Raw genomic sequence first — 144,179 nt, 5'->3', positions numbered from 1 at the left:
AGTGGATGTGTAGTGGATATGTAGTGGATGTGTAGTAGATATGTAGTGGATATGTAGTGGATGTGTAGTAGATATGTATTGGATGTGTAGTGGATGTGTAGTGGATATGTAGTGGATGTGTAGTAGATATGTAGTGGATATGTAGTGGATGTGTAGTAGATATGTAGTGGATGTGTAGTGGATGTGTAGTGGATGTGAGGTGGATGTGTAGTAGATGTGTAGTGGATATGTAGTGGATGTGTAGTGGATGTGTAGTGGATGTGTAGTGGATGTGTAGTGGATATGTAGTGGATGTGTAGTGGATGTGAGGTGGATGTGTAGTAGATGTGTAGTGGATGTGTAGTGGATATGTAGTGAATGTGTAGTGGATGTGAGGTGGATGTGTAGTGGATGTGAGGTGGATGTGTAGTGGATGTGTAGTGGATGTGTAGTGAATGTGCAGTGGATGTGTAGTGGATGTGTAGTGATTGTGTAGTGGATGTTTAGTGATTGTGTAGTGGATGTGAATTGGATATGTAGTGGATGTGAATTGGATATGTAGTGAATATGTACTGGGTATCTACTGGATATAAAGAATGTGATTGTGATGCTTTATGATGTGAGGTGCTGCCTTCAACATGCCACAAGACTCCACTACCAACCCTGTTGTCCCATCCACTCACCCACCGTGCCTTCAACATGCCACATGACTCCACCACCAACCATGTCCCATCCACTCATTGACTTTGCCATCAATGTGCCAAAGGACTGCTGCAACATGCCACAGGACTCCACTACCAACCCTGTTGTCTGAGGTATTGCTGCAACATGCCACAAGACCCCACTACCAACCCTGTTGTCTGAGGTAGTGCTGCAACATGCCACAGGACCCCACTACCAACCCTGTTGTCTGAGGTTCTGCTGTAACATGCCACAGGACTCCACTACCAACCCTGTTGTCTGAGGTAGTGCTGCAACATGCCACAGGACCCCACTACCAACCCTGTTGTCTGAGGTACTGCTGCAACATGCCACAGGACTCCACTACCAACCCTGTTGTCTGAGGTATTGCTGCAACATGCCACAAGACCCCACTACCAACCCTGTTGTCTGAGGTAGTGCTGCAACATGCCACAGGACCCCACTACCAACCCTGTTGTCTGAGGTTCTGCTGCAACATGCCACAGGACCCCACTACCAACCCTGTTGTCTGAGGTTCTGCTGCAACATGCCACAGGACCCCACTACCAACCCTGTTGTCTGAGGTTCTGCTGCAACATGCCACAAGACCCCACTACCAACCCTGTTGTCTGAGGTAGTGCTGCAACATGCCACAGGACTCCACTACCAACCCTGTTGTCTGAGGTTCTGCTGCAACATGCCACAGGACCCCACTACCAACCCTGTTGTCTGAGGTTCTGCTGCAACATGCCACAGGACCCCACTACTAACCCTGTTGTCTGAGGTAGTGCTGCAACATGCCACAGGACCCCACTACCAACCCTGTTGTCTGAGGTAGTGCTGCAACATGCCACAGGACCCCACTACCAACCCTGTCATACCATCATTAGAAAAAGTATGTCTTTCTATTGGTTATACTATGTGATATTCTGTTGGGTAGGGCTTGCAAACTAAGCATTTCACTGTACTTTTCACTCTCCATATGACAAATACAACTTCAAACTCCTAGCTATAGATTTTGTGTCATGTTCAGAAAGCGTTGGTTTCCTGTTTCCTGTTGGCCCCGAGGGGATCGTAGTAATCCTATACTTGTAGAGTGACAGTGTGAAAAATAGGTGACTTAACAGAACTATGGGATAGGATGGTATGTTTTTTGTTGGTTTATTTACACACTATATTAACAAATCCAAGACTTCTGCAATGTGAGGAACTCTCTGTCTGGGATAGGTCTCTACTGAATGTATACGTTTCAAGCAGTGTTGATTGTAGAGCAATTGCTTAGGACTTTTACACCATTGAAACTTTCATGAGGTCCTGCTGCTTAAGCAAAAAGCAACAGCTTTGAAGTCTCCTTTGAGGACGGACTGCTTTAATTTAGAGAAAATTAAGTGACTTTACCAACAGGGTAAGAAGGCAAGACACTTTTAATTATTGTTGTGAAGTTGCGAAACATATCATTCTTCATCCAGCACATTTGAGCATATTATCTAGCCTGTTGACATTCTATTTGTGTACGTTATAATACGCATGTTGTTGACTTTGGCCAAATTGATCAAATTCAGCTCAGCAGACCCACGGTATACTATAAATGAGGGAAATATAATGGGTGCTTTAATATAAGCTGGACCTCTCTTTAACTCTCCAATGGATAGTGAGTGATTTAACTGGAATTCAAGGCTAAGCTATTTCTGAACCTGATTGTTTATATGTTTAATCATTTGTGATCCTGATGGATGAGCTTGGGTTGTGCTGCTTTGGGCCATGTATTATTCATCACAGGGAAATGTGTTTGGGAAGTTGACTGTTGGACTGGCACCATGATTAGGGAATTGTTAGGATTGGTCCCATCTAATCACAGCAGGCCACCACAATCATTTGAGGTGAACTGATGTTGTACATTAATTGAGTACAATGTTAGTGTTAACTGCCTGAGCGAGATGTGAAAATAAGAAAATTGACACCCGTGGACAGAAACACAATGATAGTGTCTTAAATTTGAGCAAGTCTTTTTTGTACTAATTTGTTTTTATGGTTTTGGCATCTAATAAAATAATGGAGATATAAGACATAGCCTTTATCCACATGGTATATAATAACATAATGGAGACATAAGACATAGCCTTTATCCACATGGTATATAATAATATAATGGAGACATAGCCTTTATCCACATAAGGCCTTTATCCACATAATAACATAATGGAGACATAGCCATGGTATATAATAACATAATTTATCCACATGGTATATAATAACATAATGGAGACATAAGACATAGCCTTTATCCACATGGTATATAATAACATAATGGAGACATAAGACATAGCCTTTATCCACATGGTATATAATAATATAATGGAGACATAGCCTTTATCCACATGGTATATAATAACATAATGGAGACATAGCCTTTATCCACATGGTATATAATGACATAATGGAGACATAAGACATAGCCTTTATCCACATGGTATATAATAACATAATGAAAACATAGCCTTTATCCACATGGTATATAATAACATAATGGAGACATAAGACATAGCCTTTATCCACATGGTATATAATAACATAATGGAGACATAGCCTTTATCCACATGGTATATAATAACATAATGGAGACATAAGACATAGCCTTTATCCACATGGTATATAATAACATAATGGAGACATAAGACATAGCCTTTATCCACATGGTATATAATAACATAATGGAGACATAGCCTTTATCCACATGGTATATAATAACATAATGGAGACATAAGACATAGCCTTTATCCACATGGTATATAATAACATAATGGAGACATAGCCTTTATCCACATGGTATATAATATAATAACTTTATAATGGTATATAAGACATAATGGAGACATAAGCCTAGCCTTTATCCACATGGTATATAATAACATAATGGAGACATAAGACATAGCCTTTATCCACATGGTATATAATAACATAATGGAGACATAGCCTTTATCCACATGGTATATAATAACATAATGGAGACATAAGACATAGCCTTTATCCACATGGTATATAATAACATAATGGAGACATAAGACATAGCCTTTATCCACATGGTATATAATAAATAATGGAGACATAAGACATTTATCCACATGGTATATAATAACATAATGGAGACATAGCCTTTAGACATAGTATATTTATCCACATGGTATATAATAACATAATGGAGACATAAGACATAGCCTTTATCCACATGGTATATAATAACATAATGAGACATAGAGTATATAATAACATAATGGAGACATAGCCTTTATCCACATGGTATATAATAACATAATGGAGACATAAGACATAGCCTTTATCCACATGGTATATAATAACATAATGGAGACATAGCCTTTATCCACATGGTATATAATAACATAATGGAGACATAAGACATAGCCTTTATCCACATGGTATATAATAACATAATGGAGACATAAGACATAGCCTTTATCCACATGGTATATAATAACATAATGGAGACATAGCCTTTATCCACATGGTATATAATAACATAATGGAGACATAAGACATAGCCTTTATCCACATGGTATATAATAACATAATGGAGACATAAGACATAGCCTTTATCCACATGGTATATAATAACATAATGGAGACATAAGACATAGCCTTTATCCACATGGTATATAATAACATAATGCCTTTATCCACATGGTATATAATAACATAATGGAGACATAGCCTTTATCCACATGGTATATAATAACATAATGGAGACATAGCCTTTATCCACATGGTATATAATAACATAATGGAGACATAGCCTTTATCCACATGTTATATAATAACATAATGGAGACATAGCCTTTATCCACATGGTATATAATAACATAATGGAGACATAAGACATAGCCTTTATCCACATGGTATATAATAACATAATTGAGACATAAGACATAGCCTTTATCCACATGGTATATAATAACATAATGGAGACATAAGACATAGCCTTTATCCACATGGTATATAATAACATAATGGAGACATAAGACATAGCCTTTATCCACATGGTATATAATAATATAATGGAGACATAGCCTTTATCCACATGGTATATAATAACATAATGGAGACATAGCCTTTATCCACATGGTATATAATAACATAATGGAGACATAGCCTTTATCCACATGGTATATAATAACATAATGGAGACATAGCCTTTATCCACATGGTATATAATAACATAATGGAGACATAACACATAGCCTTTATCCACATGGTATATAATAACATAATGGAGACATAGCCTTCATCCACATGGTTTATAATAACATAATGGAGACATAAGACATAGCCTTTATCCACATGGTATATAATAACATAATGGAGACATAAGACATAGCCTTTATCCACATGTTATATAATAACATAATGGAGACATAGCCTTTATCCACATGGTATATAATAACATAATGGAGACATAAGACATAGCCTTTATCCATGGTATATAATAACATAATGGTATATAATAACATAATGGAGACATAAGACATAGCCTTTATCCACATGGTATATAATAACATAATGGAGACATAGCCTTTATCCACATGGTATATAATAACATAATGGAGACATAAGACATAGCCTTTATCCACATGGTATATAATAACATAATGGAGACATAAGACATAGCCTTTATCCACATGGTATATAATAACATAATGGAGACATAAGACATAGCCTTTATCCACATGGTATATAATAACATAATGAGACATAAGACATAGCCTTTATCCACATGGTATATAATAACATAATGGAGACATAAGACATAGCCTTTATCCACATGGTATATAATAACATAATGGAGACATAAGACATAGCCTTTATCCACATGGTATATAATAATATAATGGAGACATAGCCTTTATCCACATGGTATATAATAACATAATGGTATATAATAACATAAGTATATAATAACATAATGGAGACATAAGACATAGCCTTTATCCACATGGTATATAATAACATAATGGAGACATAGCCTTTATCCACATGGTATATAATAACATAATGGAGACATAAGACATAGCCTTTATCCACATGGTATATAATAACATAATGGAGACATAGCCTTTATCCACATGGTATATAATAACATAATGGAGACATAGCCTTTATCCACATGGTATATAATAACATAATGGAGACATAAGACATAGCCTTTATCCACATGGTATATAATAACATAATGGAGACATAACCTTTATCCACATGGTATATAATAACATAATGGAGACATAAGACATAGCCTTTATCCACATATATAATATATAATAACAGCCTTTAATGGTATATAATAACATAATGGAGACATAAGACATAGCCTTTATCCACATGGTATATAATAACATAATAGAGACATAGCCTTTATCCACATGGTATATAATAACATAATGGAGACATAGCCTTTATCCACATGGTATATAATAACATAATGGAGACATAGCCTTTATCCACATGGTATATAATAACATAATGGAGACATAGCCTTTATCCACATGGTTTATAATAACATAATGGAGACATAAGACATAGCCTTTATCCACATGGTATATAATAACATAATGGAGACATAAGACATAGCCTTTATCCACATGGTATATAATAACATAATGGAGACATAGCCTTTATCCACATGGTATATAATATAATAACATAATGGATGGTATATAATAACATAATAAGACATAGCCTTTATCCACATGGTATATAATAACATAATAGAGACATAGCCTTTATCCACATGGTATATAATAACATAATGGAGACATAGCCTTTATCCACATAATATATAATAACATAATGGAGACATAAGACATAGCCTTTATCCACATGGTATATAATAACATAATAGAGACATAGCCTTTATCCACATGGTATATAATAACATAATGGAGACATAATACATAGCCTTTATCCACATGGTATATAATAACATAATGGAGACATAATACATAGCCTTTATCCACATGGTATATAATAACATAATGGAGACATAAGACATAGCCTTTATCCACATGTTATATAATAACATAATGGAGACATAAGACATAGCCTTTATCCACATGGTATATAATAACATAATAGAGACATAGCCTTTAACCACATGGCATATAATAACATAATGGAGACATAGCCTTTATCGACATGGTATATAATAACATAATAGAGACATAGCCTTTATCCACATGGTATATAATAACATAATGGAGACATAGCCTTTATCCACATGGTATATAATAACATAATGGAGACATAAGACATAGCCTTTATCCACATGGTATATAATAACATAATGGAGACATAAGACATAGCCTTTATCCACATGGTATATAATAACATAATGGAGACATAGCCTTTAACCACATGGTATATAATAACATAATGGAGACATAAGACATAGCCTTTAACCACATGGTATATAATAACATAATGGAGACATAAGACATAGCCTTTAACCACATGGTATATACAGTGCCTTGCGAAAGTATTCGGCCCCCTTGAACTTTGCAACCTTTTGCCACATTTCACGCTTCAAACATAAAGATATAAAACTGTATTTTTTTGTGAAGAATCAACAACAAGTGGGACACAATCATGAAGTGGAACGACATTTATTGGATATTTCAAACTTTTTTAACAAATCAAAAACAGAAAAATTGGGCGTGCAAAATTATTCAGCCCCTTTACTTTCAGTGCAGCAAACTCTCTCCAGAAGTTCAGTGAGGATCTCTGAATGATCCAATGTTGACCTAAATGACTAATGATGATAAATACAATCCACCTGTGTGTAATCAAGTCTCCGTATAAATGCACCTGCACTGTGATAGTCTCAGAGGTCCATTAAAAGCGCATAGAGCATCATGAAGAACAAGGAACACACCAGGCAGGTCCGAGATACTGTTGTGAAGAAGTTTAAAGCCAGATTTGGATACAAAAAGATTTCCCAAGCTTTAAACATCCCAAGGAGCACTGTGCAAGCGATAATATTGAAATGGAAGGAGTATCAGACCACTGCAAATCTACCAAGACCTGGCCGTCCCTCTAAACTTTCAGCTCATACAAGGAGAAGACTGATCAGAGATGCAGCCAAGAGGCCCATGATCACTCTGGATGAACTGCAGAGATCTACAGCTGAGGTGGGAGACTCTGTCCATAGGACAACAATCAGTCGTATATTGCACAAATCTGGCCTTTATGGAAGTGTGGCAAGAAGAAAGCCATTTCTTAAAGATATCCATAAAAAGTGTTGTTTAAAGTTTGCCACAAGCCACCTGGGAGACACACCAAACATGTGGAAGAAGGTGCTCTGGTCAGATGAAACCAAAATTGAACTTTTTGGCAACAATGCAAAACGTTATGTTTGGCGTAAAAGCAACACAGCTCATCACAATGAACACACCATCCCCACTGTCAAACATGGTGGTGGCAGCGTCATTGTTTGGGCCTGCTTTTCTTCAGCAGGGACAGGGAAGATGGTTAAAATTGATGGGAAGATGGATGGAGCCAAATCATGATTGTGTCCCACTTGTTGTTGATTCTTCACAAAAAAATACAGTTTTATATCTTTATGTTTGAAGCCTGAAATGTGGCAAAAGGTTGCAAAGTTCAAGGGGGACGAATACTTTCGCAAGGCACTGTAATAACATATCTGTCGGAAAGATATCAGTTTGTCTTTGTGGATGTTTTGTCCTCTGACAAATCAACTGTATATTTCGGTGTTCCTCAAGGTTCCGTTTTAGGACCACTATTGTTTTCACAATATATTTTACCTCTTGGTGATATCATTCGGAAACATAATGTTAACTTTCACTGCTATGCGGATGCCACACAGCCGTATATTTTGATGAAACATGGTGAAGCCCCAAAATTGCCCTCGCTGGAAGCCTGTGTTTCAGACATAAGGAAGTGGATGGCTGCAAATGTTCTACATTTAAACTTGGATAAAACAGAGACGCCCAAGAAACAAAGAGATCTTCTGTTGAATCTGACAATAAATCTTGATGGTTGTACAGTCGTCTAAAAAAAAACTGTGAAGGACCTTGGCGTTACTCTGGACCCTGATCTCTCTTTTGACGAACATATCAAGACTGTTTCAAGGACAGATTTTTTTCCATCTACGTAACATTGCAAAAATCAGAAACTTTCTGTCCAAAAATGATGCAGAAAAATGTATCCATGCTTTTGTCACTTCTAGGTTAGACTACTGCAATTATTCTGCCCTTGAGTTGCGTTCTCATGCAAAACTAGACAGATAGCTACTAACAACTAAGTCTTCAATAAAACTCCCAAGGCGTGACTTTTCTTGAATTAATATATTGAAAACGTTTATGTTGTGAAACTGCAAAATACAGAAAATAATATACTTTAGTATTCAATTCAAATCGACCTTGTAGCTAGCTGTACATTATACCTTTCAAATTGAAGTTGCATGAAAATACAAAGCACGTGCCAAGGTACCATGCATCTGGCATGATGCCAAACCATATAGCTAATTGTTACTCATATGGTAATTGGCTAACTCCTTTCATTACTCTAATCATGTACAACCATCTATGTAGAATAACAAAGCATATTACACTAGAAACAGTAACAAAACTACAGTATTGTATATTTTACAATTCGTTTGCATGACGCACGAGCAAAGTAATACAGCTAACGACATACATGAAAGGCATTGCAATTTGTGTGAGTAAATGCAATCAACCAACATTGATATGTAAGCAACTCTATCAATGACAAGATTATCATCATTAGCTAAATGCTTGAATCGAACTTAAAAACAAATATTTTCAGAGGCTGAAGCGTGACAAGAAATAGCTACACTGAAAGACCTGCACCATAGCGTTGTTTTTAGCTGCTTCTATGCATGCAGAACAAATGATCTACTTCCTGTTTGCCTACAGTCTTTCTAAGTACCAGAAAGCTCCACTAGGGGGCGAATACCACCATGGAACACAATGAAAATACATTTTAACCATTGTAATAAAATCATCTGTTACCTTCTAACAGGATGGCAGCACAGCAATGCTCTACTTTCCGGATATCCAGATAAGGCACTAAATAAACTTCAGTTAGTGCTCAACACGGCTGCTAGAATCTTGACGAGAACCAAAAAATTTGATCATATTACTCCAGTGCTAGCTTCCCTACACTGGCTTCCTGTTAAGGCAAGGGCTGATTTCAAGGTTTTACTGCTAAACTACAAAGCATTACATGGGCTTGCTCCTACCTATCTTTCCGATTTGGTCCTGCCGTACATACCTACACGTACTCTATGTTCACAAGACGCAGGCCTCCTAATTGTCCCTAGAATTTCTAAGCAAACAGCTGGAGGCAGGGCTTTCTCCTATAGAGCTCCAATTTTATGGAATGGTCTGCCTACCAATGTGAGAGACACAGACTCGGTCTCAACCTTTAAGTCATTATTGAAGACTCATCTCTTCAGTAGGTCCTATGATTGAGTGTAGTCTGGCCCAGGAGTGTGAAGGTGAACAGAAAGGCACTGGAGCAACGAACCGCCCTTGCTGTCTCTGCCTGGCCGGTTGGCCCTGTCCGGGGGTATCGTCGGACGGGGCCACAGTCTCCCGACCCCTCCTGTCTCAGCCTCCTGTATTTATGCTGCAGTAGTTTATCTGTCGGGGGCTAGGGTCAGTCTGTTATACCTGGAGTATTTATCTTGTCTTATCTGGTGTCCTGTGTGAATTTAAATATGCTCTCTTTAATTATCTCTTTCTCTCTCTCAGAGGACCTGAGCCCTAGGACCATGCCTCAGGTCTACCCGGCCTGATGACTACTTGCGGTCCCCAGTCCACCTGGCCCTGCTGCTGCTCCAGTTTAAACTGTTCTGCCTGCGGCTATGGAACCATGACCTGTTCACCGGACGTGCTACTTGTCCCAGACCTGATGTTTTCAACTCTCAAGAGACAGCAGGAGCGGTAGAGATACTCTGAATGATCGGCTATGAAAAGCCAGCTGACATTTACTCCTGAGGTGCTGACCTGTTGCACCATTGACAACCACTGTGATTATTATTATTTGACCCTGCTGGTCATCTATGAACATTTGAGCATATTGGCCATGTTCTGTAATAATCTCCACCCGGCACAGCCAGAAGAGGACTGGCCACCCCTCATAGCCTGGTTCCTCTCTAGGTTTCTTCCTAGGTTCTGGCCTTCCTGAGGAGTTTCTCCTAGCCACTGTGCTTCTACACCTGCATTGCTTGCTGTTTGGGGTTTTAGGCTGGGTTTCTGTACAGCACTTTGAGATATCAGCTGATGTAAGAAGGGCTTTATCAATAAATTTGATTTGAAATTTGACTTGATAGACTACACATGCTTGTCTCTGCCCATTTCTCGCTGGTCCCAAAGCAGGGGACAAATTCTTCCACACTGCATTACTTTGACCTCGTGCCTGGTTTCCCTATGGGTGTGTAGAGTACATGTTCACTAAGCAAGCCGAGAAGAACAGTACATAAGAGATGTGCAATTATACTGAGGCTGGAGGTAGATAACACAGCTGGCATGAATCTCTTCTTAAGAGCAACCATAACTCAAATAGATGAATTGACTGAAATCTAAAGCAACTGATGAAACCAAATTCATTTCAGTGATATATAGAACCTCCCTCTAACCAACATTGTGTGTGTGTCAGAACGATTGGATGCCCTCCATTTCCTTAGTCTGTCTTTTCTTTAACCTTCAGGTGATGTGGTAAGGCAGGAGACTAGGTCCGTGTCCAACACAGATGCAGTGTGTGTCACATAGCCTGATCACAAACAGCTAAGAGTAATGGAGTGTCCAGCTACAAGGCACAATGTAAAATGCCATTTTTGGACCAGTGATGACACAGTAATGACCACTTAACTTTACATTTGTGAAATGACCCACATCTGAGTGGAGATCATGAAAAAACTTGCATGCCTTCAATATTTCATTTTTTTTTGTTACAAGACCAGATTCACAGGTAAGGTCGAAATAAGTCCACCATGAAATCCTGTAGGAGTAGGTGACTGTAGCGATGCGATCCGTCATTCTCTCCCTACCTTTTATGTGGAGATCACTATATTGGCTCTTGTTGGTTATCACTATAATGTAGAACAGCCGTTATGGGAATGTGAGTGAAATGTCCTCTCCTCCACACATCACCATGCAGCATCCTCCTAGTGAACCATAAATCATCATCAGACTCCAATCTTTCCTGCACATATTCAAATGCAATCCTGAAAATGAGCAACATGTCCCAGGGAAGCGGTTGCCCAGCAGAGAGCTGTGTATAATCTCTCACCACTGTCTGCCTGCCAGTGAGTGGTTATAGCTATGGAGACACACACAGAGCCAAGAGCACTGAATCACTCAATCCCCGTGCATGAAAACATACTCGTCCCCATGACTGAGGGAGGGACACATCCTGGTATATAGAACCCATCTATCCTTACTCTTCCATTCTTAAGACTGACATCAGGGTGAAATGGGGATCCACTCCAAGACTAAACATACATGTGGGAGAAAACAGGGGAATCCTCAGCATTTGATCGAGTCAGCTGCCAGGAAAGATGCATATTTAAATAGATCCATCAGTGGGGCATGATGGGGGCTGTGGAGAGAAAGAGGAGTCTTCAGTAGGCTGCCCTTTTTCTCCACAACACCACAGAGATACAACAATTCAAATCCAATCACATTGTATTGGTCACATACACATGTTTAGCAGATGTTATTGCGGGTGTAGTGAAATTCACCTGCAGTACTCCTCTCTGACTCATACACTAACATGCTGTTCACAGTTTACAGAGGCCAACCTGGTATAGCTCTCTCTGTTAGCATGCAGGAGAGATAGAGAGGAGAGGTAGAGGGATGGTAGAGGTACTGAATTGCAAACTATATATATTGTCTAAAACTACATGTTTGTAAGTTCAATACAGTTGCACTTCCTTCTGTATAAGGGGGAAAGGTAGCCCAGTGGTTAAAAGCATTGGGCCAGTAACCGAAAGGTCTCTGGTTTGAATCCCTGAGCCGACTAGGTGAAAATTCTGTTGATGTGCCCTTGAGCAAGGCACTTAACCCTAATTGCTCCTGTAAGTCTTCTGCTAAATGACTTTAATGTCAAATAATGGTTAGGACACTATTGTGCAGCTACAGTATACTCTCTTACCTCAGTGAGCTCAGGGGGTAATGTAAACATCCCAAACAACCTCAGCTGCTTTGGAGCAGAACATCTGGACAGAAGCCCTTTAAAACAAAGCTGAAAGCTCCTTTTCGCACAAAAGCCTCATCCATGAACGGTCCGTAAAGAAATATACCATGAAACTCATAATGAACGATGCCTCTCTCTCTCTCTGATCCTGTCGAGTACGGAGTGAAACACAGCCCTGAGAGAAATGTGTCATGTCTGCAGACATAAAGGCAGAGGGTTTTTTGTGGGCAGATGGTTGAAATAAACAAACACAACAGGGAGAGAACCTCGTCCCGCGTCCCTACAGAGAGCTTTCTAATCCCGTTGGCTGGGAGCACCCCTGTGCTATGTGTTTTACATATAAAAGCCCCACAGACAAACCACCACTGGTCCCATTGATAGGGAGGGCTGCAGGGCAAAATAATTCATGTTGATCCTAATGGGCCCAACCAAACAGTCAAATGGGCCCAACCAAACATTTATGTAAATACACACACCACAGGAGGCTGGTGAGGGGAAGACGGCGCATAATAATTTCTGTAATGGAGTGAATGGAACGGCATCAAGCACATGGATGTGTTGGATACCATTCCATTTATTCCCTTCCATCCATTACTATGAGCCGTCCTTCCCAAATAAGGTGCTAATGGCCGCCTGTGTCACACACACACACAGACGCACTCACACGAACTCACAGACAGACTCACACGAACACACAGACACACTCACACGCACGCACAGACGCACTCACACGAACGCACTCACACGAACGCACAGACGCACTCACACAAACGCACTCACACGAACACACAGACACACTCACACACTCACACGAACACACAGACACACGAACACACAGACACACTCACACGAACACACAGACACACTCACACGCACACACAGACGCACTCACACGCACACACAGACGCACTCACACGCACACACAGACGCACTCACACGAACACACAGACACACTCACACGAACACACAGACACACAGACACAATCACAATCACACACAGACACAATCACACTCACACACAGACACACTCACACGCAGACACACTCACACGCAGACACAGACGCACTCACACGAACACACAGACACACTCACACCCACACACAGACACACACACACCCACACACAGACGCACTCACACGAACACACAGACACACCCACACACAGACGCACTCACACGAACACACAGACACACTCACACGAACACACAGACACACTCACACCCACACACAGACACACTCACACCCACACACAGACACACACACACCCACACACAGACAGACAGACACACTGAGCAGTCGCCCATTGATTAACAATCTAAATCTAAATCTTTTCACTGCACAACACCCTTTGTGGCATATAAGTTACTGCATTCATGAATATCAATTAGGGAAGGATATGAAAAAATCACTAATTTGTTTATCGCTTCTCTCAATGCTGCATCACAATATCCTGGGCATTCACAATAATTCATGAGGGGCTGAATTTAATCCAGTTTGAGCAAAACACCATATGCCAATCAGTGAACACGTACCCTGGGCAGACGGGCCTGGGAGCCCACCTCCACAGTGGGATATGTATTTGAAATGCATTTCTTCTGCTCACGGCTCAAGGTCGTGGTTCTCTCTGTCCTCGGTATTGGTGCTGCACACTGTTCTGTTCCTGTCTGGCCTCGGTATTGGTGCTGCACACTGTTCTGTTCCTGTCTGGGCTTGGTATTGGTGCTGCACACTGGTCTGTTCCTGTCTGGCCTCGGTAATATTGCTGCACACTGTTCTGTTCCTGTCTGGGCTTGGTATTGGTGCTGCACACAGTGTTCTCAGACAGGGCCTTGCTGTCTCAGCTTTCTGTCTCCAAGTCTGCAAACGCTGCCCTTGCCCTCACGACCTCCCAGAGCTCAGCCTGTCAACACACACACCTCAGTGACCCAACACTCTGCAGCATTGGGGAATGGAGGGAGAGAGAGGAGGAAGAAAAAAAGAAAGGATAAGGAGAAAGGAGGCGGTAGAGAGAGAGATTGAAAGGTCTGCTCCTCTCATTTTCTCCATATACATCAGCTCAGAGGGCAGCCGGCCTCCCATCCCTTTCCATTCACTTCTTCCCCATTGGCTGCAGGTGAAAGGAAAAAGGCAATTTCCCCTCAGCCACCTGAACACGCTGCTCCATTCCCCATTGATAAAGTGTACTTTTAAAAGGTGTGGAAGCTAGGGCATTCATCACCAAGGACTCTGGGCTCGTCTGCCTCTCTCCTCTCTGCAGACCAGTACAAGCTGGGAGATGCAAGCACCTCTGATGAATGGTTTTCTCCTTGTGCAGTTATAGTGTGTGTGGCAGGGATACTGTCTGTCAGAAAGAGCCAGTGTTGGGCACAGTGCCCACCTAATTTGCTTACTGAGCACCGGGCAGTGTGCCCACCACCCACGGAAGACACAGAGCAGACTGTCTCAGCCTGTCTGACTTTTATCTCTGAGATCCTCCATGCTGGGAATGTTAATGAAGACACCAGGGGTCTGTTCTAAGTCCAACCCACTCCCACTCCCACTCTCTCTCTCAGAAGTTTAGCCAGAGATGCTGAGGTAAGAGATGGGAGTGTGGGAGTCATAGGATGTGAAAGAACGAAAACAAAGTAAGCTGAGGTGTTAGGGTAGTTGTCGATCCAGAAGTGGATGCCTGGATTTAGAATGAAAGGCCAAACTAGCGTAGCTTCATTATTGTATCAATAATACCTAGAAGCTGGAACAGGAATAACTACATGATCCCCGTCAAGGTAGCAAGCCTGCCAACATGCACAGACAAAATATGCATGCTCACACGCACGTACACACATTTATTTCTCTTTCTCTCCCTCTACTTCTCTCACACACATATTTCCTCTTTCAAACAACACTTCCACTTCAGAGAGATGGAGAGTAGAGAAGGGTCTGGAAGTACAGATGGATGATTATTCAGGTCCTCTCTCTTCTTCCCATTGATCCCATCAGAGGAGTTATAAATATTCATACCAGGGCTTTGTTTTAGAACCCTGTGTGAAGATCAGACAGCAGAACGATAGAAATATCTGGACATGTATTTTCTGTTGGAGAACCTGCAGAGGATCACTGGGGGAGGGGAGCATTGAGGGGGCCCATCCCCAGCCCCCCGTCTCAGGCTCAGTGTGTTAGAGTGAAGGACACCTCAAGGAGACCAGATTCAAATGAGTCACTCACTGGGCTAGCAGACAGACGTGTAGTGAATGTACCCCCGCATCACACCATGCACCAAACAACACAAGCTTACGCAAACATTACACATAGGTGAGTGCACACACAGTACACACTGTATGAATACACACTTGTACCAAAACAAACACACAGATAAGCAAACATTTGCTCTCTGAACCTTGCACAATAACAGAAAGGGAGAAAAACGAGAGAAAAATCAGCACTCAAATTAAAATTGCAATTCTTAGAATAATTGCAATGTAGGTAATAAACCTACATGCACCTTGAGACCAAACTCAATAAGAAGCTAAACACAGCGAGCGGGAAGAGGTCAGAGGTGAGTCCCAGTGGACCTAACCTCCCATTCATCCTGGTGTCATTTAGTCCACAAGCGGTAAAGTGTGTGGCCTCCATTTTCTCCTCATGACCCGGCAAATAGAGTCCTGGGTCAAGGTCTGAGGGTGAGGAGCCCTCGGGTCGGCTAAATGATTGAATTCAGCATCTCGCCAGAGATCACACACTAACCACCCTGCCTAGGGTGGAGCCTCTTCACACCACTAAACCAGACCATAATGATAGAGGGCCCACTGAGGTTAGGGACAACCAAAGAGAATAGCCTACTAAGACAAAGGCTTTCCAAAGCAGCCATTCTATCAAAACACACATGATTTACTGCCAGTGTTTCCCCAACCCCTTCTACCCTCTAAGAAATAAGGGTGCCAAACGGGTTGTTCGGCTGTCCCAATAGGCTAACCCTTTTCGATTCCAGGTAGAACCCTTTTTGGTTCCCCTTTGGATTCCAAGAGTTAAACCTGGAACCAAAAAGTTGTTCTTCAAAGGATTCTCAAATGGGGACAGCCGAAGAACCCATTTAGGTTCTAGATAGCACCTTTTTCCAAGAGTGTAGAAACAATAAGTATGACATGGGGGTGGTTTCTAGAATGGAACAGATCGATGATACAGTAGGGTCCGTGGGATGTTATGCTTGCTCAGCTGTAGAGCATGACTGTTAGGAGTCACATCCACAGGAGCACAGAACCTGTCTGTATGATGTATAGGGGCAGTGAGGGGGGACAGGCGATAGGGAGAGGAGAACAGCTCACAGGAAGGCAATGCTACAGTCAGACAACCCCCCCACCCTCTGGTAGCCTTCTCTGACTTTGACTCTCTGACTGAATGACACTGCAGTGCTCCACATCCCTGTGGATATCTGGCCAATGCAAGATGTGGCTGAGGGTGCTAAAATAGACAAATGTACTGTATGTGTTGTCTATAAGCTTTTTGTAACATTCAGCAGTAATTGTACAGTGACACCATGATATAGAAATATGCATCAGTCATCATAAATCTGTCATCATAAAGTGCACCTCCTTTGATTTTAAACATGCAATTACTGAATGCAATATGGATAAGAGATTGATGATATTGTAAGAGAAAATCATCACATTTCACATTTAAAGAGCAAGAGAATAGAACTCCTAAACAGGAATGCATATGGCCTCCCCTCTACTCCACTGTACAGACTGGCAGGTCACGACAAACAGTGATGATTGCCAGAAGGAGATTGACTATGTGGCGATGCATATACACTCCACTGCTCTGACTATATGAGAGGGCTTTTTGGCTGGCTCTGGCTTAAAGGATCAACCCCATTGGGAGAGCCAGGCAGGGTGTGCCACTTGAGAACCCCCAGATAGACCTAAAAAAACAAGGTTCCCCGCTCCACATCCAGCCCAGGAGTGGGCCAGGCCTCCCATGGCAGCTTGTGACAGTGCCGCGCGGAGCAGAGTGTCACCCATGTCATGCTCCGATGGCTCAATTTAAATGGAAATTGGATGAACTGTTGGAAGTGATCCAGCCATTCAGAACAATTAACCCATATTACTGGCAGAGCCAGTTCTATTTAACACTGGAGGAAACACAATAGCCTGCAGTGCAGAGATGATCTTATTTTCTACTGTCTGCTACAGGATGCTAAACGCATGCTAACTTTGTTTCTACATACTCTAAACCTCTCTTTTCAAATGATTTCATCATTTAGTCCATGTATTGCTACATACCCAACAATATGTATACATGCGGTACTATTTGTAATTGACTATGTAATGGATGTACACATTCAATCATCCACTTTGAACCAGACCCAGTACACACATAAACAAACTTAGTATATATATATATATATATATACTGTGTGCTTCTACACCTGCGGGTGCTTCTACACCTGCATTGCTTGCTGTTTGGGGTTTTAGGCTGGGTTTCTGTACAGCACTTTGAGATATCAGCTGATGTACGAAGGGCTATATAAATACATTTGATTTGATTTGATATATATCAAGCTCCATCTCGATTTCAGAATCGATAGACATGGTGTAATACACTCGACAGGCAGCAATTCAGAGAGAAGCCTAATATCACTGAGGTTACAGTGGAGGGCACCCAGACAGACACTGGTCATGTTTTAGAGATGGGAGGAATGAAACATGACATGGAGTCTCACATCACAAGAAAAGAACTGATATTTGGTGGCTTGGTGCTCAACTTCTGAACAAAGGAGGCATTTCAACAACCAAAGACATAAGGGGTCAAATAAAAACAGGATGTTCCATCAAAATTGAGTTCGGTGACATTTGTAAAGATCTACAGTAAACATTAAAGATACAAGCACCAACCAAAACAGACACTGTAACTTGCATAAACCACAAACTTGCCAGAAATTAAAGATTGGGGAACTTGGTTAGTGCACTAATAGTCTATTCTTTATAGGAAAACTATAAGGGTTTAACATAACAAAATAATGATTAAATAATCAACAAATGAATAATCCTGTCAGAGCCAACAGTCCAAAGAGAAAATTCAGGGTAGAAATGAAAGGCTTAGTCCTACAAGAACCTCTGGTTTGAGTCCTTACATCCAAATCCAAGGATTTGTTTATAATCCAAGGAAATAGATACAATCCAATGATGGTTCTGAACTATTCAATGTCACATTTTTACAGAGTTAGTTAGAGGACTCAATAGGATATAACCAATTTTTGCATGGACATTGCCATTGAAGGCTTCCACCATTTTAAAGTAGTCAACTGGGTGGCTTGTTTGCCATCAGCAAATCGCCGTTCTCAATGAGTTCAAAGCAAGCGAATGCACTGATCTCATTGGTCCCCGTTTATAAAGCATTATGATCAGAGTTTCACACTTCTGAACGCAGCATACTGTTAAGGCCCACTGTTATTACTTCACAAACAATGTTCACTGACCAACTACATACATTAGCATATTATTTTCATAGTCTCATCATTATATTTATTTTGGGGAATATTTTCTGTTTATGCTTTCATGGTAATGCATGTTACTACACTATCACACACACCCCAATACATAATCTCTATTATTTCTGAAAGAGAATCAACCCTGTGCTCACAGTCTGTTTAGTCTAAAATTTCAAATCAGAGCAGGACTGGATCAGCAGGGAGGAGATTGTCATTCTGTGTTGTGGACGAGGGAGAAGCAGGGAGGATAGTGGGAGAGAGTGAAAAAGGGAGACGGGAAGAGAGGGTCGGAGAGTCTGTCTGCAGTGGACTCTGTGTAGACCTGTGGGCCTTGTGAACCCAGTCAGGTAATGGGTAAATTCTGTCCGCTGCACAGCTTATAAATCACAGTGCTGGCAGTATTTATCTCTGTCTCAGACATCCTTACTGGGACATGAGGACGGGTGGTGAAATGAGAATCAACAGCCTGGGCCCCCTCCTCTCCTACTTCCCATCAGGTCATTTCATCTCCTTCTGCTACGCCTGACTCTGTATTCCAAAGCCCTTCCTCAGGTAAATGTAATGTATTTGGTTTAAAGCCAAATAGACCCGGGCTAATGCAGTCTCTGTTGGTGCATTTACATGGAAAGACTTGATTTAAAACTTTTAGTGGATCTTTAGAAAAGTCCCCGCCATGCGTTCTGCCTGCAGCCACACGCTCCACCCGCTCCGTCCACAGCCACACTCCATCCAATCCATCCGCAGCTACTCGCTCCGTCCGCAGCCACACGCTCCATCCGCAGCCACGCGCTCCGTCCGCAGCCACACGCTCCGTCCGCAGCCACACTAAGGGGCACTGGTCATCAGTTCTAATCCATAGCCACTGTTTTGACTCAGACTTTGCATAGGCCTTATCCTCATTCCCAAACATCACAGATGTTCCTTTCTGCCATGGCAGGTCTTTACTTGAACAAACCGCTGCTAGGCTCAGTCCCCCAGATCAAAAAAGATTACATGCAAGACTGCTTTACTAACACAAAGACCCTATCACGGTAGTGGTGTCAAAATGGTGGTAGTTTGGCTGTGCTAAGACATTGAAATGGAGCAGCATTGGTCTGGTCCTGAGCTGAGGAATGATGGAGAAAATAGGGAAAGGTGGAAATATAATAAACAATTTCAAGCTTCATTGTCATTCTCCTGTCATTCCTCTCCCCGGAGACAGCCAGTGAGCCGCCCAGGATTATAATCATGCCTGTTGTCAGATTGGTACCCCAAGCGAGATTGAGTTGATTGCTTGAACAAATTTGCAAAGTAACGATGCAATTTGCTGCTGTGTGCCACGAGAGGATTGGGGTCTATGAAACTAGGAGTATCTCTGGAGCAAGATACACCAGAGAATGGGATTGAGAAGTCCTCTCTTTCTCAAAGAGCCTCATGTTTTACTAGATTAATCTCACTCTAAATGAGTACACCTGTAAACCAATCAACAAGTTAATTTAGGCATGAGCTGAGCTTTACTAGGACTGGAAAGAGATGTGAGGAATCCTGATTTAAATGAAGTATGTGATCTGCAGTTCGTCAGTTCTTTGAGCTCACAGACAAGGGGTGTTCCCAGGATCCTGTTGTATTTAGAAACATTTCAGATACTGCTTTGAGAGTGTTTCCTTCAAACTAATTAGATGTGTAATTTCTATGAACTATAATCCCTGACCATAACAGACTGACAGTGCTCTCAGAACAGGTTTGATATGGGAATAGGAATTGGTCTGTCATCTTAGTTTGACGATGGAACATTCCAGGGACACAGTGGAGCACTAAAGAAAAATGAACCACCACTCACTCGTGAACATAAATTCCTGTTCTCTAAAGTAATTACTCTGCAATAGACTTGGACCAGTTTTAATACAGAAGAGGGGAAGGAGGGGAGGACCAAGGTGAAGAAGAGAAGAATATATTCGTCTGGAAACAAAAGGGCAAATTCTGTTGTGAAAGACTTGCGACAGGTTCAGAGGCTTTGTGCGCATACTGGTAGTGGAAAGTAAATGACTATTCATGCATTCTACATTCGCTGTCGTTCACAGCTCATATATATGCTATGTCTGAGGCAATACAAGCTGGGTTTTAAGGTAAGTGGCAAAGAAATCTACATCAGAGGGCACATGTCAATTTGTGGTGTGTTTTTCAAAATGCATCTTGATTTTCTTCCCCGTCTCCACCCTTTTCCTTTGACAAAGATTCAAGGATACATTCAATAAGGAGAATTACAGTGCATGCTGGGGAGATATTTTACGTGTCCAGAAAGCATATGCTGTCATTTTGATTAATTCATGTCCATAATGAACACTCTGATTGAAGAAAACATTCAGCCTCCCTATTAGCAACAACAAATTAAAGCCAGCTTCCTGCAAAGCAGAAGAAAACCAAGGGGGATGTTGATAGTAGGGAAATAATACCTCTACTTAATGGTATGTCACACCCACTAAAGTGAATACCAGAGAGGCTTCGGGAATATGCCCTTTGAACCTTTCACTCAATGCACATGGGACAGGAAACAAAAGACTAAAACCACCGGAGGAACCTTCCACTAATAGAACCAGACACATGCATTTGCATATATTCCCCACAAACATCCCCAAAATCAAACTGAATCAATCAACCATTTTCAGTCACATTGCATTTTATGTGCTCTGAATATTTTTGACAAAATTCAACCAATGTTATGGGACACATGACAAAGGAAATGTTGACATAAACCCATCAGCCCTGAAGAGAACATTTGATAGAAACTCTGCCATTATATGTAGCCTACATTTATCTTGATTATGTATAGTGCTACCTCAAAATACTAAAAAGCTTTTGACACACGTCATAAGATAGAAGTTACATTTTCATTTTGTCATGAAAGGGTAGAAATGTAAACAAAACATCTGAAAGCCAACATCAATACGCCCACATGATGAATTCCTGCGCACGCAACAGCTTCTTATCCCTTTTTCCATCTCTCTCACTGTCCATCCTTTGTTACCTTCCCTCTCTTTCTCTCTCTCCCTCCTGACTCTGCGAAGTTGATCCACCTCTGTGTTGTACAAATTCCTCTCCTGTGGTTGTGATTGATTCACTGTGACCTGACTGACACTCAGAGCCCAACAGCGTCTTTCCTGACTACCACAAACTCTAAACAAAAGAGGAAAAACAAAAGTAACCTTCTTAATAAACGCACATTTCCACCGGAAAGCTTCTCAGGGATTTGAGAATCCTCATTCAATGAAGTGGATCTATTCACACCATGAGAACCAAGAGGAGGATGTATCCTACAGGGACTTCAATCATCTCTGTCAGACCTTGATACCAGGTTTAAGATGAAGCTGCTGTTCACTTCCTTTATCCACAATGTTCTACTGTAGATGTGTGATTAGATTCAAATGCCCAGCAGTGAAGATATGAGCCCACTCCACAACTCTGAGAGGAGAAGCAATGTTCCACAAGACTACACATTCATTACTCAAAATTAATCTCCATTACACAAATACTATATGCATAATTATAAAAAATAATTATAATTGTGATTATTTCTCCGTGAGCCGAACTTCTTTAAATTGTGATTGACACATGTGAAAGACTACCACAGGCACATGTGTAAGTAAATGTAGTCAGACACTCACACACACTGAAATAGCCATCAGAAATGTGTTTCAGCGTGATGGCAAACAGTAGAATAAAGACACAGAACAATGGGATTTAAGCAAGGACGGCGAAAAACATACCACCACACATTCATAATCATATGGAACAATATGATTACATTTGGGGATATAGGAAAATCAAGAGACAGAAATAATTCTATTTTGTTGCATTTGAAGAGCACATTTTCATGTAAGGACTTGTGCTAAATAAATATTATTTTCTAACACTTAATAATAACCTAGATCAAATCTATAGCATGTTGTTTGAGCATACAGATGTATAGGCTAAAATAACCTCCGTTCTGAGTGGAGGTAGCAAAGGGTAGAAGGTCTTTGATATGGGTCACCTCCATCAACAAGACACTGAACTCAGACACCCACCCACTGTCAGCCAGCACGCCACAAATGAATTAAACTACACCGGAAACATGAGGGACGAGGGAACACAAGCAAAACCCCAAACACACCACCAATCCAGAGTAAATGGGGCGGGGAGCTGGCCAATCCCTTAAAAAGGACCCGATTACCACCAAGCCCTTGATGTGTCCCACAGCAGTGCAGTCCCGCTGGCAGGGAATAGGAAAGATATCCTCGTATCGACGAAGAGTCCATTACCCGTCTGGGCCTGAACCACTTGATGTGCACCTTTCATCCCCAAAATCATCTCCTGCGGAAACAATAACCAGCCTATATACAGTATCCTTTCATCCCCAAAATCATCTCCTGTGGAAACAACCAGCCTATATACAGTATCCTTTTATCCCCAAAATCATCTCCTGCGGAAACAATAACCAGCCTCTGTCCCTGGGCATTTTGAACACACCAGGAGGGGGCAGCATAGAGTCATGAATAAAGAGATGACATGGGGTGACCTCTGCATGGTATTCATGCATGGTAATTGCACCCACAGAGAATGATAGAGGCCTTTATTGGCCAAAAGGCCATATTAGCATAGGCAGCGCCATTGAGGGCTTCCATAATTTTAATGTAGTCAACTGGGTGGGACTTCCAACTTCATTAACCAAACCATCCTGGTGACCCGTTGGAGTCATGTCCAACTGAGTCATCAGGAGGGATCAGCCAATCGTGAAGAAAATGGACTACCTCAAAATGGAGATAGCATGGTCAGCGCCCTTGAGGCTGTCACAGAAGCTATAATGGCACAGATACAATGAGTCCTCAATCTCTCTCTATTCTTGCACCTCTCACAATACATATGGTAAAACCAATGTCAGCAGGTTTCATACATATGAAAAGGACTTGACAGCCTGCCTGGCTTCTCTTCCATTTTAATGGGATTGCCAGGAATTGTCTGATAAAATCCATTGATTGAAAAATGAGGAATTCTGTGGTTCTGCCACCAGTTACGAAAGGAGACATAATTTACAGACAGATCTAATCTAATAACTGCTCTTTGGAATACAATCTCTCCAATCCACATGGCTTCACTCAGTCACATCACACCAAAACCATGCAAATTGTGCAAAAAACTATGCAACACCAAAAATAAGATATGTTGACATTTATTTATTGTGCAGGGACTTTTATATACAGATACATTTTATACACCTAATTTACATAAATTGTGAAATAAATTAATAAGCTAGTGTTCCAACACTCACTTGTTTTTAATGTTGACCTTGGAAGTACTAACAACAGAATTAGAAAAAAAGAGCACAATGATAAGTGAGCGGTGACAAAAGATACACTATAGTATTATACAATACAATCTAGTCTAATTTCAGATAGTGTTTCTATATTTTACAAGTTTTATTTTGTTATAGGTCAAATAACTATTGCACTAAATACTTCTGAAACACAATTCATCCGTTTTTTTAAACATAAAAACGTTCTCTAATACAATCAATAATCAAAAATGCGCAACTGCTCCTCAGTAGTGTCCATGATAGTGTTTACAAACAATACGTAAGAGTGTCCAGGGCCAAACAGAGCAAAAAGTGGAACAACAGAATCCTAAAACACTGGAGTCATCCTCTCAATGTTATCCCTGTCCCAGGGCGGTGACTAAGGGAGACAGATACTGACCTGCTCTCAGCTACTCAGTGGAAAGGACCTGACAGTGACAACTAATCTACTACTAGCATATATATTGATAGACACGGATACAGGCTAGTGACATGCCTTACAAACACTTAACAGGTACAGAATTCAGGCCTTGAAGTAGCACACATCTAGTATGTTACAATAACTAAGAGTTCAGCACTAAACCGCTGCAGGCAGATATGATCCTGGTTATTCCTCTGAGCTATTAAAACATGCAGTGTGTGGTGAGGTCCTACACTACTATTCAGTGGAGGTGGTTAAAAGCTGTGGTTGACTAACAGATGGAAAACCGAGGCCTTGAGATGCTGTATTTTATAGGTCACTTTTTTATGACCAGAAGTCTATTTTCACCATTGGCTCTTTTTGTTGGCCAAGCACTAGTCAGATATAGCCAGGCCCCTACATTAAAGAAACCACAGCACAGTGTGCTGCTATATAAGCCTATGGAAGCCATTCTACCAACACCACATACAGGAAAGTCTGATTATTGCACACAAGCACTGAACTTGCAAATGTTGATGAAAATGTATGGGAAGCAACTCCAGCATACCCTGAAATCAGTGGTTGTTCACTACGACACATGATTCTACACTTATTTAACAGAAGACTACAACACACTCTACTTGGGCTCTAAGATGGCTAGTGTCAAGAAGCTCATTTGGGCAGGAGTAGAAAGGCTGAGGAGTGTACAGGGTATTGACATGGTAGAAAACAAACATCAGGAGACTACTATACTAGGTTCCCGACCGTGATTGCATGACCTTTAGACACCAGTAGAAAAAGAGGTGTTACTGTCCGGAGAAGCATGGTCCCATGACTCAACCATAATTGCACTGAGGAAGAAATGAAATGGATTTCTGTGTAGAATCGTCCTAAATACGTCCTAACCTCCTACTGTGAAGAAACATGTACTTACATCCCGTCATACGAACACTTCCTGCCAGACATGGTTTCTGCTAAAACACAAAAATAGTGACAAACAGATGACATCCCAGCAACAGAACAAACAACGGGTCGTTGTCAGGGCTCATTCAGTTTGAGTACAAAGCTAAAGGAGAGTTATACAGTAGATGTATAGAAAAACACTTTGCAATCACTAGTAAGTAAGCATTTCCTCAGTTACATATAACGCCATACACTAATGACAAGACATTCTCTAAGGAAGGCCAAAAAGAGTGCAAGTCCGATAGGAAAGGGAGAATGAGAGTTAGAGGAGTAAGCTGGAGCTGCTGTGATGGGTTAGTGTTACTGGGGGGGGATCTTCTCTCTTCTGCTCAGGGGGACTGGGACCCTGACCTGTACTGCTTGAAGCTTCCCAGCAGACTCTGGACCCCGATCCTGACCCGGCGGGCCACGGAGTCAGCAGGGGGAGAGGGCAGGCAGGAGCCCAGGCTGGGAGGCCTCGCGTCCAGACACTTCTGGTAGCGCAGCTGAGGACAGAACGAACATACAATAGGACTCCATCAGTAAAGACACTAAAACTAATCAATACTATTCAAGGAAACATTGACAGGCATTCATGAAATGTTCTATATTATAGACAACATATCATCCAGTCTCTCTAGACCACTTAATAATCCATAATGGAGTCCACTGTTCAGTCTGCTGACCCACCATGCAGGCGGCCTGCACCGCCTCACTCAGGCTGGCAGCGTTGGGCTCACACCAGAACATGTGACAGATGAAGTCCCCGGGGCCCTCGGCCATGATGAAGGCAAAGGTGTGGACGTCCTTCCCCACACCCATGAAAGACAGGAACCGCACCCGGCACTCTGACAAAACCTCCTCAGTCTGGGGAGGACAAGGGGACACATCAGTCAGGAGAGAGCCATTCTGACATGACCCCTACGAATACTCTGTGTAACGGAGATGACGGTGTGGATGGGTTAGTTAGTAACTACCTCTCTGGTGAGGATGGTGAGAGTGGCAGGGGCCACGTTGACAGAGACGGGGGTCCAATCCTGCTTCCTTGTGCTGTTCATTGCAGCTACCAAAGCATCATTGATTGTGTCCACACCTAGGAGATGAGAACGTTCTACTGTTAACAGTATCCTCAAGGTAAACTGCATGGGAGGAGCCATGTATGCAGTGAAGCAAAACACAGTCCCACACAGAGCACTGCCAGATGTTTTGCTGCACAGATATAAATGACCAAAAGTTTGTGGACACCTGCTCATCGAACATCTTAATCCAAAATCATGGACATTAATATGGAATTGGTCCCCCCCTTTGCTGCTATAACAGCCTCCACTCTTCTGGGAAGGCTTTCCACTAGATGTTTGAACATTGCTGCAGGGACTTGCTTCTATTCAGCCTCAAGAGCATTAGTGAGGTCGGGCACTGATGTTGGGCGATTAGGCCTGGCTTAGAGAGTCTGCGTTCCAATTCATCCCAAAGATGTTTAATGGGGTTGAGGTCAGGGCTCTGTGCAGGTCAGCCAAGTTCTTCCATAATGATCTCGACAAACCATTTCTGTATGGTCCTCGCTTTGTGCACAGGGCATTGTCATGTCGAAACAGGTAAGGGCCTTCCCCAAACGGTTGCCACAAAGTTGGAAGCACAGAATCGTCTAGAATGTCATTGTATGCTGTAGCATTAAGATTTCTCTTCACTGGAACTAAGGGGCCTGAACCATGAAAAACATTATTCCTCCTCCACCAAACTTTACAGGTGGCACTATGCATTTGGGGCAGGTAGCGTTCCCCTGGCATTCGCCAAACCCAGATTCGCCTGTCAGACTGCCAGATAGTGAAGTGTGATTCATCACTCAAGAAAATGCGATTCCACTGCTCCAGAGTCCATTGGCGAGCTTTACACCACTCCAGACGACGTTTGGCATTGAGCATGGCTAGTTTTTTTTTGGAATTGTTAGTTAGATTACTTGCTCGTTATTACTGCATTGTCGGAACTAGAAGCACAAGCATTTCGCTACACTCGCATTAACATCTGCTAACCATGTGTATGTGACAAATAAAATTTGATTTTGATTTGATTTGAGTATGGTGATCTTAGGATGGTGTGCGGCTGCTCGGTCATGAAAACCCATTTCATTAAGCTCCCGACTGACAGTTATTGCGCTGACATTGCTTCCAGAGGCAGTTTGGAACTCAGTAGTGAGTGTTGCAACAAAGGACAGATGATTTTTATGCGCTTCAGCACTTGGCAGCCATGTTCTGTGAGCTTGTGTGGCCTACCACGTCGCGACTGAGCCGTTGTTGCTCCTAAACGGTTCCACTTCAAAATAAAAGCACTTACAGTTGACCGGGGCAGCTGTAACAGGGCAGAAATTTGACAAATTCTATGTTGGTGCCACGTTGAAAGTCACGGAGCTCTTCAGTAAGGCCATTCTACTGCCAATGTTTGAGTATGGAGATTGCATGGCTGTGTGCTCGATTTTATACACCTATCAGCAAGGGGTGTGGCTGGAATCCACTAATTTGAAGCGGTGTCCACATACTTTTGTATATATAGTGTATTTACCTAACAACTAAGTAAATAAAAGATTTTCTTACCCATGCGTCCCTTACCTACAGGCTTGGACACAGGTACGTTACCAAGGTAATATACAAGGAAACGTTGGAAATTCTCATTTTTTGGAACGGGAAACTCTGCAGAGGAAGAAAATGTGAAGGGAGTTAGTGTCTAGTGTTGTACGTCTGTTATAAAATTAACTCTATAACCCTATCACAGGGGTTACCTTGAGCAGGAATCTCCATGGGTTTGCACTGGTCATAATTGTACCTGCTCAGAAATGGCTTGGATAGCTTCCTCTCTGTCATTATCTGAATGTACAGAGAGAGAAAGACATGGTCAAGTCATCATGAAATGAGTCATTCCACAGGAAATAGTATATTAGATACAGTACCAGTCAGAAGTTTGAGAACACCTACTCATTCAAGGGTATTTCTATATTTTTACTATTTTCTACATTGTAGAATAGTAATGAAGACATCAAAACTATGAAATAACACATATGGAATCATATAGTAACCAAAAGGGTTTTATCAAAATATATTTTATATTTGAGATTCTTCGAATGGCCACCCTTTGCCTTGATGACAGCTTTGCACACTCTTGACATTCTCTCAACCAGCTTCATAAGGTAGTCACCTGGAATGCATTTCAATTAAATGGTGTGCCTTGTTCAAAGTTAATTTGTAGAATTTCTTTCCTTCTTAATGCGTTTGAGACAATCAGTTGTGTTGTGATTAGGTAGGGCTATCTTCTGTATACCACCCTTATTTGATAAAAGACCAAGTCCATATTATGGCAAGAAAAGCTCAAATAAGCAAAGAGAAACAACAGGCCATTACTTTAAGACATGAAGGTTAGACAATCTGGAACATTTCAAGAACTTTGAAAGTTTCTTCAAGTGCAGTCGCAAAAACCATCACGCAAGCGCTATGGTGAAACTGGCTTTCATTAGGACCGCCACAGGAATGGAAGACCCAGAGTTACCTCTGCTGCAGACAATGAGTTCATTAGAGTTACCAGCCTCAGAAATTGCAGCCCAAATAAATGCTTCAGAGTTCAAGTAACAGACACATCTCAACATCAACTGTTCAGAGGAGACTGCGTGAATCAGGCCTTCATGGTCAAATTGCTGCAAAGAAACCACTACTAAAGGACACCAATAAGAGGAAGAGACTTGCTTGGGCCAAGAAACACAAGCAATGGACATTAGACCAGTGGAAATCTGTCCTTTGTTCTGGAACCGTTGTGTCTTTGTGAGATGCCGAGTGGGTGAAAAGATCATCTCTGCATGTGTATTTCACACTGTGAAGCATGGAGGTGGTGGTGTTATGGTGTGATTTATTTAGAATTCAAGGCACACTTAACCAGCATGGCTGCCACAAGCAAATTGAGATGGTTTAGGATGAGTCGGACCACAGAGTGAAGGGAAAGCAGCCAACAAGTGCTCAGCATATGTGGGAACTCCTTCAAGACTGTTGAAAAAGCATTCCAGGTGAAGCTGGTTCAGAGAAAGCAAAGAGTGTGCAAAGCTGTCATCAAGGCAAAGGGTGGCTATTTGAAGAATCTCAAATATGAAATATATTTGGATTTTTTTAAACACTTTTTTAGTTATTACATGATTCCATGTGTTATTTCATAGTTTTGATGTCTTCACTATTATTCTACAATGTAGAAAACAGTAAAAATATAGAAAAACCCTTGAATGAGTAGGTGTTCTAAAACTTTGGACCAGCAGTGTATGTGACATAGAAGACATAGAAGAATCACCCTGGAACACATCTCATGCAGACTGGTGGCGATGTTCTTGGCAGGTGAGTCACAGCGGAACACGTGACACTTGAGTACCTGGGTCAGGTTGTCTCGCGCGACATAAGCAAAGTCTCTGTTGTAACAAATACAGAGAAGTACACCATTTACATACTGGTACATGAACCAAATGCATTTCTCTAAATTTAATGATAGCAACAGACAAGAAAAACTGAAAACACAAAGATTATTGCAATGAATCATGTTAGATATGACAATACAATCAATTAAACTATATGTAGGAAAAACACCATGGGACATGAGAGCATAAAGACCAAAGAGAAATGTGTACAATACCTTTCCCTGTATAGGGCAGCAAAATGCAGCATGAAAATAAATAATGGACAGTTAAATCACAGTTATTACAAAAACACTAGTCGAAAATGGAAATCTGATATTAAGTGAATGCCAATGCCTTGAAAGTAAATGTAATTGCAATACAATGGACAACCCACCAGAGGGCAGTGGTGTCTCAGGGTTGCAGTATTTGAACATGCCATTGGACTCATAGGCTGCATTTACAAAAGCAGCCCAATTCAGACCTGTTTGGAACTAGTTGGTCTTTTTACTAATCAGTTCAGCTCTAAAAAGATCTGATGACCAATTAGATGAAAAAAGATCAGAACTGGGCTGTCTGTGTACGTGCAGCCTTAAATGACTCACAGTTTTTAAATGGGCAAATAAGTGGAAAACAGACCCATATCCAGTCTAGGATGGGAAAACTCGACCCTAAGGCATGAAAACTAATATGTTTTAGTAATACCTAAAGTTGCAATATGGAACTTATTTGGTAGATTCGACCAAATTCACATAGAAAAGAGTTATACATCTCATTCGGATTGAAAGCAAGTCTAAGAAGCGGCAAGATCTATTGTATTTGCTCCATTTCTATGCTTCCCGTGCTTCGTTTTTGCATCTTTTACTTTCGGTTTTGTACACCAGTTTCAAACAGCTGAAAATACAATACTTTTAGTTATGGAAAATATATTTCACTGTGGTTTAGATGGTACAATGATTCTCTACACCAGTGGTTCCCAAACGTTTTATAGACCCGTACCCCTTCGAACATTCAACCTCCAGCTGCGTACCCCCTCTAGCACCAGGGTCAGTGCACTCTCAAATGTTGTTTTTTTACATCATTGAAAGCCTGCCACACACACACTAAATTTAGTAAACATAAGAATGAGTGTGAGTTTGTTACAACCCGGCTAGAGGGAAGTGACAAAGAGCTCTTATAGGACCAGGGCACAAATAATAATAATCATTTTGCTCTTTATTTAGCCATCTTACATATAAAACCTTATTTGTTCATCAAACATTGTGAATAACTCACCACAGGTTAATGAGAAGGTGTGCTTGAAAGGATGCACATAACTCTGCAATGTTGGTTTGTATTGGAGAGAGTCTCATTTTCTACACACAGTCTGTGCCTGTATTTAGTTTTCATGCTAGTGAGGGCCGTGAATCCACTCTCACATAGGTACGTGGTTACAAAGGGCATCAGTGCCTTAACGGCGCGATTTTCCAAGGTAGGATACTCTGAGTACAGCCCAATCCAGAAATCTGGCAGTGGCTTCTGATTCAATTACATTGTCACAGAACCGCTTGTTTCAATGAGGCTCTCTTGTTCAGATATCGGTAAGTGGACTGGAGGCAGGGCATGAAAGGGATAACGAATCCAGTTGTTTGTGTCGTCCGTTTTGGGAAAGTACCTGCGTAATTGCACACCCAGCTCACTCAGGTGCTTCGCTATATCACATTTGACATTGTCCGTAAGCTTGAGTTCATATGATTTTTTGTGTGCAAATAATGATGGAAAGACCTGTGTGTTGTCCTTGTTAATGCAGACAGAGAAAAGCTTCAACTTCTTAATCAAAGCCTCAATTTTGTCCCTCACATTGAATATAGTTGTGGAGAGTCCCTGTAATCCTAGATTCTGATTCTGAAAACTTTAAGCTCGTCTCTCGATTTAAAAAAAACTGTACTTTGCCCCTTGATAACCAGTGCACTTCTGTATGTTGTAAAAGCGTTACATGGTCGCTGCTCATATCATTGTATAATGCAGAAAATACACAAGAGTTCAGGGGCCTTGTTTTAACAAAGTGAACCATTTTCACTATAGTGTCAAAACGTCTTTCAAGCCGTCAGGCATTCCCTTGGCAGCAAGAGCCTCTCGACGAGACGACCTACAGGGAGGAGGTGAGGGCCCTCGGAGTGTGGTGTCAGGCATTCCCTTGGCAGCAAAAGAGCCTCTCGACGAGACGACCTACAGGGAGGAGGTGAGGGCCCTCGGAGTGTGGTGTCAGGCATTCCCATGGCAGCAAGGAGAGAGGTGAGGTGAGGGCCCTCGGAGTGTGGTGTCAGGCATTCCCTTGGCAGCAAGAACCTCTCGACAAGATGGCCTACAGGGAGGAGGTGAGGGCCCTCGGAGTGTGGTGTCAGGCATTCCCTTGGCAGCAAAAGACCTCTCGACAAGACGGCCTACAGGGAGGAGGTGAGGGCCCTCGGAGTGTGGTGTCAGGAAAATAACCTCACACTCAACATCAACAAAACAAAGGAGATGATCGTGGACTTCAGGAAACAGCAGTGGGAGCACCCCTCTATCCACATTGACGGGACAGTAGTGGAGAGGGTAGAACGTTTTAAGTTCCCCGGCGTACACATCACGGACAAACTAAAATGGTCCAACCACACAAACAGCGTGGTGAAGAAGGCGCAGCAGCACAAACTGTTACAGATGCGCAATCAAGAGCATCCTGTCGGGCTGTATCACCGCCTGGTACGGCAACTGCACCGCCCTCAACCGTAAGGCTCTCCAGAGGGTAGTGAGGTCTGCACAACGCATCACCGGGGGCAAACTACCTGCCCTCCAGGACACCTACACCTCCCGATGTCACAGGAAGGCCATAAAGATCATCAAGGACAACAACCACCCGAGCCACTGCCTGTTCACCCCGCTATCATCCAGAAGGAGAGGTCAGTACAGGTGCATCAAAGCAGGGACTGAGAGACTGAAAAACAGCTTCTATCTCAAGGCCATCAGACTGTTAAACAGCCTCCACTAACATTGAGTGGCTGCTGCGACTTTTACTGACTCAACTCCAGCCACTTTAATAATGGAAAAATTGATGTAATAAATGTATCACTAGCCACTTTAAAAATGCCACTTTTATATGTTTACATACCCTACATCACTCATCTCATATGTATATACTGTACTCTATACCATCCACTCTATACCATCACTCAATCATATATTTTTTTTATGTACCAATTCTTATTCATTCCTTTACACTTGTGTGTATAAGGTAGTAGTTGTGGAATTGTTAGGTTAGATTACTCGTTGGATATTACTGCATTGTCGCAACTAGAAGCACAAGCATTTTGCTACACTCACATTAAAATCAGCTAACCATGTGTATGTGACAAATAAAATTTGATTTGATTTGCATGGTGCCCAAGTGGTGTCTGGAGCAACTGCTTGCACGCGCATTACCACTCCACTATGTCTCCCTGTCATGGCTTTTGCACCATCAGTACACATCCCAACATGAGCAGCAGCTATGTTTGGCTACATACAGACCATTAGTGGAATTCCTGCCAGAGATTAACAGTTAATGTGAATGGATGTTAATTATTTGACTAGGCTGCTTGTATTTGTCATTGTGTTATTTCGCTCAACACTAGATGGTTAAAAAAAATGGACAGTGAAATGAGGCAACTCAGGCAAAAAAATAAATAATCATCCAAATGTATAGATAGCCCCGTTGGAAAACGTCCCCCCGACGGAACTGCAATACCTGCTCTACACTATACTTGCTTGTTTTGTCACAAACTGAAATTAGGTAAACTATTTGAATTTTAGCAATGAGGAACGATTTCTGAACCTTTAAGAAAATGGAACAAATTACCAGCTATTATGTAATTCCCAGTGCCAAATATATCTTAATTAGGTGTGGATGGTCATGAAGTAATAGTAAGTTGACTGCTAAGACTAGATAGACAATTAACTAACAAAAAGCTCTAAATAAAAACTATATAAAATAGTACAATTTCTAAAGAGTTAAAACAGCATTTTCTGTTCCTGTAAAAGTAGCTAAACCACTTAACTGACTGCCACAGTAGTGCAGATGTGGTGCCAAACAGCGTCTGGTTGTTCTGGTGGACACTGACCTGCCGTTGTCTCGGCCCACGCCCCACACGCGGATGCTGGCGATGGGCTGCGAGTGCAGCAGAGTCTGTCCCAGTGGGTCGATCAGATTCATAGTGTCATTCTGCAGGACCATCAGCATGTCCTTACCCTGGTAACACAACACAAACATATATTGATCCTCCTGAAGCACCACCATGCACAGCAAATTGAATGACATAGCAATCTATCAAATTACATTTCAATGTGCCCATCTGTGCTACAACTAATAATACTATAGCAAACAACTGTTAGACTTGATCCGGGTTTAGATGAAGAGACATTCCCAAGCAGTGGTCCATATGGACGATTATAATTACTCTGATATTCAACATGATTCAACACAGAGCAGTTGCAGGGAATAGCAGTCAATGTGAGAGGTAATTGCTTCAGTTGCTGGGTAAAAAAAAAAGACAAAGCAAGGTAAACAGAGGGTCTTCGCCCAAACATCAACCCCATCACTAGGCTCTTCCCCCAGACAGGAAGAGCCCACCCCAGTCCCTTCCTGTGGCCCTGCTCCTCAGACTCACCTCTCCCCAGATGCCAGCAGTGTCATGGAGGTTGTGTTTATGGTAGGACAGCTGTCTAATGCAGTTGTTGACAGCCACGCTGCTCTTTCCCGGTGCCATGTCCTCTTCAGACATCTCCACCCAGCCCAGAGAGCGCACGGCAAAATACTGCCATAGCAAATAGAGGCCGGAGAGAACACAGGACGGGCCAGAGAGAGGGAGAGAGATAAACCGACAAACGCAGTCCAATTAGGAAAGGGAAGAGTAGTTGTACGTTAACAGGGAAGGGACAGACAGATGCCTAGTCTTCCTGCCTCAACGTTTTAGTGAGAGTAAATGTGATTTTCAAATTTACCTTAGCCTCCAGGTCAGTGCCATGGGGATCAAGTTTCTCCTCTTCCTCGTATTGGGAACAGCTATAAGACAGTTATCAGTCCGTTATCATTTGAGAAAGAACAAGAGGGAGAGAGGAGGGTTTAAGAGTGTTTTGGCTGAGAATGAGATGGCGTATCACATAACGCACTAGCACATGACTTACTTGAGGTTGATGGATGCATAGCGCAGGGTTGCCCCTTCAAACTCCTTCAGGCTCTGGTCAGATGCCACCTCTCCCTCCTGCAATCACCAAGAAGACAATGAATTAGTCAATTCATCAACACCAAGTTGATCAAAATCCTAATGTGCTGCTTTCTAAACTCGGTTTCTAAAACTGAAATATTGACTGACCTGAGCCCTAGGACCATGCCCCAGGACTACCTGACATGATGACTCCTTGCTGTCCCCAGTCCACCTGACCGTGCTGCTGCTCCAGTTTCAACTGTTCTGCCTTATTATTATACGACCATGCTGGTCATTTATGAACATTTGAACATCTTGGCCATGTTCTGTTATAATCTCCACCCGGCACAGCCAGACGAGGACTGGCCACCCCTCATAGCCTGGTTCCTCTCTAGGTTTCTTCCTAGGTTTTGGCCTTTCTAGGGAGTTTTTCCTAGCCACCGTGCTTCTACACCTGCATTGCTTGCTGTTTGGGGTTTTAGGCTGGGTTTCTGTACAGCACTTGGAGATATCAGCTGATGTACGAAGGGCTTTATAAATACATTTGATTTGACGGTTGAAGCGAAGAAATGTCAAGTGCTTCTGCTTCCATGTCTACTATTTCCCACATAACAATGACTTATCTGTTGGGAGGGTTTACATTGAGTATGTTTCAAATGATGTTTTCCAATGAATAATCGGAGACATAAAAAACTTTCCATACACATGAAAATAATGATTCTCTTTTTACTGTGTTGTCAGTGTTAAAGGATATCCTGAATGTGAGGTCTTGGCCATGTCCTGATTCTCATTGGTATTTATTAATATTCATGCTGTCCCTTACCTTCCACAGCTCTCCATCACTAGTCCCTTCATCTGGGTTAGAGAGGTCCCCCCATGTTTCCTAGTAGTCAGACAAAAACATGACATTTTTCTCAAAATAGTCTTAAATTGGGAGAGCATAGATCAAGTCTTCTCAGAACATATACAGTACATTCAGAAAGGATTCAGACCCCTCCACTTTCCCTCATTTTGTTACGTTACAGTCTTATTCTACAATGGACGAAATGTTTCTTTATCAATCTACACACAATACCCCATAAGACATTTTAACTAATTTATACAAAATAGAAAACAGAAATACCTTATTTACATAAGTATTCAGGCCCTTCGCTATGATACTCGAAATTGAGCTCAGATCTATCCTGTTTTCATTGATCATCCTTGAGATGTTTCTACAACTTGATTGGAGTCCACCTGTGGTAAATTCAATTGATTGTACATGATTTGGAAAGGTACACACCTGTCTATATAAAGGTCCCACAGTTGACAGTGCATGTTAAAGCAAAAACCAAGCCATGAGGTTGAAGGAATTGTCCATATAGCTCCGAGACAGGATTGTGACGAGGCACAGATCTGGGGAAGGGTACCAAAACATGTCTGCAGCATTGAAAGTCCCCAAAAGCACAGTGGCCTCCATCATTCTTAAAACAGAAAAAGTCTGGAAGCACCAAGAATCTTTCTAGAGCTGGCGCCCAGCAAAACTTAGCAATAGGGGGAGAAGGGCCTTGGTCAGGGAGGTGAACAAGAAACCGATGGTCACTGACAGAGCTCCAGAGTTCCTCTGTGGAGATGGGATACCTTCCAGAAGGACAACCATCTCTGCAGCACTCCACTTTATGGTAGAGTGGCCAGACGGAAGCCACTCCTCAGTAAAAGGCACATCACAGCCCACTTGGAGTTTGCCAAAAGGCACCTAAAGGACCCTCAGACCATGAGAAACAAGATTCTCTGGTCTGACGAAACCAAGATTGAACTCTTTGGCTTGAATACCAAGCATCACATCTGGAGGAAACCTGGCAACATCCCTACGGTGAAGCATGATGGTAGCAGCATCCCTACGGTGAAGCATGGTGGTAGCAGCATCCCTACGGTGAAGCATGATGGTAGCAGCATCCCTACGGTGAAGCATGGTGGTGGCAGCATCCCAACGGTGAAGCATGATGGTAGCAGCATCCCTACGGTGAAGCATGATGGTAGCAGCATCCCTACGGTGAAGCATGATGGTAGCAGCATCCCTACGGTGAAGCATGATGGTAGCAGCATCCCTACAGTGAAGCATGATGGTGGCAGCATCCCTACGGTGAAGCATGGTGGTGGCAGCATCCCTACGGTGAAGCATGGTGGTGGCAGCATCCCTACGGTGAAGCATGATGATGGTGAAGCAGCAGCATCCCTACGGTGAAGCATGATGGTAGCAGCATCCCTACGGTGAAGCATGATGGTAGCAGCATCCCTACGGTGAAGCATGGTGGTGGCAGCATCCCTACGGTGAAGCATGATGGTAGCAGCATCATGCTGTGGGGATGTTATTCAGCACCAGAGACTGGGAGACTAGTCAGGATTGGGGGAAAGATGAACTGAGTAAAGTACTGAGAGATCCTTGATGAAAACCTGCTTCAGAGTGCTCAGGACCTCAGACTGTGGGGGAAGGTTCACCTTCCGACAGGACAACAACCCTAAGCACACAACCAAGACAACGCAGCAGTTGCTTCATGGACAAGTCTCTGAATGTCCTTGCGTGGCCCAGCCAGAGCCCGGACTTAAACCCAATCGAACATCTCTGGAGAGACCTGAAAATAGCTGTGTAGCGACTCTCCCCATCCAACCTGACAGAGCTTGAGAGGATCTGCAGAGATGAATGGGAGAAACTCCCCAAATACAGGTGTGCCAAGCTTGGAGCAGCATACTCAAGACTCAAGGCTGTAATTGCTGCCAAAGGTGCTTCAACAAAGTACTGAGTAAAAGGTCTGAATACTTATGTAAATGTGATATCAGTTTATGTATACATTTGCAAAATAAACACATCATCCCTAAGGCCTATGGGTTAGATCTCACCTCTGGCTCTTCCTCGCAGGGTGTTGTCTCCAGGGACATACTGGAGGACATCATGGAGTCTCCCACCTTGTCCAGAGGGGAGGGAGGCTCCCACTGAGTAGTGCCAGTAGGGATGTGCCAATAATAGGTACCTGAAGTGTCTCGAACCCGCATCCACCCAGAGGGTAGGTCTGTGTCCGCCTCAAAGGCCTCCGAGTCCCAGAAGGACTCTGTGTGGATAGAAGGGGAGGGTTAGAACGAGGTGTCTTAACGTTGCTTGCAACCTGAGAAGCACTTGTTATGTTAGACTAGACAATAATCATTATTGTTGTTCCAACAAAACAGTCACACAGCTGATTTCAACAAACACGCCCATACCTTTGTTTTCATTTGGAGGGCTTTCAACAGTGCTTTCCTGAGACAGTGCTGACCAGTTGGTTTCTTCATCACTTGGTGTTCCATTCACATTAGAGAACAGCAGACAGGGATTTCTAGCCACCCCACTTCCCTCTCTTTCAGCCTCTGCATCCCTCTGCTCGGACTCCCTCTCTTCCTCTATAAGACTGCCGGCCTCTTCATCTGCCTCAGATGAATCTTCTTTCTCTTTGTCGTCTTCTTCGCCTTCATCATCTTTATCCTCTGCAGACACCAGGGTGTTGATGAGTAGTGGCTCTTTCAGGGTGGTATTGGGCTCTTCTTCCTTCAGACCCAGGGTCTTGGCGGTCTTGGGAGATTTGGTCTGCTCCTCGTTCCTCTGCTTCTCCTCCTCCTCGTTGGTGTTATGAGGAGAGAAGTCCTCCTGGTTCCCATTCTGGTCCTGGTCCTGATGTTTCTCGGCTACTTTCCTCAGTTGGTTCTTGCCCTCCTTGACCCACTTAGCATTGTTGCCGTCTGTGGATTCTTGGTCACTCCAAAGGCCGCTGTCATTCAATTTGTTTTTCAGCACTTCATCTTGATGTTGGTTGTTGGCTACACGATAAGATACGTCATCATCATCATGGCCACCCATGGTACTATACAGCAGCTCTGAAGGGAATCGAGGAGGGTATGGTTAGAGATAAAATAGATAGCTAAGATATGCCTTTGCCCATCTGATCACTCGAATGTTTAGTTACGAGTCAGTTTGAGACAAGTGACCTGGCTGGCTAGCCAACTGTTTGACATTGTAACGTTAACGTTAGTAAGTTAGCAAGGTAAATGTAATGTTAGCAAGCTAGCTCGCTCGCTACACGGCCTAACTAGCGTTGACTCATTAAATCGAAATTAGAAAATAGCTAGCTAGTAAGCTAGGTAGCTAACGTTAGCTAATGTTAACTGCGCCATTAGCTAGCTACATTGAGATATGACACATCGCTACGCTAGACAGCTGGCTAACTTACTAGCTAATATTAGTTGGCTAGGCCTCTCTAGCTGTCTCACTAGTTACTAATTTAGCAAACAATCAATAACAATGTATATGACATGACCATGTCAAGAGTTAGATACTGCATTGTTGCTCATTTAACATACCAGCTGTGGTTCAAGCTAACTAAAAGGCAAGCTAGGAGGCTTCGTTAGCCTCCTTGCTAGCTAGGTGACCATCTGAAATATCATGCATCATCCGCCATCAACCCATAATAATATGGCCATAATTGGTACACGAGCACAAAGAACAGCAATTCAACATGTGCACCATTAGCGACCAAATCAACTTACTTCTGCTGTATGTGTCCTTCGATCAAATATATTCTCGTTATTGTTACATATTTACACAATCATTTATGAAGGCGGAGATGGGTCGTTTATCTGGATTCCCAGCAGATGCTGATGCTGCGGTGTTGTGCAGAGTTGTGACAGACGTTTTGGTGTGTAGGGGCGTACATCACGAATTTGTCAACGTGTTGCCTCGTACGGATGGATCTCTGACTCAACCATCTTATGATTATTATGATGACAAAAAAAAAAGTTGTAACCTTTATTTTACTAGCCAAGTCAGTTAAGAACAAAAATCTTATTTACAATGACTTCCAAGCCCGGACGACGCTGGGCCAATTGTGCGCCTCCCTAATATGACTCCCAATCACGGTCGGATGTGAAACAGCCTGGATTCGAGCCAGGGACTGTAGTGACGCCTCTTGCACTGAGATGCAGTGCCTTAGACCGCTTCGCCACTCGGGAGCTATGATCGCTGGTCGGAGTCTACAGAATGCATTATCAAAAGAGATTTAAATAGGTATTTTAGTACTAAATCAATGACCTAATAGTAGACCTAATAAAAAGTCGGCCAATTGAGAACATGTTGGACAGAACACTCGTAAATGTTGGTAATTATGCAATAAACACTTTGCTCATCTGCACCAAGCTGCTTGAATGAACCTCCACTATCACTCACCAGATTGAGAAACACACCAATACAAGATCTTTCAGACTATATAAATTATTTTTATTTGTTTTTAATATACTTATATATAAATTACATAGTTTTGTATAAGACATGCTCGTTCTTGGCTTTTACCCTGGTGATTCAGCACAAATAAGCAAGCTGGTGGACAGACAGAAAGAATGCATATTAAAAAAACAAATAAGTATTACATAGGTCAATAAAGGAGGAAATAACTGATATGGGGCTACAACAATGCAGAATGTTAATGTTATAGCCTTATTGTCCACTCTCCTGTGAAATGTTGGGAATCGCCTCAGGCATAAACATAGCCACAGAATTCAACAAAGCTGGGAGTTGAAGAAAACACATCCCAATGATCTGAGGGCAGAATATACAGTGGATGAAATGTTAAAAATTATCAATGTAATAAGCATGTCAGATTTTTTTTCTCCATTTTGGTGTTCGGCAATATCCTGTGTTTTTCCCGGCTGTTCGGCACACATTTTTGTCGAGGCAAGTTTGGTCTACGTCCTTTCATTGGTGATTGGTCAACAGTAGGGACTCTTCAATGAATTGTCATTCAACGAGATGACACGTTTTCAGGCAAAAATATTTGACTTGAGAAATACTGCACCAAACATCTTAGATGTAAAATTGAGCAACTAAGACCTCTGCAAAAAGGTCAACATTAAACATGAATTCCGAATATTTTGAGGAAGTGTTATAGATGTTGTACGGCTTCTGAAGAGGGAGAAATAGTAATATTGCCGCTTTTTTCTTGTTTTTCAAGCAAATATCTTAAGGGTGTATGAGGCACAGATGGTCGCCTAGCCAAGTTCTGCTAGGAGCAACAAGAACTTAGTATGCGGACACCTAAGCACATGTAAAAAGTGGTTCTGCTCATTCCCCTGCACTTCCTGAAGAATACTGGACATTGAAATGCTTGGTCGGATAAATAGTCTAAGCAGGAGCAGTCCTATAATCCTGTTTGCATACATACAATTTGCCCTTGAAACAAAGTAAACCAGCCATACAGTACACACTCAGTTCCACAAGACAGGCTTCAGGCTAATATAGCAACATAATGTTTTCGTAAGAGCTTTCATTAATCAGTAATAACAGGTTACAGGTCACTTTACAGTGTCTGACCCCTAGATAGTGAGACCCCCTCCAGAGGTAAAGAAAGGAAGCAGTGCGACAGACAGATTGTCATCCTGACCTCCACAGGTTATTCAGTCAAAGATAGAGGCTTGTACTCAGTCCACATGATTAGAGCACAAGAGTCAGAACAGTCAACTCTTAGCTCCTGCATGGACACGATGAGACAGTGACGTAGATGAAAGTACTGATAACTCATCTTGATATGGAAATAAAAGATCATAATCAAGAGTAAAACAAGTGACTGTCACCATTTTAGTTCAGAGGCTTAAGTTACAGTGGCATTGAGGGCAGCAATAAGGAGTGAGAGTAGGTCTAAGGCAATACTGGTAAGCACCACATATTTGGATGATATCTGGGGCAAGATATCTAGGGGTTTAGGAGGGTAATTCAAGGCAGAGCAAAAAAGCAGTTTTCACTTGTCCTGCATTTTCTCCAGGATGGGCACGATCATGTCAAATTTAGGCCTCTTGGCTGGATCTTCGTTCATACAGATCTTCATGAGCTTGCAGATGTGGGGTGAGATGCCGGGAGGGATGGTGGGTCGTAGGCCTTCCAGGGCCACCTGAGGGCAGAACAGAGAGAGGGAACTATGTCAGAGACACTCTGGGAAGGACAAGACTAAACTGAGACTTGTGTTGAGATTCCCATGTTGTAATGAATCCTATAACTTCTAGCACCCTGAACTCCAGCGGTCTCACCTTCATGCCTATCTCCATGTTGGAGAGGTCAGCGAAGGGCACCTCCCTGGTCACCAGCTCCCATAGCAACACAGCGAAGCTCCACATGTCTGCTGACCGCCGGTTGATCTCCTCAGGCTTCTTCTGCAGGGCTGCATGGGCACAGGACAGACAGAGGCAGAGAGGGAGAATCACACACATAGCTATAGGAGTTCCATACATTACAGTTAGATAAAGCAATTATTTACATTCTCAAAAAAGGTGAAATGCGGTAAGCAACAGAGAGAAAATGGCTGTGTGTGTGTGATGTACCTTCAGGGGCTACCCATGCTGGGGAGTACATCCTGCCTGGACACTGGAAGGAGAACTTGACGTCTGACATGCTGATCCTGGCTGTCATGTCCTCGTCAATCTGTCAAGGAATATCAGGTCATTATAACAGTGGGTTTCAAACACAATGAAGTCATCCACCAAGGCATAAGAAGCATGAGTGAAACACATGACAACTACATCACTGTAGTGAATATGTACTGTTAATGTGAGTCCTTCTCTCACCATGACGCTCTTGCTGTTGAGAGAGTGTCGAGAGATCATGGGCTCGAGCGTGTGGAGGAAGGCCATCCCACAGGCAATGTCCAAAGCAAACTTCACCGCCTGTGTCTGGTCAACCACAAAGTCTGACAGACAGATCCATGGCAGTCATTTTCACACATTAGCAACAGCTGTAACATTGTACTCCTTCTCTAGTAACTAGTACAGTAATATGATTAGCTAAATCTTTTCCAATTCTTAAGCCTGAACTCTAAAACAAACATCCAGGCATATTCGATGAATCAAATCAAAACAAACTTTATTTGTCACATATGCTGAATACAACATGTAGACCTTAACGTGAAATGCTTACTTACAAGCCCTTTAACCAACAGTGCAGTTCAAGAAAGAGTTCAGAAAACATTTAGCAAATAAACTAAAGTAAAAAATAAATAAAAGCAACAATAACAAGGCTATATACAGGGGGTACCGGTACCGAGTACATGTGTGGGGATACAGCTTAGTCGAGGTAATTTGTACATGTAGGTAGGGGTGAAGTGACTATGCATAGATAAGAAACAGCGAGTAGCAGTACTGGGGGGTCAACGTGAATAGTCCGGTGGCCATTTGATGATTTGTTCAGCAGTCTTATGGCTAGGGGGTAGAAGCGTTGGTCCGCGCATGCTTTGAGTACACGTCCTGGTAATGAATCTGGCCCCGCGGCTTTGTGAATGTTGACCTGTTTAAAGGTCTTGCTCACATCGGCTACCGAGAACGTTATCACACAGTCGTCCAGAACAGCTGGTGCTCTCATGCATGCTTTTTGCCTCAAATCGAGCATAAAAAATATTTAGCTCGTCTGGTAGGCTCCTGTTACTGGGCTACTCGTGTCTGGGTTTCCCTTTGTAGTGCATAATAGTTTTCAAGCCCTGCCACATCCAACGAGCGTCAGAGCCATGGTGTAGTAGAATTCAATCTTAATCCTGCATTGACACTTGGCTTGCTTGATGATTCGTCAGAGGGCATAGCGGGACTTCTTATACGCATCTGGATTAATGTCCCGCTCCTTGAAAGCAGCAGCTCTAGCCTTTAGCTCGATGCGGATGTTGCCTGTAATCCATGGCTTCTGATTGAGATATGTACGTACGGTCACTGTGGGGACGACGTTGTCGATGCATTTATTGCTGAAGCCGATGACTGAGGTAGTATACTCCTCAATGGCATTGGATGATTCCCCGAACATATTCCAGTCTGTGCTAGCAAAACAGTCCTGTAGCGTAGCATCCGCATCATCTGACCATTTGCCAAATGGAGGACGGGGGAGAGCTTTGTATGCATATCTGTGTGTGGAGTAAAGGTGGTCAAGAGTTTTTTCCATCTGGTTGCACATGTGTCATGCTGGTAGAAATGAGGTTAAACGGATTTAAGTTTGCCTGCATTAAAGTCCCCGGCCACTAGGAGCGCCGCTTCTGGGTGAGCATTTTCTTCTTTGCTTCTGGCCTTAGAGTTACTCGAGTGTGGTCTTAGTGCCAGCATCGGTTTGTGGTGGTAAATAGACGGCTATGAATAATATAGATGAGAACTCTTGGTAGATAGTGTGGTCTACAGCTTATCATAAGGTACTTTACCTCAGGCGAGCAAAACCTCGAGACATGTTTAATACTAGACATCGCGCACCAGCTGTTATTGACAAATAGACACATCCCCACCCCTCGTCTTACTAGACATAGCTTCTCTGTCCTGCCGGTGCATGGAAAATCCTGCCAGCTATATCCGTGTCGTCGTTCCAACATAAGATATTACTGTTTTTAATGTCCCATTGGTAGGATAAGCTTGACCATAGGTCATCATTTTTATTTTCCAATGATTGCACATTGGCCAATAGAACTGATGGCAGCGGGGGTTTAACTCACTCGCCTTCGTATTCTCAGAAGTCAGTACGACCTCACCCCATTTTCTCCACCTTTTCTTCACACAAATGACGGGTATTAGTGCTTGTTCCCGAGAAAGCAGTATATCCTTCAGACTCGTTAAAGGAAAAATCTTCCAGTTCGAGTAGTCGCTGTTCTGATGTCCAGAAGTTATTTTCAGTCATAAAAGACGGTAGCAGCAACATTATGTACAAGGTTAAAAAAAAAAAAGATACAAACAATGCAAAGAAACAAACAAAATAGCACAATTGGCATATAAAACATCAGCCATCCCCTCCGGCGCCCTTCTCACCTTTCCATGACCTTAACTCAACGTACTGTCCCACATTGGAAGTCTTTAGTACAATGCAGGTTAGTGTGGTACTCACCAGTGCCCTGGTGAAGCACGTTGTAGAGGGAGCCATAGGGCATCCAGTGTGTGATGATGATGGGGTGAGGGGCAGGAGGAGACTGACACGCTCCCAACATTGGCAGCACATTGGGGTGGGAGAATATCCTGGGATGGGCCCGAGGAAGAGGGACACGGGGAAAGAGACACATAGGATGGGACATATGTGGGACAAACCAAAATAACTTCCATACAGATCAACAGGTCAGTAAATAAAAATGTGTAAGAGGCAGACAGACATTATATCCACAGAACAGGAGAAAATACACCTACAATGAACAATAAGCGGGTAAAAAGTTATTACCTGAGTTTGGGATATTCCTCATTGAAGTCTCTGCTCTTTCTGGTGGACCATTCGCGAACCTTCAACACTTTCACCACCACCTCATTTCCCTGCCAGCGTCCGTGCCACAACTAAAGAAAAAAATTATTGAGACAAAGTTCCAGCATAACCTCCACAATATACAGCATAACTTGATGCAAAACATATGCTGATGTGTGTCAGTGTTTCAGAGATGAATCACTTTGTAACATGAGTTGCGGACATCAGTACCAGATAAAACAGCAGTCATGTAGAAACAGCAGCTCCATACCTCTCCAGACTGGTTCTCATTGATCTTAGCCAGGAGGGAAAGCTGTTTGAAGTCGATGCCCGCGGCTTTGTTCAACGTGCCGTTACCTGCACGCATTGACGCACAGAGGACAGAGTTGAAGAGCATAGCTAAAGCCCTAGGTCTGGAAAAAAGCCCTACTATTTCTGCACAATTTAGCACACTGAAAGGCAGTGGAAATGTCATCAGGCACCTTGGGGACTACCAGAGACCTCAGTGGGACATTTACTGGATGTTCACTCCTTCCTATAAACTGTGCCTGATATTCACTTCTTGTTTTCTCCAAGCTTAGTAATGAAAAGCAGGCAGCTAGTAAATGGCTTTGTGGCTGTGGGACTTACGGGGTCGAGTTCTGGTGGTGCCTTTCCAGAACGTGTCCTTGAAGGGGACCTTGGTCAAACTCTGGCCCAACTTCTCTGCTTTCTCTGAGAGGTGGGCGAACACAAAGCAAACTTTGATTAGGTAACAGGGCTAACACATAATAAATCACAGTTTTCTTGCCAACAATGGATGATGCAGAGTAATGGTATGTTGAATACCTTGGAGGGCTTCACGTAGGTGAGGTTTGGCTTTGTCCAGAGGAGTTTCTCCATACTTATTACAGATGTTCACCTGAGCTCCATTAGTCACCAGGTCCTGAGGAAGATAGACATCAATGCAACTCCAGTGATACATGAACTGTTGTTCACATAGAAACAGACAGTACCCACAGTAGACCACCAGGGGGCATACTGACCTCAGCCACTGGGTCCTGACCCCAGAAGCAGGCGTAATGCAGCGGTGTGTTGCCGTGCTCGTTGGCAGTGTTGACGTCTGCTTTGCACTGGATCAGCTAGGAGACCAAACCACAAGATTAGATTAGACACAACACAAGGCTGTCCAGATCCTGTTTGGATTATATATAGTGATGCTAGTAATCCACCTATGGCAGGCCTGGAAAAGGATTTCTCCTGTCTGCTCATACATTCCAGAGGTATTGTGACATGTCTAATATTAAACCAAATCATAACTGTGGTCTGCAGCACTACGAAACCAGAAACCTGTCATAGCAGACTAACACTACTGCATTGAATGATATAAGATTTGAGAGTTACTCGAAGGACCAGAAAGAAAGATCATTATTTGAAAGAAAATAACAGACTTGATTACCTAAGGCAAATCACTGTGTGTGTCAAAGTGTTTCATTTAGACTTGCGTTGAAGACGCTATGTTGCAACTGGGTACAGTTTAAAAACAATATCCATCCAACACTATTTGGTGCCAGTGTCTCTCCCTGTGAAATGACTGATGTCAGCACTGCAACAAGAGTAGACAAGTCTTAATGATGCAGTGAGTTTGGGTGTTGAGCAGCCATCAACTCTGATTTCATAAGTTCCTTCCTGGGCTTTTATAGGGGAAGCAAAATCAACCTAAAGAGCCCTTAATTGAACTCAAGTGTTTGTTTCTGTGTGTAGGTGTGTTTAAGTAGTGTGTGTGTGTGTGCAGTATGTGTCCACTCAGCCCCACCTTGCCCACGATGTCTCTGTGGCCGTGGCTGGAGGCCAGGTGCAGGGGCGTGTCATCTCCTCTGTTCATGACGTTGATGCGAGCCCCTCTCATGATGAGCATGTCCACCACGCTGGAGCGGCCTTCCCTGCAGGCCCAGTGGAGAGGACTGAAGCCATGGTCATCCCTGAGGACAGAATACAGCACCACATTAACATCACACCGTACTGCTTTCACACCACAGACTGCTTACTACTAGCAATGAGGAAAGGGAAATGATATGAAAACATATTTATTTGTAAAATGACCAGAGGCTAAATATGACACCACACAACCCTGTAATATAACAGCAGCATAGAACTGAAACTTCCTAGCAGGACTATTTATTGCTAAGTAATGGTGTAGGACTATCTGGATTCTCAGTGCTAAAGGATGTGAGATACTGCTACTTACAGCATAGGCTTGTTAGTAAATGTGAGGTAGGCAAACACTCCCTGTGCCTGCTAGGCCTAATGGCTGTGTGTCGATGCCTAATGGCATATAGAAACAATAAAATGCCTTTAAGTAAGCCTTCAAAGTGTTTATATCTATTGAAAACAGCAGAGTGGAATTAGGAAGTAGACAGGGGAATGCAGTGCAGCAAACTAGTGGGCAAAAACAGCTGATCTTGATTGATAATGAAATTCAGTCAACATCCAGCCAGGAAAGAGAAACTAAATGTGAACTCAGCCTGCCCTGCAGTCAGTCACAGCGACAGAGAAGATGTGCTGCTGGCAGTGGTAACCCATCCCACTCTGCCTTAGTCACAGTGACAGAAACACATGTTAGGACAGTGGCCTGACTGGCCTCAGTGACAGGACAGGAATGATGCCTCCTTACTCCAGCATCCCAGCAATGACCTTGAGAACCTAACAGTAACAACGACAGTCAACCAGACAGTGGCAAGAGAGAGCTGGGTTAGTGCGTTCAGTTCGATTGAACGTTTGGTACGTTGTGTAACGCTTTGTACTGAACGACACCTTTCTCCAAAACGTTCTTCAACGTTCTTCAACAGACTGACGTACGTTCGCTCCGTTTGGTGGGTGTGGCTTGAAGAATTGAGTGATGTAATTAAAAAGGGCAGCAGCCATGCTGACAGCGGTTCCCAACCTCAGCATCTCCAACCCTTCCCAATTTCTCAACTGGTCGTTCAGAACAGCACAATAAATGTTTAATTGAACATTTCATTACATGTGTTCATACTGAATGCAGCCCAGGCAGAGAATGTGTGCATGAAAAGGAAAGCTAAACAGAAAGAGGGACAGTCAGAGGGAGAGCTGGCCAGAGTATAGTAGTGAGGCAGTCAGGAAAGGGGGACTAAAACAACAGGCCAATCTTTCTCTGCAGGCCTTATAAGGGTCAGGGAGACTTCCTTCACCAGGGGCACACACGCACACACACAACTCCCCAGCTGCTATGTCATCCTACATTTCTCTGGCTACTACTGCGTTCTCCTGTCACTGGCCTTCATCACCTCAGCCCCTCCCCACAGATCCCTCTCTCCCCCTCAACTCACAGAGCAACATTTGGAGAGGAATTTGACGATGAAATTTCCATTCCCCACTCATTCCGGAATTTCAGAAGAATTTCATAGGGCTCTGATGAGCTTGTGATTTGTGCCAAGGTGTATGAACCTCTGCGTATAAATGAAATCATGCTGCACTTGCTAGAAAGACAGTGAGAGAGAAAAGTGCTGAATGCTTATATCTGGTGGTTGAGAACTGAGGGGGTATTGTGATGAAAGCAGGCCCTTTCCTGGAGTCCTAACCCTCCACTTCCACAACAACATACACACAGGAGACTGTGTTCCAGGGAAAACAGCCTCAATGAGGCCCACAGAGACCCTGCCTCCCCAGACACACACCATACGGAAATATGGGTGGATGACGTCGTATAGATGGGATAAATATGTTCTTACAGAGGCCCTCTCCAACAGACAATGGCTCTCAAGCAGAGTTAATTCCACAGCTGCACGATATAGGCCCCCCCAAAATCTAATTGCAATGATTATTTTACCCCTTTTTCTCCCCAATTTCATGGTATCCAATTGTTTAGTAGTTACTATCTTGTCTCATCGCTACAACTCCCATACGGGCTCGGGAGAGACGAAGGTTGAAAGTCATGCGTCCTCCGATACACAACCCAACCAAGCCGCACTGCTTCTTAACACAGCGCCATCCAACCCGGAAGCCAGCCGCACCAATGTTCCGAGGAAACACCGTGCACCTGGCAACCTTGGTTAGCGCACAATGCGCCCAGCCCGCCACAGGAGTCGCTGGTGCGCGATGAGACAAGGATTTCCCTACCGGCCAAACCCTCCCTAACCCAGACGAAGCGAAGGCCAATTGTGCATCGCCACACGGACCGGTTACGACAGAGCCTGGGTGCGAACCCAGAGTCTCTGGTGGTGCAGCTGGAGCTGCAGTATATAATTGCAATTATTTTAACCAAATATTGCAATTTGACACACGATCAAAACACAAGTCAGTATAAATGTATGTACATATTATGTGTGAGTGAGTGTTTGTGTGTTGGAGTTTCAGTGTGTTTGTGTGTGTAGAGCCCTGAGAGTGGGCATAGAGACAAAAATAAAACGGTCAATGAGGATACAAGGTCAGCTCAGATAGTCTGTGTAAGCTATTTTGTTAGCTATTTATCAATCGTATTGCTTGGGGATAGAATCTGTTAAAGAGCCTGTTGGTGCCAGACTTGACGCACAGGTACCGCTTGCCGTGCAGAAGCAGAGAGAATAATCTATGGCTTGGGCGGTTGGAGTCTAACGAATTTCTGGGCCTTTCTACCACACCTCCTGATATAGATGTCCTGGATGGCAGGAAGTTTGTTTAATTACCCTTTAAAATCAAATGCACAGGCACCTAGACCATTTGTTTGGTTAACCTGGACATTTTACTTCATATTATGAGGAATGTCTTACCTTGCTTTAAAGTAGCGTATAACCAAAATCCCACCATAGAAACACGGAGGCAATTATTTGAGGCTTCCTCATATGCGTTCTCCTGTTCAATTGGTTCTTTCCACTTATTTTATTGTCTTGCAGCCAAAGGCAGCATTCCTAGTCATATTAGCAACCCATGATAAATTGTTGCTCTGATCTTTAGATCTCTCCTCTCAAAATTTCAAACAGATATTTCCATCTCTGTCCATGAAACTGCAGTGCACATTTTAGAAGTGTTTCCCCACCAAGTGCATTACGGAACATTCACACATAGACCTACCGCCATGTGTACATTGCTGCGCCTAGTGTGAAGAAATACTAGTTCATCAAAGTGGCGTACGTCCACGACTTAGATACCCATCGTGGGGACTAAGTGAGCATACCCAATACACACTAAACAATATGTGGGTGGGGCCTCCTGAGTGGCGCAGCGATCTAAGGCACTGCACCGCAGTCACTACAGCCGGCCACGACCGAGAGACCCAAGAGGTGGCGCACAATTGGTCCAGCGTCGTCCGGGTTAGGGGAGGGTCTGGCCGGCCCAGGATGTCCTTGTCTCATCGCGCAATAGCGACTCCTGTGACAGAGGAATGTATTTCTGATTGCGTGCAGGGCCTTAAATTTGGCAGAAGCCATCAGGCCTGAGTAGTGTAGAGCCTGAATATTGTGGGCATGGGTAGAGCTCAAGCTTAAAATGAATGCCTGTGCAGGGCTCTTACCCAGGCCAATGAGTCAGTCAGTGGAGACAGGACAGGGGGGTGTCGCCGACTTTTTCCAGCCGGTTGCCCAGGGGGCTTCAGAAGGGCTTTCTCCTGCCGTCCTGGTTGCCCCCCCCGGGTGGGGTTACCTCAGGCAGTTCCACCTGCCAACAGGGCTCAGATCAGCAGACGGAAGAACTCCGTCTACACTGTCTCTACGCTGAGCTCACAGTGAGATCATATGACAAACATCAATGGCCTGATATGGATCTACTCAATCCTCTTTCACACTAGTCTATTTGAATACTGTAAAAAAAAAAAAAAAAAAACTCACAAGTTACAAGCCATCCACAGAAATGAGAGCCAAGCTACCAATTAAAGAGGCATGACCGTGATTTGAGAAATCTCATACTGGTTTAGTGTGACTGTAGCCTACAGTAAGATTAGTTGCAGCTGGCTCCAGTGGGATCTGGGAAGGCCCAGAGGGTAGAGCTGGCTCCAGTGGGATCTGGGAAGGCCCAGAGGGTACAGCTGGCTCTACAGTTCACACACTAGTCCAGGGCCAGCCCCTCCAACACAGACATAACGTTATGTTAGTGACCCTCCCAGACTACTGTCTGCTCTGCCCAGTCAGGTGCTGGGCTATATGGGTTAACTACACTACCACCCTTCCCCCAGGGAATTAAATATAAACAGCATTCTCTGTGACCGTACACAATCCACCCTCCCTCTTCACCAAACAAGGAGCCTCATTACCATGGTATGTCACAGCACAGATTTAAGGCCTAATGATGTTCACCCACAGCAGAACTCTACAGAAGTGAAACTATAATTCATGTTGAGGATGATTTATTCTTGAATGTGCTTTTATTATAGCTACAGATAGTAGGCCTACAGCCATGGTTGACACTCCTTTACCACCCAGCAGACTGGCAGAACAGTCCACACACACAACATTATGAAGAGTGGGGGTTGGGCAGAGCCAGGGAGTCATTTTTGTAATGTTCTGGTGTCAGCTATTTTATGCTAAGTGGACCAAATACACCGACTCTCTGAACCACCTGCGTTTACACAGGCAGCCCAATTCATATCTTTTGACCAATTTATCAGCTTTTTTTTGCCAATAAATTGGCTTGTGTAGACACAGCCAATGTTATCTTTAAGAGTTTTGATCTTCAGTGCAGGAATAAAAACTCGGAGATAGGTGTAAGACATAAAATAAGAACTACGGTAGAGTAGGCCTAAATGGAAGATCAGACTTCACGACACACCCAACCAGACTGCACTTCAAAAAAATACGGCACTCATTAGCATACGTTTGTAATTAGCTGGTCCATCATGAGGAAATGTTGAGGGGAAATGAGTGGCACTATCTAATACCACTGGGAGAGGAGTACAGGAAACAGAAGAATGCACGAGAGGAAGGTGTTATGGCTCTGCCACTGCCTCTGCATTCTTTCTGCAAAAACTGAAGACACACAAACATGTTTCCATCTACGGTAAAGTCACTCCGGTGACTAACTCATGAAGCTGGTTGAGAGAATGCCAAGCGTGTGCAAAGCTTTCAAGGCAAAGGGTGACTACTTAAACAAATCAAAATATATTTGAGTTTCTTCTAACATGTTTTGGGGTTACTACATGATTCCATATGTGTTGTTCACTATTATTTTACAATGTGGAAAATTGTAAAGAAAGAAAAACCCTTGAATGAGTAGGTGTCCAAACTTGACTGGTACAGTATATCTACAGAAATAAGACCGGTCTTGATTCTGTTGCCTGTTTGTTTAATAGCCTACTGATTCCGTGAACACTATGCTGTAAAGACTATACTTTCTCTCTCTCTCTCTCATTAGTACAGACGAATGTATTTAGTGCTGTTTACAGTGTACCAAACAGGCAGAAAGATATTGCAATCTAACAGCTCCTGTTTGTCACCACATATGCATGCAGCTCTCGCTCCTATGCCCCCATTTTTCTTGATCTCCTTGTTATTACAATTATGATCATTATTATAATAATAATATTAAGTAATGTCATTATCATTAGTAGGCTTGGTATAGCATCCTTGTATAACCACCATCGAGCTGTAGGCCTGAGAGCGCAACCTGTTTAGTCTAAAGCCTATACTTCAATATATAGACTACTGTATCAATCATTCATGCCATCACACAGCATACAGAGACATTCATGCATTGAAATGCAATCAAGCATTCTAGTTTTAAAATGAAATAAAGGAAGCTTTGAATAATTAACCTAAACAATAAACCACAATTCACCAATGCATGTTTTTTATGCTGTAATAAAGGCCATAAATCTCTTTATTGTTAAAACAGACTCTGGTACACTTATTTACTGTTGCTTACACAGTTGGTCAGTGTGAGGGACAGCCAGAGGGAGATGGTCAGAAAGTTATATTTTAATCTAACAACAACTGTTTGACACACATAATACTCCCAAAAGGCTTGATCCTATACCCTCCCCTTTCTTGATCTCCAGTAATTTCCACGACTAAGTCATACGTTTTCCACAGATCTGACTTCCCCTTTCCGTCCTGCACAACCAGTAAACATTTGCCCGTTTCTAATGTATTTTTCACATCACGTGTTACGGTGTTCACAGTTTAAAACCAATTTCTTGATGTGATTATGTTCGGCTATAGGTCAGATGCATGCGATGCTTACATGTTTCACATAAAGAGAGCAAGGGTTGAGGGAACAGCAAATGGTTTTCATAAACAAATTAAGGATTTCATTAACAGAACTTTTCAGTCAGAAACAAGAAAGAAACTAATTGGCTGAAATTGAGACATCTGTGGCATTGTGTTGTGTGACAAAACTGCGCATTTGAGTGGCCTTTTATTGTCCCCAGCCCAAGGTGCATCTGTATAATGATCATGCTGTTGGATCAGCTTCTTGATAAAACACACCTGTCAAGTGGATGGATTATCTTGACAAAGGAGAAATGCTCACAAACAGGGATGTAAACAACTTTTTTTGCATATGGGATGTCTTTTGCTCATGAAACCAACACTTTACATGTTGAGTTTATATTTGTGTTCAGTATGTATGTATGCATGCAGGTACAAGTCAAAAGTTATAAAATAACACATGGAATGAAGTGTGCCTTGAATTCTAAACAAATCACTGAGTGTCACCAGCAAAGCACCCCCACACCATAACACCACCTCCTCCATGCCTCACGGTGGGAACTACACATACAGAGATCAGTTCACCAAGATTCTCCAATTTGGACTCATCAGATTAAAGGACAGATTACCACTGGTCTAATGTTCATTGTTTGTGTTTCTTGGTCCAAGCAAGTCTCTTCTTATTATTGGTGTCCTTTAGTAGTGGTTTCTTTGCAGCAATTCGACCATGAAAGCCTGATTCACGCAGTCTCATCTGAACAGTTGATGTTGAGATGTGTCTATTATTTGAACTCTGAAGCATTTATTTGGGCTGCCATTTTTGAGGCTGGTAACTCTAATGAACTTATCCTCTGCAGCAGAGTTAACTGTGTATTCCATTCCTGTGGCGGTCCTCATGAGAGCCAATTTCATGAGAGCCAATTTCATCATAGCGCTTGATGGTTTTTGCAACTGCACTTGAAGAAACTGTGCAGTAAAACATCTGGCAGTGCTCTGTGTGGGACTGTGTTTTGCTTCACTGCATACATGGCTCCTCCCATGCAGTTTACCTTGAGGATACTGTTAACAGTAGAACGTTCTCATCTCCTAGGTGTGGAAACAATCAATGATGCTTTGGCGGCTGCAATGAACAGCACAAGGAAGCAGGATTGGACCCCCGTCTCTGTCAACGTGGCCCCTGCCACTCTCACCATCCTCACCAGAGAGGTAGTTACTAACTAACCCATCCACACCGTCATCTCCGTTACACAGAGTATTAGTAGGGGTCATGTCAGAATGGCTCTCTCCTGACTGATGTGTCCCCTTGTCCTCCCCAGACTGAGGAGGTTGTGTCAGAGTGCCGGGTGTGGTCAAAAGACCAACTAGTGAAAAACAAAATAAAAATGGTCATAACTGGGCCACCCGTCTTAAAGCTGCCCCACACAGAAACACAGGAGAATTCTCTCTGCCTGTCTTAAAGCTGCCCCACACAGACACACAGGAGAATTCTCTCTCTGCTTGTCTTAAAGCTGCCCCACACAGACACACAGGATAATTCTCTCTCTGCCTGCCTGTCACACACACATTTGTTTCCTCTGTCCAGCCCACAACAATTCCCTGGCTTACACTCCTCCCCTTTTCACATGCTCATTTTTGGAGGGTTGTAGACCGTTCCCCAGAGGCTTGCGTGTTATTCCTTGTAAGGACATTTAGCATTCCACTACACTGCATCTTGCGTTTACATTTTTGCACCCAGACGGACACAGAAAGGAGCTCACAATCACCTTTACTTTAACTAGCAGTAACTGAGAAAGTGTAGAATGGGGATATATAGGACATGGTGGGATTCAACAGGGAAGAAGTGGATGTTTGTACAGTCGGCTATAAAAACCCATGCAATCACAGTTATAGCAGGGGCTGAAAGGCCCAGTATGAAAGTGTCTTCCCCACGGGGAAAAATATACATCACCCTGACCAATAAGGAGGACTTAACAGGCAATCAGCTAATGGAGAAGGGCCACGTGTTCGAGTGGCCGTGTACACTCACACAAATACAATCCATGCATCTGTATACCATAGGCTACTTACAACAGTATGAACACAAATAAAAAAACAATGAAAGCTGGTCAAAATATCTCAACATAATGCTCTGTAACGTCTAAGCAAGGTAGTCAACAATCAAGCCTCCGCATGAGAGTGAGATGAACAGCTTCAGACAGCATTCCCTGGGGGCAACAATTATGTCTCTATAGCTCTATCTGGATGCAGAGATAGGCATGAATATAGAACTCATGTCACCCTCCTCCAGAAATGTCTGAGTTCCATCAGTGGGGACAAGCCCTGCCAAGTTTCCCTTTACTGAGTCACCCGAGGATATTTACAGTAGAAGAGGCCAGGATGCATGATGAAGCCTGCTTTCTAATGGACCTCCAAATGCAACCATTAGAGCTAGGCTATAGGTTAGCAGTCTATAATAGAGTCAAATGAAAACAGCCACACAAAAATAGCTAAGGCAGGAAGCACCAATTATTTTTGTAGTTGTAGCATCTTTGCTCGGTCTTTGCCCAGTAACCTAATACAAATAGGTAGTCAACAAACAGATTTCAGGGCAATGGTAATGAGAAAACATATCCAAGACATCTGCCATCCTTTAGCTTCATTTAAAGTTCCCATACCAGGCCAAGTCACATGTCCGGAAAGCAGTGGGTTCCAATCTCAGGTCAAGTTCACACAGAGTTGGGGAGTCGGGCTGGCTGGGAGCCCAGCAACAAACAACCCTCACACTCCTCGACGACAACATCAAAAGAAAGACGATGACTGTGCAATTAATTACCCAGCAATATTTGCCATCAGCTTTTTATGTACTAGTAAACCAAAACAGATCCATGTCCTCTCGTTGTACATGGGATGATGTGGTGGGTCTCTGTACATTTCTGGAAGCTTTCCCGTTTCAGCTGTGTGGAACTAATTATCGGCACACAACTCAAGGCTCATAACATCACGGGGGATTGGCGAAGAACAGACGTAAAAGTATTAAATGCCTAAATCTGAATCCCTCGAATGACTCCTCCAAGCAACTGTGTCATTTGTGTATTTTGCTATGGAATAATGACTGAGCAGTCCAACATTTGGGTGTGACAACCTATTTTGACATCTAAGGGTGAGTCCAATAAATATGTGGCTTCCTGATAGCTGGTCACAAGTTGCTGTGATGCCTATATACATGCATGATTCTGAGACTTGATACTGAGACTTGATAGCAGGTGACATAACATCCTTTTACAATGCAATTCAACATCAGAAAGTTGTTTTTGAGATGCTCTGAGCACAATAAAAATGTATTTTACAAAGTACTGATAAGTTAGACTTACCCCTGATTCAGGTCATTCTCTGTGTTGTCCAACCACAGGCGAACAGCTACTGCGTTGCCTTCCCGGCACTGGGTAAAAATATCATCCATGATGGCTCACTCTGCTTCTTCTGTTAATTTACACTGAGAGGCGGTGATGGGACTGGAGTGTGAGAACTGGAATACACAAGGGAGGCAGCCAAAGGAATTCAGGGGTGGCCTGGAGTGCATTCGTCCCTCAAAGGAGAGAACAGCTACAGTCGGGGACAAGACTGGAGACGTACAGCTACACTACAGCGAACCAGTGGCACATATCTGAAAAGACAAACATGAGAAGGATGATAATCACCGGATATAACTACATGCTTTTAAATACATTCTAAGCATGATTGGGAACACTGTTTCAACTTCCAACCAATGCATAGACTAATAGATGTTGTGATTGACCCAACACCTGGTCGTGACTCAAACCATCTGTTCTGGGACAGATGACGAGCTGTGCTGTAACCCACTACATTTTGAAACCCTGTTTGAACAATTTCTCAGGACTAGAAGAATACAAACTGTAAAAGGAAAAAGTCAATGCATATGCCTTGTGGTGTACTGTGGGTTACATAGCTAGGCTACATACAAATGTATCATTTTTGTTTTAGTGAAGACTGATTCTAACTTCATAGATGAATGTATTGGTAAAGCCAAGGTGACATATTAATGCTAAACACATATCCTGGATATTAGCTTACATGCATACATTTGACTAACGCCATAATGCCATTTGACGAACGTTGGCTAATACCATAAAGCTAGCTAATTTACCTGACAGAGTATGCAATTACTAGTTGGCAATTACTAGTTGGCTATAGCCATATAACTAGCTAGCCTACTTAGTGATGCGATTTATTTGGGATGAATCCAAATGTTACTCTGTGTAAGTTACATTGTTCAAAGAACGTGTATTCTTGTGTGAACCACAATCAGGAATTACTAGCTAAAGACAGACCAACTTGTCATAGCTAGCCACTAAGCTAACTGGCCCGATGCTCCTACCCGGCTTTCCAGATAGCTTGCTGGCTAGTAACGTTAGCAGTAGTTTTAAACGTTTTGGATACCCGTGTAAGAGAATAGGCTGCTGAAAAAGTCCAATGCTATACTGTGGCTAGTTACTGTCCTAAGTACCTAACAACTTTGTTTCACAACAAGTTATACATAGTTTCATTATAAAGGCCCCGTAAGGAGGGAGACCGTTGAAGAAGTTTCAATCAGTTTGTTACTAGTTGACGCTTCTTTGGCCAGTCCCTTTTTCCTCGCCTTCTTCTTTGACTTCAGACCAGATGCCTGAAGCTAGCAATCTCGATAGCAAACAAACCCGAGAAATAGGACGATTTAAGTGTGAATACATCAATGTAAAAATACACTTAGTTTTACTTACCCGATGGATTCAAACAGCATAGATAATTCGACTGAGAAATAGTTAGTTATACTGGGATTGAAGCAGACTGTCTACGTCCCCAGTGTCCACACCCTCGTCGTCGTTTTACGTGGGAGAAAAACGATTTGGCCTCGTCCACTACCAAATGCCCCATACTAGCGCCCTCTACCGGAAAACATACTATTCTTTCTTGCGTGAAGATACACCTCCGTTCCTCCAGGGCACGTTTTTCCCTCGGGTTTTAATGACACCTTTAATCTAGGGCTAGGGGGGTTCCTCCTGTGGGGGAAGACGAGAGTTTGAGGAGAGAACAGTGAAAGTGTCTTCCAGACTTAATGATGAAAAGCTTGTTTTGTCTGTGGCCATGGATCTTGGATGGTAATTCAAAATATAGGGGAAACTCCAAGATAGTAAGGAGTTTTAGCTTTGAGAATTATTGCTGAGACATGTCATAAATAACTCACTGTAAATGCAATGCCTCATCATTTCCACTAGGGAGCTGTATAAACCAGCTCTTCTCTACAGTGATAGGCAGATGAGTTGAAGAGGCATAACCCCCAAGCTGCCTGCAGATATAGGTTCACTCAAAGAATTTAAAGAGACAAAAATATGAAATTTCATTCTGCTTGTCTCCTTTGTTCCAGCGGTTTAGGGGTGTTCCACTGTGTTACATTAGAATATGTTATGCCTCAAAAATCAAGGCTACACTCAGTCTTAACCCTTGTTGTCTTAAGGGTCATGTTAAACAGCAGAGAAAACCCCCTAAATGATATTTTTTTAACTTGAAATTTGATGACTTTTCCTAGAGCATAAATGCTGCAATTGTGGTGGTGAACATGCACCTGCATTTCTGAAGTGTCCTGTTAGGCTGAAGGATACGGAGGTGGTAAGAGTAAGGGCTGTCTCCTATCCGGAGGCAGTGAGAAGAGTGAAGTTGAATAAGTAATGGTATTAGGAGTAGAGACACAAGATGTTCCTTGTCAACAGAGGGATCCTGACATGTCGCATGTTAAGAAGATGGACTTTGTAGCGTTTATTACTTTGGTTATCAACTGCACAGTGCAAAGGGAGAAAAATCAGAGAAATTAGCCATCATTGTAAGCGCGGCTCAGCGTTTTTGGGGACTCGGGGGATTTTTACAGAGCCATTAACAAGGAAGCCTGTTGATTAATGCTCCGTCCTCATAGGGATGTGATTTGAATGTGACTAAAAGAGTGGGATGGTTGTTTGATTCATTTTTGTATTATCTCAGGCCCCCCGCAATGGAATATATTATTATTTATTTGTTTCAATACCCCATACAGTAGGTAGCGTAGTCTGCCATACAACTTTAAAGAAGAAGGGGGGTGGTCTACAACAGACCCATGTTTGGAAAGTCTTTACGTTCCTTTTACGTTCCTTTTAGAACACGATACATTTGAAAGCGACGCTAGGGAATCTAAAAGCGCCTACCCGTTTTCTCGATTTTCGTCAACAGTCGATTGCTTGCCTTACTACTCAAATGCTATGTTTGAGTGTCAGTGATCACTTTCAGGCGCTAATGGTGCAACTGGGAACTCTTTCTTTTGTTTTATCAACTGGGAACTCGGAAAAGGGATGGGGTGAAGTCATGACGGAAAAGTCGGAGCCCGAGTTTCCGACATTGAATATGAAATTGGATGACCATTCGAAAGATTTTTCAGTCAGAGATCGTTTTTTCCCAATTGTTTCATGTAGGGAGGCCTCCTAATACGTCATATCCTGTTTGTGCGCGTGTGGAGGGTTGCTCTGTCTGGTTTGGACAGGGCCTGGCCTGCTGATGTAACCAAAGATATTTTATAAATAAACCAAGATAGACCACATCTTGTCGTTTCCAATGTGAACAAATTAGTCTTAGTGGGCAGAACAAGCAAGGAGGAGGGCAGAGCCAAGCATGCGCAAGCGATATCTTATTGGCGCGTTCTCGTAAACATCTGCGTATTTCCGTTAGGGAACGCCTACTCTGTAGTGCGCGTGTGAAATAACTCAATTCTTCTTTGCACTCCTTCTAAACAGCGCGATTTTTAAAAACTTTTGCAAATGTTGAAGTCTACAAAGCTTAGTCCGTTCTGTTCATAACATATTCTAGTTTTGGGAACAGAACTGTATTGAGATTAAATGTTTTATTGATGCTTTATGTCGGCCAAAATCCATCTCGTTCCATATTCTCCCATTGCCCGCCAGTGGGCTTCCTTTCACTACCATATTTGGTAGTGAGTGGAAACGTCAACCGGATGCTTCACATATATACATCCAGTGAAATATCTGTCTCCTTGTTCTATCTGTGATATAACTGAAGCACCAGCAATAACAAGGGACTGAAGGTAAAAGCAAATATTTTTTTATAACGTAAAAGGGAGATCAATAATACTTCAAATGAATAGATATAAACTGTTACTCAATCATAAAGATTTGTAATTAATTTAAAAGTTGACTAGTCGCAACTAACGTACAATTTCGTGAGTTCACGCGACCCATCCGTTTTACTATCTTGTTAGTAGGTAACTAACCTGCGACAACATGCCGCCGTTGTTGGAAGAAAAACAAGCTCAGCGGACATTCGTTGGTTGTTTTTTGGAGGCAGTGTGATCACTGGTAGAGGTCAATTAATTTTGTAAGCATCAGTCATTGGTAGCTAGGTACGCTTGCTAACAGTACTACAGTAGATGGCTAGCTAACCGGCCATTGTTCACAGCAGGTCTGACCGAGACACTCAGTTCGAAGTGTGTCAACGAAACATTATCCAGGTGTCATTGCTGTTCATTCACCCACACCTCCATGCAGTTGTCTCGTTTTATCTGTAAACAACATTATAACTGGGACAGGTGTAGATATCGACATAGCCGATTAAACTGAACTCCACGATTTATGATGAGTTGAGTCGGCTAATATCGACCCAGGGTCACTGCTCGACATAACGTTACTCTGAAAAGGCCTGGCATTTGAGGCTTGTCCGCTTCAGTGGAAGTAGCCCAATTTCTGTTTCATTCAGTAACGTTATTTAGCTAAGTTGTATCACCCAAAACATAGTTTTGCTTTTAAAAGTAGAAACCCACCTAGTCGATGCTGTTTCAAGTCTAACGGTTTTTGAATTTGTATCAATTCAAGTGGCTTACTAGTACCGAATTCCATTAACAAAAGTAAGCCATTAAATAGCCAACAGATTTACACTTGATAAGTTTAATAATAGATATGGAATTGACTGAGTGGAAGGGATCCATTGGATTGTATCTCTGCTAACAATACAGTTCAAACAGACACACCAGTCACTTATGTGTAATGCCTGGCCCCTCCCACTGTTAGTAGTTTTATTGTGCTGACAGATAAACATTGAACATTTGACGACTCTCCCATCACCCAATAGTATATGGTTAGATTGATGTAGCCTAGCCTGAAGCAGAACATGTTGTCCTTTGTATGTTTCTAGGCACTGATAATGCTGGTTCCCCCAAAAACTATCACTTATTTTAAATTAGTCTCTATTTTGAAAGTTGAGAACTTGATTGCTGACATGCAAAACATTTTGGGACTATATCAACAATGGACTAATAGGTTTTGGTTGGAGTTTTACTTTAAGAGATTTGGGACAGTAACCAAAGGTCGCTGGTTTGAATCCCCAAGGTTAAAAATCTGCCGATGTGCCCTTGAGCAAGGCACTTAACCCCAATTGTTTCTGGAAGTTGCTCTGGATCAGCTTGTCTGCAAAATGACTAAAATGTATAATGTTATGCTATTTCTGCCATCTTGCCACGATCATGGAGCTGGGAAGCAGAATGTTTAGGATCGCCACAGACGACTGGCCTATTAGTAGGTAGATGTAGGGAAAAGCTCATCCTCTAAAGCGGAACAACTTTGCTTGTGATTCCTTGAAATTCACACCGTGACATGATGACCTGCAATTTGAATTGTGCTTTGGTAGATGCTTGAGAGCATCAGCTGTTCCGGACAACTGTGTGATCACTGTCTCCGTAGCCGATGTAAGACCTTTTAAACAGGTCAACATTCACAAGGCCGCAGGGCCAGACTGATTACCAGGACGTGTATTCCGAGCATGCGCTGCCCAACTGGCAAGTGTGTTCACTGACATTTTCAACCTGTAACTGACTGAGTCTGTAATACCGACATGTTTCAAGCATACCATCCTCGTCCCTGTGCCCAAGAACACTAAGGTAACCTGCCTAAATGACTATGACTACCGACCCTTAGCACTCACGTCTGTAGCCATGAAGTGTTTTGAAAGGCTGGTCATTGCTCACATCAACACCATTATCCCAGAAACACTAGACTCATTTCAATTTGCATACCGCCCCAACAGATACACAGATGATGCGATCTCTTTTGCACTCCACACTGCCCTTTCCCACTTGGGCAAAAGGAACACCTATGTGAGAATCCTATTCCTTGATTACAGCTCAGCGTTTAACACCACCATAGTGCCCTCAAAGCTCATCAATAAGCTAAGGACCCTGGGACGAAACACCTCCCTCTGCAACTGGATCCTGGACTTCCTGATGGGCCGCAGGTGGTAAGGGTAGGAAACAACACATCCGCCACGCTGACCCTCAACACAGGGGCCCCTCAGGGGTGCGTGCTCAGTCCCCTCCTGTACTCCCTGTTCACTCATGACTGCATGACTTCAGCACCATCATTAAGTTTGCAGATGACACAACAGTGGTAGGCCAAATCACCGACAATGACGACACAGCCTATAGGAGGTCGTCCGAGACCTGACCATGTGGTGCTAGGACAATAACCTCTCCCTCAATGTGATCAAGACAAAGGAGATGATTGTGGACTACAGGAAAATGAGGACTGAGTACGCCCCCATTCTCATCGACGGGGCTGCAGTGGAGCCGGTCGAGAGTATCAAGTTCCTTGGTGTCTACATCACCAACAAACTATCATGATCCAAACACACTAAGACCGTCATGAAGAGGGCACAACAAAGCCTATTCCCCAGGAGACTGAAAAGATATGGCATGGGTCCTCAGATTCTCAAAAGGCTCTACAGCTGCACCATCGAGTGCATCCTGACTGGTTGCATCACTGCCTGGTATGGCAATTGCTCGGCCTCCGACCGCAAGGCACTACAGAGGGTCGTGCATATGGCCCAGTACATCACTGGTGTCAAGCTTCCTGCCATCCTGGACCTCCATACCAGGCTGTGTTAGAGGAAGGCCCAAAAAATTGTCCAAGACTCCAGCCACCCTAGTTATAGACAGTTTTCTCTGCTACCGCACGGCAAGCGGTTCCGGAGGGCCAAGTCTAGGTCCAAAAGGCTTCTTATCAGCTTCTATCCCCAAGCCATAAGACTGCTGAACAATTAATCAAATGGCTACCTAGACTAATTGCATTGTGTCTCCCCCTCTTTTATGCTGCTGCTGCTCTGTTTATTATCTATGCATAGTCACTTTAACTCTACCTACATATATAGCCTCGCTACTGTTATTTTACTATTTTTTTTGACAAATACAGTTTTATTTGACACTGCTGTGTTCAGGCATGTTGCCCATCCCTTGGATAGAGACACATCGCAAGTGCCATACCTGCTGAGAGCCTGTCTCATCTCTTTACCTGGCATCACCAGACTACCAGACCACTGCGCCACCCGGGAGGCCCTTATTATTATTTTATATATTTTTATACACAGTTGAAGGCGGAAGTTTACATACACCTTAGCAAAATATATTTAAACTCAGTTTTTCACAATTCCTGTCATTTAATCCTAGTAAAAATTCCTTGTCTTAGGCCAGTTAGGATAACCACTATTTTAAGAATGTTAAATATCAGAATAATAGTAAAGCGAATTATTTATTTCAGCTTTTATTTCTTTCATCACATTCCCAGTGGGTCAGAAGTTTACATACAATCAATTAGTATTTGGTTGCATTGCCTTTAACTTGGGTCCAACGTTTCGGATAGCCTTCCACAGGCTTCCCACAATAAGTTGGGTGAATTTGGGCCCATTCCTCCTGACAGAGCTGGTGTAACTGAGTCAGGTTTGTAGGCCTCCTTGCTCACACACACTTTTTCAGTTCTGCCCACAAATGTTCTATAGGATTGAGGTCAGGGCTTTCTGATGGCCACTCCAATACCTTGACTTTGTTGTCCTTAAGCCATTTTGCCACATCTTTGGAAGTATTCTTGGGGTAATTGTCCATTTGGATGACCCATTTGTGACCAAGCTTTAACTGATGACTTGAGATGTTGCTTCAATACAGCCACATAGTTTTCCACCCTCATGATTTCATCTATTTTGAAGTGCACCAGTCCCTCCTGCAGCAAAGTACCCCCACAACATGATGCTGCCACCCCCGTGATTCACGGTTGGGATGTTGTTCTTCGGCTTGCAAGCCTCCCCCTTTTTCTGCCAAACATAACGATGGTCATTATGGCCAAACAGTTCTATTTTTGTTTGATCAGACCAGATGACATTTCTCCAAAAAGTACGATCTTTGTCCCCATGTGCAGTTGCAAGCAATAGTCTGGCTTTTTAATGGCGGTTTTGGAGCAGTGGCTTCTTCCTTGCTGAGCGGCCTTTCAGGTTATGTCGATATAGGACTCGTTTTACTGTGGATATTGATGCTTTTGTACCTGTTTCCTCCAGCATCATCAAAAGGTCCTTTACTGTTGCTCTGAGATTGACTTGCACTTTTCGCACCAAAGTACGTTCATCTCTAGGAGACTGAGCGCGTCTCCTTCCTGAGCGGTATGACGGCTGCAATGTCCCATGGTGTTTATACTTGCGTACTACTGTTTGTACAGATGAACGCGGTACCTTCAGGCATTTGGAAATTGCTCCCAAGGATGAACCAGACTTGTGGAGGTCTATAATTTATTTTCTGATGTCTTGGTTGATTTCTTTTGATTTTCCCATGATGTCAAGCAAAGAGGCACTGAGTTTGAAGGTAGGCCTTGAAATGCATCCACAGGTACACCTCCAATTGACTCAAATGATGTCAATTAGCCTATCAGAAGCTTCTAAAGCCATGACATAATTTTCTGGAATTTTCCAAGCTGTTTAAAGGCACAGTCAACTTAGTGCATGTAAACTTCTGACCCACTGGAATTGTGATACAGTGAATTATAAGTGAAATAATCTGTCTGTAAACAATTGTTGTAAAAATTACTTGTGTCATGCACAAAGTAGATGTCCTAACCGACTTGCCAAAACTATAGTTTAACAAGAATTGTGTGGAGTGTTTGAAAAAACAAGTTTTAATGACTCCAACCTAAGTGTATGTAATCTTCCAACTTCAACTGTACCCTGACTCTGCGTGCAATGAATGCAAGAGAATTGACACAATTTCCCTAGGTAATATTGCCTGCTATTAGGACATTTCTTTTAACTAAGTATGCAGGTTTATTGTGTATTGATTTTCAGAAAGCCATTGATGTTTTTTTCACGAATGCGCTTTTGTTTAATCGAGTCAAGTTTTTTTTTTTATCACGTGTGCCGAATATAACAGCTGTACGGAGGGTACCTTACAGTGAAATGCTTACTTACAGGCTCTAACCAACAATGCAAAAAAATGTATTAGGTGAACAATAGGTTAGTATGAAATAAAAACAACAGTGAAAAATAACAGTAGCTAAGCTATATACAGTAGCTATTACAGTAGAGAGGCTACATGCAGGCACCGGTTAGTTGGGCTGATTGAGGTAGTATTTACATGTAGATATGTTTAAAGTGACTATGCATATATGATGAACAGATTAAAAGAGGGGGGGGGGACGACGACAACGCAAATAGTCCGGGTAGCCATTTGATTATCTGTTCAGGAGTCTTATGGCTTGGGGGTAATAACTGTTGAGAAGCCTTTATGCGGAAGTAGAGAGAACGGTCTATGACTGGGGTGGCTGGGGGTCTTTGACAATTTTTAGGGGCTTCCTCTGACACTGCCTGGTGTAGACGTCCTGGAAGGCAGGCTGCTTTGCCCCAGTGATGTACTGGGCCATACGCACTACCCTCTGTAGAAGCTTGCGGTCGGATGCCGAGCAATTGCCGTACCAGTCAGGATCCTCTCGGTGGTGCAGCTGTAGAACCTTTTGAGGATCTGAATACCCATGCCAAATCTTTTTAGTTTCCTGAGGGGGAATAGGCTTTGTTGTGCCCTCTTGACTACTCTCTTGGTGTACTTTGACCATTCTAGTTTGTTGGTGATGTGGACACCTAGGAACTTGAAGCTCTCAACCTGCTCCACTACGTCCCTGCCGATGAGAATGGGGGCGTGCTCGGTCCTCCTTTTCCTGTAGTCCACAATCATCTACTTAGTCTTGGTTACGTTGAGGGATAGGTTGTTATTCTGGCACCACCTTGCCAGGTCTCTTACCACCTCCTATGGGCTGTCTCGTCGTTGTCGGTGATCAGGCCTACCACTTTTATGTCGTCGGAAAACTTAATTATGGTGTTGGAGTCGTGCCTGGCCATGCAGTCGTGGGTGAACAGGGAGTACAGGAGGGGACTGAGCACGCACTCCTGGGGAGCTCCAGTGTTGAGGATCAGCGTGGCAGATGTGTTGCTACCTACTCTCACCACCTGGGGGTGGCCTGTCAGGAAGTCCAGGATCCAGTTGCAGAGGGATGTGTTTAGTCCCAGAATCCTTAGTACCGTCAAAGCTCATCACTAAGCTATGGTGTTGAACGCTGAGCTGTAGTCAATGAATAGCATTCTCACATAGGTGTTCCTTTTGTCCAGGTGGGAAAGGCCAGTGTGGAGTGCAATAGAGATTGCATCAGCTGTGGATCTGTTTGGGCGGTATGCAAATTGGAGTGGGTCTAGGGTTTCTGGGATAATGGTGTTGATGTGAGCCATTACCATCCTTTCAAAACACTTCATGGCTATGGACGTGAGTGTTACGCTCTCCGTCGGCTAAGGAGAGCGTGATCACACAGTTGTCCGGAACAGCTGATGCTCTCATGCATTCCTCAGTGTTGCTTGCCTTGAAGTGAGCATAGAAGTGATTTTTAGCTTGTCTGGTACGCTCGTGTCACTGGGTAGCTCGCGGCTGTGCTTCCCTTTGTAGTCTAATAGTTTGCACACCCTGCCACATAAGACAAGCGTCGGAGCCGGTGTAGTACGATTCAATCTTAGCCCTGTATTGTTTGCTTTGCCTGTTTGATGGTTTGTCGCAGGGCATAGCAGGATTTCTTATAAGCTTCCGTGTTAGAGTCCCATACCTTGAAAGCGGCAGCTCTACCCTTTAGCTCAGTGCCAATGTTGCCTGTAATCCATGGCTTCTGGTTGGGGTATGTACTAGAGGTCGACTGATTAATCGGAATGGCCGATTAATTGGGGCCGATTTGGGGCCGATTTCGAGTTTCCATGACAATCGGAAATCGGTATTTTTGGGCGCCGATTTTTTTTATTTATTTTATTTTTTTATATACCTTTTATTTAACTAGGCAAGTCAGTTAATAACACATTCTTATTTTCAATGACGGCCTAGGAACGGTGGGTTAACTGCCTTGTTCAGGGGCAGAACGACATATTTTCACCTTGTCGGCTCAGGGGACCAATCTTGCAACCGTACAGTTAACTAGTCCAACGCTCTAACCATTGCACTCCACGAGGAGCCTGCCTGTTATGCGAATGCAGTAGAAGCCAAGGTAAATTGCTAGCTAGCATTAAACTTATCTTATAAAAAAACTATCAATCAATCAATCATAATTACTAGTTATAACTACTAATCCAGTTTACCAGGCAATATTAACCAGGTGAAATTGTGTAATTTCTCTTGCGTTCATTGCACGCAGAGTCAGGGTATATGCAACAGTTTGGGCTGCCTGGCTCATTGCAAACTAATTTGCCAGAATTTTACATAATTATGACATAACATTGAAGGTTGTGCAATGTAACAAGAATATTTAGACTTAGGGATGCCACCCGTTAGATAAAATACCGAACGGTTCCATGTTTCACTGAAATACTAAACGTTTTCGATATGATAATTTCCGGATTCGACCATATTAATGACCAAAGGCTAGAATTTCTGTGTGTTGTTATGTTATATTAAGTCTGATTTGATAGCAGTCTGACTGAGCAGCAGCAGGCCCGTAATCATTCATTCAAATAGCACTGTCGGGCGTTTTGCCAGCAGCTCTTCGCAAGCACAGCGCTGTTAATGACTTCAAGCCTATCAGCCTAATGGCTGGTGTAACCAATGTGAAATGGCTAGCTAGTTAGCTGGGTATGCGCTAATACGGTTTCAAACGTCACTCGCTTATAGATTTGGAGTAGTTATTCCCCGCTGCAAGGGCTGTGGCTTTTGTGGAGCGATGGGTAACGCTGCTTCGAGTGTGGCTGTTGTCGATGTGTTCCTGGTTCGAGCCCAGGTAGGGGCGAGGAGAGGGACGGAAGCTATACTGTTACACTGGCAATACTATTGTGCCTATAAGAACATCCAATAGTCAAAGGTATATGAAATACAAATGGTATAGAGAGAAATAGTCCTATAAATACTATATTAACTACAACCTAAAACCTCTTACCTTGGAATATTGAAGTCTCATGTTAAAAGGAACTACCAACTTTCATATGTTCTCCTGTTCTGAGCAAGGAACTTAAAAGTTTTTTTACAATGGCACACATTTTTACATGGTACACATTTGTACATGGCGCATATTGGCACATATTACTTTCTTCTCCAACACTTTGTTTTTGCATTATTTAAACCAAATTGAACTTGTTTCATTATTTATTTGAGGCTACATTTATTTTACTGATGTATTGTTGTAATTATTACAAATAAATGTAAAAAAAATTGGCCGATTTAATCGGTATCAGCTTTTTTGGTCCTCCAATAATCGGTATTGGCGTTGAAAAATCATAATCGGTCGACCTCTAGTATGTACGTACAGTCTCTGTGGGGACGACGTCCTCAATGCACTTATTGATAAAGCCAGTGAATTGATATGGTGTACTCCTCAATGCCATCAGAACAATCCCGGAACATGTTCCGGTCTGTGTTAGCAAAACAGTCCTGTAGCTTAGCATCTGCTTCATCTGTCCTCTTTTTTTATAGATCGAGTCACTGGTGCTTCTTGCTTTCATTTTTGCTTGTCATCAGGAGGATAGAGTTGTGGTCGGATTTACCAAATGGAGGGAGAGCTTTGTACGTGTCTCTGTATGGCGTAAAGGTGGTCTAGAGTTTTTGTTTTTTTCCCTCTGTTTGCACATGTGACATTCTGGTAGAAATGAAGTAAAACAGATTTAAGTTTCCCTGCTTTAGAGTCTCCGGCCACTAGGAGCGCCGCCTCTGAGTGCTTTCCCCCATTTGGCAAAGTAGGCTGTGATTTGATGATAAATTAACATTCATCACATTGATTATATGCAACGCAGGACAAGCTTGTTAACTACACATGGTTGATGATATTACTAGGCTAACTTGTGAAGATTGATTTATTTTTTTATAAGATAAGTTTAACGCTAGCTAGCAATTTACCTTGGCTTTTTGCTGCACTCGCATAACAGGTGGTCAGCGTGCCACGCAGTTTCCTCGTGGAAGGCAATGTAATCGGCATCCAAAATTGCCGATTTGTTATGAAAACTTGAAATCGGCCATGTCGATTAATCGTTCGACCTCTAATCTGTCATCATTACTACTAATATCATGCCATTTTTCCTTTTGAAATAATGTCAGTTGGAAGTCGGAGTAATGGGTAAACAAACCAAAAAGAGGCTACCTCTCAAGCTAGCTGCAAAAGTTCTGGATTTGTTTCAGCCGCTAAGGTCATGATTGTTATACTGTTATAGACCTATATCCATCCTGCCCTGCCTTTCTAAAGTCTTTGAAAGCCAAGTTACTAAACAGATCACTGACCATTTCGAATCCCACCGTACCTTCTCCGCTGTGCAATCCGGTTTTCGAGCTGTTCACGGGTGCACCTCAGCTACACTCAAGGTACTAAACAATATCATAACCACCATCGATAAGAGACAATATTGTGCAGCTGTCTTCATTGACCTTGCCAAGGCTTTCAACTCTGTCAATCATCGTATTCTTATCGGCAGACTCAACAGCATTGGTTTCTCTAATGACTGCCTCGTCTGGTTCACCAACTACTTCTGACGGAGTTCACTGTGTCAAATCGGAGGGCCTGCTGTTCGGACCTCTGGCAGTCTCTATGCGGGTACCACAGGGTTCAATTCTCGGGCCGACTCTTTTCTCTGTTTATCAACGATGTCACTCTTGCTACGGTTGATTCCCTGACCCACCTCTATGCAGACAACAACATTCTGTATACTTCTGGCCCTTCTTGGAACACTGTGGTAACCAACCTCCAGACGAGCTTTAATGCCATACAACACTCCTCCCGTGGCCTCCAACTGCTCTTAAACGCTAGTAAAACCAAATGCATGCTTATCAACCGTTTGCTGCCCGCACCCGCCCACCCGACTAGTATCACTACTCTGGACGGTTCTGACTTAAAATATGTGGACAACTACAAATACCTAGGTGTCTGGCTAGACTGTAAACTCTCCTTCCAGACTCATATTAAACATCTCCAATCCAAATTTAAATCTGGAATCTGCTTCCTATTTCGCAACAAAGCATCCTTCACTCACGCCGCCAACTTACTATCCTACCGATCCTCAACTTCGGCGATGTCATCTACAAAATAGCTTCCAATACTCTGCATCCAGTTTGCTGAGTAGTCTATCACAGTGCCATCTGTTCTGTCACAAGTCCCTTATACCACCCACCACTGAGACCTGTATGCTCTAGTCGGCTGGCCCTCGCTACATATTCGTCGCCAGACCCACTGGCTCCAGGTCATCTATAAGTCTATGCTAGGTAAAGCTCCGCCTTATCTCAGCTCACTGGTCACGATAACACCCACCCGTAGCAAGCGCTCCAGCAGCTCTATCTCACTGGTCATCCCCAAAGCCAACACCTCCTTTGGCCGCCTTTCCTTCCCGTTCTCTGCTGCCAATGACTGGAACGAATTGAAAAAATCGCTGGGGACTTATATTTCCCTCACTAACTTTAAACATCAGCTAACCGATCGCTGCAGCTGTACATAGCCCATCTGTAAATAGCCCACCCAATCTACTTACCTCATCCCCATATTGTTTTTATTTACTGGTGTGCAAAAGAGCAGAAAAGTATCTCTGCTTGCACATCATCATCTGCTCATCTATCACTCCAGTGTTAATCTGCTAAATTGTAATTACTTTGCTACTATGGCCTATTTATTGCCGTACCTCCTCATGCCATTTGCACACACTGTATATAGACTTTATTATTTTTCTATTGTGTTATTAACTGTATGCTAGTTTATTCCATGTGTAACTGTGCTGTTTGTGTCGCACTGCTTTGCTTTATCTTGGCCAGGTCGCAGTTGTAAATGAGAACTTGTTCTCAACTAGCTTACCTGGTTAAATAAAAACATGGTACTACCATGATGGTAGCAGTAATTCTGTTTGTCTTGCTCCTCTAGTGCAGTGGTTCCCAAACTGGGGGGGGCTTGAGGGGTTGGCAGGGGGACTCTGTCCGGCTTTTAACTTACTCTTTAAAGTTTTAATAGTAGAATGAACCAGGTGTAATTTCGAAATTGGGTGGTGTATCGTCAGTTCCTCTTGTCATGTCAGTCATTGCATACTTTAGTTATTTATAACTTTTATAACTCAGAAATGTCCAGATCAACTAGCCCATGTCAGCTAATGTTTGAGAGGTAGCTGAGAGGTAGCTGAGAGGTAGCTGAGAGGTAGCTGAGAGGTAGCTGAGAGGTAGCTGACACTTATTTGGTTGTGTACCCAAGTGATGCACTGCCCATCCGGCTGTTACACTACAAGTTGGGGATTATTTGATAGTGGGGTGCCCATAGTGACCGGGAGTGCTGCCAGCCTGTGCCAGGGCAGCCTGCGACAGGTGTCTGCTGGGTTCTAACTGGGCAGAGCTGGCTGCAGAACAGACACAGACCCAACACTGTCTGGTGATGAGGATCCACATACACACGGGCAGGGGGTGGTCAAAAAGAGGAGGTGGTCAACACAGACTTGTCGGTTAATTGAAAAACATGTCAACCTTGATGATCACATTTTTTGCACTCCTCACTTTATACATGCATGCCTGTGAAGGCGTCCGCGTGCTTCCCATCCAAAACGGTTTGGAACAGACAGTGACGTAGTGATGTAAGGCACTGCATCTAAGTGTGTCACTACAGTCCCTGGTTCGAATCCAGACTGTATCACATCTGACCGTGATTGGGAGTCCCATAGGGCGGCACATAATTGGCCCAGCGCCGTTCGGGAATTTGTTCTTAATTAACTGACTTGCCTAGTTAAATAAAAAATATATTATGACAATTTGGTTTTGGCCTTTGGCAAAGGTTTTTTTCTGGAGGCAAGCTGAAGTTCGGAAGCCGAAGTCTAAACGCCATCGGTGATTGGTCAACAGTAGGGATGCTTCAATGTGGTGTTTGTCATTCAACGATACACAAATAATTTTCATGCACATTTTTTTTTACTTGAAATACTCTACCAAAAATCCTATTTAGGTGTAAAATTGTGAGCCTAAAATCTACGCAAAAACTTCTAAATTAATTACAGATTTCTTGAGTTATCTTACATTCATTCTGATGAGTTTGAGGAAGCCTTAAGAGGCTGCATTTCTGTTTACAACCCTCAGCAGTTCTTCAGTGGAAGTAGGGCAATTCCATGGTAACAGAAATACGTGGACTTCGATTTTTCACTTTAAAATGTATACCTAAATGAATGTTTTTTGCTAGAAGTTTAACAAACAATAGAACAATGCACTGCTTTTAACAATTTCCATAAAACACGTTACAAAAACATATTTACAGGTAGAACTGTGCAGATACAAAGTTGGGAAACCATATAAAACTGAGGGAGATTTTACTGTAATTCTGTTACTAAACAGTTTTTCCAGTAAGTTTGTTTTAGAGCGTATGTACCAAGCCTTACTTTACCATTGTACAGGTGAGGTGATCAGCACTAAGTACCGTACAGGGATTTTTATGCCATTGAAGCCTTTGGGTGGGCTGCCTAAGTGTTTCTTTTTCGGGTCGCCTAAATGGAAAATGGAACACTGTAAACTTAAACAACTATAACCAGATATAAAGTGTGTGTGTATATGTATATACACACACACACAATCACAGCAAAAAAATAACCGTCCTCTCACTGTCAACTGCGTTTATTTTCAGCAAGCTTAACATGTGTAAGTATTTGTATGAACATAACAAGATTCAACAACTGAGACATAAACTGAACAAGTTCTACAGACATGTGATTAACAGAAATGGAATAATGTGTCCCTGACAAAGGGGGATTCAAAATCAAAAGTAACAGTCAGTATCTGGTGTGGCCACCAGCTGCATTAAGTACTGCAGGGCATCTCCTCCTCATGGACTGCGCCAGATTTGCCAGTTCTTGCTGTGAGATGTTACCCCATTTTTCCACCAAGGCACCTGCAAGTTCCCAGACATTTATGGTGGGAATGGCCCTAGCCCTCACCCTCTGATCCAACAATCCCATTGAGCACGTCTGGGACCTGTGATCCGGGCTCTTCGCTGGCTATGGCAGAACACTGACATTCCTATCTTGCAGGAAATCAGGCACATAACGAGCAGTATGGCTGGTGGCATTGTCATGCTGGAGGGTCATGTCAGGATGAGCCTGCAGGAAGGGTACCACATGAGGGAGGAGGATGTCTTCTCTATAACGTACAGTGTTGAGATTGCCTGCAATGACAACAAGCTCAGTCCGATGATGCTGTGACACACTGCCCCAGACCATGATGGAACCTCCACCTCCAAATCAATCCCGCTCCAGAGTACAGGCCTTGGTGTAACGCTCATTCCTTCGACGATAAACACGAATCCGACCATCACCCTGGGTGAGACAAAACCACGACTCGTCAGTGAAGAGCACTTTTTGCCACTCCTGTCTGGTCCAGCGATGGTGGGTTTGTGTCCATAGACAACGTTGTTGCCGGTGATATCTGGTGAAGACTTGCCTTACAACAGGCCTGCAAGCCCTCAGTCCAGCTTCTCTCAGCCTATTGCGGACAGTCTGAGCACTGATGGAGGGACGGTGCGTTCCTGGTGTAACTCGGGCAGTTGTTGCCATCCTGTACCTGTCGCGCAGGTGTGATGTTCAGATGTACCGATCCTGTGCAGATGTTGTTACGTGGTCTGCCACTGCGAGGATGATCAGCTGTCCGGCCTGTCTCCCTGTAGCGCTGTCTTAGGCCTGCCTACTGTCTGTAAGCTGTTAGTGTCTTAACGACTGTTCTACAGGTACATGCTCATGAATGCTTGTTCAATGAAACAAACAATGGGAAACGGTGTTTAAACCTGTTACACACACACACACACACACACACACAGTTGAAGTCGGAAGTTTACATATACACTGCTCAAAAAAATAAAGGGAACACTAAAATAACACATCCTAGATCTGAATGAATGAAATATTCTTATTAAATACTTTTTTCTTTACATAGTTGAATGTGCTGACAACAAAATCACACAAATTATCAATGGAAATCAAATTTATCAACCCATGGAGGTCTGGATTTGGAGTCACACTCAAAATTAAAGTTGAAAACCCCACTACAGGCTGATCCAACTTGGATGTAATGACCTTTAAAACAAGTCAAAATGAGGCTCAGTAGTGTGTGTGGCCTCCACGTGCCTGTATGGCCTCCCTACAATGCCTGGGCATGCTCCTGATGAGGTGGCGGATGGTCTCCTGAGGGATCTCCTCCCAGACCTGGACTAAAGCATCCGCCAACTCCTGGACAGTCTGTGGTGCAACGTGGCATTGGTGGATGGAGCGAGACATGATGTCCCAGATGTGCTCAATTGGATTCAGGTCTGGGGAACGGGCGGGCCAGTCCAAAGCATCAATGCCTTCCTCTTGCAGGAACTGCTGACACACTCCAGCCACATGAGGTCTAGCATTGTCTTGCATTAAGAGGAACCCAGGGCCAACCGCACCAGCATATGGTCTCACAAGGGGTCTGAGGATCTCCTCTCGGTACCTAATGGCAGTTAGGCTACCTCTGGCGAGCACATGGAGGGCTGTGCGGCCCCCCAAAGATATGCCACCCCACATCATGACCGACCCACCGCCAAACCGGTCATGCTGGAGGATGTTGCAAGCAGCAGAACGTTCTCCACAGCGTCTCCAGACTCTGTCACGTGCTCAGTGTGAACCTGCTTTCATCTGTGAAGAGCACAGAGCGCCAGTGGCGAATTTGCCGATCTTGGTGTTCTCTGGCAAATGCCAATCGTCCTGCACGGTGTTGGGCTGTAAGCACAACCCCCACCGGTGGACGTCGGGCCCTCATACCACCCTCATGGAGTCTGTTTCTGACCGTTTGAGCAGAAACATGCACATTTGTGGCCTGCTGGAGGTCATTTTGCAGGGCTCTGGCAGTGCTCCTCCTTGCACAAAGGCGGAGGTAGCGGTCCTGCTGCTGGGTTGTTGCCCTCCTACGGCCTCCTCCACGTCTCCTGATGTACTGGCCTGTCTTCTGGTAGCGCCTCCATGCTCTGGACACTACCCTGACAGACATAGCAAACCTTCTTGCCACCGCTCACATTGATGTGCCGTCCTGGATGGGCTGCACTACCTGAGCCACTTGTGTGGGTTGTAGACTCCGTCTCATGCTACCACTAGAGTGAAAGCACCGCCAGCATTCAAAAGTGACCAAAACATCAGCCAGGAAGCATAGGAACTGAGAAGTGGTCTGTGGTCACCACCTGCAGAACCACTCATTTATTGGGGGTCTTGGTCTTACTAATGGCCTATAATTTCCACCTGTTGTCTATTCCATTTGCACAACAGCATGTGAAATTTATTGTCAATCAGTGTTGCTTCCTAAGTGGACAGTTTGATTTCACAGAAGTGTGATTGACTTGGAGTTAAATTGTGTTGTTTAACCTCTCAGAACTGTCAGCAACTACATTAATTAGCATAGCGCAATGGTCAAATAATCTTACTAGAAAATATTCATATTCATGAAATCACAAGTGAAATATAGTGAAACACAGCTTAGCCTTTTGTTAATCACCCTGTCGTCTCAGGTTTTGAAATTATGCTTTACAGCGATAGCAAGACAAGCGTTTGTGTAAGTTTATCGATAGCCTAGCATAGCATTATGTCCAGCTAGCAGCAGGAAGCTTGGTCACGAAAATCAGAAAAGCAATACAATTAACCGTTTACCTTTGATCTTCGGATGTTTTCACTGACGAGACTCCCAGTTAGACAGCAAATGTTCCTTTTGTTCCATAAAGATTATTTTTATACCCAAAATACCTCAGTTTGTTTGTCACGTTATGTTGAGGAATCCACCTGAAATTCCAAATGATATCCATAATATCAACAGAAACATGGCAAATGTTTTTTATAATCAATCCTCAAGGTGTTTTTCAAATATCTATTCGATAATATATCAACCGGGACAGTTGGCTTTTCAGTAGGACCGGGAGGAAAAATGGCTACCTCTCTCTTTAGCGCAAAAATCACTCTGAGAGCCATCAGCTGGCCACTTATGCAATGTGTTCGTTTACGCTCATTCTTCAACATAAAGGCGTGAAACTACGTCAAAATGCTGTAGACACCTTAGGGAATATGTAGAAAAAGGAATCTGGTTGTTATCCATTTCAATGGGCAATAGGAATGCATAGAAAGACAGGGATTTCAAAATAAGGGTCACTTCCTGATTGGATTTTTCTCAGGATTTCGCCTGCAATATCAGTTCTGTTATACTTACAGACAATATTTTTACAGTTTTGGAAACGTTAGACTGTTTTCTATCCTAAGCTGTCAATTATATGCATATTCTAGCATCTGGTCCTGAGAAATAGGCAGTTTAATTTGGGAACGGGGGGGGGCCAATGAACACCATCCTAACCGTGAAGCACGGGGTGGCAGCATCATGTTGTCGGGGTGCTTTGCTGCAGGAGGGACTGGTGAACTTCACAAAATGGATGGCTTCATGAGAGAGAAAAATGATGTGGATATATTGAAGCAACATGACCTAAAACAGGGATTTTTTTTAAACTAGGATTAATGTCAGGAATTGTTAAACTGACTTTTATTGTATTTGACTAAGGTGTATGAAAACTTCCGACTTCGTGTGTGTGTGTGTGTGTGTGTGTGTGTGTGTGTGTGTGTGTGTGTGTGTGTGATAGATATATCTATCTCGCTCTCTCAAAGATTGAGTTAAAAATGATATAAATAGCAATTGCCAAAATAAAAGCTAGACAGTCAGGGAGAATAGAACATTTCCAAAACCAATTCATTTGGCACTAATAATTTTGTTATGAGCATAAGAACACAGCATTAGCCATGGCAAAATGCATAGAACTGCAGGAAACTAGTTTTTAAAACTGAAAAATATTCTCTCAGCTCCATGGCTGAGTATGTAAAATCTCATGAAATTAGTTTTTAGAGATTTCTTTTAATTATATATATATATATATATATATATAATTAAAAGAAATCTCTGCTCCAAGGAGAAATGTGTAGAATTGCATGAAATTGCCTCAAAAATGTAAAAAATTCTCTGCAGCGCCAAGATGGGGGGCCTCAAATTTTCTCTAAAATGTTGCTGCCCTGACAGCCCTACACTCATTGCCACGTCTACAACCTAAGCCCCTTTTTGATCCAGGAAAACACCCTGGCCTGTGTACCTGGTTAAGTTAAACTGGGTACCGAAAATAGGAAAGTCACTGTTAGACATCTGACCATGCCTCTAATTTAAAGTTTACATTACATACATCTTGAAGAGGTGACCTTTACGTAATCGTCATGCGGACAATCATTTTCCATTGTCATAAACCTACAATGAGTATTCGGGTATTTTCAAAAATGTTGTTTATTATGAAAATGTATCTTCCTTCAATTGTGGTTAATATCTTGGTATCTTTGATCTTTCTGTCCCCTAGGCACTGTGAGACATTTTCGTCAGAGACACATCTGACTCCCTTCCCCAGCAGTCACAGCTCCCCTTCCCTGTATTTCCCCTGTGACCCTCACCCTGAGCCCCAGCAGTCCTCCGCCCCAGCATGAATGACATCAGTGTGGTCAGAGAGGGCTGGCTCCATAAGAGGGGTGAGCTGAGATGAGCTTCACTCATCGCTGTCTCACAGTGTCTCTGTTTCTAGGACACTGTGAGTCCACTCAGAATTAGTTAAACCCTAATATGTATGGCTCATGTGCCTCTCTCTCTCACTCTGCCCTCTCTCTCTTCCCCCCCCCTCTCACTCATGCCCTTCTCCCTCCCTCCCTGCAGGAGAGTACATTAAGACGTGGAGGCCGCGGTACTTCATCCTGAAGAGTGATGGCTCCTTCATCGGCTACAAGGAGAAGCCAGAGATGTCGTCCGACCACAGCCTCCCACCCCTCAACAACTTCTCTGTGGCAGGTTGGTCTCTGTCATTTCTTGGCCAACTTCTAGAGCCTGGTGGTACTTGGATGATGATGATGATGAGAGTTTCCTAGTCATGTTCACACAGATTGGCTCTCCTTTGATTCCTTGTGTCCGTCAGCAGGAAGAACAGTTTCCTCTCCTTGAATCCTCTCCTCACTTCATGAGCTACTGTTTTGAGGAGGTGTAGAGAGAATGGGAGGAGAGGAATCGAGGGAAGACTGTTGAGATTCACCCAGTGTCTACACTAGCACACTCAAACCTCTCTATTACTCCCTGTCTGCAGAGTGCCAGCTGATGAAGACAGAACGGCCCAGGCCCAACACGTTTGTCATCCGCTGCCTACAGTGGACCACAGTCATAGAGCGCACCTTCCACGTGGAGAGTAACGAGGAAAGGTGAGAACGGAAAGTTCCAGAGGCAGGGACAATGTGGAAGAGTTGACTGGGTATTTGTTTATCTGTAAACTGGGCAATGCCCTCCTCCTACAGGTTGTTATTTTTACTTCACCAACTTTCAGGATTAGAGGTCTGCAATTGACCCCATTTAGTGACCTCACTAGTTAATCACCCTCATACCCACAGTATCCACACACCCACTCAGTCAGTGTAGATTCATGTATTTTGGGCTTGAAGTGGTCTACATTGAACTCCCTCTCCCCTTCCAGGGAGGAATGGATGCGGGCAATCCAAGCGGTGGCCAACGGCCTGAAGACGCGAGTGGAAGAGGCTCCCATGGACATAACGTTTGGCTCCCCCAGCGACTGCAGCGGCATGGAGGAGATGGAGGTGGCCATGTCCAAATCCCGTAACAAAGTGGTCAGTGTTCTCCTGTCCCCCTACCAACCTGGCAGACCTGTCGGTGTTCCCCTACCAACCTAGCAGACCCGTCGGTGTTCTCCTGTACACCCCAAAACCTAGCAGACCTGTCAGTGTCCCCCTACCAACCTAGCAGACCTGTCAGTGTCCCCCTACCAACCTAGCAGACCCGTCGGTGTCCCCTACCAACCTAGCAGACCCGTCGGTGTTCTCCTGTCCCCCTACCAACCTAGCAGACCCGTCGGTGTTCTCCTGTCCCCTACCAACCTAGCAGACCAGTCGGTGTTCTCCTGTCCCCCTACCAACCTAGCAGACCCGTCGGTGTTCTCCTGTCCCCCTACCAACCTAGCAGACCAGTCGGTGTTCTCCTGTCCCCCTACCAACCTATCAGACCTGTCGGTGTTCTCCTGTCCCCTACCAACCTAGCAGACCCGTCGGTGTTCTCCTGTCCCCCTACCAACCTGGCAGACCTGTCGGTGTCCCCTACCAACCTGGCAGACCCGTCGGTGTCCCCTACCAACCTGGCAGACCCGTCGGTGTCCCCTACCAACCTAGCAGACCCGTCGGTGTCCCCTACCAACCTAGCAGACCCGTCTGTGTTCTCCTGTCCCCCTACCAACCTAGCAGACCCGTCGGTGTTCTCCTGTCCCCCTACCAACCTAGCAGACCTGTCAGTGTCCCCCTACCAACCTAGCAGACCTGTCGGTGTTCTCCTGTTCCCCTACCAACCTGGCAGACCCGTCGGTGTTCTCCTGTCCCCCTACCAACCTAGCATGCCCGTCGGTGTTCTCCTGTCCCCCTACCAACCTAGCAGACCCGTCGGTGTTCTCCTGTCCCCCTACCAACCTGGCAGACCTGTCGGTGTCCCCTACCAACCTGGCAGACCCGTCGGTGTCCCCTACCAACCTGGCAGACCCGTCGGTGTCCCCTACCAACCTAGCAGACCCGTCGGTGTCCCCTAGCAGACCCGTCTGTGTTCTCCTGTCCCCCTACCAACCTAGCAGACCCGTCGGTGTTCTCCTGTCCCCCTACCAACCTAGCAGACCTGTCAGTGTCCCCTACCAACCTAGCAGACCTGTCGGTGTTCTCCTGTTCCCCTACCAACCTGGCAGACCCGTCGGTGTTCTCCTGTTCCCCTACCAACCTGGCAGACCCGTCGGTGTTCTCCTGTCCCCCTACCAACCTGGCAGACCCGTCGGTGTTCTCCTGTTCCCCTACCAACCTGGCAGACCCGTCGGTGTTCTCCTGTTCCCCTACCAACCTGGCAGACCCGTCGGTGTTCTCCTGTTCCCCTACCAACCTGGCAGACCCGTCGGTGTTCTCCTGTTCCCCTACCAACCTGGCAGACCCGTCGGTGTTCTCCTGTTCCCCTACCAACCTGGCAGACCCGTCGGTGTTCTCCTGTCCCCCTACCAACCTAGCAGACCTGTCGGTGTTCTCCTGTTCCCCTACCAACCTGGCAGACCCGTCGGTGTTCTCCTGTCCCCCTACCAACCTAGCAGGCCCGTCGGTGTTCTCCTGTCCCCTACCAACCTAGCAGACCCGTCGGTGTTCTCCTGTCCCCCTACCAACCTGGCAGACCTGTCGGTGTCCCCTACCAACCTGGCAGACCCGTCGGTGTCCCCTACCAACCTGGCAGACCCGTCGGTGTCCCCCTACCAACCTAGCAGACCCGTCGGTGTCCCCTACCAACCTAGCAGACCCGTCTGTGTTCTCCTGTCCCCCTACCAACCTAGCAGACCCGTCGGTGTTCTCCTGTCCCCCTACCAACCTAGCAGACCTGTCAGTGTCCCCCTACCAACCTAGCAGACCTGTCGGTGTTCTCCTGTTCCCCTACCAACCTGGCAGACCCGTCGGTGTTCTCCTGTTCCCCTACCAACCTGGCAGACCCGTCGGTGTTCTCCTGTCCCCCTACCAACCTGGCAGACCCGTCGGTGTTCTCCTGTTCCCCTACCAACCTGGCAGACCCGTCGGTGTTCTCCTGTTCCCCTACCAACCTGGCAGACCCGTCGGTGTTCTCCTGTTCCCCTACCAACCTGGCAGACCCGTCGGTGTTCTCCTGTTCCCCTACCAACCTGGCAGACCCGTCGGTGTTCTCCTGTTCCCCTACCAACCTGGCAGACCCGTCGGTGTTCTCCTGTTCCCCTACCAACCTGGCAGACCCGTCGGTGTTCTCCTGTTCCCCTACCAACCTGGCAGACCCGTCGGTGTTCTCCTGTCCCCCTACCAACCTGGCAGACCCGTCTGTGTTCTCCTGTTCCCCTACCAACCTGGCAGACCCGTCGGTGTTCTCCTGTTCCCCTACCAACCTGGCAGACCCGTCGGTGTTCTCCTGTCCCCCTACCAACCTAGCAGACCTGTCGGTGTTCTCCTGTTCCCCTACCAACCTGGCAGACCCGTCGGTGTTCTCCTGTCCCCCTACCAACCTAGCAGGCCCGTCGGTGTTCTCCTGTCCCCCTACCAACCTAGCAGACCTGTCGGTGTTCTCCTGTCCCCCTACCAACCTAGCAGACCCGTCGGTGTTCTCCTGTCCCCCTACCAACCTAGCAGACCTGTCAGTGTCCCCTAGCAACCTAGCTGACCTGTCAGTGTTCTCCTGACCCCCTACCAACCTAGCAGACCCGTCGGTGTTCTCCTGTCCCCCTACCAACCTAGCAGACCCGTCGATGTTCTCCTGTCCCCCTACCAACCTGGCAGACCTGTCGGTGTTCTCCTGTCGGTGTTCTCCTGTCCCCCTACCAACCTAGCAGACCTGTCACTGTCCTCTTGTCCCCCTACCAACCTGGCAGACCTGTCGGTGTTCTCCTGTCCCCTACCAACCTGGCAGACCTGTCGGTGTTCTCCTGTCCCCCTACCAACCTGGCAGACCTGTCAGTGTCCCCTAGCAGACCTGTCAGTGTCCCCTAGCAGGCCTGTCAGTGTCCCCTAGCAGGCCTGTCAGTGTCCCCCTAGCAGGCCTGTCAGTGTCCCCTAGCAGACGTGTCAGTGTCCCCTACCAACCTGGCAGATGTGTCAGTGTCCCCTAGCAGACGTGTCAGTGTCCCCCCTACCAACCTGGCAGACCTGTCAGTGTCCCCTAGCAGACGTGTCAGTGTCCCCCTAGCAGACGTGTCAGTGTCCCCTACCAACCTGGCAGACCTGTCAGTGTCCCCCTATCAGACCTGTCAGTGTCCTCCCAGCAGACCTGTCAGTGTCCTACTGTCCCTCTACCAACCTTGCAGACCTCTCAGTGCTCTTTGTGTTTGTCCAACAGCCCTCCTCTAGATGTGGCTGCTTTTGTCCATTGGAACCTCTGCATCCTAGTTCAGAGTATCTACTACTCCTTAGTAACAATACCTCATCACAGCTGGTTTACCATCTCCCTATGTGACCTGGGCCATAGTGTGTGTTGGTGCGTTTTCTGCTCCATTCTCTGCCCGTTCTTCATCTAAAACCGTTGTGCAGGTCTATGTAAACTCTTTATTACTCATAAGCTGTAATTGTCATGGTCAAATAAATCCTGTTATCCAAACTGTCTTGAAGACTGAGATTTGAACCCTCAAGGTGTTTGTCCCCCCCCACACCCCCCACAGACCATGAGTGACTTTGACTACCTGAAGCTGCTGGGGAAGGGGACGTTTGGTAAGGTGATCCTGGTGAAGGAGAAGGCCACAGGGATGTACTACGCCATGAAGATCCTGAGGAAAGAAGTCATAATCGCTAAGGTAACCATTTGGCATTCAAGAGACTGGCAGTTGCTCAGACAGATGCGTCCAAAGTGGTTCCTTATATAGGGCATTACCAGGACCCATAGGGCGCTGGTCAAAAGTAGTATTGCACTACATAGGGAAAAGACTACTGGGCCCAGATTCACAAAACCTCAAGAAATTACTTTTTTCCCCTTAACTATAGACGTAAGAAGAAAGTTAAGCAAAGTTTATATTCCTCAAAAAGATTCTTGGAAATTTGCTTTAGCTGTTTCTAATGTTTCTCCTCAAGCAAAAAGTTAAGAAGAAATAATGTCCTTGGAAATGAATTCCAAGATGGTTAACCGTTGTGGCCATGTCCAAGGCAGTGAGAGAATAAGCTCATGAAAGCAATTGAACATGTTTAATTTACTCGCAAACTTAATCTGAAAGTTTCAGTATTGATTATTTTAAACTCAAGAACGTGTTTAAGAACAGTGATCTCAGTACGAAATATGCTAACATGATTGCCATTGCTAGCTAGATAGCTAGTTAAACTGGTTGCCTAGCAACAAACATTGTCATTAATATTAATATTTTTTTTATTTCTTAAGATTTTGCGTTAGAGATGTTTTGTGAATCTGAGCCGTGCACCATATCCCTGGAAGTCTTGATTTTGATATTTTCCTTTTTCATTTGAGTCATTTAGCAGACACTCTTATCCAGAGTGATTTACAGTAGTGAGTGCATACATTTTCATATTTGTTCGTACTGGTCCCCTGTGGGAATCGAACCCACATCCCTTGCATTACCAAGTGAGCCACAGCACTAATTATGCACAGTTACTTCAAGGTTTTATTTTGGGTTCTTGAGTAGCCCAGAAGTCCAAATCCAGTTGTCCACTGCTGAATGTATCTGTCCATCATGGTGTGTTTTTGTGTGATGTGTTCCATAAGGATGAGGTAGCACACACGGTAACAGAAAGCAGAGTCCTTCAGAATACGAGGCATCCCTTCTTAACGGTGAGTTCCTAACTGACGACATCTGACTGAACACTGATTGCATTTCGCCAAGTAGCCATCTGATTCAAAAGTGGTCACTAATTCTGACTGTCTTGTCTCCCCCCCCCACACACACACACACACACACACACACAGACACTGAAATACGCGTTCCAAACACATGACCGGCTATGCTTTGTGATGGAATATGCAAACGGAGGAGAGCTGTTCTTTCACTTGTCACGGGACCGCGTGTTCACAGAAGACCGGGCACGGTTCTACGGTGCGGAGATTGTGTCTGCGCTGGAGTACCTCCACTCACGGGACGTTGTCTACAGAGACCTGAAGGTAATGGCCACTTCCCTGACTGGATGTCTGGCTGATGTTTCCCTGACTCGCCCATACCTTTACACGTACCGCCTCATATTGAAAGTATATTCTCAAGACTAACATTTCGCACAATAGGAAATATGGGCTGATTTTAAGATTAAGCCCAGTCTTAGATTTAAAGTGCTTCTGAATTGGTCTAGGCTCAATCCTACCATAGACTGCACTAGAAGAGCACCAGTCTCTTGGTGAAAAGCCTATAAGTCTGTGGCACTTATTACAGTCAGCTGTCATGTTAGCAGTGGTATTTTCTGCTACTGTCTCTCTCCTGTGGTCACTCACTCACTCTTGTTCTCATCTCTTTCTCTTCTAGCTGGAGAACTTAATGCTGGATAAAGATGGACACATAAAGATCACAGATTTTGGACTGTGTAAAGAGGGAATCACAGACGGGGCTACCATGAAGACCTTTTGTGGGACTCCAGAATACCTTGCACCTGAGGTAACTACAGCACAGTGAACAAAATCATACATTCTAGTTGTGCTTTGAACAGTACATTGCAGTGTGTCCAGTTAACAATTTCAGATGCATTCCTTGCTGGTTTCTTGTCTTGGACTGGTTTACAGTCAATAATTGTCTATCCAGCAAAGAATGCTTAACATACAAGTTAATAACTCGACTTTGCCATTGGAAAGTAAATTATTATCAACAGGAATAGACAGCGGGACTGCAAATACACTATATATACATACAGTACCAGTCAAAAGTTTGGACACCCACTCATTCAAGGGTTTTTCTTTATTTTAGCTATTTTCTACATTGTAGAATAGTAGTGAAAACATCAACACAATTAAATAAAACATATGGAATCATGTAGTAACCAAAAAAGTGTTAAACAGATCAAAATATTTGTAATTCTTCAAAGCACGCACACACGAAAGTATGTGGAAACTCCTTCAAAATTAGTGGATTTTGCTATTCCAGCCACACCCGTTGCTGACCGGTGTATAAAATCGAGCACACAGCTATGAAATCTCCATAGACAAACATTGGAAGTAGAATGGCCTTACTGAAGAGCTCAATGACTTTCAACGTAGCATCGTCAGAGGATGCCACCTTTCCAACAAGTCAGTTTGTCAAATTTCTGCCCTACTAGAGCTGACCCGGTGAACAGTAAGTGCTGTTATTGTGAAGTGGAAATGTCGAGGAGCAATAACGGCTCAGCCGCAAAGTGGTAGGCCACACAATCTCACAGAACGGGACCACCAAGTACTGAAGCGTGTAGCGCTTAAAAAATAGTTTGTCCTCGGTTGCAACACACCTCACTGAGTTTCAAACTGCCTCTGGAAGAAATGCCAGCACAAGAACTGTTCAATGGGTTTCCATGACCGAGTAGCCGCACACAAGCCTAAGATCACCATGCGTAATACCAAGTGTCAGCTGGAGTGGTGTAAAGCTCGCCGCCATTGGACTCCTGGAGCAGTGGAAACATGTTCTCTGGAGTGATGAATCACTCTTCACCATATGGCATTCAGTCGGATGAATCTGGGTTTGGTGGATGCCAGGAGAACGCTACCTGCCTGAATGTATAGTGTCAACTGTAAAGTTTGGTGGAGGAGGAATAAAGGTATGGGGCTGTTTTTCATGGTTCGGATGTCCACATACTTTTGGTCATGTAGTGTAGGTAATCGTTTACATTGCAACTGAGGTAGAAAGACACCGTGCCTTGGCTTCCACATAATTGTATTTGCTATTTCTCTTTTTGTTCTCTCCCTCTCTTTCTCGCTCTCTCTCCCCCCTCTTTCTCTCGCTCTTTCTCCCTCTCCTACAGGTATTAGAGGACAATGACTACGGCCGAGCGGTGGACTGGTGGGGTCTAGGTGTGGTCATGTACGAGATGATGTGCGGTCGACTGCCCTTCTACAACCAGGACCATGAGCGGTTGTTTGAGCTCATTCTCATGGAGGAGATCCGCTTCCCCAAGAACCTGGCCCCCGAAGCCAAGGCCCTGCTTGCTGGCCTGCTCAAAAAGGATCCCAAGCAGAGGTAGGTGTTGGTGTCTTTAAAAAAAATATATATATATATAAGCCGAACAAAAATGTGAATGCAACATGCTACAATTTCAAAGATTTTACTGCGTTACAGTTCATATAAAGAAATCAGTCAATTTAAATAAATTCAATAAGCTTTATCTATGACTTTCACATGACTGGAATACAGATGTAGATCTGTCGGTCACAAATACCTTTAAAAAAAATAAAGTAGGGTTGTGGATCAGAAAACCAGTCTGTATCTGGTGTGACCACCATTTGCCTCATGCAGCGCGACACATCTCCTTCACATAGAGTTGATCAGACTGTTGATTGTGGCCTGTGGAATGTCATCCCACTCCTCTTCAATGGCTATGCGAAGTTGATGGATATTGGCGGGAACTGGAACACGCTGTCGTACATGTCGACCCAGATCATCCCAAACATTCTCAATGGGTGACAAGTCTGGTGAGTATGCAGGCCATGGAAGAACTGGGACATTTTACACAATTCCTGGAAGCTGATAGGTCCTTGTTACATGGGGTCGTGCATTATCATGCTGAAACATGAGGTGATGGCGGCAGATGAATGACACAACAATAGGCCTCAAGATCTCGTCACGGCATATCTGCATTCAAATTGCAATCGATAAAATGCAATTGTGTTCGTTGTCCAAAGCTTATACCTGCCCTTACATATCCCCACTGCCACCATAGGGCACACTGTTCACAACATTGACATCAGCAAACCACTCGCCCTCACAAAACCATGATTCAACAATGAAGAGTACACTTCTCCAGTGTGCCAGTGGCTATCGAAGGGGAGCATTTGCCAACTGAAGTTTGTTACGACGCCAAACTGAAGTCAAGACCCTGGTGAGGACGACAACCGGTCAGATGAGCTTCCCTGAGACGATTTCTGACCGTTTATGCAGAAATCCATCGGTTGTGCAAATCCACGGTTTCATCAGCTGTCTGGGTGGCTGGTCTCAGATGATGCCGCAGGTGGAGATTCTGGACTGGCGTGGTTAGACGTGGTCTGCGGTTGTGAGGCTGGTTGGACGTACTGCCAAATTCTGTGAAATGACGTTGGAGGCAGCTTATGGTAGAGAAATTAATCTTCAATTCTCTGACAGCGGTCATGCAGTCAGCATGCCAGTTGCACGCTCCTTCACAACTTGATACATCTGTGCATTGTGCTGCGTAACAAAACTGTACTTTTTAGAGTGGCCTTTTATTGTTCCCAGCACAAGGTGCACCTGTGCAATGATCATGCTGTTTAATCAGCTTATTGACATGCCACAACTGTCAGGTGGATGAATTATCTTGGCAAAGGAGGAAATCTCACTAACAGGGATGTAAACAAATTTGTGCACAAAGTTTGAGAGAAATACATTTTGTGTGTATGGAACATTTCTGAGATCTTTTATTTCAGCGCATGAAACATGGGACAAACACTGCAAGTTGCGTTTGTATTTTTTTTCAGTATACATTGAGTGAAGAATATAATGGTGATGCTGATCATTCTGTAGGCTTGGAGGTGGACAAGAAGATGCCAAAGATGTGATGACACAGAAGTTCTTCACCAGCATCAACTGGCAGGATGTGGTAGAGAGGAAGCTCTTGCCTCCCTTCAAGCCCCAGGTGACGTCAGAGACGGACACCCGCTACTTTGACGACGAGTTCACAGCACAAACCATCACCGTAACGCCCCCGGACAAGTGTAAGTTGAGGAGTGTTTGTGTGTCTCACTGTTAAAAATGTCTTCAAATCTGGATGGTGATTTATTTTTGATTTATTTATTGTAAAACAGGTTTTGGAAAAAAAAGTAGTTTGTAGTAAATCTCCTGGTTTGTTTTTTTTTTTTTCCTCTCTCTCTCTCGTGTTATCTCCAGACGACAGCTTAGACTCAGAAGACCAGAACCAGCGCACTCACTTCCCTCAGTTCTCTTACTCTGCCAGCATACGGGAGTGACCTCTCACATGCGTGCACACACTCACATGAGCAAGCAGGCTAACACACGTTCACACACACTCGCACTGCTGGGGAATTGGGATGACACAAACTGACACTCTCTCAAACAAACACACTTGCACAACACACACACTCTGACACCGAGAAGCGGTGGAAACATGGATCCAAGAGCATGACGTGATGACTGACCTCAGCAGGCCTGTGTGGATAGACTGGCGGCCTTGTCTCTCATTCTGACGGGACCAGGTGGAACCGGACAGGGCCGCCCTTGGCCATGCCTGCAGGACCCTGCCTGTCTACCCACCACACTACCACTACACTGGGCACATCAAAGCATCAACAGCACTTCACCATCCCTGGGTTATGCCAGCAGATACCACATCACCAGCCGAACGCATGCTTCACCGATCCAACACACACACTTTGACAAGCAACACCTAAAACCTCCCATACACTGCAGATTTTGTTTTTACTACTGGATAAAAAATAAGTCCAAACAAATGTAGAAACACATGAAAGGAGAAAAATATTTTTAAACTAATTTTTCTTTTGATTGTTACGGTTTTAAAAGCCATATTTCTGCAGGTTTTTTTTTACGAGTGCTCTTGCTGAAAACTTGCTGTTACAAATCGTGTGGACTGTTCCTACAGAGAGAAAGCGGGTCAGGGAGAGAATGAGGGGTGTGTGTACCTCTGAGGGTAGCCATTTCCCTGCTTGCACTGTGCATGTGTGAATGAATGTGTTTGTATGTTTGAGTGTGTGGAAGGAGAATGTATGAACAACCATTTGAATCTCAACATCTGTTTTACGTTTATGCATTTGCTTGTATCTGTTTTGGATTCTGTACGACGGCTAAATGAGGAGAGTTTTAAAGGGAAAGAAGAGAGGTGGTGGAGCTTCCCTGTGGATTGACTTGTTCCTCTGGTGGTTAGAATGCTCAGGATGAAATAAGAGAAGGGGGAAGAGTAGAAGTGACCACAGCAATTAACATTGTTCTAGTAGCTGTCACGTTCTGAGCAGAAATATCCAGGAGAATAGCTGTCAATCATTTGTTCCAAACTTTTTATTTTGAATTATCGATGTAAAGATCTTTTTTCTTTTTACTTTTTTTTTTGAAGATCATTGGGATGTTCCCATATTTAAGAATGCAAACTATTAAATCATGGATCACTTATTTGTGATGAGGCTAGACTGACTGATAAATTGACACTTCAGTTATTTAACGGTCGATATTGAAGGTTGTGGTTCGTATTTTCAAGGTAATGTAAGTGACAGATTAAGTCCTTTGTCGGGATGTCAGAGTAGGACCATTGAACTAGGGTTGGGGTTAGTTCAATTCAGTTAATGTAGGATGTCAACTGAGTTAACGTCATGGATTGAAACCCTAACCCTGGTGTGAAACCGATGCTGTATATAATGACAAGATGGTATTGTCTCTGCCCTAACAATGGGAGTCGTTGTCTCGAAGGCAGTCGTTCTGCTTATCACTGTATTCCCTTGTGGACAGATTTTTATATTTTTCTCTTTTACCTCACTCTTCCTCTCTGTGTGAACTTCCCACTATTCACCTGTCCTGAATGCATGTGTACACCCCCTGTCTGACCTATAGCTGACCTATAGAGGAGTGGTTTGGGTGAAACAACCATTGTGTTTCACAGTCAAGTGGTGTGATGTATTTCATTTTTGTTGCCCTTTTCAAAGATTCCTTCACTCAAGGATCATTAAGACCATGTTTCTTTTCATTGATTTGTGGTCCAACTATTCCTTACTTTGGGAGACATTGTCTCATTTAAATTTATATTATATCAAAAAATATATAAAATAAGTTTAAACATGTTTTTCCTTTTGGTTGTTTGTCATTTTGATCATTCATGTGTTCCTTTTTTAAAGTGTGTGCGTGCTCATGCACAGCAGCAGGTTGATGGGGCATTGTAGAACAGCTCTCTAGTCTGTGCTCAATGCCGGTTTCCTTTAGCCTCTGTACCTGCAGTAGGGTAGTCCAGTCTGACTGCTGTTTGCAAGGGCTGAGGCCATGGGAAACATCCCTATCTTCACCAGCCCATAATCAGGCCTTGTAAAGGCAGGACTGGATTTCAGGAACAACCTCCCTCTGATGGATCTCTTTCACGCTGCCTTCAATGTTAGGATGGCCACTAGGAGGTGCTGTAGACTTTTTCTAAAATTGACAGTGGCAGTAATGCCACACGGCGGCAACAACGTGCAGAGTGTGTACATCTAACATGCAAGCCAACACCACTGACCTCCTGTAGGCATTGCACACAGACAATCGATATGGAACTCTTCACTGGCTATGTAAATACCAAAAAGGCTTGATGTGTAGGATGATCTGTAGGCTAGAAGGAGAATTGGCAGCTTTGTAGATGGAATTTGAGTTGGAGCTTAACAGTGATTACCTTGCTTCCCTGTATTTTGAATGTGATCAGTAGTCACGAATGTCATATCTCAATGCTGATGTACCAAGAATTCTTTGCTCCTCCCCACCTATTCTTTACCTCCTCCCTAACTAAACCTCAACTTAATAACAAGCTATCTTTTAGGGAGAAGACTATGTCCTGGTAGACAGTTTCAGCCCCCATGTTGTAAGGTTTTACATTGTAACAGGTGTGACCTGCTACAGTATATGGTGGCGTATAATATTTGCAATTATGTGCCAGTAAAGACTTTTACTGAATGAAGTGTCTCATTCTTCATTAGGGTTACCGGGTTCAATATCCCATATGCTATCTTCTGCCCCATCTGCAAGGCACTTTACCCCTAATTCTCTAGGGGTGCTGCTCTCCCATGCTCCCAGCCTGTGATGTGTATGTTGTGTGTCTATTTGGGTACCATGACAGCAAAAAAAAGTAAGAATTTCCATGCAAATAAACCAATAAAGCAAGCATAGTATTGTAAATGTTTTGAATTTCAAGTTGATTAATGTAGGCTAATTGACTCTGCCCAGTTTACCAAACACCTAATTGACCAACCTTATTCCTCATCAGCCAACTTCATACTGAAAAAAAAATAATATATATATATATATGGCTGTGAACTGATCATGCATCAGTCACGCACATGCAAGTCGTGATATCTACGTGCCCACGCCCAATTAGTCAATCACGTGTGTTTTAGGACCCTAAAATAATGCTGACTTTTTATCTCTCGTTTCTCATCCGCCATCCCTCGTCGTTTCAAGTAGCTGCAGGGCCTCTTAAGTGAATGTACAGTCTCCGGTTCGAAGCATCATGGCCAAAACCGTATTCTGCGATTCCATGCCACTGCTGTACTTACACACAAAGGTGAGTTAAAAGTTTAAATAGGATGCGTAAAGTTTAGTATGTTTAACGTCCCATAAAGTGTCCAAACATTTAAATACGCGCAGGTGACCCACAGCTGCGTGTTTGTTGATCCCTTTCCAAGTAAAAAAAATGGAATATGAATTTTCTGGAGTTGGGACTTGTTTCCTAGAAAATGTGTAGCCCTTGATCATGACGCTCAGTTCCATTACACGAAGGCATCTTCTTTATGGGGGGAGTTTTGTTAAGGGTGTTTTCACATATAGTCCTCTTTAATATAACCGATTTTAGTCCTCCATTCCACCGATCTCTATTCCACCAGAACATGTTATAAACACTAACCACTTACATTTTGGAAGAATTTACTACATATAATTCTGTAATGAAAGGTGTTCATCCAATGTAGACTAATGCCCCTTTTGTTTTCTCACTCTATTCAAACCACACAATCGAATAATCAGTTTAAGAAGCTGTGTTGGCCTCTGTCACATATTGCAAACAAATAATCTGAACTAAACACATTTGACAATCACTAATCAACATCCAAAAACGGCACACTTTTTTTAAGCCTTCGAACCTGCACATCGTCATCCAACACAATCTCACACTCAATTCGTGCGAATATGTACAAAAAGTATTTCAGCAGATTGTTTTTGTGCGGCTTGTTTGGTGTGAAAATTCATAGGAAAAGGCTATGTTTTGTGCGACTGGATTCATAGGAAAAAAACATTTTGGGGGGCCAAACTTTGGAACAATTTTCGGGAAGTTATTGGAGCAATGCATTTTGTACAATGATGTTCTACACTGCCTTTTTTGTGTCCTTCATTCATTTTATTTTTGATTAATGCCAATGCTGTTTTCTATGCTTGTTTTCACAGTATCACAATAGTTTGGGATACTGGTGCTATGTTGGATTTTATGAGGGTTGTCATGTTGGAGTAAAAAGCTGTATTTGTGTTATTACATTTTGGGGGGGTATTGATGAATGTATATGAATGGGGATACATGTTCATGATGGGAAATGAATTCAACAAGAAATGTAGGGAAACAGAAGACCTGCAAAAAAAATGCAACTATAACAAGGCTGGACTATCTATGATCAATTAAGCCATATCAATGAGATTAAACAGGTTCATGTAAAATAATGAATTATGTTGGTTTACATTTATGGCACTTCGAAAGTAATTTCATGATGATTATGGTCATGTGAATCATGTTATATACTTAGGCTATTGTAACAAGGCATATTCCAGCATTGTAGGTCTACTGCCTCTGCCCAGAGGAGTACTAGGCTTTCGTGACAACGGCCATTAGAGTTCACTTTACCACGTATGAGCCCTGGTTATAGTCCCTGTTGCAGCTCACTTTGCCAAGTATGAGCTCTGGTTAGAGTTCCTGTTGCAGCTGTCATTTTCCTCTGCTACATTGGTGCCAGCTTTGGGATCACATCCAGCTCACGTCTAGTTATGTGATCTAGTGGTTGGATGCATTCTGTTTTTCACATTGTGTTGGGTGTAATTACATTCATCTATCTAGTGAACAATGGGCGTGACAGAAGTAGTCACTACAGGTGTACATCCAAGTTGCCTGAAACGGAATGGAAAGTGCTATGCCCTGACCAGTTATTCAGAAGAAAGTCTTCTGTGACTATCTCATTTACATAAGTAAAATGACCAGTGTGGACTCAAAACAAACACACAGTACACATTTTAAAAACAACCTGTTTAAAGTGTTATTACAACCACAGTGGTCTGTTACTGAAGCTTGTATATCAGATAATCTGACAATGGTCCACATATGGGTAGACAAAGTGTGTCATGCAGCAGAACACAACTATCCTTGTTTTAGGATGAAAACCAGTAATGTGAATCACTGTTGATCCATCCTGTTCTGATCTAATGAGATGGATGTGGGATTTCCTATGTCCTAGAATCAAGCCCTTTCCCAGTCATGAAGGACGAAGTTAGGCCCCTCTTGGTTCTCATTGGCAGACTGAACTCATGTTAGGGGTTATATCACTTGTATTTCTGCTGACTTTGAACATAGCTTAGGGTTAGGGTATTGAATCAATTTCAAACTCCTACACCACTATTCTCAACATATTATAACCTTGTAGATTGTAAATAAAAATACAAAATTAAGCTGATATAACTTATATTTCTTATTATAGCCGAATGGCTTCAGGCTGAGCATTTCTGACCATTTTATTTACAGAGAGCAATTTTCATTTTTATAACATGTAGTGTCCATTTACATTTGATTAATTATTAATTATTATGATTAATTATTGCTTTATTCAGTGGAAATACAGAATGTGTGTTAAAATGCCAAATATACCAAAAGCTAAATCATGCAGGGATTTACGACTATTTAAGCGTGTTAATCATTATTGAAACATGCAAACTACAAACGTTTAACCAGTTAAAGATAATGAATTCGGACAACCTAGATACAAATATTTGATAAAAAGTAATTCATACAAAAGTCGAGAGTTGGCTATAACATGAGTACAAACAAAGTGAGTGTGTGTTTGTGAGTGTGTGTGTATATATATATGTGTTTGGAAATTATAATACACAGTTATAAAATGTATCCCCATTCCCCAAATACCTTAATTTGATACCACAAAAAAATTTTTAAAAAATTCTCCCAATCTGTCAACCCTCATAAAATTCAACATAGCCTTGTATAAAATGCATTGTGAAAAATGGTGTAATGTTAAAGAAAAAGTGGAGCCTTGTGTAATGTAGGCTCCACAAATAATAAATGTGTAATGAATCAAATCATGTAGGCCTACTGTTGCCTTCACAAGATAAGGGCCTTTCTGACTACTAGTGCACCTGTATCCCAAAGAATTAAGCAAGAACAAGCATAGAAAACAGTATTGGCATTAATAAAATGTAAGGCTACTATTATAATTATTTTGGTGATAACCTGGTTGTTTAACAATATTATCTTGTTAACACTGTACATAGCCCATCTATAAATAGCCCAAACCACTACCTCTTCCCCTACTGTATTTATTTATTTTGCTCCTTTGCACCCCAGTATTTCTACTTTGCGCACTCATCTACTGTCAAATCTACCATTCCAGTGTTTTAATTGCTATTTTGTATTTACTTCGCCACCATGGCCTATTCATTGCCTTTACCTCCCGTATCTCACCTCATTTGCTCACATTGTATATAGACTTATTTTTCTACTGTATTATTGACTGTATGTTTGTTTTACTCCATGTGGAACTCTGTGTTGTTATGTGTCGAACTGCTTTGCTTTATCTTGGCCAGGTCACAGTTGTAAATGAGAACTTGTTCTCAACTAGACTACCTGGTTAAATAAAGGTGAAATAAATAAAAAACATTTATATAAATGATGTGGGACACAAAGGCAGTGTAGAACTCCATTACCAACCATGTATCGCTCTAATAACTTTTTTAATGGTTCACTCCCCCCTCCAAAGAATGTCTTTTCACATGAATTAATCCACACAAAAATGCACAAAACCTGCTGATATGCAGCACAACCAACATCTTTTCTCTTTTGTAGTGTTATGGCAGGGAAAACTGTTTTACAGTAGTCTCGCATGTGGTGTGGGAATAATGACAAGCGAACCTGGGGAGCTTTGTGTTTTCATTGACCTAAAAAAGGGAATTGGACCAAGGATTTCAAGCGAGGTGGTCTCAGTTCGTTTGGCTTCGGTGTCTCTTGACCGTTCTGAGTTCCTTTGGCGTGTTCACACTGGGGAAAAAAATTAAGCGAACCGCACTGAGTTCACAAAAATTGGATTAAAGGGACCAAGTGTGAACACTAACACACATGGGGGTACGGTTTATGAAGCATAAAGACCTTACCTTTCATAACAGCAATATATAATTTTCAAAAAACAAAGTAAAATTGATACGCACCTATATAGGGTTCCCATATGGCCATGTCACATTGCTTGTTAACAGAAGACTGAGTGTGCTACCTTGTGCTAATTATACTGAACAAAAATATTAATGCAACAATTTCAATTTTACTGATTTACAGTTCATGAATGTGAATCTATGAGGCCTAATCTATGAATTTCACATGATTGGGCACAGGCACAGCCATGGGTGGGTCTGGAAGACACTTGGGAGCCAGGCCCAGCCAATCAGAATTGTTTTTTTCCCCACAAAAGTGCTAAATTACAAACAGAAATACTCCTTAGCACCCACACTCCCTCAAAACATCTGTGACACATTGTGTTGTGTGACAAAACTACACATTTTAGAGAGGCCTATTATTGTCCCCAGCACAAGGGGCACCTGTGTAATGATCATGCTGTTTATTCAGCATCTTGATATGCCACACCTGTCAGGTGGATGGATTATCATGGCAAAGGAAAAATGCTCACTAACAGGGATGTAAACAAATTTGTGCCTAAAATTGGAGAGAAATAAGCTTTTTGTGGATATGGAACATTTCTGGGATCTTTGTTACATGAAAGAAATAAAAGCTGAAATAAATCATTCTCTCTACTATTATTCTGACATTTCACCTTCTTAAAATAAAGTGGTGATCCTAACTGACCTCAAACAGGGAATGTTTACAAGGATTAAATGTCAAGGATTGTGAAAAACTGAGCTTAAATGTATTTGGCTAAGGTGTATGTAAACTTCTGACTTCAACTGTAGGTAGAGTTATTAAAGTGACTATGCATAGATGATAACAACAGAGAGTAGCAGCAGTGTAAAAGAGGGGGTTGGGGCATTGCAAATAGTCTGCGTAGCCATTTGATTAGAAACCGCTTCTTCCCCAAGGAGACTTGTGGCTTGGGGGTAGAAGCTGTTTAGAAGCCTCTTGGACCTAGACTTGGCCCCTCCGGTACTGCTTGCCTTGCGGTAGCAGAGAGAACAGTCTATGACTAGGGCGGCTGGAGTCTTTGACAATTTTGATGGCCTTCCTCTGACACCGCCTGTTATTGAGATCCTGGGTGGCAGGAAGCTTGACCCCAGTGATATACTGGGCCTTTCACACTACAAAAGGTAGTGCCTTGCGGTCGAAGGCCGAGCAGTTGCCATACTAGGCAGTGATGCAACCAGTCAGGATGTTCTCGATGCTGCAGCTGTAGAACCTTTTGAGAATCTGACGACCCATGCCAAATCTTTTCAGTCTCCTGGGGAATAGGTTTTGTTGTGCCTTCTTCACAACTGTCTTGGTGTGCTTGGACCATGTTAGTTTGTTGGTGATGTGGACACCAAGGAACGTGAAGCTCTCAATCTGCTCCACTGCAGCCCCGTCGATGAGAATGAGGGTGTGCTCGGTCCTCTTTTTCCTGTAGTCCACAATCTTCTTCTTTGTCTTGATCACGTTGAGGGAGTGGTTGTTGTCCTGGCACCATACAGCCAGGTCTCTGACCTCCTCCCTATAGGCTGTCACGTCGTTGTCTGTGATCACTGTTGTCATCTGCAAGCTTAATGATGGTGTTGGAGTCGTGCCTGGCCGTAAAGTCATGAGTGAACAGGGAGTACAGGATGGGACTGAGCACGCACCTCTGAGGGGCCGCTGTGTTGAGCATCAGTGTGGCGGATGTGTTATTACCTACCCTTACCACCTGTGGGCGGCCCGTCAGGAAGTCCAGGATCCAGTTGCAGAGGGAGATGTTTAGTCCCAGGGTCCTTAGCTTATTGATGAGCTTTGAGGGCACTATGGGGTTGAATGCTAAGTTGTAGTCAATGAATAGCATTCTCACATAGGTGTTCCTTTTGTCCAGGTGGGAAAGGGCAGTGTGGAGTGCAATAGAGATTGCATCATCTGTGGATCTGTTGGGGCGGTATGCAAATTAGAGTGGGTCTAGGGTTTCCACATGATAAAATTCATGTTTTGTCAACTCCGGCAGATTTTTGGCTAACGTCAACCGCGTCAGTGCTGAAAGATCGGAGAATAGTTGTTTTTGTTTGGGATTTTCAAATGAATTTCCATATTTTACCAATGTTTGTATAAAATTGTTGTTTTCGAGGGCAAAAGTGCCTTGAATATCTATTTATATTTGAAGAAATATGGTCATCACTGTTGTGCAACATCTGCTTAAACAATTGACTTCTTTGCTGTGCTAGACTTAAGGGATGTTCGCTTTATAAATGTTTTATGTTCTAAATCTAGGAAAAACATGCCAAAATTCTAACGAAATTAGCCCTGTGGCATTTAATAGTGCTATACAACCAAAACGTTTGGAGATTTCTATTACATATTTGAATAATCTAATGTTAGAATTAAATAAAGGCCTTAACACTTGTTGGACAGTAATTGTAATGGAGTTGACATAAATCCAATCGCATTTTATGAAAAAAAACGTGGTGTGATAGCTCAGCTGTTCCCAAATGTAGCTATTTGTAACTTGTCAGAAATGTCCAGATCAACTAGCTCATGTCAGTTGTTTTTTAAGCTAGGTTTATTAGCTCATGGGTTATTTTGTAATATTTGAGTCACTCATATCACATGAATACACATAATGGAAGCATGTAAAGAATTGCAAGACAATTAGCTTTAACAGCGCTAAAGTTCCGCTTGTCTTCTGCGGTGACTTTACCCACACACGGTTACCGCCTGTGGAACTGTGTTACACCACTTGTTCGGGTTTCTATCGTCTCTCTGACTGAACCATCAGTGCTCTGTCTGCTAGCAGCATGTGTTCGTTTGCCTAACCCCGCCTTCTTAGGCTCTGCTCACGTGCTCGAACAGATCCGTGGCAGTCATTGGCTGAGAAGCGTTAAATACGTCAGTCTGCCGTACGACAGCCATGTGGATGTGTTCTGGACCAGCTGACTGATGAACTATGGCACATTTCACATCTGAGAGACACGTGAAATGTAGCAACAATGTAGCATTTCTAATTCACCCTGTAGGGAAGGCAAAACATGTATGCATGTATGTATCTATTTTTAAATCACACCATGCTTCCCTGTCGTTCTTTTCTCAATAGTCCAGTTTACAAAGGCTGTTAATTTAGTGTAGCCTACGGTATAACAATACAAGTCCAGTAACCCAAAGAAACATGGTATAGAAATAACAGAATAGGTAGAGCTTTGTCCCCATATAATTAGGTAATTTAATAGGATCTCTGTCCCTATGATATTCTGCCCAAACCTCACCACTGTAGTCACACCTCTCTCATCCAGTCACTTCAGCTCAAAACTCATGCGGTCCCCACCCCTACACGTGCCCAGAAAACGAAGTAGTCTTTATTATGCTACATCCTCCCAGATTACTTGTGCTTCCGCCCCAATCTCTTGATATCGACGGAAACCGTTTGTCATTCTAGCAAGGGAAGGGTCGTCACTAGAAAGCCACAAAGTCATAAACCCTGAATATTTATTCAATGTATCTTATTAAAATTCGATTATAAACCTAACTTTAACCTAAACCATATACTTATACTTAAATTTAAATTACGATCAAAAAGCACATTCTTTTTTTTCATAAATGTTTACAATAGGCCTGTAGCCAATTCAGACTTTGTGGCTGTGGCAACTAGTGGAAACCCGCAGGGAGGTCTAGGAGGCGGGGACATTTTCAGGTTGGGTACCGATTATCAATTTTGGATCTGGGACTCGTTGCGTAGGATCTAGCCGTTAGGCAACAGGCAGTCTTCACATCCCGTTAGCTAGTTTATACATTCAATGAGATAGATGTAATAGAAACGCAGCGATAGACACGCATAGATGACATGACATAAGGGAAACGTTGAAAGATAGAGCTAGAAATTAGGTGCTCTAGCCAACAATACGGCGAGACGGAGCGCTATACAAGTGAAGTGAACCAACAGTGGCAAAGAGTCCAACTTGATATTGGAGGTAAGATGTTGGTGATTTTTTAAAAATATATATATACTTTGAGACGGAGACTTTTGAAACGATAATTTAATGTAAAAGGTGCACTGACCACAGTTGCTTTATATGTGGACTTTTTGACCTGATTTAAACCTGCTGACCATACTTAAGCAAGTATTTAAACATTTGACAAATATAGTTGTCATGTTATTTCTTTGATTTATTTATTAGGCCTAATTATTCCTGACTTATTTCGTGCGTTTGGTATATCGCGTTTGTTAATGTGTAAAGCAATAGAGTTTGTCTGCTCTGCCGAAGTTGTGACGTTACATAAGGGAAAGGGGAGGAGCCCCAAGTTGTGACAGCGCACGTTTGATACCCATCATACACGTTTGTCCTAGTGGCCTATTGTTTACAAAATAACACCACAGAAAGTTACCTATAAACCATTGCTTAGTCGGAACGTCATAAAACCTGCCATTGGGTATCATCATGTACAAGAAAGTGTCAGTTCTCAGGGGGCTATATAGTCGCACAACGTTACTTTGTGCCCCTCTAAAAAGCTTGAGGTGCAAATATATTTCATTTTGTCAGCTATTGTTTATTACATTGATTTTTAACCAATATTTCTGCTTACAAGTCCCATGACTGACTTAAAGCTCTTCTCCACGAGATAAATGGGTTTTCCTCGACAGTTGAAATTCAGCTGACAGTGTGGGTAGTCTAATGGTCAGAACCATGGGGCTTTTTTCTCTCTCTCTCTCTTATCCTGGACATAAGATACTCTCACTCAAACAGAGAAAATTCAAAGATTTTGGGGAAAGAGAAATGGAGGGAGGAAATGCCAAATTGTGTAAACATGTCTGTCAGAACAGGGTTGACCTATAGGGTGACACAGTGTTACATAAAGAACCACATTTGCATCCACATACAGTATACCGCTCTAAAGACTAATCCCACTCATGTGCTAAATCACTTCTGAAGCTCTCATGATCATGTCCATGGTAACCACCATGATTTAACATCTCCCATCATGCCTGGTCAATACTTGCAAAAACTGTGTATTTTGTCATGGTGATGTTTAATTAGTGGGTGGATGTGATATTACCAAACACACATAGCACCCCCCACTATTCTCGCGGCATGCACATACAGTCCACACACACGGGACCCTGATGTATCTAGGAGTGAAGAGGAGGAGCCAGGCAAAGGGAACAAGCTGAGGAGGGAGAAGTGACTAAGGAGGAGGAGCTAAATCAGAGATTATGTATCCAGCAGCATAATGTCATTTCAACACGTAAAAATATTCAGTGAGGAGTTTTTATTTTTTTCTGCTGCTTGGAACCAAGGTCTTTCTATTTTAATGAGAGTAGCTTTTTTGAAGTACCATAGGCCGATGCATTTTAAAACATATTCCAGGGAAATGTTACTCAGTGGTGTATTTGGTTCTCCTCCAGGACGCAGTATGCCTCTGGAACAGGCTTGTCTAAGTGGGCGAGAGCCACGTGCATACAGTAAGAATGCAGAGGACAGGAGCAACACTGCCACCCTGCTGGCCTCAAGGAGTACTGCAGACACAGAGTCCAACAGAAGAGGCTCTCGCTGTGGATCTGAAAAAGATTCTGGATATTCGGGTGAGGGAGAACGTTCCGGAGACTCACCCACCCCCTCGCTCTTTCTCACTCCAATGTATTTCCTGTAAACTCTCACACTGCCAGACAGTGTGACCATCATTTTTTAAAAATTGTATTTATTTCACCTTTATTTAACCAGGTAGGCAAGTTGAGAACAAGTTCTCATTTGCAATTGCGACCTGGCCAAGATAAAGCAAAGCAGTTCGACACATACAACGACACAGAGTTACACATGGAGTAAAACGAACATACAGTCAATAATACAGTAGAAAAGGTCTATATACGATGTGAGCAAATGAGGTGAGATAAGGGAGGTAAAGGCAAAAAAAAGGCCATGGTGGCAAAGTAAATACAATATAGCAAGTAAAACACTGGAATGGTAGATTTGCAGTGGAAGAATGTGCAAAGTAGAAATAAAAATAATGGGGTCATGACACAGGGTGACACAGTGTTACACAGGCCAGGCAGTGCAAGTCACAGCTTCCAATAGGATGAATTACTGACTACAAAATGACAAGTATGTGACGTGCAACCAGTCTGAGGTGTTGTATTCCTAGATAGAGAAGGACACACGTATAGTCTACATGCTCACTGGCCCTCTACTCAGTAGTATTGCTGATAGAATTCCATGAATTCCTTCATGAGGAGTACTAGATTACTGTCCATGATGACTTGTGAGTATGACCTCACAGGTACACATGACTCACTCAGTAACCAGTGGGAAACGGTATAAAATAAATTGTCAAATTTCTTGTGAGGACAGCTCCCATCCCCCCTGTATTCCCCTTCAATCCATCTGTATTTCTTCAATTCTTTACACTCATCTCTCTCTCTCTCTCTCTCTCTCTTCTCTTCTCTCTCTTCTCTTCTCTCTCTTCTCTCTCTCTCTCTCTCTCTTCTCTTCTCAACTCTCTTTCTTCTGGCTCCATCTAGAGAGGACCAGGGCTCTCAGCGTGAGTGAGCCCTCTCTCTCTCTCTCCTCTCTCTCTCTCTCAGGAGAATCTCACCCTGGTCCCTCTCTCCCTCTCTCTCTCTCACCCTCTATTCTCTCTCTCTCTCTCTCTCTCTCTCTCTCTCTTTCTCTCTCTCTCTCTCTCTCTCTCTCTCTCTCCAGACAACAACAGCTGCACAGACTGGCTCCATGCGGATAGAGAGGACCAGGGCAGCAGCATGAGTGAGCCCAGGGGAAGGGAGGGTCTACAGAGCCAAGTCAAGCCCGAGCAGGCCCCTCTCCAGGAGAATCACACCCTGGTCCCCAGCCCCGACCTCACCCCCATATTCATCATCAGGAACGTGGTGCTCAAACAGGTGAGGGAGGCAGGCTTGAGGTCAGTTCCATTTCAGTAGTCAATTGATAAAGTAAACAAAATGTTCCTAATTGAAGAGGTAGCTTGACTAGAGCATGAAACTGTGAAGAAAGACATGGCAGGAGGTGGCCAATCATAGGACAGCCAAACTAAACGGAGTAACAAATAAAAAAGGAGAAATGGATACAGAAATAGAGGAGGGGACAGGAGGAAGAGGAGGGGAGAGGCGGAGGAGGAAGAGGGGGTTACAGGTGGAGGAGGAATAGGGGGTTACAGGTGGAAGAGGAGGTGATGGGGACAGGTGGAGGAGGTAGAGGGGGTTACAGGTGGAGGAGGAAGAGGAGGTGACAGGGACAGAGTGTGAGGAAGAAAGCACCTGGAAATGAGTTGTCTAATAAATGTCACTGTGAACCAGATTGACCAAATGGTTTTAGGGATGTATTTGATGGCACCAAACTCATCCTTGTTCACAATCCTCTTACAGCAAGTCCGCTCAAATAAGTTGCCCTTTTTTATGTGTTAGCATGAGGAGTTGCCTCTCTTTTTCTCATCTTCCCTTCATATTCCCCCCCCCCCAGAATGGCTCAGACCATCACCTCCAGAACCAGCTAAACTGGGAGAACAGAGGAGGAAGCTCCAATGACTCTGGCCCCTGTCATGTGATCCTGGTCCAGCAGCCCAGTGAAGCCTCGGCCGCATCCCCAAAGCCCAACAGAACACAGTCCTGGAGATCTGACAGCACAGCTATGAAAACAAAAAGCAGAACCTACCTGCCCATTCTTAAGTCCTACCCTCGTATCGCTCCCCATCCCAGTAAGAAGCCATCAGACATAACCCCAGTGGACCCCCATGGTAAGGGGACTGGCAGGGAGGACCAGAGCCAGGACAAGAGGATGTGTACAGAGGACAAGAGGGATGAGGTGTCCACTACTACTCACTTACTGACACCATCCAGAAAACATGTCCGCAAGCAGCCAGACCCCAAGAGAAGCCTGTCCCACTGGAGGAGCCCTGCCTCCTCCCGCTCCCCCAGCCCCTGCTCTCCTTCCACACTTTCCAGCTTTGTCTCCCGCTCTATGTCCAGCTCCGACATCACCACTGCCTCCTCATACTCCTCTTCCGGTGGCTCCTCTCCCCTCTTGGCCAGGAGGTGGCCTAGCAGGCACGGTCCAGGCCTGTCCCTGTTCAGTGCGGCGCGCGACAGGCGCTTCCTGAACACGGTGGGCATCCTAAGCCAGTCAGGCCTGCTTGACATCACGCTGCGCACCCAGGACCTCCTCCGCCAGAGCAATGCCACAGACCGAGACATCGCCCAGCTCCGCCAGCACACACAGCTGCTGTACCAGGCCGCCAACCACCAAAACAACAACCCCTATAACAATGACCCTGATAATAACGACCCCAATGCCAACACAGCCAACGCTGGCTGGGAGAGGATACACCAGGCTATGGCTCAGTCAGGCTGCTATCCCAGCCTCAAGAACCTGGGGAGGGAAGAGGATCACAACACTTCTAGTCCAGAGCCAGGAGTGGGAGGGGACACCAGTTTCAAGAGAGACTCAGTTGACCCTAATATTGCCACTCATACCCACAATGGGGTGGAGGCCCCGGTCCCACCCTCGTCCCTCCTGGCCCCCATGTCAGATATGCTCCCACAGTACTGCCCTGTTTCCCTGTCACAGCATTCTCCAGTCAGCGTCACCACGTCCCGCTCTCACTCTGGGCAGGCCAGTGCCAAACCCCCTGAGACAGTCACCATCATGCCCCCTGACAGTTCCACCCATGGTGGTCTTCTCTAGCACCTGCCCAAGGAAAGGCAGGGCATCCGGCCAGTTTGTAACCCTCTAACAGTCACTTCACTTCAGCTCCAACGAAATTCCTAGAGTGGCTGAGGGGAAGAGGTTGAAGGTTTAATGACGCGTGAGACAATGTCGACAGAATGGCACTATGCCACACTGTGTATTTCTGCACAGCGTCTGAGTACTACTCATTGCCTGCCATAAGAACTCAGCTTCAGCTTACCTTTTAGTGAGCTGAATATCAAGACGTGCTTTTGGATGAACTTCACTACGTATAGAGAAATTATACTGACAATGTACATTCTTTTTGTATTTGCCATATATAAAACAGACTGACCAGGTAAATTCAGGTGAAAGTTATGATCCCTTATTTATGTCATCTGTTAAATACACCTCAATCAGTTAGTGTAGATGAAGGGGAGAACACCGGTTAAAGAAGGATTTTTAAGTGCCTTTGAACAACAGGCTATGGTAGTAGGTGCCAGGCACACTGGTTTGAGTGTGTCAAGAACTGCAACACTGCTGGGTTTTTCACACTCAACAGTTTCCCATGTGTATCAAGAATGGTTCACCAACCAAAGGACATCCAGCCAACTTGACACAACTGTGTGATACATTGGAGTCGACATGGGCCAGCATCCCTGTGGAACGCTTTCCACTCCTTGTAGAGTCCATGCCCTGATGAATTGAGGCTGTTCTGAAGGCACAAGGGGGTGGAACTCAATATTCCTAATGTGTACACTCTGTGTATAACCGTATCGTATGGTTAAAGATGTCATTGAAACATAAAAGGCTATCTCATTCAGGATCTTGGAGATCCTACCAGGGAATGATGTATTAACATTGGTCTTTGATTGTTTTACTATTGACAACAGCAGATGTGTATGTGTTTGCTTCTTGAGTCTCATCCAAGGGAATTCCAGTACACGCATATCTTACATAAAGACAGTTTATTTTTTAATCTACTTTAATTTGTGTTTTTAGATAAGCATCATTTTGTGGGGAATTCACCAATGTTTCTGATGTCTAATAAGTATTATTAAAATGTAATTGAGGTAAAGCACAAATTTACGTAACAAAAATACTATTAGTTAAAGAGTTGCTTTATATTGGCCAAAAATGGTCTTTCATAATAAGAAACTGACAGAATGAGATGACCTTTTAGTAGTGACTACAACTGCTACCATGTAAACTGGAGTGACTTCAGGAAGTACGTCATGAGCTGCCAGTAACCCATGTTAAGCCTTGAGCTGGGACAGTTGAAAGAACATTGTGTTTTGTTTAGTACAATGACAATCTGCATTGTCTCTAGGTTGCTCGCTCTGTGCTTGGGCTATGTTCTTTCAAATGTATTGTGGTGACACACTGTTCAAATATGGAACATGATGACACTGTATTGAAAAATGCGCCATTGTTCATTATCAATGGTATTCTCTCAACATGTTGGTAAGGATACAAGAGTCCAGCTAGGTGTTGTGTTAAGATAAATGATCAGTATACAAAGAACTTTGACACAGAAGCTTTTCTAGGTGTGTGTCAGTTAATTTGTCTGTGGTCTCCCCTGCTGCGGTCATGAGTATCTCCATCTCTGCTCCAGAGGTCATGTGCTCCGGCTTAGTCTTTCTATTCCCGGGTCAGCCGGAGGTCATGGTCCAGCTGGTCAGCCGGAGGTCATGGTCCAGCCGACACAGGTGGAGGAAATGCTGGTGAGTTGAGGGGAAAGTCAGCACATCAATATGTCAAAACTTTAATGGTTAATGATTTAAGTGAGTTAGTTGGTTTCTTCAATACTTTATGGTCATTTTGCAGTGAATAAATTATACCTACCCACTCAGTTTACAAAAATAATTTCAGATCTATAAGTCCTCCAATTTGATCCTTTAAACATAATTATCCTATGACCAATCCATGAAGAAAACTGTTTTTGAACACCAGTCACAGGTCAGTCACACTCTCACCTCTAAGACTGCCTGTCCCGGTGCAGATCTGTAGCAGGGCCCCCACGGGGACCAGGACGATGGAGGAGAGGGCCAACAGCCAGCCCAGAACATACACCCATCCTGGGTACACATACGAGCGGTTGAAGGTCAGGTGCTGGTACTCCACCAGAGAGCAGATAAATGACACCTGGGAGAGACGAGAGGAAATTAGGATTTCTTCAACATCAAGATATACTTTTAACATTTAAAGTAACTCCAAATCAGTTGTTTTTGTTGCTGTTGAGAATACTACCATCATTTCAAGTTGCTTGTGTAAAGCAAGTGTATGTTTGTAAATATATGCTTTATATATATTTTATTGGACATAAAAGAGGGCATTCAATCATTGACAGAAATATATTCCAAGTTAGTTATAACATCTGCTAAACACGTGTATGTGACCAATATACACTGCTCAAAAAAATTAAGGGAACACTAAAATAACACATCCTAGATCTGAATGAATGAAATATTCTTATTAAATACTTTTTTCTTTACATAGTTGAATGTGCTGACAACAAAATCACACAAATATTATCAATGGAAATCAAATGTATCAACCCATGGAGGTCTGGATTTGGAGACACACTCAAAATTCAAGTAGAAAACCACACTACAGGCTGATCCAACGTTGATGTAATGTCCTTAAAACAAGTCTAAATGAGGCTCAGTAGTGTGTGTGGCCTCCACGTGCCTGTATGACCTCCCTACAACGCCTGGGCATGCTCCTGATGAGGTGGTGGATGGTATCCTGAGGGATCTCCTCCCAGACCTGGACTAAAGCATCCGCCAACTCCTGGACAGTCTGTGGTGCAACGTGGCGTTGGTGGATGGAGCGAGACATGATGTCCCAGATGTGCTCAATTGGATTCAGGTCTGGGGAACGGGCGGGCCAGTCCATAACATCAATGCCTTCCTCTTGCAGGAACTGCTGACACACTCCAGCCACATGAGGTCTAGCATTGTCTTGCATTAGGAGGAACCCAGGGCCAACCGCACCAGCATATGGTCTCACAAGGGGTCTAAGGATCTCATCTCGGTACCTAATGGCAGTCAGGCTACCTCTGGCGAGCGCATGGAAGGCTGTGCGGCCCCCCAAATAAATGCCACCCCACACCATTACTGACCCACCGCCAAACCGGTCATGCTGGAGGATGTTGCAGGCAGCAGAACGTTCTCCACGGCGTCTCCAGACTCTGTCACGTGCTCAGTGTGAACCTGCTTTTATCTGTGAAGAGCACAGAGCGCCAGTGGCGAATTTGCCGATCTTGGTGTTCTCTGGCAAATGCCAAATGTCCTGCACGGTGTTGGGCTGTAAGCACAACCCCCACCTGTGGACGTTGGGCCCTCATACCACCCTCATGGAGTCTGTTTCTGACCGTTTGAGCAGACACATGCACATTTGTGGCCTGCTGGAGGTCATTTTGCAGGGCTCTGGCAGTGCTCCTCCTTGCACAAAGGCGGAGGTAGCGGTCCTGCTGCTGGGTTGTTGCCCTCCTACGGCCTCCTCCACGTCTCCTGATGTACTGGCCTGTCTCCTGGTAGCGCCTCTATGCTCTGGACACTACGCTGACAGACACAGCAAACCTTCTTGCCACAGCTCGCATTGATGTGCCATCCTGGATGAGCTGCACTACCCGAGCCACTTGTGTGGGTTGTAGACTCCGTCTCATGCTACCACTAGAGTGAAAACACCGCCAGCATTCAAAAGTGACCAAAACATCAGCCAGGAAGCATAGGAACTGAGAAGTGGTCTGTGGTTATCACCTGCAGAACCACTCCTTTATTGGGGGTGTCTTGCTAATTGCCTATAATTTCCACCTGTTGTCTATTCCATTTGCACAACAGCATGTGAAATGTATTGTCAATCAGTGTTGCTACCTATGTGGACAGTTTGATTTCACAGAAGTGTGGTTGACTTGGAGTTACATTGTGTTGTTTAAGTGTTCCCTTTATTTTTTTGAGCCGTGTATTTTGATCAGCCTCACCAAATATCCATTCCATGGCCTCGAACACAGAGAGGAAGAGCAGACGGGTTCCGTTACAGGCATAGTAGTCAAACAACTGGAACACATACATCCCACTCTGGGGACAAGAGAAGAGCGGTTTGAGTAGATCACAGCTACACAGACACACACAGTGAGAGAGAGACACAGCGAGAGGGGTGAGACACAGCAGCACCTGACCCCCCCCCCACACAAACAAACATGGTCTTTAATGTTGTGGCCAACTGGATGATCTTTGATCCCCTGCTGATTTTGTACGTTTGCCCACGTTTGCCCATGAAAGAAATGATCAGTCTATAATTTTAATGGTAGGTTTATTTGAACAGTGAGAGACAGCATAACAACAACAAAAATCCAGAAAAACGCATGTCAAAAATGTTAGAAATGGATTTGCATTTTAATGAGAGAAATAAGTATTTGACCCCTCTACAAAATATGACTTAGTACTTGGTGGCAAAACCCTTGTTGGCAATCACAGAGGTCAGACTTTTCTTGTAGTTGGCCACCAGGTTTGCACACATCTCAGGAGGAATTTTGTCCCACTCCTCTTTGCAGATCTTCTCCAAGTCATTAAGGTGTCGTGGCCGACGTTTGGCAACTCAAACCTTCAGCTCCCTCCACAGATTTTCTGTGGGATTAAGGTCTGGAGACTGGCTAGGCCACTCCAGGACCTTAATGTGTTTCTTCTTGAGCCACTCCTTTGTTGCCTTGGCCGTGTGTTTTGGGTCATGCTGGAATATCCATCCACGACCCATTTTCAATGCCCTGGCTGAGAGAAGGAGGTTCTCATGGTGTTCTTGGGGTCATAGGCAGCATTCCTCCTCCCAAACACGGCGAGTTGATGCCAAAGAGCTCCATTTTGGTCTCATCTGACCACAACACTTTCACCCAATTGTCCTCTGAATCATTCAGATGTTCAGGGGGCCTTTGCGGGAGCTGCAGGATTTCAGTCCTTCACGGCGTACTGTGTTACCAATTGTTTTCTTGGTGACTATGGTCCCAGCTGCCTTGAGATCATTGACAAGATCCTCCCATGGGCTGATTCCTCTCCGTTCTCATGATCATTGCAACTCCACGAGGTGAGATCTTGCATGGAGCCCCAGGCTGAGGGAGATTGACAGTTCTTCTTTTCCATTTGCGAATAATCGCACCAACAACTGTTGTCACCTTCTCACCAAGCTGCTTGGCGATGGTCTTGTAGCCCATTCCAGCCTTGTGTTGGTCTACAATCTTGTCCCTGACATCCTTGGAGAGCTCCTTGGTCTTGGCCATGGTGGAGAGTTTGAAATCTGATTGATTGCTTCTGTGGACAGGTGTCTTTTATACAGGTAACAAACTGAGATTAGGAGCAATCCCTTTAAGAGTGTGCTCCTAATCTCAGCTCGTTACCTGCATAAAAGACACCTGGGAGCCAGAAATCTTTCTGATTGAGAGGGGGTCAAATACTTATTTCCCTCATTAAAATGCAAATCAATTTATAACATTTTTGACATGCGTTTTACTGGATTTTTTTCTTGTTATTCTGTCTCTCGCTGTTCAAATAAACCTACCACTACAATTATAGACTGATCATTTCTTTGTCAGTGGGCAAACATACAAACTCAGCAGGGGATCAAATACTTTTTTTCCTCACTGTATGTTGCATCCGTAAACTTACTCCCAGAATTCAGTGGCTGCAAAGGTTGAGTTCATCTGTCTGGTTTGAGAGTGGAAGTCAACACAGGCCTCCAATCAGGTAGAGAGAACATAATGTATGATACATGCATTTAAATGGTCTAAGTTCCTCATTTGTTCAGCTGATCATCATTTGAATAACCAGTGCACCTTCTCCTTCATGGACTCCACCATTTTTGTAGCAGAGGTAGGGGAACTTCCATGCGTTACCTAGGCTCATCACTCAACTTGCAGACTTGTTTTCGAGTTGCTGTGCTTTTTGTTGCCAACCTATTTTGCTACCTGACAACTTTTACGGTTTTTACTTTTTAATTACCGTTTATATATATATATATATTTTTTTTCCTCAACTTTTTCACTCCGGACGCTTTATCTGGACACGATTCGTCAGGACCTCCAACAGCCGAAGCTAAGTAGTAACATTAACATGATGCCTTCTAATTGCAGTCGCTGTACTCGCCTTACGGCGAGGATAGCTGTGCTACAAGCCCAGCTTCAGACGCAATCGTTAGGCAAGGGTAATTTCAGTGTAGAATCAGCTAGAAAGATGTGTCGGCATCGAGTAATTGTCTCTGGCCCCCTCTCAGTTAGGGGGAGTGATGAGCTCTACAGCAGTCTCACAACTCAATCGCTGGTTGAAAACTGTTTTCTGCCCCTCCCAAAAGATAGAATTTGTAGATAATTGTCCCTCTTTCTGGGACTCACCCACAAACAGGACCAAGCCTGACCTGCTGAGGAGTGACGGACTCCATCCTAGCTGGAGGGGTGCTCTCATCTTATCTACCAACATAGACAGGGCTCTAACTCCTCTAGCTCCACAATGAAATAGGGTGCAGGCCAGGCAGCAGGCTGTTAGCCAGCCTGCCAGCATAGTGGAGTCTGCCACTAGCACAGTCAGTGTAGTCAGCTCAGCTATCACCATTGAGACCGTGTCTGTGCCTCGACCTAGGTTGGGCAAAACTAAACATGGCGGTGTTCGCCTAAGCATTCTCACTAGGATAAAGACCTCCTCCATTCCTGTCAGTATTGAAAGAGATCATGATACCTCACATCTCAAAATAGGGCTACTTAATGTTAGATCCCTTACTTCAAAGGCAATTATAGTCAATGAACTAATCACTGATCATAATCTTGATGTGATTGGTCTGACTGAAACATGGCTTAAGCCTGATGAATTTACTGTGTTAAATGAGGCCTCACCTCCTGGCTACACTAGTGACCATATCCCCCGTGCATCCCGCAAAGGCGGAGGTGTTGCTAACATTTACGATAGCAAATTTCAATTTACAAAAAAAAAATGACGTTTTCGTCTTTTGAGCTTCTATTCATGAAATATATGCAGCCTACTCAATCACTTTTTATAGCTACTGTTTACAGGCCTCCTGGGCCATATACAGCGTTCTTCACGGAGTTCCCTGAATTCCTATCAGACCTTGTAGTCATAGCAGATAATATTCTAATCTTTAGTGACTTTAATATTCACATGGAAAAGTCCACAGACCCACTCCAAAAGGCTTTCGGAGCCATCATCAACTCAGTGGGTTTTATACGCTGGACCTAGTTTTGTCCCATGGAATAAATGTTGTGGCTCTTAATGTTTTTCCTCATAATCCTGGACTATCGGACCACCATTTTATTACGTTTGCAATTGCAACAAATAATCTGCTCAGACCCCAACCAAGGAACATCAAAAGTCGTGCTATAAATACACAGACAACACAAAGATTCCTTGATGTCCTTCCAGATTCCCTCTGTCTACCCAAGGACGCCAGAGGACAAAAATCAGTTAACCACCTAACTGAGGAACTCAATTTAACCTTGCGCAATACCCTAGATGCAGTTGCACCCCTAAAAACTAAAAACATTTCTCATAAGAAACTAGCTCCCTGGTACACAGAAAATACCCGAGCTCTGAAGCAAGCTTCCAGAAAATTGGAACGGAAATGGCGCCACACCAAACTGGAAGTCTTCCGACTAGCTTGGAAAGACAGTACCGTGCAGTACCGAAGAGCCCTTACTGCTGCTCGATCATCCTATTTTTCTAACTTAATTGAGGAAAATAAGAACAATCCAAAATTCCTTTTTGATACTGTCGCAAAGCTAACTAAAAAGCAGCATTCCCCAAGAGAGGATGACTTTCACTTTAGCAGTGATAAATTCATGAACTTCTTTGAGGAAAAGATTATGATTATTAGAAAGCAAATTACGGACTCCTCTTCAAATCTGCGTATTCCTTCAAAGCTCAGTTGTCCTGAGTCTGCACAACTCTCCCAGGACCTAGGATTAAGAGAGACGCTCAAGTGTTTTAGTAATATATCTCTCGACACAATGATGAAAATAATCATGGCCTCTAAACCTTCAAGCTGCATACTGGACCCTATTCCAACTAAACGACTGAAAGAGCTGCTTCCTGTGCTTGGCCCTCCTATGTTGAACATAATAAACGGCTTTCTATCCACCGGATGTGTACCAAACTCACTAAAAGTGGCAGTAATAAAGCCTCTCTTGAAAAAGCCAAACCTTGACCCAGAAAATATAAAAAACTATCGGCCTATATTGAATCTTCCATTCCTCTCAAAAATTTTAGAAAAGGCTGTTGCGCAGCAACTTACTGCCTTCCTGAAGACAATGTATACGAAATGCTTCAGTCTGGTTTTAGACCCCATCATAGCACTGAGACGGCACTTGTGAAGGTGGTAAATTACATTTTAATGGCATCGGACCGAGGCTCTGCATCTGTCCTCGTGCTCCTAGACCTTAGTGCTGCTTTTGATACCATCGATCACCACATTCTTTTGGAGAGATTGGAAACCCAAATTGGTCTACACTGACAAGTTCTGGCCTGGTTTAGATCTTATCTGTCGGAAAGATATCAGTTTGTCTCTGTGAATGGTTTGTCCTCTGACAAATCCTCTGTAAATTTCAGTGTTCCTCAAGGTTCCGTTTTAGGACCACTATTGTTTTCACTATATATTTTACCTCTTGGGGATGTTATTCGAAAACATCATGTTAACTTTCACTGCTATGCGGATGACACACCGCTGTACATTTCAATGAAACATGGTGAAGCCCCAAAATTGCCCTTGCTAGAAGCATGTGTTTCAGACATAAGGAAGTGGATGGATGCAAACTTTCTACTTTTAAACTCGGACAAAACAGAGATGCTTGTTCTAGGTCCTAAGAAACAAAGAGATCTTCTGTTGACTCTGACAATTAATGGTTGCACTTAATGGTTGCACAGTCGTCTCAAATAAAACTGTGAAGGACCTCGGCGTTACTCTGGACCCTGATCTCTCTTCTGAAGAACATATAAAGACCATTTCAAGGATAGCTTTTTTCCATCTACGTAACATTGCAAAAATCAGAAACTTTCTGTCCAAAAATGATGCAGAAAAATTAATCCATGCTTTTGTCACTTCTAGGTTAGACTACTGCAATGCTCTACTTTCCAGCTACCCGGATAAAGCACTAAATAAACTTCAGTTGGTGCTAAATACGGCTGCTAGAATCCTGACTAGAACCAAAAAATTTGATCATATTACTCCAGTACTAGCCTCTCTACACTGGCTTCCTGTCAAAGCAAGGGCTGATTTCAAGGTTTTACTGCTAACCTACAAAGCATTACATGGGCTTGCTCCTACCTATCTCTCTGATTTGGTCCTGCTGTACATACCTACACGTACGCTACGGTCACAAGACGCAGGCCTCCTAATTGTCCCTAGAATTTCTAAGCAAACAGCTGGAGGCAGGGCTTTCTCCTATAGAGCTCCATTTTTATGGAATGGTCTGCCTACCCATGTCAGAGACGCAAACTCGGTCTCAACCTTTAAGTCTTTACTGAAGACTCATCTCTTCAGTGGGTCATATGATTGAGTGTAGTCTGGCCCAGGAGTGGGAAGGTGAACGGAAAGGCTCTGGAGCAACGAACCGCCCTTGCTGTCTCTGCCTGGCCGGTTCCCCTCTTTCCACTGGGATTGTCTGCCTCTAACCCTATTACAGGGGCTGAGTCACTGGCTTACTGGGGCTCTCTCATGCCGTCCCTGGAAGGGGTGCGCCCCCCCTTGGGTTGTGCCATGGCGGAGATCTTTGTGGGCTATACTCAGCCTTGTCTCAGGATGGTAAGTTGGTGGTTGAAGATATCTCTCTAGTGGTGTGGGGGCTGTGCTTTGGCAGAGTGGGTGGGGTTATATCCTTCCTGTTTGGCCCTGTCCGGGGGTGTCCTCTGATGGGTCCACAGTGTCTCCAGACCCCTCCTGTCTCAGCCTCCAGTATTTATGCTGCAGTAGTTTGTGTCGGGGGGCTAGGGTCAGTTTGTTATATCTGGAGTACCTCTCCTGTCCTATTCGGTGTCCTGTGTGAATCTAAGTGTGCATTCTCTAATTCTCTCCTTCTCTTTCTTTCTCTCTCTCGGAGGACCTGAGCCCTAGGACCATGCCCCAGGACTACCTGACATGATGACTCCTTGCTGTCCCCAGTCCATCTGACCGTGCTGCTGCTCCAGTTTCAACTGTTCTGCCTTATTATTATATGACCATGCTGGTCATTTATGAACATTTGAACATCTTGGCCATGTTCTGTTATAATCTCCACCCGGCACAGCCAGAAGAGGACTGGCCACCCCACATAGCCTGGTTACTTTCTAGGTTTCTTCCTAGGTTTTGGCCTTTCTAGGGAAAGGTTTTTCCTAGCCACCGTGCTTCTACACCTGCATTGCTTGCTGTTTGGGGTTTTAGGCTGGGTTTCTGTACAGCACTTTGAGATTTCAGCTGATGTAAGAAGGGCTATATAAATAAATTTGATTTGATATAGTCACTTTAATAACTGTACCTACATGTACATATTACCTCGATTAACTGGTGCCCACACACCCTGTATATAGCCTTGCTATTGTTATTTTACTGCTGCTCTTTAATTATTTGTTACTTTTATTTTGTAAATTTTTAAGGTATTTTCTTAACTGCATTGTTGGTTAGGGGCTTGTAAGTAAGCATTTCACTATAAGGTCTACATCTGTTGTATTCGGCGCATGTGGCAAATAAAATATGTACATCAACATTCATAGCTTTATACACAGAACATGAAAAAACAAGCAATGATATTTCACGCAAATATGATGTGGATATGTCATTGTCAATAAAATAAAGAAATCACATGTAGGCCTACAACTTCCAGTAACAGTGGTTTCCATATGATAAATTGAACAGCAGACTGTTTCCTTCTGTTGGGTGTACTATCCTGAGGGCAGACTGTTTCCTTATGTTGGCTGTGCCCTCCTGAGGGTAGACTGTTTCCTTCTGTTGGCTGTACTCTCCTGAGGGCAGACTGTTTCCTTCTGTTGGCTGTACTATCCTGAGGGCAGACTGTTTCCTTCTGTTGGCTGTACTCTCCTGAGGGCAGACTGTTCAGTGTGAAGCAGCCTCCAGCGCTGGTGTTTGTTATGGACTCCACAGGCAGCATGTTTGAGGAGATCACTACTGCTCGCCTCCGTTCCCACTTCATTATACAGACCCGCGCCAACACCCCCGAGCAGTCTGGCACCTTCCTGCTGGGGCCCTTCTATGACCCAGGTGAGGGGAGAGGGAGAGGGCATGACCGGGTCAGGGTTAAGGTCAGGGCCAAACCCCTGTGCCGAAAGTGTGTTACAGGCAAAACTCCTTTCTTCAGTTTATTTAATGTACACATACTAACCACCTTGCCCATCCCTCTATATGTCATAATTTCCTGTGTAGTATCCCTGGTATCACATCCTGTCCCCTTCTCCCCCAGGATCCTGGCATGTCTCCCCCATCTTGCTCTACCATGCGAGTAGAGCACACCTGCCCAGGCCAGATGGACTGTCTCTCTGGCTGTCTCTCGGGCCTGGCTTCCCTCCAGCTCTCCCTGGGTCAGGGCATTCATACCCTGCTCCACGGCCCCACAGACCCACCCAGGGGACAGCCTAGAGGAGAACCAGCCCACCCCCAACCACAACCAGAGAGACAGGGAGCAGACAAGCCTAGCACAGGGGGAGAATGGCCATGCTGAACTGAGACCCAGGCTGGTACAAGGTAACCCTCCTCTGAACGTGGCCCAGTGGACAGGTGGATTGCCCTGTGGGTGAGGTACGCCTCCCCCTGCTGTGAGACGGGACTGGCAATGTGCGGCGCTGCCATCTGACCTCCAGCCAGCAGAGGGGTATGTGGGAGAGGAGTGGAGTGTTAAACAGGGCTGCAGAGAAGCCACTGCAAAGTTACTTCCTGTTTCCATTGTTGTTGAGTTTGATTTGGACTGTTCCACTGTAGGTTGATGTGGGAACATTTCTCTATGTCAAATAAGCTTTAAGATGTTCTGTAACCAAAAGGCTTCTGTTTTTATGGGCCACTTGAAGAATACTTTAGACTTCAATTCCTCACTTGAAAACACACTGTAACTGGAAACCCTACACTGGAAAACAGACAATGATTAATTAAGTTGTGTTTTTTCATTGTATTTAAATTAATGATGTGTTTTTTTTAACTTGAATTTTCCATGAATGTAGTTCCTTCAGTCTGAACCATGTTAAAATCAAATCGCAACGTATTTAAAGTACATTTAACAGTCAAAACACACTTCACAGAAGGAAAAACAAAACCGTTGAAATATATCTCCTTCTCCATGGAGTTACTTCCTGATGTTAGCCACTCCTTCAATGACATACTCAAATGTTTATTTGTTGTTTAGATTACATCTTGCAGCTCGTAAAATAAGAACAGGACAAACAAAAAAATGTAACATCAACCACAACAAAAGCAGCAGTTTTAACATTTATAAATGACTTTAGGGTTGTATAGAGCATCAACCACAACAACAAAAGCAGCAGTTTTAACATTTATAAATGACTTTAGGGTTGTATAGAGCATCAACCACAACAACAAAAGCAGCAAGTCTAACATTTATAAATGACTTTAGGGTTGTATAGAGCATCAACCACAACAACAAAAGCAGCAGTTTTAACATTTATAAATGACTTTAGGGTTGTATAGAGCATCAACCACAACAACAAAAGCAGCAATTTTAACATTTATAAATGACTTTAGGGTTGTATAGAGCATCAACCACAACAACAAAAGCAGCAAGTCTAACATTTATAAATGACTTTAGGGTTGTATAGAGCATCAACCACAACAACAAAAGCAGCAAGTCTAACATTTATAAATGACTTTAGGGTTGTATAGAGCATTAACCACAACAACAAAAGCAGCAATTTTAACATTTATAAATGACTTTAGGGTTGTATAGAGCATCAACCACAGCAACAAAAGCAGCAATTTTAACATTTATAAATGACTTTAGGGTTGTATAGAGCATCAACCACAACAACAAAAGCAGCAAGTCTAACATTATGTAAATGACTTTCAGGTTGTATAGAGCATCAACCACAACAACAAAAGCAGCAAGTCTAACATTATGTAAATGACTTTCAGGTTGTATAGAGCATCAACCACAAAAGCAGCAAGTTTAACATTTGTAAATGACTTTAGGGTTGTATAGAGCATCAACCACAAAAGCAGCACGTTTAACATTTTGTAAATTACTATAGGGTTGTATAGAGCATCAACCTCAAAAGCAGCACGTTTAACATTTTGTAAATTACTATAGGGTTGTATAGAGCATCAAATGCATACAGACTTTTCTCATTCATCGTTGGTCATCCTCTTACTCTGGGTTTTGTGCTGAATAAACAGGAAAGGGAAAAATCTTTAAAACGTGTGTGAGGGGTCATTAAGCTCTTGTTTACTTTACTCTGATCAGAAATAACACCTAGTGCAGCAAGAATTAAGATTGACTCTTACCTACTGCTCTCCTCCATACTAAATACTTGAATAGGACAGTGAGCATCAAGACTACAGATACAATGATGACTATAGCCATGAGCACATTGGCCAGGTTCTTCTTTGGAGCTAGAAAAAGACATACATATGAACATATTACATGCTGTAGTATATCTCCAGCTGATTCAATTGTAAATTATATTGGGAAATGTACCCTACCCCAGGTTACTGTGATGTTCCCAGCTATACTGCTGTGGAGCACCAGGCAGCTGTAGCTCTGGGTGTCCTGGGCTTCCTGTGGGACAGTCAGGCTCTTCCTTAGCTGGTATGAACCATCTCCGTTGGGCAGCACCTCCCCACTGTTCACCCCGTCTACCATGGGAAGCCCCTCTGCCCCCAGCCAGTCCACCTGCACCGCCCGAGGGTAGAACCCTGTCACATGACATGTGACCTCCACCTTGGAGTTGCCATGAGGCGGTCTCTCAAACAGACTCACCGCAGGGACTTAAGAGGAACATTTTTGATGAACACATTTGGTCTGCCTTTCCAATGCAAGTGACATCTTGACATTACAGACATGTGTTGTTTGTTAACTACAAAATGTCACATCTCAAAGAACATATACAGTGCCTTCGGAAAGTATTCAGACCCCTTGACTTTTTGCACATTTTGTTATGTTACAACCTTATTCTAAAATGTATTAAATTGTTTTTTCCCCTCATCAAACCTACGCACAATACCCCACAATGACAAAGCAAAAACAGTTTAGAAGTTTTTGCTAATATTTTTTTTTTTAAATGATATCACATTTACATACAGTGCCTTGCGAAAGTATTCGGCCCCCTTGAACTTTGCGACCTTTTGCCACATTTCAGGCTTCAAACATAAAGATATAAAACTGTATTTTTTTGTGAAGAATCAACAACAAGTGGGACACAATCATGAAGTGGAACGACATTTATTGGATATTTCAAACTTTTTTAACAAATCAAAAACTGAAAATTGGGCGTGCAAAATTATTCAGCCCCTTTACTTTCAGTGCAGTAAACTCTCTCCAGTGAGGATCTCTGAATGATCCAATGTTGACCTAAATGACTAATGATGATAAATACAATCCACCTGTTTGTAATCAAGTCTCCGTATAAATGCACCTGCACTGTGATAGTCTCAGAGGTCCGTTAAAAGCGCAGAGAGCATCATGAAGAACAAGGAACACACCAGGCAGGTCCGAGATACTGTTGTGAAGAAGTTTAAAGCCGGATTTGGATACAAAAATATTTCCCAAGCTTTAAACATCCCAAGGAGCACTGTGCAAGCGATAATATTGAAATGGAAGGAGTATCAGACCACTACAAATCTACCAAGACCTGGCCGTCCCTCTAAACTTTCAGCTCATACAAGGAGAAGACTGATCAGAGATGCAGCCAAGAGGCCCATGATCACTCTGGATGAACTGCAGAGATCTACAGCTGAGGTGGGAGACTCTGTCCATAGGACAACAATCAGTCGTATATTGCACAAATCTGGCCTTTATGGAAGAGTGGCAAGAAGAAAGTCATTTCTTAAAGATATCCATAAAAAGTGTTGTTTAAAAGTTTGCCACAAGCCACCTGGGAGACACACCAAACATGTGGAAGAAGGTGCTCTGGTCAGATGAAATCAAAATTGAACTTTTTGGCAACAATGCAAAACGTTATGTTTGGCGTAAAAGCAACACAGCTCATCACCCTGAACACACCATCCCCACTGTCAAACATGGTGGTGGCAGCATCATGGTTTGGGCCTGCTTTTCTTCAGCAGGGACAGGGAAGATGGTTCAAATTGATGGGAAGATGGATGGAGCCAAATACAGAACCATTCTGGAAGAAAACCTGATGGAGTCTGCAAAAGACCTGAGACTGGGATGGAGATTTGTCTTCCAACAAGACAATGATCCAAAACATAAAGCAAAATCTACAATGGAATGGTTCAAAAATAAACATATCCAGGTGTTAGAATGGCCAAGTCAAAGTCTGTGGAAAGAACTGAAAACTGCTGTTCACAAATGATCTCCATCCAACCTCACTGAGCTCGAGCTGTTTTGCAAGGAGGAATGGGAAAAATTTCAGTCTCTCGATGTGCAAAACTGATAGAGACATACCCCAAGCGATTTACAGCTGTAATCGCAGCAAAAGGTGGCGCTACAAAGTATTAACTTAAGGGGGCTGAATAATTTTGCACGGCCAATTTTTCAGTTTTTGATTTGTTAAAAAAGTTTGAAATATCCAATAAATGTCGTTCCACTTCATGATTGTGTCCCACTTGTTGTTGATTCTTCACAAAAAAATACAGTTTTATATCTTTATGTTTGAAGCCTGAAATGTGGCAAAAGGTCGCAAAGTTCAAGGGGGCCGAATACTTTCGCAAGGCACTAAGTATTCAGACCCTTTATTCAGTAATTTGTTGAAGCACCTTTGGCAACGATTACAGCCTTGAGTCTTCTTGGCTATGACGCTACAAGCTTGGCACACCTGTATATGGGGAGTTTCTCTTATTATTCTCTGCAGATCCGCTCAAGCTCTGTCAGGTTGGATGGGGACTGTTGCTGCACAGCTATTTTCAGGTCTCTCCAGAGATGTTCGATCTGGGCTCTGGCTGGGCCACTCAAGAACATTGAAAGACATGTCCCGAAGCCACTCCTGCATTGTCTTGGCTGTGTGCTTAGGGTCGTTGTCCTGTTGAAAGATGAACCGTTGCCCCAGTCTGAGAACCTGCTACAGAGCGCTCAATTTTGAGTCTCATAGCAAAGGGTCTGAATACTTATGTTATTTCTGTTTTAGTTTTTTTTAACACATTTGCAGCAATTTCTAAAAACCTGTTTTCGCATTGTCATTGTGGGGTATTGTGTGTAGATTGCTGAGGATTCCTTTTTTATTCATCCATTTTATTATAAGGCTGTAACATAAACAAAGTGTGGAAAAAGTCAAGGGGTATGAATACTTTCCGAAGGCACTGTATAGCTTGTGCTCTGGGGCAATGATTTTGTTTAATGGAAAGGAGAACATAGGCATGGTAAGTGCGGTACCTCGTTTAGGTATTGTGTAGAGGTTAATAAAGGTGTGTTGTTACCTTTGGGTTCTCGAACTGTAACGCTAAACTCTAACAGTTTCTCCAGCCACCGGATGCATCCAGATTCGTAATGAATGACCAGCCTAACAAGATCTTCTAAATCTGTTTCCCTTTTTCTTTTGTAAAAAACAGCATGGGAAACTGCAGCTGTCCATGTTCTGGTCGATACATCGAAGCTGACAAAGTCCTTGCCGTCATATGCATGGCTCATAAAGGCCTCTGTGGTTCCGTCTGACTTCCATCCACAGCGTCCGTGAGCTTGGTAAAAGTGATCTGTATGACACATAAAATGACCATAATAAATCAGCACCATTTACTTCAAATATAGACTGCTGGTTAAAAGTATCAACTCACAAAGGTAGGTTAATGGCTGCAACTAAGAAAATGTGTTTTTTGGTTATTGAACCTCTGTATAGCCATGCAATTCTCCTTAAGGCCTTCAGCTCTGTTGCACTGTCTCGGCACACATATTTTGTCTTACCATGTGAATGATTGTAATGTTCACTTGTTACTCTCACAGCAGTATCCATTACATATCGATTAAATTTCAGATTTCGATGAACCTCCTGCCAAAATTCAATTCCCTCAGGGTGGTTCAACCATTCTGGTACTACGGCCTCTTGTTCAGCACTGCTGTTGTAGTAATAGACAATGACATCATCTATCATTACCAACTGGATATTTTTCGGATACAAGGTCCCTTGGGTTGCGATGCAATGGCGATGAAGAGAATGAGGGGCTGGAAGACAACACTTCAAGTTATCGTTTCTGTAGCCTATTTCAATAGACAACGTGAAGACAATATTGTGTAGGGGTTGTGTTTGCTGGGTTTAGCCTATTGAAGCCTTTAAAAAATGTATACAAATTAAAACTGCATTCAGTTTGTTATACTATGACACAACTTGGTGAGACAAGAATGCCAAAAACAATTCAAATAATGAACTCACCTACGATGGAAAACTGCATGAATGAAATTAAAATTGTGGTTATCATATTTGCAATAACATGTTCTCGTTGGTGTATTCATGAACACAGAAGTGAAAGTGAAAGTGAAATAACATGTGTTCTTCCTCTTTTTAGGTGTATTACCGCCACCAACTGGACTGGAGTGTGGACCAGAGGGGAAGGTCTAAATCCTACCCAATAATCTCGTCTCCCTAAGGAAACGATATACATAATTAAATACTACATCTCCTGAAGATTTCCCCGAAAGTTCACTTAATCCTGGCTCTTCAACCCCATTACCCCTCAAATCTAATAACAAATCGCTCCATTTCTCTCACATATTTCTGGCACTGAAATAGAACATGTTCCACTGTCTCCATCTCCTCCTGACAATGATCACACCTCCCAGTTGGATGTTTCCCCACCACTTTCAATGTACTATTGAGCCTTATGTGTCCCTGTCTCAGCCTTGTGACTACACTTTCCTCCCTTCTCTCTCAGCCCGAGGACCTCCCTGACCCCACCTTTTCCTGGATCTTATACGTCTTCCCTTACTCTCCCTGTTCCACAACTCTTATATGTCTTCCCTTACTCTCCCTGTTCCACAACTCTTATGTCTTCCCTTACTCTCCCTGTTCCACAACTCTTATGTCTTCCCTTACTCTCCCTGTTCCACAACTCTTATACGTCTTCCCTTACTCTGTTAGGGATTTCTTCCATTGACGGAGAGGCGGACCAAAGCGCAGCGTGGTTATTTTGATTCATGTTTTAATAAATCACTTCACATGAACAAACTAACAAGAAACGTGAAAACCCAAAACAGCCCTATCTGGTGCAAAACACAGAGACAGGAACAATCACCCACAAACACAGTGAAACCCAGGCTACCTAAGTATGATTCTCAATCAGAGACAACTAATGACACCTGCCTCTGATTGAGAACCATACTAGGCCGAAACATAGAAATACCCAAATCATAGAAAAACAAACACAGACTGCCCACCCCAACTCACGCCCTGACCATACTAAATAAATACAAAACAAAGGAAATAAAGGTCAGAACGTGACATATTCTCCCTGTTCCACAACTATTGCCACTTATTTTTACCCACTGTTCTTATTAACCCCTTGGCTTCTGCTCCTGCTTGGAAATAACATCCACTTCCTCGTTCCCCTCTACACCCACATGAGCCGGTACCCAGAGGAACATCACAAATACCCCCATCTCTTTCACCCTAAACAAACACTGCTAAGCCTCATACAATACATCCTGTCTGCTATGAGACACACATGAATTTAAGCTCATCAGTGCTGTACAGGATTCAGAGCAGATGAGTACCCTGTCTGGCCTCACCACCTCCACCTACTCTGCAGCCAATAGTATGGCCAACAACTCCATTGTGTAAACAGATAAATGTTCTATTGCTCTTTTTGTCACTGCCACCTTAAACTCAGGAACACTAAAAGCTGCTCATCTCCTCCCTGGTTTAGGGTCCTTAGATCCATCTGTTAATATAGTCAGAAAGCATAGTATTGTGTTTATAAATGTTCACTTACAACTGAATCTACTCCTTCCTCAACAGCTCTTACCCTCTCAAGCAACCATAGATATAACCCTGGCTGAGGGAGAAACCAAGATGGGATGGCAGGAAGAACCACAGAGGGGCTAAACTCCCTCCCAAACAACCCCATCTCTCTCGCCATGCAATTGCAAATCCACCCAAAGTTGTATTCAGATTTTGTTCATGTTCCCAGCACTGAAGGAGTACCTTTTTTGTAGGATGTTTAATCTTATGTCCTTGTAGATTTACCCAATATGTCATGGCTAACTGTTGTCTTCTTAACTTCTTAACGGCATCTCTCCCAACTCTACCTGCATTGCTGCCACCGGAGAGGTCCTAAGTGTTCCACAACATATTCTTAGGGCTTGGGCCTGGATAACATCAGGCTTTTTTAAAGATGTCTTAGCGGCTGATCCATATGCTATACTTCCATAATCCATTACTGACCTTAACAGCGCTATATATAGCATTTTCACCTCCATTCTATATGCCCCCCCCACTCCATTCCTGACAGGCAACGCATCACATTCAATATTTTCTTTCTGTTGACAACTACTCTCAATATGCTTCACCCATATCATTTGAGTGTCAAACCAGAACCTCAGGAATCTAAACACTCCCACACTCTCCAGATTCCTTCCATACAACTTCAAGTGTATTTCCTTCCCAACCTTGATTCTAGAAAAAAACACAGTCTGTGTTTTCTCAACTGAAAACTTGAAGCTCCACCTGAGGGACCACCGCTCTACTTCACAAATCACTTCTTGAACTCTTCTGGCTGTCTGGGTAATATTTCTCCCTCTCTTCCACAGAGCCCCATCATCCGCAAAACAATGACCTCCCAATATCAGCTGTCACCTGAGAGAATACATGGTCAATCATTATGGAGAACAACAAAGGACCAATGACACTTCCCTAGGGGGTACCATTATCCATCTCATAGCTCTCTGATATAGAGCTCCGCACCCTCACTTGTATTGATCGCCCAAAAAGGAAAATCCTTTATCCAGTTAAACACCCTTCCTCCAACTCCCATGTTAGCCAGCTTGATAAGTAGGCCTTCCTTCCACATCTTATCATAAGCCTTCTCTACATAAAAGCTACTACCACCTCCTTATTTGCTTGTGTCTTCCGTATGACTGACTCAAGGCACAGTACAGGATCCATCGTTCCCCTGCCTTTCCTGAACCCACTTTTATCTGGTGACATTAGTCCTCTACTCTCCAGTCAGTCTTTCCGTTATCATCCTTTCCATAAGTTTACGTACATGAGATGTCAACGCTATCGGCCTATAGCTTGAAGGACTGGTAGGGTCTTTACCTGGTCTCCTTATTGGCACCGCCTGCTTCCAACTTCCAGGCAGTTTCTCTTCATGCCACAGCTTATTATAAAGGCCCAATACATTCAAAATTGCTGTGTCACTGAGAGGAGCCATCATGATGTATGTGTTGACAAGTTTGTGTCAGTGGCTGTGGGAGGGGAGCGGAGTGTCAAAAAGGGCTGGAGCATAGAATTAGTTAGAGGACTCATTGTGGTATCATCTTTGTGTTTGAAAAAAAGATTAAGCTAATATTGATGATTTACTGCCACTTGCAGGGATGGAGTCCTGAACAAAATCTTGTGTAATTTGTTTATTGTGGCCACTAGATGGCGGTGATATACAAAAGCATCCATGCAAATCAAATCAAATGTTATTGGTCACATACACATGGTTAGCAGATGTTAATGTGAGTGTAGTGAAATGCTTGTGCTTCTAGTTCCGACTATGCCGTAAAATCTAACAAGTAATCTAACAAATTCACAACAACTACCTTATACACACAAAGATAAAGGCAAATAATACATAACAAAAACAAATAACTGCATAGTTTTCTAAGGACCTGAAACGAGGCGACCATCTCTATTGGCGCCATCTTGGAGGACCCAGCATCTGCCCCGAGAGGTATGGGGAGATGAACACACACAGTTAAATTAATATAGCTGCAAGCAGCAATGCCGGGGTTCAGCCGTTGACCCACTGTGCCACTATCATGACAAATTAGACACATCGCCCCATGCAATGAGAAACTACTCAAATTAAAACATGTCATTTAATTGTCACATGCTTTGTAAACAACAGGTGTAAACTTACAGTGAAATGCTTACTTACTGTACTTATTTACACGCTGCCAAATATCACTGGTTATATCCATAATGAGCCCTCTAACTAACTCTATGGGCTGGAGAGACTAGGCTGCCAAGCTACATCTGGTTTTTGTTGTTGCAGAGTTTGATTTGGACTGTTCTACTGTAGGTCAGTGTGAGGGGTGTATGGACACAGCTTAAGTTCGGGGGTCTGAACCTCGCTCTGTGCAACAGGGTCCTGGACTTCCTGACGGCCGCACCCAGGTGGTGAAGGTAGGAAACAACACCTCCACTTCACTGATTCTCAACACAGGGGCCCCACAAAAATGCGTGCTCAGCCCCCTCCTGTACTCCCTGTTGACCCATGACCACATGCCTCTAACTCAATCATCAAGTTTGCAAACTACACAACAGTAGTAGGCCTGATTACCAACAATGACGAGACATCCTACAGAGAAGAGGTGAGGGCCCTGGCAGAGGGGTGCCAGGAAAATAACATCTTCAACGTCAACAAAACGAAGGAGCTGGTCATGGACGCCCCTATCCACATCGACAGGACCAGTGGAGAGGGTGAAAAGCTTTACGTTCCTCTGCGTACACATCACTGCAATCTGAAATGGTCAACCCACACAGACAGTGTGGTGAAGAAGGCGCAACAGCGCCTCTTCAACCCCAGGAGGCAGAAGAAATTTGGCTAAGACCCTCACAAACTTTTACAGATGCACAATTGAGAGCATCCTGTCGGGCTGTATCACTGCCTGGTATGGCAACTGCACTGCCTGCGACCGCAAGGCTCTCCAGAGGGTGGTGAGGTCTGCCCAATGCATCAAAGACATCAACCACCCAAGCCACAGTCTGTTCACCCAGCTACCATCCAGAAGGCGAGGTCAGTACAGGTACAAGCTGGGACAGAGAAACTGAAAACCAGCTTCTATCTCAAGGCCATCAGACTGTTAAATAGCCATTACTACCCGGCTACCACCTGGTTACTTAACCCTGCACCTTAGAGGCTGCAGCCCTATATACATAGACATGGAATCACTGGTCACTTTAATAATGGAACACTAGTCACTTTAATAATGGAACACTATTCACTACACATTTCATGTGTATATACTGTATTTTAGTCAAAAGTTATTTCTGATTTCGGGTAGGCCCTGAATTTGCCTGCATGGGTAGGGCTTGGGCTTAAAATTCATGCCCATGCATGGCATTAGGCCTGGCTCGCAGTTGGCATTCCAATTCCTCCCAAAGGTGTTTGATGGGGTTGAGGTCAGGGCTCTGCAGTTCTTCCACACCGATCTCGACAAACCATTTCTGTATGGACCTCGCTTTGTGCATGGGGGCATTGTCATGCTGAAGCAGGAAAGGGCCTTGCCCAAACTGATGCGACAAATTTAGAAACACAGAATCGTATAGAATGTCAGTGTATTCTGTAGCATTCCAGTGAAGATAAATCTTAAACTTATCCTCTGCTGGAGAGGATAAGTTAAGACTCATCTTCACTGGAACTAAGGGGCCAGCCCCACACCATTATTCCTTCTCCACCAAACAGTTGGAACTATGCATTGGGGCAGGTAAAGTTCTACTGCCATCCGCCAAACCCAGATTCATCCTTCAGACTGCCAGATGGTAAAGAGTGATTCATCACTCCAGAGAACACGTTTCCACTGCTCCAGTCCAATGGCCTGCAAAACACCAGTCTCAAAGTCAACAGTGAAGAGGCGATTCTGGGATGCTGGCCTTCTAGGCAGAGTTGCAAAGACAAATCCATATCTCAGACTGGCCAATAAAAAAAAAGATTAAGATGGGCTAAAGAACACAGAGGAACTCTGCCTAAAAGGTCTTCATCCCAGAGTCTCCTCTCCACTGTTGAGGCTGGTGTTTGCGGGTATTATTTAATGAAACTGCCAGTTCAGGACGTGTGAGGCATCTGTTTCTCAAACTAGACACTAATGTACTTGTCATCTAGCTCAGATGTGCACCGGGGCCTCCCACTTTCTATTCTGGTTAGAGCCAGTTTGTGCTGTTCTGTGAAGGGAGTAGTACACATCATTGCACTAGATCTTCCGTTTCTTGGCACTTTCTCATATGGAATAGCCTTCATTTCTCAGAACAAGAATAGACTGAGTTTCAGAAGGAAGTTTTTTGTTTCTGGCCATTTTGAGCCTGTAATCAAACCCACAAATGCTGATGCTCCAGATACTCAACTAGTTGAAAGAAGGCCAGTTGTTTTGCTTCTTAAAATCAGCACAACAGTTTTCAGCTGCGCTAACATAATTGCCAAAGGGTTTTCTAGTGATCAATTAGCCTTTTAAAATGATACATTTGGATTATCTAACTGTGGCAGACCAGGGGGTTTGGTCAAGACGTTTACCCAGATCAGACACAGACAGAGAAGGATTAGTTCAGTTTCAAGGGTGTTTATTTAAATAGTTCAAAAAAGAAAAGGAGAGGTGTCCCCCATGAGACCCTCTCCGGTATACCTTCTTCTGGGCTCCGGGTCTTGCTGTATCCTGTTTGGCACACAAACTCAAATTCCCTCATTTTCACTCATGCACCGTCTCCAACTACATGGAAGTCACCTTACTTCCCCCCCAGTTCCCCCTGTGTGCTGCCCTTCTGGCAGCTTTATGGGCCTTGCACAGCTGGTGAGCAATCCGCCCTTAATTACTCACCAGCTCCCAATCAGCCCCAATTAGTCATGGCTGGGGAGCCCGTCGAGACCTGGCACGTCCAGCAGATGGAGCCATCGCCTCATGATGAACACTCCATCTGCTACCAGGCCTCGATGAGTCTCCCCCCTGGTGACCTGCTGTAAGCCACATAACACAATGTGCCATTGGAACACAGGAGTGATGGTTGCTGATAATGGGCCTCTGTGTGCCTTTGTTCTGTAGATATTCCATTAAAAATCAGCTATTTTCAGCAACAATATTCATTTACAACATTAACAATGTCTACACTGTATTTCTGATCAATTTGATGTTATGGACAAAAAATGTGCTTTGACCCCAAACTTTTGAACGGTAGTGTAAACTCAACAAAAAATAAACTTCCCTTTTTCAGGACCATCTCTTTCAAAGGTAATTCATAAAAATCCAAATAACTTCACAGATCTTCATTGTAAAGATTTTAAACACTGCTTCCCATGCTTGTTCAATTCATGAACATGCACCTGTGGAACGGTTGTTAAGACACTAACAGTTTACAGACGGTAGGCAATTAAGGTCACAGTTATGAAAACTTAGGAAACTAAAGAGGCTTTTCTACCGACTGAAAAACACTAAAAGAAAGATGCCCAGGGTCCCTGCTCATCTGCGTGAATGTGCCTTAGGCATGCTGCAAAGAGGGATGAGGACTGCAGGCTTGTAGGCAGGTCCTCACTAGACATCACCGGCAACTATGTCGTCTATGGGCACAAACTCACTGTCACTGGACCAGACGGGACTGGCAAAAAGAGCTCTTCACTGACAAGTCGCGATTTTGTCTCACCAGGGGTGATGGTCGGATTCGCGTTTATCGTCGAAGGAATGAGTGTTACACTGAGGCCTGTACTCTGGAGCGGGATCGATTTGGAGGTGGAGGATCCGTCATGGTCTGGGGCGGTGTGTCACAGCGTCATTGGACTGAGTTTACTGTCATTGCAGGCAATTTCAACGATGTGCATTACAGGGAAGACATCATCCTCCCTCATGTGGTACCCTTCCTGCAGGTTCATCCTGACATGACCCTCCAGCATGACAATGCCAACAGCCATACTGCTCGTTCTGTGCATGATTTCCTGCAAGACAGGAATGACAGTGTTCTGCCATGGTGAGCGAGGAGCCCGGATCTCAATCCCATTGAGCATGTCTGGAATCTGTTGGATCGGAGGGTGAGGGCTAGGGCCATTCCCCCCCAAGAAATGTCCGGGAAATTGCAGGTGACTTGGTGGAAGAGTGGGGTAACATCTCACAGCAAGAACTGGCAAATCTGGTGCAGTCCATGAGGAGGAGATGCACTGCAGTACTTAATGCAGCTGGTGGCCACACCAGATACTGACTTTTGATTTTTACCCCCCCTTTGTTCAGGGACACGTTATTCCATTTCTGTTAGTCACATGTCTGTGGAACTTGTTCAGTTTATGTCTCAGTTGTTGAATCTTGTTATGTTCACACCAATATTTACACATGTGAAGTTTGCTGAAAATAAACGCAGTTGACAGTGAGAGGACGTTTATTTTTTGCTGAGTTTATACACATAAATATACATTTATTTATATATATACAGTGGCAAGAAAAATTGTGAACCCTTTGTAATTACCTGCTTTTCTGCATAAATTGGTCATAAAATTTGATCTGAACTTCATCTAAGTCACAACAATAGACAAACACAGTCTGCTTAAACTAATGACACACAAACAATTATATATTTTCATGTCTTTATTTAACACACCTTGTAAACACTCACAGTGTAGGGTAGTAAAAATATGTGAACCCTTGGATTTAATAACTGGTTGATCCTCCTTTGGCATCAATAATCTTAACCAAATGTTTTCTGTAGTTGTGGATCAGACCTTCATAACGGCCAGGGGGCATTTTGGACCATTCATCTTTACAAAACTGTTTCAGTTCAACAATATTCTTAGGCTGTCTGGTGTGAACCGCTCTCTAGGTCATTCCACAGCATTTTAAATCGGGTTGAGGTCAGGACTCTGACTGGGCCACTCCAGAAGGTGTAATTTCTTCTGTTGAAGCCATTCTGTTGATGTACTTCTGTGTTTTGGGTCGTTGTCCTGTTGCATCACCCAACTTCTGTTGAGCTTCAATTGGCAGACAGCCTTACATTCTCCTGCAAAATGTCTTGATAAACATGGGGGAATTCATTTTTCTGTCGATGATCGTAAGCTGAGGCAGCAAAGCAGCCCCAAACCATGATGCTCCCTCCACCATACTTTACAATTGGGATGAGGTTTTGATGTTGGTGTGCTGCGCCTTTTTTCCACACATAGTGTTGTGTGTTCCTTCCAAACAACTCAACTTTAGTTTCATCTGTCCACAGAATATTTTGACAGAAGCGCTTTGGAACATCCAGGTGCTCTTTTGCGAACTTCTGACGTGCAGAATTTCTTTTTTTTGGACAGCAGTGGCTTCTTCCATGGTGTCCTCCCATGAACACCATTCTGGTTTCGTATTTTACGTATCGTAGACTCGTCAACAAAGATGTTAGCATGTTCCAGAGATTTCTGTCTTTAGCTGACACTCTAGGATTATTCTTAATGGGCTAGGTGTCCCGCTAGCAGGACAAATTCCAGTGAAACTGGAGGGCGCACAATTCAAATAAATAATCATAGAAATGATGGATATTAAACATTTATGTATATACAAGTGTCTTATATTGGTTAAAAGCTTAAATTCTTGTTAATCTAACTGCACTGTCCGATTTACAGTATGCTTTACAGCAAAAGCATGCCATGCAATTGTTTGAGGACGGCTCCCCAAATCTGTAACGCTTGTCGTCTGGGGAAGGAAAGGAGGACCAAGGTGCAGCGTGGTAAGTGTTCATATTTTAAATATTTTAATGAACACTGAAAACAAAACAATAAACAACCAATGAACAGTCCTGTAAGGTGCAACACAACACTAAACAGAAAATAGCCACCCACAAAACACAAAGGAAAACAGGCTACCTAAATATGGTTCTCAATCAGGGACAACGACAGACAGCTGCCTCTGATTGAGAACCATATCAGGTCAAACACAGAAATAGAAAATCTAGAAAAACTAACATAGACTGCCCACCCCTACTCACGCCCTGACCGTACTAAATAAAGACAAAACAAAGGAATAAAGGTCAGAACGTGACAAAATCAAAATATGTTTCTACCGGCACAGGTTTAAAAAATTCACAAATGCCGATTAAATATTCACAACTTTTTGAAAATCTTCCTCTGATTTGTCATCCAAAGGGTCCCAGCTACAACATGTAGTGTCGTTTTGTAAGTGTCGTTCTTTAGATTAACTCCAAGGTGGCATAGCAGTTCAGACGTCTTTTGTCCTCGTCTTGTCATGTCCTGTATATATATATATATTTACAACTTTTTTCACATACATTTTATTTTTATTTTTCATCAACTCATCTTCAAAACACTCTTGCAACCCGCCTCACCAATTTCTATTTATAAAAAAGTATTATTTACCTCAAATCTGTAATCCTCCAAGAAGCTAGCCAGAAACTCCAAGAAGCTAGCCTGAAACTAGCCAGAAGCTAATCAGAAGCTAGTTCAGAAGCTAATCACTGGCAAATCGTTAGTATTCAGCTAACCACGGTTTGTGGTCATCAGCTATCCTTTAGCTCGAAAATCTATCGCCAGTTCTGTACGGTGCAGCTCAGAACGGAACATACGGACCAATTTTTCTCTCCATGTCCCTGGATTTCGACTGCTCTCTGGACATTCATACCCGGATCTCACAGCTAGCTAGCTGCTATCCGTGTGACTATCGGCCTTCGTCGATTCCGGAGCAAACATCAATTATTCCGGAGCTAGCCAGCTCCGTCAATCACTCCTGAGTTCCATCAATCCCTCCTGGGCTGCAGTCACCTATCCGGACCCGTTCTACTGCCTACGCGGAGCCCCACCGGGCCTTCACAACTGGACTGCCGACGTTATCTACCCGAAGGAGATCCGGCTGGCTCCTCCGTGGCGACGTTACCTGAACGCCCATCTGCGGCCTGCTAACCGTTAGCTGTCTTACCGGCTGCTATCTGAATAGACAATCGGACAATTTATTTATTTTTATTATTATTATGTTTTCTTCTTGGGTCTCTATAACTATATCTATTGTTTTTATTTTTGTTGTTGTTGTGTGATTTGGATTAATCCCCTCTACCACACGGAACCCCACTAATCTACTGACGGAACGCAAGAGGTGGCTAACAACAGACCTCCATCCTATGCTAGCTTGCTACCGATGGCCTGGCTAGCTGTCTAAATCGCCGTGACACCCAACCAACCTCTCCACTCACTGGACCCTTTTGATCACTCGACTAAGCATGCCTCTCCTTAATGTCAAAATGTTCTAGACAACCAATTCTCATAGCTTTTAGCCGTACCCTTATTCTACTCCTCCTATGTTCCTCTGGCGATGTAGAGGTGAATCCAGGCCCTGCAGTGCCTAGCTCCACTCCTATTCCCCAGGCGCTCTCTTTTGACGACTTCTGTAACCGTAATAGCCTTGGTTTCATGCATGTTAACATTAGAAGCCTCCTCCCTAATTTTGTTCTATTCACTGCTTTAGCACACTCTGCCAACCCGGATGTTCTAGCTGTGTCTGAATCCTGGCTTAGAAAGACCACCAACAATTCAGAAATTTTAATTCCAAACTACAAGATTTTCAGACAAGATAGAACTGCCAAAGGGGGCGGTGTTGCAATCTACTGCAAAGATAGCCTGCAGAGTTCTGTCCTACTTTCCAGGTCTGTACCCAAACAATTTGAACTTCTACTTTTAAAAATCCACCTCTCTAAAAACAAGTCTCTCACCGTTGCCGCCTGCTATAGACCACCCTCTGCCCCCAGCTGTGCTCTGGACACCATATGTGAACTGATTGCCCCCCATCTATCTTCAGAGTTCGTGCTGCTAGGCGACCTAAACTGGAACATGCTTAACACCCCAGCCATCCTACAATCTAAACTTGATGCCCTCAATCTCACACAAATTATCAATGAACCTACCAGGTACCTCCCCAAAGCCTTAAACACGGACACCCTCATAGATATCATCCTAACCAACTTCCCCTCTAAATACACCTCTGCTGTCTTCAACCAAGATCTCAGCGATCACTGCCTCATTGCCTGCATCTGTAATGGGTCAGCGGTCAAACAACCTCCACTCATCACTGTAAAACGCTCCCTGAAACACTTCTGCGAGCAGGCCTTTCTAATCGACCTGGCCGGGGTATCCTGGAAGGATATTGATCTCATCCCGTCAGTAGAGGATGCCTGGATATTTTTTTAAATGCCTTCCTAACCATCTTAAATAAACATGCCCCATTCAAGAAATTTAGAACCAGGAACAGATATAGTCCTTGGTTCTCCTCAGACCTGACTGCCCTTAACCAACACAAAAACATCCTATGGCGTTCTGCATTAGCATCGAACAGCCCCCGTGATATGCAGCTGTTCAGGGAAGCTAGAAACCATTATACACAGGCAGTTCTGGGACACTGTAAAGTCCATGGAGAATAAGAACACCTCCTCCCAGCTGCCCACTGCACTGAAGATAGGAAACACTGTCACCACTGATAAATCCACCATAACTGAGAATTTCAATAAGCATTTTTCTACGGCTGGCCATGCTTTCCACCTGGCTACTCCTACCCCGGTCAACAGCACTGCACCCCCAACAGCAACTCGCCCAAGCCTTCCCCATTTCTCCTTCTCCCAAATCCATTCAGCTGATGTTCTGAAAGAGCTGCAAAATCTGGACCCCTACAAATCAGCCGGGCTAGACAATCTGGACCCTTTCTTTCTAAGATTATCTGCCGAAATTGTTGCCACCCCTATTACTAGCCTGTTCAACCTCTCTTTCGTGTCGTCTGAGATTCCCAAAGATTGGAAAGCAGCTGCGGTCATCCCCCTCTTCAAAGGGGGGGACACTCTTGACCCAAACTGCTACAGACCTATATCTATTCTACCGTGCCTTTCTAAGGTCTTCGAAAGCCAAGTCAACAAACAGATTACCGACCATTTCGAATCTCACCATACCTTCTCTGCTATGCAATCTGGTTTCAGAGCTGGTCATGGGTGCACCTCAGCCACGCTCAAGGTCCTAAACGATATCTTAACCGCCATCGATAAGAAACATTACTGTGCAGCCGTATTCATTGATCTGGCCAAGGCTTTCGACTCTGTCAATCACCACATCCTCATCGGCAGACTCGACAGCCTTGGTTTCTCAAATGATTGCCTCGCCTGGTTCACCAACTACTTCTCTGATAGAGTTCAGTGTGTCAAATCGGAGGGTCTGCTGTCCGGACCTCTGGCAGTCTCTATGGGAGTGCCACAGGGTTAAATTCTTGGACCGACTCTCTTCTCTGTATACATCAATGAGGTCGCTCTTGCTGCTGGTGAGTCTCTGATCCACCTCTACCCAGACGACACCATTCTGTATACTTCCGGCCCTTCTTTGGACACTGTGTTAACAACCCTCCAGGCAAGCTTCAATGCCATACAACTCTCCTTCCGTGGCCTCCAATTGCTCTTAAATACAAGTAAAACTAAATGCATGCTCTTCAACCGATCGCTACCTGCACCTACCCGCCTGTCCAACATCACTACTCTGGACGGCTCTGACTTAGAATACGTGGACAACTACAAATACTTAGGTGTCTGGTTAGACTGTAAACTCTCCTTCCAGACCCATATCAAACATCTCCAATCCAAAGTTAAATCTAGAATTGGCTTCCTATTTCGCAACAAAGCATCCTTCACTCATGCTGCCAAACATACCCTTGTAAAACTGACCATCCTACCAATCCTCGACTTTGGCGATGTCATTTACAAAATAGCCTCCAATACCCTACTCAACAAATTGGATGCAGTCTATCACAGTGCAATCCGTTTTGTCACCAAAGCCCCATATACTACCCACCATTGCGACCTGTACGCTCTCGTTGGCTGGCCCTCGCTTCATACTCGTCGCCAAACCCACTGGCTCCATGTCATCTACAAGACCCTGCTAGGTAAAGTCCCCCTTATCTCAGCTCGCTGGTCACCATAGCATCTCCCACCTGTAGCACACGCTCCAGCAGGTATATCTCTCTCGTCACCCCCAAAACCAATTCTTTCTTTTTCCGCCTCTCCTTCCAGTTCTCTGCTGCCAATGACTGGAACGAACTACAAAAATCTCTGAAACTGGAAACACTTATCTCCCTCACTAGCTTTAAGCAACAACTGTCAGAACAGCTCACAGATTACTGCACCTGTACATAGCCCACCTATAATTTAGCCCAAACAACTACCTCTTTCCCAACTGTATTTCATTTTAATTTATTTATTTATTTTGCTCCTTTGCACCCCATTATTTTTATTTCTACTTTGCACATTCTTCCATTGCAAAACTACCATTCCAGTGTTTTACTTGCTATATTGTATTTACTTTGCCACCATGGCCTTTTTTGCCTTTACCTCCCTTCTCACATCATTTGCTCACATTGTATATAGACTTGTTTATACTGTATTATTGACTGTATGTTTGTTTTACTCCATGTGTAACTCTGAATCGTTGTATCTGTCGAACTGCTTTGCTTTATCTTGGCCAGGTCGCAATTGTAAATGAGAACTTGTTCTCAACTTGCCTACCTGGTTAAATAAAGGTAAAATAAATAAATAAAAATAAATATCCCCAAAAGTCTGTTTAGTTGGCGCCATCGATTTGAGTAATCCACTCGTTCAACAGCAGAGAAAGGAATCCAAAAAGCTACCGCTAAACTTTGTTAAAACAAGTCAAAATAGATTTCTGTTGAACCCCTCTGGGATATGTGGGACACCTGGCCAAAAGCCAGTGAAAATGCAGAGCGCCAAATTCAAATAAGTTACTATAAAAATCAAACTTTCATGAAATCACACATGTAAGATACCAAATTAAAGCTACACTTGTTGTGAATCCAGCCAACATGTCAGATTTCAAAAAGGCTTTTCGGCAAAAGAAAACGATGCTACTATCTGAGGGTAGCACCTCCTTAAACAAAGAGAGAAAGCATATTTCAACCCTGCAGGCGCGACACAAAACGCAGTAATAAAAATATAAATCATGCCTTACCTTTGACAAGCTTCTTTTGTTGGCACTCCAATATGTCCCATAAACATCACAAATGGTCCTTTTTTTCGATTAATTCCGTCGATATATATCCAAAATGTCCATTTATTTGGTGCGTTTAATCCAGAAAAACACTGGTTCCAACTTTTACAAACTACTTGTAATACAACTTTAGGTATTTTTTCTGTAAATAATAGATAAAATTGAAGACGGGATGATCTGTGTTCAAAACAGGAGGAAAACAAACTGTAGCTAGCTTTCTGGTCACGCGCCTCTATCTAACAGTACACTTGAAGTGACCCTCGTTTTGAACAGTGCTACTTATTCATTACACAAAGGAAAAACAACCAATTTCTAAAGACTGGTGACATCCAGTGGAAGCGGTAGGAACTGCAAGAAGGTCCCTTAGATATCAGGATTCCCAATGAAAAGAGAATGACCTAAAAAAAAAAAAATCTGAATGGTTTGTCCTAAATAAATTCTGTTATACTCACAGACATGATTCAAACAGTTTTAGAAACTTCAGTGTTTTCCATCCAAAACTACTAATAATATGCATATATTATCTTCGGGGAATGAGTAGCAGGCAGTTGAATTTGGGCATGCATTTCATCCGGACGTGAAAATACTGCCCCCTGTCACCAAGAACTTAACCCTCAGATTCCCTGATATGTAATTAAACAATAATATTTCATATGAAAGAATTATGTTCAATAGGGAAACTATATTAGCAGGTGTGTGTCCTCCTCGTTGCGCTCTCATACACGATATTCCAAGTCTGTGTCCCTGTGGTAAAACTTATTATTCTTCCTCATTTTGGAAGAAACAGACCTGAAAACTTGAACAAAGAGTACTGGCACCCAGTGGAAGCCAGAGGAATTGCATACTGGGAGCTAGATTACATTTTTTCACTATATGTTCCATTGGAAGAGCATGGGCTCTCAAAATAAATTAATTCTGGTTGGTTTTTCTTTGGATTGTCTCCTACCATATCTGTTGTTATAGTCTCCTACATTATTCTAACATTTCTACAAACTTCAGAGTGTTTTCTATCCAATTTTCTTTCCAATGGTACCAATTATATGCATATCCTGGCTTCAAGGCCTGAGTAACAGGCAGTTTACTTTGGGCACGTCAGTCAGGCGGAAATTGAGAAAAAAGGACCCTGGATCAAACAAGTTAACCTCATTGAGCATTCTGCACTGTACTCTTGCAGTCATATTTGCAGGACGCCCACTCCTAGGGAGAGTAGCAACAGTGCTGAACATTCTCCATTTTTAGGCAATCTGTCTTATTGTGGACTGATGAACATCAAGGCTTTTAGGGGTACTTTTTTAACCCTTTCCAGCTTTACGCAAGTCAACAATTCTTAATCTTAGGTCTTCTGAGATCTCTTTTGTTCGAGACATGGTTCACATCGGGGAATGCTTCTTGTGATTAGAAAACTCAAATTCTGTGAGTGTTTTTTATAGGGCAAGGCAGCTCGAACCAACATCTCCCATCTTGTCTCATTGATTGGACTCCAGGTTAGCTGACTCCTGACTCCAATTAGCGTTTGGAAAATTCCTTAGCCTAGGGGTTCAAATACTTTTTCCAACCTACACTGTGAATGTTTAAAATATGTATTCAATATAGACAAGAAAAATACAATAATTTGTGTGTTATTCAAATTAAATGAAATCAAATATTATTAGTCACATGGGCCGAATACAGTGAAATGCTTAATTATGAGCCCCTAACCAACAATGCAGTTTCAAAAAAATACAAATAAGAATAAGAGATGAAAGTAACAAGTAATTAAAGAGCAGCAGTGAAATAACAACAGCGAGACTATGTACAGCGGGGTACCGATACAGAGTCAATGTGCAGGGGCACCGGTTATTTGAGGTAGTAGGTACATTTTGGTAGAGTTATTAGATTAACTATGCATAGATGACAACCAAGAGTATCAGTGGTTCAAAGAAGGGGTGAGAGGGGGCACTGAAAATTACCTGGGTAGCCATTTGACTAGATGTTCAGGAGTCTTATGGCTTGGGGGTAGAAGCTGTTTAGAAGCCTCTTGGATCTAGACTTGGCGCTACGGTACCGCTTGCCATGCATTAGCAGAGAGAACAGTCTATGACAAGGGTGGCTGGAGTCTTTAACAATTTTCAGGGCCTTCCTCTGACACCGCCTGATATAGAGATCCTGGGTGGCAGGAAGCTTGGCCCCAGTGATGTACTGGGCTGTTCGCATGACCCTCTGTAGTGCCTTACAGTCGGAGGCCGAGCAGTTGCCATACCAGGCAGTGATGCAACCAGTCAGGATGCTCTTGATGGTGCAGCTGTAGAGCCTTTTGAGAATCTGAGGACCCATGCCAAATTTTTTCAGTCTCCTGGGGAATAGGTTTTGTTGTGCCTTCTTCACGACTATCTTGGTGTGCTTGGACCATATTAGTTTGTTGATGATGTGGACACCAAGGAACTTGAAGCTTTCAACCTGCTCCACTGCAGCCCCGTCGATGAGAATGGGGGCGTGCTCGGTACTCTTTTTCCTGTAGTCCACAATAATCTCCTTTGTCTTGATCACGTTGAGGGAGAGGTTGTTGTCCTGGCACCACATAGCCTGGTCTCTGTCCTCTTCCCTATAGGCTGTCTCGTTGTTGTTCGTTGATCAGGCCTACCACTGTTGTCATCTGTAAACTTAATGATGGTGTTGGAGTCGTATCTGGCCATGCAGTCATGAGTGAACAGGGAGTACAGGAGGGAACTGAGCACGCACCCCCGAGGGGCCCCTGTGTTGAGGATCAGTGTGGCGGATGTGTTATTACCTACCCTTACCACCTGGGGTCGGCCCGTCAGGAAGTCCAGGATCCAGTTGCACAGGGAGGTGTTTAGTCCCAGGGACCTTAGCTGTTTGATGAGATTTGAGGGCACTATGGTGTTGAACGCTGAGTTGTAGTCAGTGAATCGTATTCTCACATAGGTGTTCCTTTTGTCCAGTTGTGAAAGGGCAGTGTGGAGTGCAATAGAGATGGCATCATCTGTGGATCTGTTGGGGCGGTATGCAAATTGGAGTGGGTCTAGGGTTTCTGGGATGATGGTGTTGATGTGAGCTATGACCAGCCTTTCAAAGCACTTCATGACTACAGACGTGAATGCTACGGGTCAGTCGTCATTTAGGCAGGTTACCTTAGTGTTTTTGGGCACAGGCACTATGGTGGTCTGCTTAAAACATGTTGGTATTACAGACTCGGACAGGGAGAGATTGAAAATGTCAGTGAAGACATTGATGAAGCCATTGACTGATGTGGTATACTCCTCAATGCCTTCGGAGGAATCCCGGAACATATTCCAGTCTGTGCTAGCAAAACAGTTCTGTAGCTTAGCATCTGTTTCATCTGACCACTTTTTTATTGATCTAGTCACGGGTGCTTCCTGCTTTATTAGATATTAGTTTAAGCAAACCGTGTTCATCTTTTGTTGTGACTAAGATGAAGATCAGATCAAATATTATGACAAATTTATGCAGAAATCTAGGTAATTCCAAAGGGTTCACATACTTTTTCTTGCCACTGTATATATACAGTCCGGTTCTGTGAGCTTGTGTGGCCTATCAAATCAAATCAAATCAAATGTATTTATAAAGCCCTTCTTACATCAGCTGATATTTCAAAGTGCTGTACAGAAACCCAGCCTAAAACACCAAACAGAAAGCAATGCAGGTGTAGAAGCACGGTACCACTTGGTGGCTGAGCTCTTGATTGCATGGCTGTGGGCTTGATATACACTTATACACTTGTCAGCAATGGGTGTGGCTGAAATAGCCAAATCCACTCATTTGAAGGCGTGTCCACATACTTTTGTAAATATACAGTGTATCTTAAGATGAATGCACTTACTGTAAGTCTGGATAAGAGCACCTGCTAAATGACTGAATTGTAAAAGTTTTACATACAGATCTCATATTATGGTATTGAATTATTTATTTTTTTAAATAATAATATGTCACAAATATAGAATGTGTACAGTTCTTTATTAAACATTTAACTATTTATTACATTTGACTGTGTAGAGCCTACTAGTGCTACTTCTTTCTCTGAGAGTGAGGTGGATGTACAGTGCCTTGCGAAAGTATTCGGCCCCCTTGAACTTTGCGACCTTTTGCCACATTTCAGGCTTCAAACATAAAAATATAAAACTGTATTTTTTTGTGAAGAATCAACAACAAGTGGGACACAATCATGAAGTGGAACGACATTTATTGGATATTTCAAACTTTTTTAACAAATCAAAAACTGAAAAATTGGGCGTGCAAAATTATTCAGCCCCCTTAAGTTACTTTGTAGCGTCACCTTTTGCTGCGATTACAGCTGTAAGTCGCTTGGGGTATGTCTCTATCAGTTTTGCACATCGAGAGACTTAATTTTTTTCCCATTCCTCCTTGCAAAACAGCTCGAGCTCAGTGAGGTTGGATGGAGAGCATTTGTGAACAGCAGTTTTCAGTTCTTTCCACAGATTCTCGATTGGATTCAGGTCTGGACTTTGACTTGGCCATTCTAACACCTGGATATGTTTATTTTTGAACCATTCCATTGTAGATTTTGCTTTATGTTTTGGATCATTGTCTTGTTGGAAGACAAATCTCCGTCCCAGTCTCAGGTCTTTTGCAGACTCCATCAGGTTTTCTTCCAGAATGGTCCTGTATTTGGCTCCATCCATCTTCCCATCAATTTTAACCATCTTCCCTGTCCCTGCTGAAGAAAAGCAGGCCCAAACCATGATGCTGCCACCACCATGTTTGACAGTGGGGATGGTGTGTTCAGGTGATGAGCTGTGTTGCTTTTACGCCAAACATAACGTTTTGCATTGTTGCCAAAAAGTTCAATTTTTGTTTCATCTGACCAGAGCACCTTCTTCCACATGTTTGGTGTGTCTCCCAGGTGGCTTGTGGCAAACTTTAAACGACACTTTTATGGATATCTTTAAGAAATGGCTTTCTTCTTGCCACTCTTCCATAAAGGCCAGATTTGTGCAATATATGACTGATTGTTGTCCTATGGACAGAGTCTCCCACCTCAGCTGTAGATCTCTGCAGTTCATCCAGAGTGATCATGGGCCTCTTGGCTGCATCTCTGATCAGTCTTCTCCTTGTATGAGCTGAAAGTTTAGAGGGACGGCCAGGTCTTGGTAGATTTGCAGTGGTCTGATACTCCTTCCATTTCAATATTATCGCTTGCACAGTGCTCCTTGGGATGTTTAAAGCTTGGGAAATCTTTTTGTATCCAAATTCGGCTTTAAACTTCTTCACAACAGTATCTCGGACCTGCCTGGTGTGTTCCTTGTTCTTCATGATGCTCTCTGCGCTTTTAACAGACCTCTGAGACTATCACAGTGCAGGTGCATTTATACGGAGACTTGATTACACACAGGTGGATTGTATTTATCATCATTAGTCATTTAGGTCAACATTGGATCATTCAGAGATCCTCACTGAACTTCTGGAGAGAGTTTGCTGCACTGAAAGTAAAGGGGCTGAATAATTTTGCACGCCCAATTTTTCAGTTTTTGATTTGTTAAAAAGGTTTGAAATATCCAATAAATGTCGTTCCACTTCATGATTGTGTCCCACTTGTTGTTGATTCTTCACAAAAAAATACAGTTTTATATCTTTATGTTTGAAGCCTGAAATGTGGCAAAAGGTCGCAAAGTTCAAGGGGGCCGAATACTTTCGCAAGGCACTGTATGTAGCCTATAGCATTTAGCGCAAAAAAAACATGATTACTTGTTTCTGAAATGAAACCATCAAATTATAGATTTGAAAGAAATACATTTCTGTCATAGAGGCCCACAGTGGAGGTGTCTTAATAATACCCATAACACTTAGAGGTCAAACAGGGAAATGGTTCCAATCATTTTTACCACCATTCATTTTTAGAAACACTTCAAATAAGGGGTGTGTTTCGTGTAGGCTTACCCTGGCGTGACATTGCCAAATCTCTCTCGGACAAGGTGACTTTAATCAATATATTCGGCTCTATTTACACTTAGATTCGATAATGCCAATTAGCATCGAAGTAGATATCATGCAAGACTACAAATCCTTCCAAGCTCCTGCACGTCATCTCTAGCTGACACCTTTACTAACAGGTATTGTGTCAATTTAAAAGGTCTTGTACACAGAATTGTCAATTTAAACAAATGTTGCCAATTTATTAATTGCCTCATTTAGCTAACATTAGATACATTTTCCTCGATTCGGCAGTCACGTCATCATGGCATTTGTAGTTCTTTACAATAGCCACATTAACAGCTAGTTAGCATTTTTTGTTGGGGGGGGAGTAAATAGAAGGTGAATATATTGATAAAAGTCACTTTGTCTTAGAGAGATTTACATGGTTATCAAAACATCACGCCAGGGTGAGTCTACATGAAACACTGCCCTTATTTTAAGGGTTTCTAAAATCCCCATGGGAAAAATGAATGGTAGAAAAATGATTGGAACTATTTCCCTGTTTAACCATGAAGTTTTATGGGTATTATGACTCATACTGTGGTACTTTATTGAACAACCCCATGCCATGATTAGACACTGAAAAAACATCCGAATCTCTTTCATAATTTCTTTAAACAATTAAAGTTATTTTACCAACATTTCTGAAAATGGATATATAGCATTTTGGAATTAAAATCATTAACTTATTCTTTGCATATGTAAGGCTAATGTTGAAAATCATCTTCTCCTCATGAACCATATTTCAGATTCACTCCAGACTGTACTTCCGGCGCCGACAGAGATGGCCGCCTCGCTTCGCGTTCCTAGGAAACTATGCAGTTTTTTGTTTTTTTACATGTTATTTCTTACACTAGTACCCCAGGTCATCTTAGGTTTCATTACATACAGCCGAGAAGAACTACTGAATATAAGATCAGCGTCAACTCACCATCAGTACGACCAAGTATGTTTTTCGCGATGCGGATCCTGTGTTCTGCCTTACAACCAGTGTAACTGAGTGGATTACATGCAGCGACCCAAAAAAACGACTCAGAAAAAGAGGGAAACGAAGCGGTCTTCTGGTCAGACTCCGGAGACGGGCACACCGTGCACCACTCCCTAGCATTCTTCTCGCCAATGTCCAGTCTCTTGACAACAAGGTTGATGAAATCCGAGCAAGGGTAGAATTCCAGAGGGACATCAGAGACTGCAACGTTCTCTGCTTCACGGAAACATGGCTAACCGGAGAGACGCTATCCGAAGCGGTGCAGCCAGCGGGTTTCTCCACGCATCGCGCCGACAGAAACGAACATCTTTCTGGTAAGAAGACGGGCGGGGGCGTATGTCTTATGGCCAACGTGACATGGTGTGATGAAAGAAACATACAGGAACTCAAATCCTTCTGTTCACCTGA

General features: G+C 43.5%; 5 protein-coding genes and 1 long non-coding RNA gene across 15 annotated transcripts; 3 read left to right on the top strand and 3 right to left on the bottom strand.

Moving 5' to 3' along the window:
• Positions 1–24,540: 24,540 nt before the first annotated feature.
• On the bottom strand, positions 24,541–40,412 carry LOC112267458 (amyloid-beta A4 precursor protein-binding family B member 1-like). 5 transcript variants are annotated; one of them, XM_042297596.1, is made up of 15 exons: positions 40,185–40,412; positions 38,868–39,515; positions 38,511–38,719; positions 36,457–36,516; positions 35,614–35,690; positions 35,431–35,491; positions 35,097–35,243; positions 34,551–34,678; positions 30,675–30,680; positions 30,339–30,453; positions 28,795–28,879; positions 28,625–28,705; positions 26,999–27,114; positions 26,712–26,888; positions 24,541–26,527 (listed from the first exon to the last, which is right to left on the bottom strand). In XM_042297596.1, the coding sequence occupies exons 2-15, from the start codon at positions 39,496–39,498 to the stop codon at positions 26,372–26,374; spliced, it is 2,049 nt and encodes a 682-aa protein (XP_042153530.1). In that variant the 5' UTR covers positions 39,499–39,515; positions 40,185–40,412; the 3' UTR covers positions 24,541–26,371. The 5 variants fall into 5 exon arrangements, with proteins under 5 accessions (XP_042153530.1, XP_042153527.1, XP_042153528.1 ...); XM_042297593.1 differs by having other exon boundaries at positions 28,610–28,705; positions 40,185–40,408; XM_042297594.1 differs by lacking the exon at positions 40,185–40,412 and adding an exon at positions 39,999–40,087 and having other exon boundaries at positions 28,610–28,705.
• Positions 40,413–40,889: 477 nt separating this feature from the next.
• LOC112267274 (integrin-linked protein kinase) lies at positions 40,890–58,890 on the bottom strand. The gene is made up of 13 exons (XM_024445530.2): positions 58,733–58,890; positions 57,326–57,618; positions 47,657–47,822; positions 46,887–46,982; positions 46,690–46,786; positions 46,492–46,575; positions 46,133–46,218; positions 45,844–45,953; positions 45,520–45,647; positions 43,245–43,366; positions 43,002–43,101; positions 42,711–42,841; positions 40,890–42,574 (listed from the first exon to the last, which is right to left on the bottom strand). Exons 2-13 carry the CDS (start codon positions 57,412–57,414, stop codon positions 42,425–42,427), a joined length of 1,359 nt encoding a protein of 452 aa, XP_024301298.1. The 5' UTR covers positions 57,415–57,618; positions 58,733–58,890; the 3' UTR covers positions 40,890–42,424.
• Positions 58,891–60,988: 2,098 nt separating this feature from the next.
• LOC112267273 (RAC-beta serine/threonine-protein kinase) lies at positions 60,989–90,810 on the top strand. Its single transcript, XM_042297598.1, has 12 exons — positions 60,989–61,074; positions 78,677–78,842; positions 79,024–79,155; positions 79,445–79,556; positions 79,826–79,976; positions 83,549–83,680; positions 84,598–84,663; positions 84,799–84,990; positions 85,343–85,471; positions 86,802–87,016; positions 88,532–88,722; positions 88,895–90,810. The coding sequence occupies exons 2-12, from the start codon at positions 78,797–78,799 to the stop codon at positions 88,972–88,974; spliced, it is 1,446 nt and encodes a 481-aa protein (XP_042153532.1). The 5' UTR covers positions 60,989–61,074; positions 78,677–78,796; the 3' UTR covers positions 88,975–90,810.
• Positions 90,811–92,057: 1,247 nt separating this feature from the next.
• Positions 92,058–105,042, top strand: si:ch211-132b12.7 (uncharacterized protein LOC564531 homolog). 3 transcript variants are annotated; one of them, XM_024445528.2, is made up of 4 exons: positions 92,059–92,273; positions 101,521–101,697; positions 102,812–103,005; positions 103,583–105,042. In XM_024445528.2, exons 2-4 carry the CDS (start codon positions 101,529–101,531, stop codon positions 104,801–104,803), a joined length of 1,584 nt encoding a protein of 527 aa, XP_024301296.1. In that variant the 5' UTR covers positions 92,059–92,273; positions 101,521–101,528; the 3' UTR covers positions 104,804–105,042. The 3 variants fall into 3 exon arrangements, with proteins under 3 accessions (XP_024301297.1, XP_024301296.1, XP_024301295.1); XM_024445527.2 differs by lacking the exon at positions 92,059–92,273 and adding an exon at positions 99,549–100,087; XM_024445529.2 differs by lacking the exon at positions 101,521–101,697 and having other exon boundaries at positions 92,058–92,273.
• A 10,345-nt stretch (positions 105,043–115,387) lies between these two features.
• On the top strand, positions 115,388–117,932 carry LOC121839284. The gene is made up of 2 exons (XR_006078869.1): positions 115,388–116,029; positions 116,229–117,932. It is a non-coding gene; the product is annotated as an uncharacterized LOC121839284 (long non-coding RNA).
• Positions 117,131–122,429, bottom strand: LOC112267276 (major histocompatibility complex class I-related gene protein). 4 transcript variants are annotated; one of them, XR_006078867.1, is made up of 7 exons: positions 122,308–122,429; positions 121,842–122,099; positions 121,361–121,633; positions 118,472–118,756; positions 118,274–118,381; positions 118,063–118,153; positions 117,131–118,003 (listed from the first exon to the last, which is right to left on the bottom strand). XR_006078867.1 is itself a non-coding variant. In XM_024445533.2 (6 exons), exons 1-6 carry the CDS (start codon positions 122,351–122,353, stop codon positions 118,137–118,139), a joined length of 987 nt encoding a protein of 328 aa, XP_024301301.1. In that variant the 5' UTR covers positions 122,354–122,429; the 3' UTR covers positions 117,131–118,136. The 4 variants fall into 4 exon arrangements, 2 of the variants coding, with proteins under 2 accessions (XP_024301301.1, XP_024301302.1); XR_006078868.1 differs by having other exon boundaries at positions 118,472–118,661; XM_024445533.2 differs by having other exon boundaries at positions 117,131–118,153.
• Between the last annotated feature and the right edge of the window lie 21,750 nt (positions 122,430–144,179).

This window comes from Oncorhynchus tshawytscha, linkage group LG14 (assembly GCF_018296145.1).
Source record: "Oncorhynchus tshawytscha isolate Ot180627B linkage group LG14, Otsh_v2.0, whole genome shotgun sequence".
Lineage (NCBI taxonomy): Eukaryota > Metazoa > Chordata > Actinopteri > Salmoniformes > Salmonidae > Oncorhynchus > Oncorhynchus tshawytscha.
The sequence above is the reverse complement of the archived record's forward strand: the minus strand, read 5'-3'. Positions and strand labels throughout refer to the sequence as shown.

Coding starts and splice junctions, on each gene's coding strand:
- LOC112267458 (XM_042297593.1), bottom strand. CDS start 39,498: ATGGGTGGCCATGATGATGATGACGTATCTTATCGTGTAGCCAACAAC. Junction 38,720..38,867: donor CCCTCCAAATGAAAACAAAG/GTATGGGCGTGT, acceptor CTATCCACACAG/AGTCCTTCTGGGACTCGGAG. Junction 34,679..35,096: donor CTGCTGGCATCTGGGGAGAG/GTGAGTCTGAGG, acceptor TTGTGTTACCAG/GGTAAGGACATGCTGATGGT.
- LOC112267274 (XM_024445530.2), bottom strand. CDS start 57,414: ATGGATGATATTTTTACCCAGTGCCGGGAAGGCAACGCAGTAGCTGTT. Junction 46,576..46,689: donor CCTACGTGAAGCCCTCCAAG/GTATTCAACATA, acceptor CCCACCTCTCAG/AGAAAGCAGAGAAGTTGGGC. Junction 43,367..45,519: donor CGTGCTTCACCAGGGCACTG/GTGAGTACCACA, acceptor TCTGTCTGTCAG/ACTTTGTGGTTGACCAGACA.
- LOC112267273 (XM_042297598.1), top strand. CDS start 78,797: ATGAATGACATCAGTGTGGTCAGAGAGGGCTGGCTCCATAAGAGGG. Junction 78,843..79,023: donor GGGCTGGCTCCATAAGAGGG/GTGAGCTGAGAT, acceptor CCCTCCCTGCAG/GAGAGTACATTAAGACGTGG. Junction 79,557..79,825: donor GTGGAGAGTAACGAGGAAAG/GTGAGAACGGAA, acceptor CTCCCCTTCCAG/GGAGGAATGGATGCGGGCAA.
- si:ch211-132b12.7 (XM_024445528.2), top strand. CDS start 101,529: ATGCCTCTGGAACAGGCTTGTCTAAGTGGGCGAGAGCCACGTGCATAC. Junction 101,698..102,811: donor AAAAGATTCTGGATATTCGG/GTGAGGGAGAAC, acceptor CTCTCTCTCCAG/ACAACAACAGCTGCACAGAC. Junction 103,006..103,582: donor GGAACGTGGTGCTCAAACAG/GTGAGGGAGGCA, acceptor CCCCCCCCCCAG/AATGGCTCAGACCATCACCT.
- LOC112267276 (XM_024445533.2), bottom strand. CDS start 122,353: ATGATAACCACAATTTTAATTTCATTCATGCAGTTTTCCATCGTAG. Junction 122,100..122,307: donor CATGCAGTTTTCCATCGTAG/GTGAGTTCATTA, acceptor GTTGTCTTCCAG/CCCCTCATTCTCTTCATCGC. Junction 118,382..118,471: donor GAACATCACAGTAACCTGGG/GTAGGGTACATT, acceptor GTCTTTTTCTAG/CTCCAAAGAAGAACCTGGCC.